Here is a 140,631-nt window from a genome sequence, read left to right on the forward strand (position 1 = left end):
AAATAGGAACCAGAAAAACAACCATGTTCAAAATAATCAAAATAAAAGAAATGACTTGATCTGCGTAGTCCTAGAATCAATAGTTGCCGACCATGACCTAAGAAATTGGTGGGTCGACTCAGCCTCCACTAGACATGTCTCGAAGACCAAGGACGGATTCACAGAGTTAAAGGAGATTGCAGCCGATAACCAGCAGATTTATATGGGAAATGATACCTACTGTGATGTACTAGGTGTCGGTACTTTCAAGTTGTGTTTATCAAGATGAACAAAACTCTTATTGACTGATACATTGTATGCGCCCAATGTGAGGCGCAATTTGATTTCTGTTCCTAGGCTGGACGACAAGGGTTATGAAATAAGGTTTAGGTCTGGTCGGGTCACCATTATGAAGCATTCTAGAGCATTGGTATATGGTACTAAAGTCGACAATTTGTACCGATTGAATGTTAATGAAATTTTATCTCTTTTTGGTTATTCTGATGCCTCTTTTGATGCTTTTGTATATATGGATGATCAATATTTATGGCACTTAAGATTAGGACATATAAATAAAGATAGAATGAATCAAATGGCTAAAAGAGGCTTGCTCCCCAATTTAAGAGAAATTGTATTTAAAACATGCGAGCCATGTATTTTTGGAAAATTAACTAAGAATCCTTTTTCTAAAAGGAAATGGTCCAGTGAACTACTTAATATCGTTCACTCTGATATATGTCGCTCATTAAATGTAAAAATACATAGAGATATGGAATATTTCATAACATTTATAGATGATTATTCACGTTATAGATATGTATACCTAATTAGTAAGAAATCAGATGCATTAGAAACATTTAAAGAATATAAAGCTGAGGTAGAAAATCAGTTAAGGCATATTAAAATTCTTCGAACAGATAAGAGAGGTGAATATTGCTTCACCTTATTTACCGAATTTTGTAAGAAGCATGGTATAATTCACCAAACAATCATGTCATATACACAACAACAAAATGGTGTAACTGAAAGAAGAAATAGAACTCTAATGGACATGGTTAGGTCCATGATGAGCCATTCAAATTTATCACCTCATTTTTTAGGTGAAGCTCTCAACACTGCAATGTATATTATTAATCATGTTCCAACTAAATGTATAGACTTGACCCCATATAAATTATGGATAGGTAAGAAACCTAACCTTACTATATTGAAAGTTTGGGGTTATTAGGCACATGTGCTTATACCACTACAAAATAGAGATAAATTACAAAGTAAAATTATAAAACGCTCTTTTATAGATTATTCAGAAAATTCTAAAGGGTATAGAGTTTTATAACCATGATAGTAGTTCATTAGTAGAGAGTCGTGATGCTCATTTCTTAGAAAATATAGATGATAAAAATATTTTAAATAACCTGTTGACATACATGAAATTGATAAAGATAAAGGTCTGAATGACCTTATTTCTCAGACTCTCTCTACATTTGATGAGAATGATTCAATTGAATCAAGTATACCAGACATGCCTAAAAGAACTAGAGCCCCACCTACGACTTTAGAAGAATTTTATGTATTTATAAATTAAAATAATTATTCTTCAATGAGTGATGATATAATAGATAAACCTCGAAGCTACTGTGAAGCTATTAGCTCACATAACTCAGTTGAGTGGACTCAAGCACTGAATGATAAACTTGACTCTATTAAAGAAATCAAGTTTTGGAGTCGGTTGACCTCCCTAAAGATAGAAAAATCATCAGTTGAAAATAGATTCTAAAGAAAAATCTTAATGCAAATGGATCCATTGATAAATATAAAGCTAGGTTTGTAGCTAAAGGACTTACCCAAAAAGAGGGTATATATTATGTAGAGCATTATTCTCCTATAGTAAAATTTTCATCTATTAGGATCTTCCTAGCATTAGTTGCATATTATAATCTAGAATTATTTCAGATGGATGTCAAAACAGCTTTTCTTAAATGGAAAATTAAATGAAGATATATACATAAAACAACCAAAAGGATATGTAATTAAAGCCCAAGAAAACAAAGTATATAAACTTAAGAAATCTTTATATGATCTAAAATAGTATTTTTAGCAATGATACTTTACTTTTCATAATGCAATCACTGAAATTGGTTATATAGCCAACAGGTTAAACCATTGTGTATATGTTTGGAATAGTGAGAGCAATTTTATTATATTGTATGTTAATGATATTTTGATAGCCGATAATGAAATTGGCATGATTAACCATACCAAATCATAGCTAAGTTCTCCTTTTGATATGATAGATATGGGAGAAGCCTCATATGTATTGGGCATTAAGATAACAAGAGATAGAATTTCAAGACTTCTATGTTTATCTCAAGAAAATTGTTAAGTATTTTAAAAAGATTTAAGATAGAAAATTGTAAAGTCATAGATACATTAGTTTGTAAAAGCTTAAAATTGTCAAAGAAAATGTGTCCATTAAATGATAGTGACAAAGCTTAAATGGAAAAAATTACATGTCCTCAAGCTGTAGGATGCATAAATTATGTTCTCTTGTGTACAAGACTCTATTTGAGTCATGCATATGGTCTTGTAAATAGATTTCAGAATAATCCTAGGATGGCTCATTGGCAAGCCATAAAAAAGATACTCAAATATATTTAGAAAACTATAAATTATAAGTTATGCTTCCAAGCTGACAACTTAGAGGTTACTGGATACTCTGATGCAAATTTTGTATGAAACTCAAATGATAGAAAATCAACCTCAAGATTTGTATTCCTCTTTGGAGGTGGATGTGTCAAGAAACAAGGTTGTGTAGCTCGATATATTATAGAAGCCAAATATATTACTTGTAGCATTGCTACAACTTATGCCATCTAGATTAAACGCTTCATAAATTATTTGAAGATGGATATAGCCGACGGACCTGTTAAATTTTCTTTTGATAATCAGGCTGCTATTTCATCAATTAGAAATGGAACTTATAGTTGCAAGGGTAAGCACATTGAAATTGATTATCATTACATTTATTATATTATTGAAGATAATGAAATAATTATGGGCAAGCTTTCTATGTTCCCCCTACAACATAGAAGTTTTATGTTCCCTCTTATCCAACCGTCCACTTTTTAATGGAGGGCTAAGATTGCCCTAATCACAATGTCTCGTCTCTACACTATTTTATTTTTAATTTTTTTTCTATAAATTATTTTGACACCAAATTTTGGACGTCCATTCCTATATTAAACTCGCATTAATAAAAAACAAAGTAATATATTTTCAATAAAATAAAATGACCAAAATACCCCTGAAACTTTTAAGGGGTATTTTGGTCATTATTGTTTATCGAAAAATCATTGTTAATATTTTTTATAGGTGCGCCCCAATGAGAAGATGGCACGTACTAAATTTCATATTCAAAAAAATTGTATTAAAAAACAAAAAATAAAATACTTTGAGATGTTGGATCTAAGATCAAACGGTGAGTGGCTCTCTTAATAAAAAATGGACGGTTGGATGGTAGGGGGAACATAGATATCACACCCCAAGAATTTACAATACTATTATTCCTGAGATGTGACGGACAAAACATATATACATCTATTGATAGGACAAATTTACAGTGGCGAGGTCTTACATAGTAAATAAAGAAAGCTAGCACAACAACAGTATCTTCCAAGGTTGATCTTGACTAGCACTCAAAATGAATCCGTAGTTATCCTGAAAAAAATGTTTACCATAGTTTGATGAGTTGGCTACTCAGTAAGTGATCATCATAATCCTAAAAATAATCATGATTGAAAGATATCAATATTTTCCAAAATGAGATCTATTAACAGAAATGCATCAACAGTTTCACTTTCAATAAATGCATAATTTAAGTATAATCCGAGTAATTGAAATGCTTATAACACTTTTAACGGCAGTACATAATTCAAAGGATTTCACAAAATACCCTACTGGCGTCCCAAGTAGGTCACCTATATACCCCATCAGCGTTCTGATGGGTCCACTTAAGTCCTATCGGCGTCCCAGATAGGTCCACTTAATCCCTGCAGGTCCACTTATACCTCACCGGCGTACCGGATGAGTCCACTTAATCCCTACCGACGTCCCAAATAGGTCCACTTATACCTCACCGGCGAACCGGATGAGTCCACTTGCATACTTAAATTATTTCTAAATCTCTTTAAACATTCGAAAGCAGCAATATCATGTACTCAACATATCACTGAAACCATTAATATGAATTTCACTTAAACCATTAATAACAGTCACTCTCTATAATATTTTAAAAATAACCAATCAAATATTTTGGGCTCAAATTTAGAAAGGTAGCAGTTTGTAAAGGCATTCTAGCATAATTGCCAATTTAATATGTATAGAAAAACTCTTATAAAAATTCAAGAATACGGAATTGTCACAATTTATGGAATATCAATTCACAAATAAACATTTCACAACAATACTATAATCAATTGCAAAAATGTCAATTTTTAAATAATAAGCAGTCATTTGCACATGAATTTTACAATGTCTAAATATTCAAAACAGTAGAAAGAAATATCACAATTTTACTAAAAGCAGAAATATCACATTTATTTCTACCAATAGACAAGAAAAATAAATAAATTTATTTTTCTAATTTACAGCATTCAAAATTTCTAACATAGATAAAATATCATCATTTTTATTAAAAAGGTTATTTTTCAAGATAATGAGGTCACGTGCGCATAAAATTTATCGCGCCTAAAATTCATGATAATAAGCAGAAATAATTATTTCATTTTATTTTTTAAAAAGAATGGATTATTTTTCGAGACAATGAGGTCACTTACACACAAAACTGATAAAATAAAGATCCTAGACGGAAATATTACTATTTATTAAAAATAGACTATTTTTCAGAAAGACGATGTCACTTACTCACAATTATTTGAGTGGGAGCTTCCGATAAAAAATTCGGTTCGAGAGAGAAGTTCACTGTGTTTCGACCAGAGAGAGAGATCTCAAAATTTTGTTTTAGGGTGGAAGTGCTCACATCCCCTATTTAAATTCGTATAACGTATTATTATATTGTTTTATTACCCTCTACCTCATACCTGAGGTGTCACGTTAAAAGTAGACTTTTATCGTACGAAAACCACATCCGCTAAAGGACGTTGCCAGCTGCAAGCAGCAGGAGGCAAAAGCAGGCAAAAGAAAAAAGTAAAGGCAAAGGAAAATCTTTTGAAAATAGTGATGGTCCTCAAGGACCATCATATTCAAACAGAACATCCCCTATTTAAAAGCATATTTTCTCCTTTTTTTTTTTTTTTTTTTGAAATTTTAGGATTGTTACATTCTTCCCTCCTTAAAGAAATTTAGTCCTCTAAATTTGTGTACCTGATTACTGAAAAAGATAGGGGTATTTTTCTCTGATTTCGTCTTCTCGTTCCCAAGTCGACTCTTCTCTTGAATGGTACTGTCATAATACACGGACTAAAGGAATCTCCTTGTTACGCAACACTTGCACCCTTCTATCCAGTATCAAAATTGGCTGCTCAATGAAGGATATGTCCTTCCTGATCGGTAAAGGTTCATATTTTAAGATATGGGACGGGTCGGGCTGATATTTTCGTATTGAAGATACATGAAAGACATTATGGACATTTGCCAATTCAGGTGGTAAGGCAAGTCTATAAGCGACACCTCCGATTCTTTCCAGGATTTCAAATGGTCCGATGTAACGTGGGCTCAACTTTCCTTTCTTGCCGAATCTCATAATGCCCTTTATTGGTGAGATTTTTAGGAAAACTCGATCACCTTCCTCAAATTCAAGATCTCTCCTTCGGTTATCGGCATAACTCTTTTGCCGACACTGAGCTGTCCTGAGCCTTTCACGAATTAATGCTATTTTATCTGTGGTTATCTGGACAATTTCGGGCCCCAAAAGCTTTCTTTCACCAACCTCGTCCCAACATATGGGTGACCTGCATTTTCTTCCATACAGGTCTTCATATGGTGCCATCTGAATACTGGCTTAGAAGCTATTATTATAAGCAAACTCAATCAGGGGTAAATGGTCATCCCAGCTTCCTGTAAGGTCAATAACACAGGTCCTCAGCATATCTTCCAAGGTTTGGATGGTCCTCTCCGATTGTCCATCAGTTTGGGGGTGAAAGGCAGTACTAAAGGCGAGTCTCGTCCCCATGGCTGACTGTAGTCTAGCCCAAAATTTAGAAGTAAATCGAGTATCCCTGTCCGATACAATACTGACAGGAACTCCATGCAACCGCACTATTTCCTTACTGTACAGCTGAGCCAGTCGATCCAAAGTGTACGTCGTGCGAATCGGTAGAAAGTGGGCAGCTTTGGTTAACCGGTCCACAATGACCCAAATGCTATCATGTCCTGAATTTGTTCTAGGCAAGCCAGAGACAAAATCCATAGAGATGTACTCCCATTTCCATTCTGGCACCGGTAAAGGCTGCAACAACCCAGTGGGCCTTTGATGTTCAGCTTTTACTTGCTGGCATGTTAAGCATTTAGACACAAATAGTGCTACCTCTTTTTTCATATTATTCCACCAAAAGGTTTTCTTCAGGTCCTGATACATTTTAATACTTCCGGGATGTATTGTATAACGAGAATGATGTGCTTCTTCTAAGATAGCTTTCTTTACACTCTCATCATTCGGGACACAAACCCGCCTTTTGAATCTTAGCAAATCCTCACTACATATAGAGAATTCATCTATCTTTCCTTGCTTCACCTCTTTTATAATTGTTATAAGCTGAGGGTCTTTCTTTTGTGCCAATCGAATCTGTTGGATTAGTTGGGGTTCCGCCTTAATATTGGCAATCATACTTACCACACCATTAATGGACAGAGTTGAATGCCAATCCACTATTTCTTCTAACAATCGCATTTCTTGGATCATTAGATGAGCTAAGACTCCCGTAGATTTTCTACTTAGAGCGTCGGCCACAACGTTAGCTTTTCCTGAATGATAATGGATTGTACAATCATAATCTTTTAAGAAATTCATCCATCTTATCTGCCGCATATTTAAATCCTTCTGAGAGAAAAGGTATTTCAAACTCTTATGATCCGTGTATATTACGAATTGCTCACCATATAGATAATGCCTCCATATTTTTAAAGCGAATATTATTGCAGCTAGCTCCAAATCATGAGTTGGATATTTTTTCTCATATTCTTTCAACTGTCTGGATGCATATGCCACTATTTTCCCATATTGCATTAATACACAGCCCAAACCTTTATGTGAAGCATCACTATAAATCACAAATCCCCCACTCCCCTCAGGAATAGTTAAAATAGGTGCTGAAGTTAATCGAACTTTTAGTTCTTGAAAACTCTCCTCACATTCACTTGTCCACTCAAATTTGACATTTTTCTGTGTCAATCGAGTCAATGGGATTGCGATTCGAGAAAATCCTTCTACAAATTTTCTGTAATATCCTGCCAACCCCAAAAAGCTTCGAACTTCAGTCACATTACTTGGTTGTTTCCAATTAACAACGGCTTCAACCTTTGAAGGATCAACTGATAGACCTTCCTTTGATATGACATGTCCTAAAAATGTCACTTGTTCAAGCCAAAATTCACATTTACTAAGTTTGGCATACAATTTCTTCTCTCTTAATATTTGCAATACCATTCTTACATGCTGCTCATGTTCCTTCTGATTCTTGGAATAAATTAAAATATCATCGATGAATACCACAATAAATTTATCTAAAAAGGGCTTAAAGATTCGATTCATCAAATCCATAAATGCAGCTGGTGCATTGGTTAATCCAAAAGGCATGACTAAAAATTCATAATGGCCATACCTTGTTCTGAAAGCTGTCTTGAGTACATCTTCACTTTTATTCTTAAGCTGATGGTATCCAGATCTAAGATCAATTTTTGAAAACACTTGTGATCCTTGTAATTGATCAAATAAATCATCAATTCTAGGTAATGGATACTTATTTTTCACTGTCACTTGGTTCAACTGTCTATAATCAATACACAATCTCATAGTCCCATCTCTCTTTTTGACAAACAGTACTGGAGCACCCCAAGGTGACCCACTGGGCCTGATAAAACCTTTATCTAATAATTCTTCCAATTGTTGTTTCAGTTCTTTAAGTTCTGCAGGAGCCATTCTGTAAGGTGCCTTAGAAATTGGTGCTACCCCTGGCAATAATTCAATGGAGAATTCAATTTCCCTGTCAGGCGGTAATCCTGGCAATTCTTCAGGAAAAACTTCGGGAAATTCTCGGATAACCGGAGTGGTATCCAAATTTATTTCTTCCTTCCTATCTTCTTTGATATAGGCAAGAAAGCCTTGACACCCTTTTCGAAGGAGGCGATTAGCTCGAATACAAGAGATTAAATATGATGGGGAGTCTTCTTTGACACCATTGAAGTAAAATACTGGTTGATTCGAAATACTAAAGGTAACAATTTTCTTATAACAATCAATACTTGCATGGTATGTAGAGAGCCAATCCATGCCTAAGATTACATCAAAATCTTGAATTTCCAGGAGTATTAAATCAACTAACAGTTCCTTTTCTTCTATCTTTATTACACATGATTTGTACATTATATTAGTGTTAATTGAATCTCCCATCGGTGTGGCTACCTCTAGAATGTATTCTAATTGTTCTGGTTCTACCTTTAAGTGGCATACAAAGTGTTGTGATACAAATGAATGAGTAGATCCAGGATCAATCAAAACATGAGCTACTTTTTGGAAGATAGTAAGAGTACCTTGGATCATTGATTTTGAGGCCTGAGCGTCTTGCTCGGTAATCGCAAATACTCTTCCCTTCATCTGAGGCTTTGGAGTTATCTCTCCCTGCTTTGGAAGCTGTTATGTCTGTAAGCTAGGACATTGTTTAATCTGGTGTCCTAATTTTCCACATTTAAAACAGGATCCGGTATTCCAATAACAAGGGCTTGATTTATGATTTTTCCCACATTTTCTACATGGTTCTATTTGGTTTTGAAATGGCGAGGGCCTTGGCTTCTTGTTTGGCCTTTCAAACTGTTGTCGATTAGATGATGTAGGTCTAACATGACTGTTCTGATTTTTCGTCTTTTGGTAATCTTCAAAATCTTTTTCGGTAATTTGGGCACGATCCACTATTTTGGGCACGATCCACTATTTCAGCATAAGTTCTTAATTTCAAGACTAATATTCTACTTCTAATAGCTGGCCTGAGACCCCTTTCAAATTTCTTCACTTTTCTTGCCTCATTATTAATCATATGTGGTGCAAACCTGGCCAATTCAGTAAACTTGGCCTCGTACTGTGCTACTGTCTTATTTCCTTGGATTAATTCTAGAAATTCCATTTCTTTTTGGTCTCGAATAAAATCTGGGAAATATTTTTCATTAAATGCCTCTAGAAATACTTCCCAAGTCAAGGTTTTATTTTCTTTGACCAATACTCTTTTTGCCATTCGCCACCAGTGTTGTGCCTCACCTTCTAACATAAAAACTGCCAAGGCTACTTTCCTATCATCAGGACATTCCATAACCTCGAATAATTTTTCCAGTTGCATAATCCATCCCTCGGCTTCCAGTGGGTTTACAGCACCCTTAAAAGAAGGTGGGTTTAATTTCTTAAATTGTTCGATATTGCTCCCACCATTTCCTGTTACTGACTGCCTGGGTGGATTGTTGTTTTCCATCTGATGTTGCATTAGAGCAACCATATTTTCCAAAGCTTTATGAATTCCTTCCATATTGGCTTCAGCTATTCTGGATCCTGACTTTATCCCGGTCTGTACACACAATAAATGTGATTTTAAGTACATTCTTTTTAAATTTCCTAAGGATCTTAAACCTATTGCTCTGATACCATAATTGTCACACCCCAAGAATTTACAATACTATTATTCCTGAGATGTGATGGACAAAACATATATACATCTATTGATAAGACAAATTTACAGTGGCGAGGTCTTACATAGTAAATAAAGAAAGCTAGCACAACAACAGTATCTTCCAAGGTTGATCTTGACTAGCACTCAAAATGAATCCGTAGTTATCCTGAAAAAAATGTTTACCATAGTTTGATGAGTTTGGCTACTCAGTAAGTGATCATCATAATCCTAAAAATAATCATGATTGAAAGATATCAATATTTTCCAAAATGAGATCTATTAACAGAAATGCATCAACAGTTTCACTTTCAATAAATGCATAATTTAAGTATAATCCGAGTAATTGAAATGCTTATAACACTTTTAACGGCAGTACATAATTCAAAGGATTTCACAAAATACCCTACTGGCGTCCCAAGTAGGTCACCTATATACCCCATCAGCGTTCTGATGGGTCCACTTAAGTCCTATCGGCGTCCCAGATAGGTCCACTTAATCCCTACAGGTCCACTTATACTTCCCCGGCGTACCGGATGAGTCCACTTAATCCCTACCGGCATCCCAGATAGGTCCACTTATACCTCACCGGCGAACCGGATGAGTCCACTTGCATACTTAAATTATTTCTAAATCTCTTTAAACATTCGAAAGCAGCAATATCATGTACTCAACATATCACTGAAACCATTAATATGAATTTCACTTAAACCATTAATAACAGTCACTCTCTATAATATTTCAAAAATAACCAATCAAATATTTTGGGCTCAAATTTAGAAAGGTAGCAGTTTGTAAAGGCATTCTAGCATAATTGCCAATTTAATATGTATAGAAAAACTCTTATAAAAATTCAAGAATACGGAATTATCACAATTTATGGAATATCAATTCACAAATAAACATTTCACAACAATACTATAATCAATTGCAAAAATGTCAATTTTTAAATAATAAGGCAGTCATTTGCACATGAATTTTACAATGTCTAAATATTCAAAACAGTAGAAAGAAATATCACAATTTTACTAAAAGCAGAAATATCACATTTATTTCTACCAATAGACAAGAAAAATAAATAAATTTATTTTTCTAATTTACAGCATTCAAAATTTCTAACATAGATAAAATATCACCATTTTTATTAAAAAGGTTATTTTTCAAGATAATGAGGTCACGTGCGCATAAAATTTATCGCGCCTAAAATTCATGATAATAAGTAGAAATAATTATTTCATTTTATTTTTTAAAAAGCATGGATTATTTTTCGAGACAATGAGGTCACTTACACACAAAACTGATAAAATAAAGATCCTAGACGGAAATATCACTATTTATTAAAAATAGACTATTTTTCAGAAAGACGATGTCACTTACCCACAATTATTTGAGAGGGAGGCTTTCGATAAAAAATTCGGTTCGAGAGAGAAGTTCACTGTGTTTCGACCAGAGAGAGAGATCTCAAAATTTTGTTTTAGGGTGGGAGTGCTCACATCCCCTATTTAAATTCTTATAACGTATTATTATATTGTTTTATTACACTCTACCTCATACCTGAGGTGTCGCATTAAAAGCAGACTTTTATCGTACGAAAATCACGTCCGCTAGAGGACGTTGCCAGCTGCAAGCAGCAGGAGGCAAAAGCAGGCAAAAGAAAAAAGTAAAGGCAAAGGCAAATCTTTTGAAAATAGTGATGGTCCTCAAGGACCATCATATTCAAACAGAACATCACCTATTTAAAAGCATACTTTCTACCTTTTTTTTTTTTTTTTTTAAATTTTAGGATTGTTACAATAGAACTTCTATGTTATAAGGGAAACATAGAAAGCTTTCCCAATAACTATAAGTTATTTGTCATCTTCAAATATGATTGCAGTCGCTTTAACAAAGGGATTGAGTGCAGAAATATTATCAAAGTATGTAGCTTTCATGGGACTTAAAAATATTTAAGTCATGAACTCCCAAATGGGATATTTCTTTTGATGTCTTGATCATTAGAGGAAAAGTCGCATTAACGTGAAAAACCCTATGATATGACTTTGGATATTTTTTGTTATGAGTTGTATAATCGCACTAGCGTGAAAAGCATCATGGCACAGATATGCTCATAAATGTTAAATCACAAAGTGATATTATTTCAATATATCTGACCCTCATGGTCAAGTGGGAGAATATTGACATGTATGGGTGGCCATGGGCCCTTAAATATTTATCTCCTTATCTTAAAGTTTATGTTTTTCACTAAAATAGAGAGGCTTCTTAGAGAGAGAAAGTGTCATCCTTATCTTAAAGTTTATGTTTATCACTAAAATAGAGAGGCTTCTTAGAGAGAGAAAGTGTCGTTATCTAATAAGTAAAATATAACCACCAACATCCCAAGATTACAAGGCCAAGTTTATCAGAGTTTGAAGGAGAAAGCCAAACGTTAGAGAAAGACATCCTCCATCCTCTATACCTAGGCCTTTCATGGCCATGGAGAGGCATACACAGGGACGCTTGAGTTCTCATTGTTCTGGAAAACCCTCCACTCTGCGATCCTCAGTCTCATGACATTACCCCTAATCCTGAGGATTTAGAGATCCATCCCTTCCATCATAATCCAACACTATGTTATACAAATACTAGAATTTGTATACCTAGGATTTGATGTAGAACTAGGATTTGCAAATAATAGGCCCCAAACGGCCTATTAAAGACCATGTTTTACTGAAAATATTTTCAATAATAAATATATTTTCATCGTTAATATTTAATATTACGAGCATCACATGTGCATTTTACTAATTATTTGGTACTAAAATATTTTGTGCTCTTGCAAGAGCATGTTGTTCTTTACTCGGTCAGGTAGATTCCATTCCAGGAGAAATTTTAGGACCCCAAATTTGAGGGATGTAACATCTTTGACCAATAGGTTATTTTCAAAAAAATAAGGAAAAATAATGTCCCATGAGCGAAGGACTATCTGATGATGAGATATAAGCCTTGGAAAACTTAAAATTCAAATTTTCTGTTTTGAAAGCAATCATCATTTTTACGTGGTTCTCAAAATTTCAAGCTAAAGAAATCCTCCCCAAATAGATTCTACTCGAGGGGTAGATATACAATATGTTCTTTCAGTCAGGAAACAATCTCGAAAATGCCAATGACTAATAATCAGTAGTCCACTATAAGTCCCCCAAAGCTAGAAGGGTACAGTTGGCATATGAATGCATCCGTAATTGTAGAGGTAAGGTGCACCTTCAAATCTTATCATGGTATATAATTTTGATGTAAAATGTTCTTAGGATTAGTTCAAAATCTATTTTGATATCTAATTATAAAATTTTAAATTTCAAAAATGATTAAAATCAAGCAGATCTACAAACATATGAAAATCTTAAAAAATAGACGGTGCAGATAATATATTGTAAAATGCATTATTTTTTAGACTTAAAATCTTTTTATTTTTTATAGTCATACATCTCAATGTCGAGATGATCAATCAAAGGGTTTTTCAACATTAAAACTACCTTTTCCAATGAATATTTGAGAGGCATCCATAGTTCTACATTATAAGGTAGCATCCTTATATAAACTTTTTTCAAACTTTTTCCAAGATAGAATCGTAGAAACAAAAGGGAAGTTTTATTTTCCATTTGTTTATTTTGGACAATTATCACTCTTTTCAATCTTGAGGAAATGAATGGTTTGTAAACAAGGTCTCTTTGTACCCACAATAATCTTGTGGAATGGATGATTTGTAAACAAGGTCTCTTTAGACCCACAATAAAAGTAGCTTTCGAAGTGTCAGCTAAAACCAATTAATCCAATAGCAATAAATAATAGATGGGGAAATGGATGTAATTTTTTTCTTATCCAGTGAAAAGTATAGGTGGGTTGTGTTACGTAAACATCAACATAAAACTTTGTCAAAATTTTTCATGAATACTGATGATATTGAAAAGTATGACACACTTAGAAAACGGATTTTTGAGTTGTGCGTTTACTTCTATACTTTAAACTTGACTCTTATAAATATTTTCCTTGAAAGAATGGGACATAATTGCCACTTTCCAAATTCCAAATAATATGGACCTTATTACTTTTAAGCTGCAGTTGTATAGTGAGGGCATCTTGATCTACTTTTTATGGATTATGTTAGGGTACTCACACTATAGAGCATTTCTTAATAAAAAATATATAAGGAGATCATTTACTTTTGGTACAAGGTGGTCACAATTAATCTTGACCATTGAATGTGTAATTGGGGGGTTGTATTTATTCTATTGACTAAGCTCAAACTTCAAAAGAAATTTTTTCGAACTTTATGATGTACCCAAACCATTAAATTTCAAATTTAATGGTTATAAGCAGTGGTTTAAAAATAAGATCGGTGCCCCGGATCGAGTGTCCCAAAAACTCATCTGGATCGGTGAATCGGCGATACGGATGGGGAATCGGCCAAATCGATCGGATTAATCCTCAAAACAAATCCAAAAAAATTATTAAAATTCATTGTAAATGTTATTTTTTAGGAATCCAATAAGAAAAGGGGTATTGCATTATTAACTTTTATTTTTTTCATCAATATGTTAATATTGAGATGTTCTTTCCATGTATAAACTTATGTTAACAATTAAATTTACATCATACAAGAGAAAAATCGTAGAATTATCATATACGAAATATATAATCATACATGGACTACAATAAATAATGGATTAAATCGATTAAAAAATGGCCACCAAATTCTCGAATTGAAAAGAAAACCCTAATCCACTAAAAAAATCAAAATTATTATAACCTACCTAACATTAATCCAAAATTATTACAACCTAACTAACCATAATATTATATATTAAAATTTAAATTGTTGGTTTGCATTTTATAATTATTTTACTATATAAATAATAACAAATCCAAAATATATTATAATATCATCTAATTTAAAATATATTATTCACAACTGTAAAAAAAATAGTAAATTACATAATTTATACCGCAAATAAATTAATAAATAAAATATAAGATTTGGTTATCAATGTAGAAATTATTAGAATGCGCACCAATTTTCAAAAATCTAATTTTTAGGTTTCCAAAATTAAAATTTTTAAGGTTTCTAGAATAAACGCAGCTCAAATGCGTGCTTAAAAAGCATGATACTAATTTTATTATTTTTTATTCATTTATTGACAATAAATACTTATTGTATTACATTTTATTTTATGTTTTACAAGAAAAATAAGAAGACAGTGCTGCCCATGTAACTTTTTTTTTTTGTCAAGGTAAATTTTATTTTTTTATCATAACTTTTATTTTTTTTGCCAATGTAACTTTTATTTTTTTGTTAAAGTAACTTTTATTTTTATTTTTTGACAAAAAATTTTTTTTTTCAATGTAATATTTTTTTTTTTGTCATATCTTTTATTTGTTTATCATAACTTTTATTTTTTTGTCAATGTAACTTTTATTTTTGTTGTTGTCAAGGTAACTTTTATTTTTTTCGACAAAAAATTAATTTTTTTGTCAAGGCAACTTTTATTTTTTTGTCTTAACTTTTATTTTTTAAAAAAAACAAATTTTATCATAACTTTTATTTTTTATTTTGTCCATATAACTTTTTTTTGTCAAAATAACTTTTTTTTTTTTTTTTGTCAATTTAACTTTTATTTTTCTTTTGATAAAAATTTTTCTTTGTCAAGGTAGTTTTTATTTTTGTCATAACTTTTATTTTTTTGTCAAAGTAATTTTTATTTTTTTGTAATAATTTTTATTTTTTTTGTCAATGTAATTTTTTGACATTTCTTAGTTTTTTTAACATAAAATAAAAAAAATTCTTTTTTTGTAACAATTTTATTTTTTTTGTCAATGTAATTGTTTGACATTTCTTATTTTTTTGAAGATAAAATAAAAAAAATTAGATGGTGGGGCTACTGCCTGAGAGGTTCGAGATTGCAACTCATTGAGAGAGAGGTAAAAGCAAAAACCACCTAAACAACCCAATCGTACTTATAGCTTGTAGTAATAACAAAAATATATATTATATAACATTGTTAAGCCTGCATAGTGCGTAAATTAATATCCCACTTCGAAGATTTTAAAGACGATCGGGTTCCATAAATAACAAACTGGTAGCGTGATCAATCATGCGCGTGAAAAGCAGTTGTTTTCTCACGTGGCGTGCTTTGTGCATGCCCATTGCACGTGTAAGAAACTTCGACTGATGCACATGTAGGAGAACTCTTGTTGTTGCACGTGTACGAAACTTGTGTTACGAGATGTCTTCAATCGATTAGCGAACTCTTGTTGTTGCACGTGTATGAAACTCGTGTTACGAGATGTCTTCAATCGATTAGCGATGTCAGAGTCGCTCAATTTGTTTCTAAACACGAGCTGTTTTTTGTGGTGACTCGACGATTTTTCAAACACACGAGAATTACCAGCGGTTTTTTTCGTGGTGACTCGGCGATTTTTCAAACACACAGGCTGACCGATTCCCATGTCGAATCGCCCGAATCCATGGTGACCCGTGTTACGAGATGTCATCAATCGATTAGTAATGTCAAAATCGCTCAGATTGTTTCTAAACACGGGCGGTTTTCGGTTTTTACCTAGAATCGACATGGGATGACCGATTCCCATGTCGAATCACCTGAGTCCGTGGCGACCCAGCGAGTTTTCAAACACTGGTTGTAAGTAAATGGTCTCATTGTATATCTCTTTTTTAATTGTACTCAACAAATTTTGGACACTTATATAACATTGTTTTGTAATACAATACCATTGGTTTTTATCTAGAATCGCCACGAGATGGCCGATTCCTGTGTCGATTCGCCTGAGTCTGTTATGAGTCGGTGATTTTTCAAACACCAGTTGGAAGTAATTGGTCTCATTGTATATCTCTTTTTTAATTGTACTCAACAAATTTTGGACTCTTATATAACATTGTTTTGTAATACAATATTATTTTAATAAGGGTATTTTTTATCATTAGAAGGGGTATGACATTATCCATATGATGAGGTGTGGCATTACCCACGTGGAGCATTAATGTCACTAGTCTGCTTCGTATAAGTGATGTCACTCGTCATATGGATGACGACCCCCTACTAATGACCAAAAATACTATTACTAAAAGAAATGCTCTATGTACAAAACAAGAGAATTTAAGTATCCAAAATTTGTTGAGAAGAATTATAAAATACTCTATAGTATGAGCACCCTAACATAACTATACTTTTATACTATAAGGTTGACCCAATATAAATAAAGAATGGGACATAACAAGGTGGAAACTTGCTGGGCTGAGCCAGGTCCAACCTGCCCTAGTCTCTATAGCCTCGAGCCAACCCAGTATTGAGGCTGAGGAGGTCAAGGTCAAGTAGGCCCAAATACAATAAAGTAAGCCAACAGAATACAATAAAAAGGAAAAATGGTTGGGATGGGCCAGCTCTATCCTTGGGTCGGGGCAGCTTGAAATTGGCCCAGCCCTTGGGGCACAATTTGTGGTCAAGGCCCTAGGGTTTTAGGATCGGGCCGAGCCAGCCCTACGACATGGTTCCCACTTTTCAATGATATGGAACCTTTTACTTTTATCAAAAGTATACAATTCGACTATTTACCTTTGGTATAGGGCGGTACAATTAATCATCAATTGGTTTGCGTTGGAATGGACATATTGGTTTACATAAGAATGAATGTAGAATACCCAAAGGAATTATTCATGGTCAAGTGCGTTTCAATAATACCATTGTGATTGTTATAGATGTACGAGGGCAGGTGGTTTCTTGGTGCTCCATGAGTACCTGTGGATTTAGAGGCACAAGAAGAGGAACACCGTTTGCTACTCAAACCGCAACAACAAATGCTATTCGTACGGTAGTTGATCAGGGTATGCAACAAGTAGTAGTTATCATAAAGGGCCCAGGTCTTGGAAGAAATGCAGCATTACGAGCCATTGGCAAACGTGGTGTACTATTAAGTTTCGTACTTCATGTAACTCGCATGCCACATAATGAATGTAGACCTTAATTTATACTATTTACCTTTGGTATAGAGCAGTCACAATTAATCATAACCATTTGATGTGAAATTGGGTGACTATATTTATTCCATTGCCCAAGCTCAAAGTTCAAAAAAATATTTTTCAAACTTTATGTCACACTCAAACAATCAAATTTCATATCGGACAGTCACAAATAATTGTGACCTCCTTATACCAAAGGTAAGTACTCTCCTTGTAGACACTCCCATTGGTAAACTTTCACGAAATATTACGAAAAGAAAAAAGATGATATACTACCAAAAGAAAAAACGAAAAATTTGTCAAAATAGAAGAGAAGATGGGCGTTATAAATGGTCTCTTGACTATAATATCAAGTCTCATTTGTATTAAATGAAATAATTCCTGAAACGGAATATAACAGAAGCAACAACACTTATTTTTAGAATGCCATAAATAAAAGGCTATTATTTCAGGAAAGATCCATTTTCTGAAAAAATAAAGTAAGATACATTTTTAAGACCTCCACGCAATTTGATTCGTTTATAAAAGGCTATTATTGTAGGGTAAAAGTTTATATAGAGGCTCTAAAGTCTAAACAATCAAATTAGAGCCCACTTCAAAAATTTGTAGAAGCGGTTGTTTTGATGCCTAAATATCCTCAAATTGATCACCTTGACACCAAGATGCTTAGACATGAAAAAAAAAAATAGTGCATCTTGTAACACATTTTTTTACCGTCAATTTTCAAGTTTTCATAGATTTACTTGATTTACACTATTTTTTAAGCTTTAAATTTTATTATTAAAGATGAAAATATATTTTAAGACTATCACAAAGATTTTTAGTATTAAAACCACATTTCTCGATACTATTTGAAAGTGCCTTTACTTCGATTGTTTAAAGCCTCAGCTCAATATAAACCGCACACTTTTTATATTGTAGAAGAAATGTGAGCACATAAACTTCGTCCGGAAATTAATGACAAAACGTAAGACTCAGCCATGGTACTGAGCCCTATCCGAGATGAGTAACTTGGACTGCGGAGTCCAGTCAAGCCAAAAAGAGTTTAACAAGTAAAATAAAAATGCAAAAAAAAAAATCCAATAAAGGGAAATATGTTTTAAGTAAAAATAAACAAAACATATCTACATGAGTTAAAAAAATTGTAAAAAAAAAAATAGATTTTGAAAAAAATAATTTGTGACCGGGGGATAGTTTGGAAATAACGCAAAAAGAAGGGAAAATATAAAAATAAATATTTGCCAAAATGATATGAAACATAAAAAAGAAAAAATTACAAATAAATTTCTTTTTTGGGATTTTTTATAAAAATTTTGATTTTTTTTAAGTTCCTCGAGTTCGACCCAACTTGGGGTGACTCATACTCGCCAAGATGGCTTGCCTGCGTTTTTCTTCAAAGCTGAAGATATATTTTTAATGTAAGAAACCTTATGATGGTTTGAACATCTATTTTTATCTTTAATTATAAAATTTAAAATTTTAAAAATAACACAAATCTCTATAAACACTTGAAAATCTTTAAAATAGATGAATAGTACAAATCAAGCAAATCTATAATCACTTGAAAATCTTAAAAATAGATGGTCTAGATGATTTGTTATAAGATGTGTAATTTTTAGTACATGAAATTTTTATTTATTTTTCCTTTTATCCATGCATCTTGAGGTTGAGATGATCTAATTGGAGGGTTTTTTAACTACAGAACACCCGCTTCTAGAGGATTTTTAAGGTGCACTTTACTTTGACATGTTGTACAAATTTTTTTCTTTTTTTTTTAAGGCCATTTGAAGGTGTTTAATTTTTAAGAATATGCTCCAGTCTAAGTAGTCAAGGTTGTAGGCCACCGCAACGTCACATCATGAGTTCCATTCTTATCCTGAATGGAAACATTCTTATCATAGGTGGGGACTCCGTTCAACAATTAAAAAAAGGACACAGTTTCTATGCAGTCAAGCCCGCATATGTACAAATGCGGGCCTATTAATAAATCTAATTTTGAGATGGATTTTAAGACTTAATTTTTAAGGGCATGTAATCTCTAACATGAAAATCATCAATTTGAAAAATAAATAAATTTTAAAAATTAAAAATAATAATTTTAGTAAGAAAACATTTGGACTTATAGTTTCCATTATTTTTAGATGGAGCATCTACTTGCATCCATTTTTAAGATGGATGCTTTACATTTTCTGGACATATATGTAGAAATGCAATCCAACCCGCCTGAAATAATTTTTAAAAAAAATAAAATAAATAAATGGAGAGAGAAGTTTAGTTGCATCTGAATGTAAAAGCATACCATGACCTTATTAACACCCTAAAATGAACCGGTATATTGTCTTGATAGATTGACTTTCTAAACTTTAAACAATGACACGACAATTGCTCACCGACACTCTTGATGACCGTATCAGACACGCATTGAATGAGAGAGAGAGAGAAAGAGCAGCTATGCCTAGGTGTATAAACATCGAGAAATTTATGCCCAATTCGGTTTCTATGCGGCCAACCAACTGTACTTTTGAAACGGGGGCTTGGCAATAAATATATTTTTTAAATAGAATTTGATTTTAATTTTTAAAGAATATATAATATTTAATATAGAGATAATGAATATGAAAAATTAATAATAATTTCAAAGCTAAAAATAATAAGAGAAATGATCATCTTTTTCATTCATGTGTGTAGGACCTCAAAAGATCACCATTAAATTTGACATGAATTTATGGAAAAGTCAAATCTCACATCCATATGATAACTTTTTAAAGATCCATTTCAACTTTAATGGTGATCTTTTGGGGTTCTACACAGATTAATAGGAGAAGGTCCTATAGGATCATTATCCAAATAATAATTATATTCAGAAAACATTCAAACCGTTAGTTGTACTTGTTTTTAAATGAACCACGTATTTGTATCTATCTTTAAGATGGATGTTTTATACCTATAGATTGTATATTGTAGAAATGCGGTTCAGCCCCCATGAAACAACATTTTTTTTTATTTTTTTTATGTTAAATCATCTGAATTGATAACGAAATTCTCAACTTCAGATATTCAATAGCTGAAATCAAGAAGTCTAACTGAGGCTTTGAAAATTTAAAAGAAGTCTTTAAAATCTTAAATTTTGAATCTTGAGGGTCCAAGTCAAAATCCAAATTTCAATTGAGCTCTCAAGTAAAGTTATTTAAAAAATATATAAAATTTGAGAAAAGAAATAAGTCTCAACGGGGAGAACTATAATAACGGTGTATGTCGATTTATTAAAGTACCTGCCATCGAACGAGTCCATACCAGCTTATTCATACACCCCATTTGTACACCGGACACAATAGCAGGGCTGCCGACGGGCCGGTCCACTTCTTGACCGAGCTATGCCCTAGTTTTCAAAGGGCCGGCCTAAGTCTAGCCCAACCTGGACTGAGCCGAAGAAGCATTGGTCGAAGCCTAGCCTTAAATTGGAAAAGAGAAAAAAAAAAAGGGAAAAAAAAAGAAGAAGAAAATAAATAAAGATACGATAGGTAGGAGTGGCAATAGACCCATATCCGACCAAGGATCCGAAGACTGGACCCAACCCAGGCCCAGATATGGGTCCAAAAATTGGACCTGCCGAGTTGGGTCTGGTCCAAATATTTGACTTGAGTCGACCCGACCCCATCAGAATAATAACAAAATAATATTTTAATATACTTAAATAAAATAATTATAAATTGTATTTATAATATTTAAATAATAAAAATTTAATATTTAATTAATATTTAAATAAAATAAAATTTATTTATAATACTTAAATAATATATATTTAACATAATATTTAAATATATTTAAGTTTTTATTTTGGATTAGGTTCAGATCTGGGTCCAATCAATTATGAGATTCGACCCGACCCGTTGCGACCCCTACGACCGGGGCGGCCCTGTCATTGCCTTCGCCAAACCTACCCCAGCCCTGCCTAGGGGCGGCAATGGGCTGGGTTCGACTAGACATGGAACCAAATCCAAATACATTCGGGTCCAGGTTTTGGACTCGAATCCGACCCATAGGGTCCCAAAGTTGGACCCATACCCGTAACCATCGAGTCCAAAAGTTGGACTCATACCTGTAAACGTCGAGTTTCGGGTCTGGTCGGGTCCATTGCCATCTTTATGAGCTTCCTTTTTTGTAGCCTACAATGGTGAACGACATAGAACTAATTTTTGAGGGGTGGGCGACTAGAGGGAGAGAGACATTCGATATCTAGAGAGAGCCATGTCTTCAAGAAACTGTGAGAAGGAAGATGGCGATGGGTTTTTGCTGTTTGGGGAACTAAGGGAAGATGAAAAATATTGAAATGATTTTAGAGTTGGGGCTTTGGCCCTTGGATAAACTAAAAATTCGGGTACGAGTACCCGTCTGGTTGGGTATAGCAAGATCCGGACCCGAGACTATCTGAGTATCTTTTATTGGACCTGGACCTTACTCACGGGTTGAAAACTTGGACCCATACCTGGACCTGTATTGGGTATATCTAGCCGGCATGAATCAGGTATGGGTCTATTGCCATCCTTAGCCCTGCCAAGGCAACACCCTCCATTTGTCATTCAATTGTTGGGGAGGGCATTTCTCTTTAAAGAAAGGGTGCAGTTGGCATAAAGATGCATCCGTACAGGTAACGTGTACTTTCAAATTTTATCATGGTATATAATTTTGATGTAAAATATTTTGTAGGATTATCTCAAAATCTATTTTTATATCTAATTATAAAATTTAAAATTTTAAAAACAGTTAAAATCAAGTAGATTTATAAACATACAAAAATAATGAAAATGGACGGTGTAGATAATATATTGTAAAATACACTATTTTTAAGACTTTAAACCCTTTTATTTTTAAATGATTGTACCAATGGTTTAAAAAACGGATCGGTGACCGGGATCGGGCTTCCAAAAAACTGATCCGGATTGGCGAATTGGCGATCCGGATCGGGAATAGGGTGAATCGGTCAGAATAAAGCTTAAAAAAAATCCGAAAAAATTATTAAAATTCATTATAAATATTATTTTTTTAGGAATTCAATAAGAAATGAGGGTACTCCATTAAGAACTTTCTTATTTTTGAATGAATATGCGAATATTGATATGTTCTTTCCCTGCATGAACCGCCATTCAGCATTTAATTTACATCACACATGGAATAAGTATATCAATATACATGGACTACAATAAAGCATAAAATTAGTACCATATGATCTAAAAATAAAATGATAGACGACGTTATTGTTTTTCTTGGTCACGCTGGTGCCATTGATTGAATTCGTTTAACAATTCCTTGATTCGATCTAAAAAAGAATCATCAATATTAGCAGGCGTCTGATTATTCCCAAATCCTTGAGTGTTAGTGTTTTGTTGTGCTCCCAATCTAAAATCCCCGAAGATTGTCCATCCTTCATGCTCACCTGCACTGTCGTGCTCATCCCTACACTGTTGCTGTTAGGACTCGATATGTGAATAATATGGCTGGGATAGGGTGGCCTCAGAATCATCATCTCTCTCATTTTCTCTTTGAATAATATGGATTAAAAAAAAAAAAAAAAACAAATTTTCAAAAAAATCGATCATGGATTAAAAAAAAAAATCACAAATTTTCAAAAAATTCTATCATGGATTACAAAAAAAAAATTCGATCATGGATTAAAAAAAAAAAATCACAAATTTTCAAAAAATTCTATCATGGATTACAAAAAAAAATTCGATCATGGATTAAAAAAAAAAAATTACAAATTTTCAAAAAATTCAATCATGAAAAAAATTCGATCATGGATTACATAAAAATCGATCATGGATTACAAAAAGAAACAAACAAAAAAAACAAAAAATTCAATCGTGGATTACAAAAAAAGAAAAAAACAATTTGATCATGGATTACAAAAAATTCAATCATGGATTACAAAAAACTCTATCATGGGTTACAAAAAAAGCAAAAAACAAAAAATTCGATCATGGATTACAAAAAAAAAAAACAAACATATCGATCGTGGATTACAAAAAAAAAACAAACATTTCGATCATGTATTACAAAGCATTCGATCATGGATTACAAAAAATTCTATCATGGGTTACAAAAAAAAAAAAAAAAACAAAAAATTCGATCATGGATTACAAGAAAAAAAAACAAATATTTCGATCATGGATTACAAAAAAAAAAAACAATTCGTTCATGGATTACAAAAAAATCGATCAAGTATTACAAAAAAATCTATCATGGATTACAAAAAAAAAAAAAAACGTACGGTTTCGCTGATTCACTGTACGGACTAGCCGGTTCCGTACAGGAATAGGCGAGTCACTGTACAAAATCGTTCGGTTCTAAAGAACCGGACGATTCCTATTTTTTTCACCGATTCGATCTATCCATAGCGATTCCCGTCCAGTTCGACTCGGTGTTTTTTTAAACACTGGATTGTACCATTAAAAAGATTTTTAAACATTAAAACCACCTTTTTCGATGGATTTTTGAGGTGCATCCGTAGTCCCACATTATAAGGTTGCATCCTTATATAAACTTTTTCCTTAAAGAAAACATTCAATATCTTCATTGGAGTTGACGTCGGTTCTTGACTTCAAGCTCATTGTCTTTCTTTGATGCCACCTCTATTTCTAGGGTTCATTCCCGTTTCAGAAAAGAAATTCCAGGGTTTTTACTATAAAGTATAAACCACGCACTCTGTTATGATATGCTTTCAACTCAATCTCACTCTGTAATTCAAGGTTTCATTTCTCTTCTCTTCCATTTCTTAATTTTGGGGTATCTTCGCTCTTCTCTCTCTGTAACAATTCTCATGTCGTAGACTCTTTCTTTAGTGTGAAGCTCTGATACTTTTTTGGAATGGAAATATGAAAATTCGCCATTGAATTTTAGTTTCCTCCTCACTATTTGATTAACCTTGGGTTTCTACTTTCTATGTTACAAGAGTCGGATATCTCATTTCTCTCTCTCTTTGATGAAAACGGAGTATCTGTGAGGAAAAGGCTGGAATCTTACTCAGAGCTTCAATGGAGTTCCATTTTTAGGGCTATCGGCCTTCCTCTTCATACAAAATCCTGTTGTTTTCTATGTCTCTGTATCTGTAACAAACTCAGGGTTTTCTCACATTGAGTAAAGATCAGATCATCCTCATGGATTCAGTCAAGGTTCTAAATTTCAGAATTCTCAGCTTTCCTCTCTGTAAAAGTTCTAGGGAATCTGCTTCGTTTCAGGGAAGGTTCCTTACAGTTGCTCTTTTTCTTTGCCTGTTTTTCACTGTAACATCTTCCTTTGATCAAAACCTTTACAGTGAGCATTGCAAATCCTTACTCCCATCATCCGAACCACATACCGAATCATTTTACCCCTCCTTTTCCCTTGACATGAATGAAGGAATCTATATTGGAGGAGGAAAAATTTTAGGGCATGTTCCATCATCGTCCATTGGAAACTGGGTCTCTTTCAGAGTCCACAGATATCAAAATACAAGTGTAGATGATGTGATAAAAATCACTGGAAATCTAAAAATCCGAGGCTCTAAAAGCTACAATTCGAGTTTTAGCAGAGGCCCTCACTTCCATACCAGGTCCCCAAGGAATATTAGTCGGAGAGGCTTATTAAACTTCGACCTCTCGGGGTTCTATTCTCGCTCTTCAAAGACACTGTGCATGATTGGATATGGATCTCCATTATTCGGAGGTAAAGAACTCCATTTTTCATCTGTGTTTAAGCTGAATTATCCAAAGAATTGCACCGTCCTAAATAGTTTTGTTAATGGTTCATTAGAGATCATGCAAAACAAAGATTGGGTTAAATATTCGGAATTGGTTTCTGTCCTTGCAATTTCTTGTGGGGAATCTGATTATGCATATACAATGCTTGTGAATGCTAAAGCCATGTGCCCTGAAAAGAAACTATATGAGATGCCTTTGTCTGAGGTGCACATCCTTAACGAACCAAGTATTTGTAGTTATTTGTCTTGGGGTATACATGATCTTCAATTGGAATATGATCCAGATTGCAAATCTGGGAGATGTAGTCCTTTTGATAGTCTAGGGTTTCTTCCGGAGCGAATACGTTTTAAGAGCTTACAATGCAGAGAAAGGGAAAGGGCCCAATTTCTGTTTGGGTTTTCCAATTACAGTGATTTCGATTATTTCAATACTCATTATCTGGTTCCAGAAACAACTTTACTTGGGGAGGGGATGTGGGATGCAATGAATGACCAGTTTTGCATGGTTGGTTGCCGCCTGATTAATTATAATGGTTCTTTAGGAAATGCAGCAATGTGGGATTGCTCCATGGGTTTAAAATTACAGTTCCCTACAACGTTGACTGTGAGGAATAGGAATGTTGTTCAGGGTCATATATGGAGTAACAATTCTGGGTATTTCAAAAGCATTAGATTTTCAAAGCCCTTGGATCCAAGGGGACTGAGAATGTCAGGCAGATGGAGTCAAAACTATTCGTACACTGAGATAGAACATGTGAGAGAATCATGCAAGGCTCATAAGGAGGGTCATAAGAGCATGGGAAGAAGGTATCCCGATGGTTCATCTTTTCAAGACTTGAGATTCGATGCAACCATAAAAAACTCTCATGGAGAGCACAATTGGGTATATTTCACTCCCTTATTCCTTGGGGAGTCAAACCTTCAGCGCCCAATGTATGCTCTTCCTGATGCAAGTGAAATTCATACTTCCAAGTCCAATTACAGTCTGAACCAGCTGAATGTGAGCTATAGCATTAGCTTTGCCATGTCCCCTGAATTCAGATGGAAAGACTCAGAGTTTGTAGAAATAGCAGCCGAAGGCATATATGACCCTCAAACTGGAATTTTGTGCATGATGGGCTGTCGTAAGTTGGGACCAGAGAATGGTAATTTGAAAAATATCAGCATGGACTGTGAGATTTACATCCATGTGCAATTTTCTCCTTTGAATCCTAAACTGGCCTCAGTCGAGCATCGCAGTGGCACCATAAAAAGCACAAGGAAAAAGAAGGATCCTCTTTATTTTGAGCCATTAGAGCTGTCTTCGAGAAATTTGTACCATGAGCTGGCAAAGGAATCAGTATGGAGAAAGCATTTGGAAGTCATCATGGTTCTGATGTCTCTCTCGCTTGCATCAATATTCATAGTGTTGCAACTCTTATATGTTAAGAAGCACCCTGATGTGCTTCCCTTTGCATCAGTGTTGATGCTCACAGTGCTTACTTTAGGGCACATGATCCCTCTGGTTCTGAACTTTGAAGCTTTCTTCTTGAACCCAAATCGACAAAATGTACTTAACTGGCGTGGTGGGTGGCTTGAAGTGAATGAAGTGGTAGTCAGGCTCATAACCATGGTCGCATTTCTCTTGCAATTTCGGCTTCTCCAAGTGACCTGGTCTGCTAAGTCTTCTGCAGGTTTGGGAAATAGCCCTTGGATCTATGAAAAGAAAGCTGCATTTGTATCCATGGGCTTATATCTTGTGGGGGGTTTGGTTTCTTGCTTTTTCCATTGGAAGGCATCTTCGACTCAAGTGGTGGGACCTCGATGGAGAATGACAATCCATCGTTCTATTTGGGAGGATCTCAGATCCTACTCGGGTTTGGTTCTTGATGGCTTTCTTTTGCCTCAGGTCATTCTAAATTTTATCTGGGACACTAAGGAGAGGGCTCTCTCTCCTTGGTTCTTTATTGGAACCACCCTAGTCAGATGTTTCCCTCATGTATATGATGCATATCGAGCAGTTCGGTATGTGTATCAGTCTTCTAATTCCTACTTTTATGCCAATCCCTATAATGATTTCTATTCCACTGCATGGGATATTGTGATTCCTCTTGGTGGTTGTCTGCTTGCAATCCTCGTCTTTTTGCAGCAAAGGTTTGGGGGTAGGTTCTTTCTCCCTCAAAGATTCCGGAACCATGTTGACTATCAAAAGGTTTCTACAGTTGGGACATGAGGCTTTGCTAGAAAGGGGCATTTATGGTGGTTTTTCCACCTTTCAAAATTGGGACACACCTGAGCAGGTATGAGGTATCAGTTCCTTTTGAGTTGAGAACTATTGCATGTTGATGTAATACTTGTATACTTAATGAATGCATATTGGGCTTGCAGGAAACCTTCATGGAATGATAATGTTCAATGGTTTTTATTTGGGTTGGATGTTTTTTTAACATAATGTGCTATGATTGATGGGCTCTGATAGGAAATTTGAAGTTCTCTTCTATATATTCTGCATGTAAAAATTTTGATATTTGATGGGATAGATTATAAAACGGTTTAGTTGTGGTACAAGGAGGATGCTCTCACTCTTGGCCAGGATGCATATACAATCAGTGTAAAGCCAAATTAAATATTATGAAAAAACCACCTTGCAAAATCATAAAGGTGGCCAAATCGTATCATTTAACATTAATGTTGTTATTTGAAGTTTCATTCCACTTAGCACTTATGTAAAAAATAGTAAAAATGATTTAGGTGCCCTTGTTTGGGATTGAAAACCTTGAACAAGCAAGAGCATTCTGGTAATTTGATCGACTTAAATGGCCTATAAGCTATACGACGAAAATACCTCTAGTTGTTTATGGTTAGCAACACAGATCTGCCAAATGATGATGATAACCCTAGTTGTTCAAGGCTTGCAACAAAGAATATTTTTTCACTCTAAACCCTTTCTATATTAATAAGCCTAAAAACTAGGGGTATTTTTTTCATTTAGTTTGGGCTATTTAAGTAGGGTCAAATTACCAAAATGTCTAGCTTGTTTAGAGTTTTCAATTTTGAAGAGGAGCAATTTGGTTATTTTCGCCATATATTTTGTGGAGGTACTTATGTGAAATAAAACCTAAAAAGTAACAATTCTATTGTTTAATAAAATGATTTGATCACTTTAATGATTCTTTAAAGTGATTTGACTATTTAATTGATGTTTTTCTTAAGCAACAATTATAGTTACATGTTTCGCCATATCGGTGTTTTGGGCAGAACCAGCGTTTTAAAAAACGCCGAGTCGAATCGGACTCGCCCGGTTCGACTCGGAAATCTTGAAAAGGGACCGGATCGCCCAAAGAATCGGAAATCGTCCGGTTCTAGAGAGAACCGGACGATTCTGTACAGTGAATCGCCGATTCACTGTACGGAATCGGCGAGTCCGAACAGTGAATCGGCGATTCCGTACGGAATTTTTTTTTTTTTTTTTTTTTTTTTTTTTTTTTTTTTTTTTTTTTTTTTTTTTTTGTAATTCATGATAGATTTTTTTGTAATACTTGATCGATTTTTTTGTAATCCATGATCGAATTGTTTTTGTTTTTTTGTAATCCATGATCGAATTTTTTGGTTTTTTGTAACCCATAATAGAATTTTTTGTAATCCATGATCGAAATGTTTGTTTTCTTTTCTTGTAATCCATGATCGATTTTTTTGTTTTTTTTTTTTTTTTTGTAACCCATGATAGAATTTTTTGTAATCCATGATCGAATGTTTTGTAATACATGATCGAAATGTTTGTTTTTTTTTTGTAATTCATGATCGAAATGTTTGTTTTTTTTTTTGTAATCCATGATTGAATTTTTTGTTTTTTGCTTTTTTTGTAACCCATGATAGAGTTTTTTGTAATTCATGATTGAATTTTTTGTAATCCATGATCGAACTATTTTTTTCTTTTTTTGTAATCCACGATTGAATTTTTTGTTTTTTTTTGTTTGTTTTTTTTGTTTGTTATTTTTTGTAATCCATAATCGATTTTTATGTAATCCATGATCGAATTTTATGTAATCCATGATCGAATTTTATGTAATCCATGATTGAATTTTTTGAAAATTTGTGATTTTTTTTGTTTAATCCATGATCGAATTTTTTTTTGTAATCCATGATAGAATTTTTTGAAATTTGTGATTTTTTTTTTAATCCATGATCGATTTTTTTGAAAATTTGTTTTTTTTTTTTTTTTAATCCATATTATTCAAAGAGAAAACGAGAGAGATGATGATTCTGAGGCCACCCTATCCCAGCCATATTATTCACATATCGAGTCCCAACAGCAACAGTGTAGGGATGAGCACGAAATACTGTAAATTAAATACTGAATGGCAGTTCATGCAGGGAAAGAACATATCAATATTCGCATATTCATTCAAAAGCATGAAAATTCTTAATGGAGTACCCTCATTTTTTATTGAATTTTTAAAAAACAATATTTATAATGAATTTTAATAATTTTTTCGAATTTTTTTTAAGCTTTATTCTGACCGATTCACCCGATTCCCGATCCGGATCGTCGATTCGCCGATCCGGATCGGTTTTTTGGAAGCCCGATCCGGGTCACCGATCCGTTTTTTAAACCATTGGGCAGAACTATTAGATACTTGTAGACATTGACACTCGCGTGTGTTTTCATGTAATAATGCAAACACTAGAAAAGATCTTGTAGCTCTTCGAAATCTATAATATGTTAATTTGAATAATATTTAATATTTTATAAGTTGGGATCGCATACTATAAGACCATTTATCTTTAATACAAGAAGATCACAATTAATCTTAGCTATTGGATGTCTAGATGGTTTGAAGTACATCACGAAATTCAAAAAAAAATTGTTGAGCTTTGACCTGTGATTTGAAATTTGATGGACAAAAATGGTTGTGACATCATTGTACTAAAAATACATGATCGTTTTATATATTTTTTTATTTTATAAAAATGAAAGTTTAGAGCTAGAGCTCTAAACAATCAAATTAGAGCCCACCTCAAAAATTTCACTGAAAGCGGTTTTTTTTATGCTCAAATATCACAAATTGATCATCTCAATATCAAAATCCATGGAAATGAGAAAAAAATAGATTTGAAGTTTTGAAAATATCAAAATCCATGGAAATGAGAAAAAATAGATTTGAAGTTTTGAAAATAGTGCATCTTATAACACATTTTTGGACCATCAAGTTTCAAGATTTTCAAGTTTTTTTCTATCTATACTATTTTTAAATCTTTAAATTTTATAATTAGAGTTGAAAATATATTTTAAGGAAATCACAAAGACTTCCAGTATTGAAACTACATTTCTCGACACTATTTGAATGTATACTCTACTTTGATTGTTTCGAGCCTCGGCTCTATACAAACTGTACTCTTTTATAAAAAGATGAAAATTAGCTAAATTTTTCTAAAAATTATTGTACTATTCTAAAAAAACCAATTAACTTTGGGGCAAGAAAAGTCTTAATGACCTCTACCCATGGCGTATGAAATCGGGCGATGGTTTTTATTTCTTATTTTACGCTTCCTTTTTTTTTTTTTTTGAGATAATTACAATAAGTTATTTATATATGTGATTTTTTATAAAAATATTATTTATATTTTATATATGGATGTCACAATCATTCTCACTCATTAAATGTCAAATTAAATGGCTTAGGATGAGTCATGAAGTCAATGGCTTAGAGTGAGTCGAGAATTTTTTTTTTGAAACTTTGTCTATTCAATGACACTTTTACAACCACCCATTTCAAAATTCAAGAGACAAGAACAACAATTATCTTTTTATCACGTATATATTTCTATCATGAACTTAGAAAATATCTTTTTATCACGTATATATTTCTATCATGAACTTAGAAAAATACACGTTCGATCCAATCCCTTTTGTTAAAGCTTGAGGAATGTAGATGGATGTACAATATTCATTTATAAGTCTCTGTTAAAGTCTCTCCCAAAATTTATACGTGTTTATTTTTTTTAGGGACTCGGATCTGACTTGGGACCTACCGTGTATTCCCAACATGAGTCTAGGTATGGATCCAACATTTGGACCCAACAGATCGGATCTGTGTCTAAAACCTAGACCCAAATACTGGGTCTGGGTCTAGCTGGACCCGACCCATTGCCACCCTTAATTTCTTTCTCCTAAAATCTTTTCAATCTCTTAAAATCTCTCTAAAGAAAGTAAGAGAGAGAAAGAGAGAGTTCAAATAAGAGTGTGAGAGAGAGAGTGAAACAGAGTGAAATAAATAGCCTCCTTGCATTGCTAGGAAGGGTGAAGATTGATAGAGAGAGAATTGAGTTTGAAGATTGATAGAGAGAGAGAGAGAATTTGATGCTCTAATAAGGAAGGATGGAAGATGGCCAATAAAGGATATAAATATTAAGTTAAAGAAAGAAATATAGAGAAAATCTGGACAGCTCTAGAGATTAATAGGTGAACATTAAGATTTTTTAAATAAGGAAAGGATTAAAGAGAGAGAGACACAACATAAAGAAACAATCAGTTACTTTTGTTTGGCAAGTGAGAGAGGAATCTCTGAATTACGAAATACAGCAAACGGCAAGTGAGAAAGAGGCATCTCTGAATTAGGAAATACTGCAAAAACTGCAACTTATTCCATTACTAAAATCCCATCCACTGCAAACACACAAACATGTCCCCACAAACAAGTCCGTATTCGCAGAGCCATGGCATACCAAGGAGTCATCGCTCTCTCTTTCTTCCTCCTCACCCTCTCTTTCTCCCTCTCTAATCCTTCTCCAAATCCTACCGCATTCCGTGTAGATCTTCACCACTGTGACTCAGTGCATTCTCCGCTCCATGATCCCTCGGCTTCTCCCTATGCTCTTCGCAAGCTAGCCGTTGAGCGTTCCATCTCTCGCCACAATGCCTTGCAATGGGAGATCTCCGGGAAATACTCACCGTCGGATCTTAGAACCGATATGAAGCGAATACCAGGTGAGTACCTTATGAAAATCTCCATAGGGACACCGCCCCAACCATTCTGGCTAAGTTTTGACACGGGGAGCGATCTTGTGTGGACTCAGTGCGAGCCTTGCGCTAACTGCTTTGAACAAGATGGCGAGAAATACGATCCTGAGAATTCATGCACATTTGTCACGCTTGAAGGCACTGCCCCTCTATGTCAAGCCTACCATGGAGGTACCCCTCCTGCAAATCCCTGCCCTTACACTGTCGTATATCTTGATCAATCACAGAGTACTGGCATACTTGCAACCGAATCGTTCACTTTCGAGACCTCTAGAGTTGATGCCACCACCACTAATCCTCTCTCTTCTCCTTATAGAATCAATGCCAACCCTGGCTATAATTCTAGTGCAAGCAATAATCCTCTCTCTAGTCCTTGTAAAACCAATTCTAATCCTCACTATAGTTCTAGTGCCACCACTAATCCTAGATCAAATCACATTTTTGCAAAAACTAATCCTAGTTCAACCATCAATTTGAGTTCAGATTCAACTCCTAGTTCTAACAATGGCACTATTCCAAGTGCTAGCACTACTAGTACTAGTCCTAGTGTTACAATTATTACCACTAATGATGCAATTCAGACGGTGATCACCGGAATCGGTTTTGGGTGTGGCCGAACAAACACTGGGAACTTTGTCCCTGCCATGGCGGGCGTCGCTGGGCTTGGAGGAGGGCCCCTCTCGCTAACCTCCCAATTGGGGGGCATAATTGCTGGCAAGTACTCATATTGCTTGACCTTGAGCACGGCCACTGATGCCATGGGCAAATTGATATTCGGAGATAATCCTGTGTTCGATGGGCCAAACACCAAGAGAACACAGATACTAAGGGATCCTAACATTCCGACCTACCACTTCCTAGGGCTTGAGGGCATTAGCGTAGGCAACAAGAGGCTCAACATCCCTGTAGGAACGTTCGATAGTGGAAGGTTCATAATTGATTCCGGCACCACATTGAACTTTCTGGCAAATGGAGGATACGGACCACTCACTGATGAATTGAAAGATGTGATCCAATTAGAGGCAGCAAACGACCCCTCAACCGATCCTGATATAGTGTTGGAGCTCTGCTATAAGAAACCTAACAACTACGAGGGGATCCCTGATATAACATATCATTTTTCGGGTGGTGCCGATTGGATAATGCCGCCCCAGAACTCGTTTGAAGTGGCGAGTGCAGATGTGATATGTTTGGCCCTTCGCCCCGCCGATGAACAGCTCCAGCTCTCCATTATGGGGAACATGGCTCAGCAGAACATGGTTGTGGAGTTTAATGTCAATGATAATATTCTTTCTTTTGTCCCTGCTGATTGCACCGCCCTTTAAGGTTTAGCGTTTTAAGGGTTGGTGGATATTGAACATCTTTTGTTTAAGAGGCAACAAGTATTAGGATTTGCAAGTGCTGGAGTTTCAATAAAATGCTTCTGGATTTTATGTGTTTTGGTCTTGCTCTGTTTTAAGCAAAGCAGAGGTAGGTTTTATTTGGTTGAGTTTTGTTTCTAATGCGTGTTATCATTTTGGCACAAGGAAAGCATATCATCTTTTTACTTTTGACACAGGGATTAAAGTATCACCCCTATCGTTCAGACATGAAATCCGACATCTTGGAATGTGTCACTTAGTTTGAAATACTTTATGTAGCCACTCATTTTCATATCAAATGGCTAAAAGTTAAAAGATCCAGGTTTAACGTATTTGGTATTTATAAAAAATAACTTTTTTTGGGGTAAATCAATGGGGGAAGAATGCCCTGCTTTTCATTAATATTTTAAAATAAAAAAAGGTTAGAGATCATTTCTTAACAACCCTTGAATTTTTTGGTGTTATTTTTTATTTATTCATTAATCCATTTGAACACGTGGATTTTGGGTATGGATTTTTTATATATTGGATATTACTAAAACATATCTTTTGGTTTACTTAATGGTTAGGATATTCAAATTTCATGGATATGAATATTAAAGAATCACCTAACTTTTCTACAATTTCATTTCCACAATAAAACCTATTTTTTTGAATTTCCAATGCCAAGGATTCTACTCCGGCCCCTCAGCCCGAAACTTCGGGCACACTTGTTAGCTATGAAAATATTTGCATGAAAATATTTTTATGTGAAAATTACGTTTCACATGTTTGGTAACATATACCAAAAACTATATAAAATTTTAGAGGGAGAGAATACTTGAAATTCTTTAAAAAGAAACTATAATATTTGCATGAAAATATTTTCATGCGAAAATTACGTTTGACATGTTTAGTAATATATACCAAAAACTTTATAAAATTTTAGGGAGAGAGAATACCTGAAATTCTTTAAAAAGAAACTATCTTAAAAATTTTAGAGAACTAAATTATCTCAAATTTTAAATTTTAGAGAGAGCAAGTATATTAACATTTTAGAAAGGGAAACTATCTCAAATTTTAAGTTTTAGAGAAAGAAAAGACTTTAAAATTTGAAGAAAAACAAAATAGAATTTTAGAGAGAGAATGTATATGAAAATTTTTTTCGAGAGAGAAACTATCACAACTCTTCTAAAAAGAGAAACTATTTCAACTCTTCTAAAGAGAGAAACTATCTCAAATTTTAAGTTTTAAATGGAGAATGCACCTCAAACTTTTAGAGAGAGAAATTATGCCAATTTCTAGAGAGAAAAAGTACCCAAATGTTTTTAGAGAGAAACAATCTCAAAATTTTAGAGAAAGAAAGTATCTCAAAATTTAAGTTTTAAAGAGAGGAACCACTTTAAAATTTTAAATAATGAAACTCTGTCAAATTTTAGATGGAAAAAGTACCTAATTTTTTTTAAAAAAACTATCTTACTATAAATTGACATAAATTATTTTCTCTCCCACATATAGATAGAGAAAGTACCTAATTTTCGTAAGAGAAACTATCTTACTATAAATTTACATAAATTATTTTCTCTCCCATATTTTGAATTGGTATATAAAAAATTTAAAGTAACAAAATTTTAAACTTTTTTTTGGAAAGTATTAAATTGCTCATTTTCGAATCCCTTATTTAGAATTGGCATGAATGATTTTTAAATACTACTATTTTAATTAGAAAATCAAAATATTTTAGAACGTAATATTATTGATTTTTGAATATATTGTTTTAAATAGGTATAAATTATTTATGAAAAATAAAAATCAATAATTGAAAAGATGAGGTACTACTAATTTCTTTCACTTAAGAAATAGAAACTGAAGAGTTCCATTAAATTAGGATATATCTTAATCCCACTTATGTAAGGAAACCTTACTTGGGAGTTGGGACTCTAGGCAGAAAACTCTAAAGGCTATTATTAGATAAAGTAAAATCAAGGGCTCTTATTGCATGATGATGACTAGCCCAAAACTCGTGCCGTGCATAGGCCCATCAAATCGAATTATATATAGTTTTAAATTTTATATTAATTGATAAATATTATTTCTAAAATAAAAAAAATTTAAGTAATAACAAAGTATCTTGTAAACTTTTATAGTGTTAAAAGAAAATAGTATCACTTAAGTATTCCTTAATTTCATTGAACATAAAAATAAAAAATAAAAAATAAAAATAAAAAACAAAAAAAATTAAGGGATTCAAGCTAATTTTAAGAATTAATCAAACATTATTTATTAGAACTTTATTCCGTAATGATAAATTGATTTTCAAATCCATTATTTTAGTTTGGCATTGATTTTAGATAAATCAAATTATTAATTAAAATAAAAATCAAGAAAGTGTTATATTTCTTATTTTTTAAAATTAAAATGGAAATTTTAAAAATAAAAATTGATCTTTATCCTACACATGCATGGACAACCTTATTCATTAGCACCATGGTAAAGAGGTCCCAACTCCAAATATCCATGCTCCTCTCGATTAAGATTTTCAAATACCACTTATTCTATTCACATAGTGCAAGGTTTTAAAAAAATGGATCGGTGACCGGGTTATTCATTCGGAAAATCGTGTCGGATTGGTGGCGTGGTTTGGATCAGAGAATTGGCTCTATCCAGCCTTAAATTTTTTTTTAAATAACAAAATATCTTGAAAATTTAATTTCTTATGATAACAATGAAACTGGGTGCATTACATAGTGGTTTTTTATTACTTCATAAAAAAACATGTAAATATTGAGAATATGTTTACTGTTTGGGTGTTTTGTTGACCATTATATCCATTTCAGATTCAAAATGAAGCTTAAATTCAACTCATTGTAATAAAAGGGATATTTATGAAAGAAAGACATATGCGATCTTTTACCGGGAAATACTTTTTTTTTTTTTCTTCACACTTTTCTTTTGGCAAAAGATAATTTACAGGTATCTTTATTACAATAATATAAATTTTAAAATAAAATCAATATAACAATAAAACCAAGATCTTAATAACTTGATGTCATTGAAACAACTATGCACTATCCTTAATAATAAAAGATAAGATTGTAAGAAACAAAAGGAAGAGTGCCGGAGATTACTTCAACCAGAGGCTTATTACACCCCATACCAAGTCACCACCATCCGATGGTACGGGATCAATGATCAACCTTCAATCTCAACCGGACCAATAGAACATGAACCTCTTTGATCACAAAATTAAACCCTAGGTGAATTCTCTTAGCAACCTAGTTTGAGAGAGATGTATTATCTTTTTGCTAAACCTTAAAACCTCTAGCCATAAATCGATAGTTGACAGATAAAGAGAGAGAATAACTCTATAACCTAAACGCTTAGGTTCTTTCACAATATGGTAGAGAGAGATCAAAGATGAGAGCGTGGTGCGTGCCCCATTTGGCTTTCATGAGAGAGAGGAGCTTTTCTTAAGAGAGAGAGAAATTCTAAGTGGAGCTCGCCCCTTGTGGGATATGAGAGAAAAATATGAGAATTAGGTACCAGAGATAAAGTGTAAAGATTTTTGGGTGGAGATAATCCTTTTTTATAGGCTTTGAATAAAATTAGGATTTCTTATGATTTTCTTTGGCTTGCCTTTTCTTGTGAGATTGAATAACCATTGATTTTGGATGACTTGTGGGGAGAGAAATTTGAGTCATCAATTCCATAGATGGGTCATCAACATTATGAAGTGTGTACAAACCATTATCCCCTTTTCTAAACCATTTTCTCATCAATAAAAATTAAATAAATTATATCTAATCAAAATAATGTGCATACCATAAAGTAACATGTCTATTCAAACTTCCGACAAAATTTTTCAAAGATATATCAAGTCAATATTTAGTCATATTTTTCAACCATATGACCACATGCTATATCACCAAAAACATAGGAAAGAGAATATGGGTAGGGCGTGCCACCCAAGGGAGGCACTCATAGAAATATGGTGGGCCTATGTGCACAATTGGCACCCATGATATTTTTATATATTTAAAATTAATAAAAATATTTTAGAATATTATTCGAATATATAAACCATTGTAAAATCAATATCTTTAATTTTATAAATCCAAAAATTATAAATAAAACATCCAAAGATTCATAAAAATTCAAATAATAATTTTAAAATAATTTTCATCATAAAAAAAATACAATTAAATTAATTTGATGGAAAAATGATCCATATGGTTTAGGAATCAACAATCATGGAGCACTCCACCTTCAACTGTGGACTACAGACCACACTTGCTTTATCAGACCGACCCAGTATTTCTCTTGACCCACAGTCTAAGCAGGGGCTCATTAGCAGGTCACCAAAGTTCGACCGATGAGCCAAGGAGTCGCAATCTCAGTCTGTGGATTTCAGGTCCTCCCCTAGAGACGAGTGAAGGCCACCTAGACCTACTGCGACCACAACTCCTATAGTGCATAAGGGTATCTCTTGCACATGCATACACTTCACCCTAAAAAGTGGATTTCTAGTTTTTCCGAACGATCTATCGATATGCATGTTGTATGATAGAACATGGATGAGGCTTTGGCCCCCGTCTTTATAGACCACCATCACACACAAGGGTCACACAGTCCCTCGGCTCACTCATCCGAGCATATTCTCCAACCTCATCAAGGGCTAACCTATTAGAACTCTTCTCAATTTGTTCTTTACGCCCAGGTAACATGGGTTTTTCCCAACCGACTGGCCTAGATTGTTAAGCACAGTCTGGTATCAACAAACATCGTTTGCTTAGTATGGTCCACGAGGGACCACACTCCCACTGAGTTCATGTTCCACTATATCATTTCATTTTACAAGCACTCATAAGGCCACATAAACCCAACAATTTATATATATATATATATATATATATATATATATATATATATATATATTAATCTCCATTAGCGATTGTAAATATGGGGATTTTTCCTACTAATTTCTTATTTCCTCTTTTTCTAAAAATTAACTTATCAAATTGCTTATGTATCTCCACTTGTATTTTTATTACTCAAGTCATTTTTTTTTAATCTTTTTTTGTTTCATTTTAACTTGATCTTTTCTTGTTCAAAAGCAGCTAGTTAAATTTTCTTTTTTCTTCATTTTTTTAAATATTTTCTTTTCTTTTCTCACCTCCACTCTAAGTGGATACACTTTAAAATGGCATTTTGTTTTTCTATAAGAACCAAAATTAATTAATAAAAGTACCAAAATTCACCAAAATTGCATAATGGCCTCTTGCACCTTTGTATTTTAATTTCGAAACATTACATCATGCCTTGAAAAGTTGGTTTGGTGAGTATATTGGACCCTAAAACCTTGTTCTTGTTGTCATTGTACTCATGTTTTCTTCTCTTTTCAAGCATTGGGTGTTTATTAAACCGCTTGCACTCACTTGGGCTTATTTAACCTCTCGCACTCACGTTGGGCCTATAAACGGGTTAATAAAATATGAAATATAGTCTACTTTTTTAATATTAAAAATGAATGATTTATTTCTAAAATTTCATTTGGACTAAATATAATTTCATATAAATCTATTTTTAAAAATTTAAAATAAAATTGATTTATTTGTAAATTTTCCTTTGGACTAAATGTAATCCTTGACATGAGTTAAAAAAGGAAAGCACGAGAGAAGAGAAAGTGAACCGGCTAGTGGCACGTTTAGAATACTTGAGGTAGAGGTTGTCTTGTCATGGGCCTCTTGCTTTACGAGCTAAAGTTTTTGCTTTTAAGCCTTTAATTTAATTTAAGGAGATTGTATACGTTGAAACTATTTACCTTCGATACAAGGAGCTCACAAATACTTATAACCATCCGATGTGAAATTTGATAGTTTAGATGTGTTACAAGGTTCAGAAATTTTTTTTCTGAAAATTGGGGTTTGGTCCATAGAATAAATGTAACCACCTAATTTTACATCTAATAGTCAAAATTAATTGTGACTACCTTATACCGAAAGTAAATGGTCACTGACTTAAGGAGTAGCAACATGTGCAACAATTCTATAAAAAGTTGACGTCCCATAGGGAATGAACATGTTGTTCTAGCTTAGGGTGAGAGGGGTGGACGGGGCAATTCCAAATGGGATTGGCTTTTTTAAAACAATTAAGCAAACTAGGAAATAAAAAAAAAAATAAATAATAGATAAAGAAAGTAGAAACCATTCTTACAAAGATGTCACAATTACTCTTACCTATTAGATTTCAAATTGGATGAATTGAAAAATATCACAAAGTTCGAAAAATTTATTTTGAACTTTGAGTTTAGTCAATGATACACTTATAATCACCCGATTCAAAATCTAACAGACAAAAGTAACAATGACCGGTCTCTTTGTAAAAACAAGGAAAGATATCACTTGTCAAACTATTTTGATCAAACAATTCTATTTAGCATTAAAATAGTTACTTTTTAAGTTCTATTTCACTTAGGTAACTTCCCTAAAAATATGTTAAAAAAGGACCAAAATGTCTTTGTTCAATATTGAGAATCTTGAGCAAATATGGAGCTTTCAATAATTTGGCCTCAATTTGCTCGAGTCTTAAGGGCCATTTTGGTTGTTTTTGAAAAAAATTTTCCATATAGATGCCTAAGTGGAACTAAAATTTTTAAAATAATAATTCTACATGTTAAATGGGGTGATTTTGACTATATTAATGATTTGGAAAGTTAACTTGACTATTTAAATGATACTTTGTCAAAAAATAAACAACAAAACTTATAAGCAAAGACGATTATAAATAAGGAAAAAAGTTTATATAAGGTTGTAGCCTTAAAATGTAGAATTAAAGATGCATCTCAAAAATCTATCGGAAAAAAGTTGTTTTAATGTTGAAAAACACTCTAATTGATCATATCGACATCGAGATATATAAATATTAAAAAAAAAAAAAAAAATTGGTCCTATAAGTAGTGCATCTTGCAACATATTATTTAGATCTTCTATTTTCAAAATTTTCATATGCTTATAGATTTACTTGATTTTAACCATTTTTGGAGTTTAAAATATTATAAGTAGATATGAAAATAGATTTGCAGATATTCCTATGAATCTTTTACACCAAAATTACATGAATTTTTTACACTAAAGTTATATGTTATGATAAAATTTGGAGATGCACCTTAATTAGATTGTTTAAAGTTGCAATCTTATAGAAGGTGGCTAGAAAAATTGAAATGTTGATGAGGAACTTTCTTTGGGGGTCCTCGGTGGAGACAAAAAAATTTCATCTTCTTCGGTGGGATAGGGTGTATACCCCCAAAAAGGAAGGGGGGCTTTGTATTAGGAAAATCAAAACTGTTAATCAAGCCTTGCTCCGTAAGTGGTGGTGGAGAAGTTTAAGTCTTAAAGAGTATCTCTGGTGCAAAGTCATTGTCTCGAAGTATGGTTCAAATTGTTTTGGTATGTGGGTGGGAGCTAGAAGTAGAGTTAGGGGAATGTCTTCGTGTTGGATGTTGATTCATTCAAGCAAAGGTCTTATTCATAGAGATATTCGATGGTCTTTGAGCAATGATAGCAAAATTTCCATTTTGGCATCACAATGGGAGGGGGATTCTCCACTAAAATTACTCTTTCCTATGGTTTTCCAGAAGATGGCTAACCCCAATGCTTATATTTCAGAGTGTTATGTTCGTAGGGGTGATCAAATTGTGTGGAATATCAATCTTCCATATAACAGGATCCCTGGCTCTCTTTTCTTTAAACTCTTTGGACTATTAAGGTTATTGGAGGATGTCTATATCCCTCTTTATGCCGGTGATGAGGTAGTTTTGGAGATTGATAAAAATGGATTATATTCGTGAAGTCTATGTATCATGTGCTATTCCATGATAGATGGAGATGGTCTAGGCCCGAAATAGCTATCATTTGGAAATGACCTCTATCTTTCAAAGTGCAAGCTTTTTTATGGCTGGTGGTTCAAAATAAGGTTTTAACGGTACATAATCTTATCAAAAGAGGGAAAATATTGTCAAATATTTGCTTAATGTGTAAGGAGAATGGGGAGTCTGATGATCGTCTTTTTCTCCATTGTTTTTTTTTCCTTCGCATTTGGAGATGGTTCTTTGTACAGCTTGGGATTGTTTTTGTAATGTTGCCTTTAGTTACTGGGATTTTACAAAATCTGACGGTTGATTTACCACGAACAGGGATTATTATTTGGTAAATTACTAGAGGCGTCATTTTATGGGGAATTTGGAAAGAGAGAAACATGAGAGTTTTTTATGGGAGAAGTCTGCCTTTTGAAGAAATCTTGGATAGGATCTTGCATTCAATTTGGCTATATCTTTCAGTTACCAAAGTTGGCCAGGATATATGAGAAGTAAATGTTAGGAGAAATTTAAATAATCTTTTCCATATGGGTTTATTAAAGTGCAGACCTAAAGGAAGATGGGTGGTCCCGGCCTTGGGATCTGTAAGCTTAATTTTGACGGTAGTTCGTTAGGGAATCCGAATCAAGCTGGTTTTAGTGATGTGCTTAGGGATTGATTGGGAATGTTATCTTTATGTATGCATGTCCACTTGTGATGCGTATAGCTAATTTTACTATGCTCTTTTTTACGGCTTGCGCATCTTTGTGACGAGAAATTTGGGGTATTACTGCATCTTTGAAGGGGATTGTCTGAATGTCATTAAGTGGTGTAAGGGGGAACAGAAGTTGCTTTGGGAGTTCAAATCTTTGCTACTACAGATTTTGGACCTTTGTTCTTCTTCTTCTTTCTCATTTGTTCATATTTCTGATTTTGTAATATCTTTTTAGCTTAATACAATCTCGAAATTTCTAACAAAAAAAAAAAAACCATAGAAACCACACCCAATAAATAATGAAGTTGGTGTAAGGTTTAGGCTTAACATCAAAAAGCAAAATTTCACTTCAAAACTCCACTTGCAGTTCCAGTGTTAGAAACCCCTATGGTAACTGCAAATCTATTTCCTCTCTTGATAGTGAATTTTGAAGTAGCGGATATGCTATGTAAACACTTAGAAAAATAGTTTTATAAGATATGCTATTTTTAAGGCTTAAAATCTAGTTTTTTCTATTCACAATTGTTGAGGTCGAGATGATAAATTTGGATCTCACTTCTAAAAGAGCTCGAGTTTACTTTTTGCAATAGGACCCATTGCATTTTGTTTTAAATTTTATCAAAATACTTATAAAAGATGAATTATTTAATCTTTTACCCATTTATAAATATTCTAACTCATGCTTAAGTACCTATTGATGGTTATTTGGATATTAAATGAAAAAATATAGTTAGAATGTTAAATAGTTCATCTTTTATGGGTGTTTGGATAAATGTATTTAAGAAAAAAGTTTATATGGAGCTGAGGGTCAAAACAATCAAATTAGAGCCCACGTCAAAAATTTCACTAAACCAGTTGTTTTGATTCCCAAATATCCTTAAATTGATCATCTTGACATCAAGATGCACGGACATGACATCAAGATGCGTGGACATGATAAAAAAATAGATTTCAAGTTTTAGAAATAGTGCATCTTGTAACACATTTTTGGACTGTCAATTTTTAAGTTTTCATAGATTTGTTTAATCTACACTGTTTTTTAAGCTTTAAAGTTTTATAATTATAGATAAAAATATATTTTAAGGCAATCACTAAGATTTTCAGTATTAAAACCACATTTATCCACGCTATTTGAAGGTGTTCTTTACTTCGATTGTTTAGAGCCTCAACTCTATACAAACCATACCCGTTTATAGTTTCTATAATAATAAATGGAAAAAATGGAAAATATCTCCATACTCCCTATTCTTAGCTTTTATTTCACTATAGACCCAAGGTTTTAAACGATATCTTGGACATAGAAATTGTAAATTTTATTTCTTCTAACCCCTTGAGTTAATTTAAATGTGTTTCTAGGCCAAACAAATCTAAATGCCAAAACCCCTCTCCGTATTTCCCTAGTTTTCTCTTCGTATATTCTTCATTTTCTCTCCCCTTGTCTCTCACTCTCTCTTTTCCCGTTTTCCTTGATTTTTCTCTCCTCGTGTCTCTCACTCTCTCTTTTCCCGTTTTCCCTCATTTTTCTCTCCCAGTGTCTCTCACTCTCTGTTTGTGATAGACAAATTGCAGAACGAAACCAATGATAGATTTGATAGACAAATTGCATAACCAATTTTACTGGAGACCCATGAAAGCTCCAATTTGATTGCCAACCTACCAAATACTGCCAACCCATCTGAAAGCTTGAATTTGACTGCCCACCTATCTGAAACATGTGTTTTGAAAATGTTTGTGATACCTGCAGAGCCCAACCAATAATCAACAAATTTCATAACCCAATTTGACTGCGAACCCCATCTGAAAGTGCATAGGATGTATTTATCTGTTATCCAACCAATGTTTACTTTGATGGACAAATTGTAGAGCCCAATTTGACAAAGCTACAATTTGACTGCGAATGCATGTGAAAACGCTATTTATCTGTTCTCTATATAATTTTAAATGTTTATGTTGTAGATAAAGAGTTGGGTATGAAGAGAGAATGGGAGACAGGAAGAGAGAAAACGAATGAGAAATACCGAAGGAAAGAGCGACAGCACAGAGAGAGAAAAAATAAGAAGAAATATAACGAGGGGGATTTGGGAGATAGGAAGAGAGAGGTCAGGAAGATGGCATGGGAAGAGAGAGAACGGGAAGAGAAAAAGAATAGGGAATATGGAAAGAAAGAGAGGATTGGGAGATAAAAAATAGTATAATACAAAAAGAGAGACATCTAGGATAGAAAAAATAGGGGAATACGGAGAGAGAGAGAGAGATAGAGGGGTTTAGGAGATAGGGAGAGAGAGTCAGAGACGTAGAAAGAGAGAGAAAGAGAGAAGCTTGGGATATATAAGTGAGGAGAGAGAAATGATTGGGTTTAAAAAGAGTATGTTTTTTTCATCTTTGTTTAGGTTTAAAGTGGGAGAGAAGTTTGTGGTATATAAATGAAGAAAGAGAAATGAATGGGTTTAAAAAAAATATCTTTTTCACATTTGTTTAGGAGAGAAGTTTGGGGTATACAAGTTGTGCTTTTTAGACTCCAAAGTTTGGGATATTTCCTCTACAATCTCGAGATTGGCTCAAGAAAAAAGAATTAAAGATACACATTCTCTGAGCCTGAAAAAAATGTCTCAATATTGAATGAGAATTGATTAGTATTTAGACAACAAGGTGTTAAAGAGATCAAAATTCAATTTATTTATAGAAAATTGTTTCTTGCGGGTTGGATCGTTGCGGTCCAAAGGTATTTTACATCCATATTAAAGATGGATGCAAATAGGTGGTCCATTTAAAAACAATTGTAACTAATGGTTCAAATGTATTTTTAATATAATTATTATTTTTTACATTTTTTTATATTTATATCTCTAATTTAAAGATTATATATTCTCCAAAAATTAGGATCAAATTTTATTCAAAAAAACATATTTATTGCCAAGGCCATATTTCTATACTATGTGGGCTGGCCGCATAAAAACTATGTCGTTTATTTATTTTTTAAATCGTTTCGTGATATTTGGTGGGTCTCATAATGTCAGATTCAAAATATCTTTTCGTGAGGGAGCAAATGAACAGTTTGCTCTCATTGGAGCACAGTATGGGCGCCCAATAGTTTTGTCGGCCAAACTGGTAAAATATTAGTTTCGTTTGCGTATCTCTGCAGCTTTTGACATCAAAATCGAACAGGCCGCTTTATCCACTTTCTGACAACCAAACCTATAACAAACGCTCTCTGCTCTTTTTTCAAGCTTCCTCAAAATTTCTTTCTCTCTAGGGTTTCATTTTTCTAGGGCAAAATTCACAGAGAATTTGCCTCCATTTCCGCCATTAATCAGGTAAATTTTCCTAATTTCAAGCATGTTTGATCTCTCATCGTTTTCTTTGGCTTTGCTTTACGTTTATTTTTTCCTACTCCAATCATGGATTCGCCGATTCCCCATCTTCTCTTTTAATTTCTCCATTTCATGATTCAACCCTTTTTTTTGTAGAAATTGGTAGAAGTAACGTTTTGTGAGGTTCTCTGTGTCTTTGAACGATTTTTGCTCTCTTTTACTTTTTTTTTCCACTCCAATTCAATTCCCCATTTTCTCTTTTAAGTTTTCCATTTCTTGATTCGACCTTTTCTTTTGTAGGAATTGGTAGAAGTAACGTTTTGTGAGGTTCTCTGGGTCTTTGAACGATTTTTGCTGTCTTTTACGTTTTTTATTTTTTCCACTTCAATCATGGATTCTCCAATTCCCCGTTTTCTCTTTTAAATTCTCCATTTCTTGATTGGACTTTTTTTTTTTGTATCCTTTGTAGAAATTGGTAGAATTAACGTTTTGTGAGGTTCTCTGTGTCTTTGAAGGAATGTTACCCTCTTTTACGTTTTTTTCCACTCCAATCATGGATTCGCCAATTCCCCATTTTCTCTTTTAAGTTCTCCATATCTTGATTTGACCGTTTTTTTTTTTTGGTAGAAATTGGTAGAAGTAACGTTTTGTGAGGTTCTCTGTGTCTTTGAACGATGTTTGCTCTCTTTTATGTTTTCTTTTCCACTCCAATCATGGATTCTCTGATTCCCCATTTTCTCTTTTAATTTCTCCATTTCTTGGTTCTGACCTTTTCTTTGTAGAAATTGGTAGAAATAACGGCTTTTTGAGGTTCTGTGTGTCTTTGAACGATTTTTGCTCTCTTTTACGTTTTTTTCCACTCCAATCATGGATTCGCCAGTTCCCTGTTTTCTCTTTTAATTTCTCCATTTCTGGATTCGACCTTTGTTTTTGTAGAAATTGGTAGAAGTAATGTTTTGTGAGGTTCTCTGTGCCTTTGATCGATTTTTGCTCTCTTTCACTTTTTTACACTCCATTCAAGGTTTTGCCAATTCCCCATTTTCTCATTTAATTTCTCCATTTCTTGATTCAACCTTTTTTTTTTGTAGAAATTGGTAGAAGTGACATTTTGTGAGGTTCTCTGTGTCTTTGAACGATTTTTGCTCTCTCACGTTTCTTTCCCACTCCAATCATGGATTTGCCAATTCTCCATTTTCTCTTTTAATTTCTCCATGTCTTGATTCGACTCTTCTTTTTTTTTTTGTAGAAATTGGTAAAAGTAACGTTTTGTGAGGTTCTCTGTGACTTTGAACGATTTTTGCTTCCTTTTAACCTTTTTTTCCACACCAATCATGGATTTGCCGATTCCCCATTTGCTCTTTAAATTTCTGCATTTCTTGATTCAACCTTTTTTTTGTAGAAATTGGTATAATTCACGTTTTGTGAGATTCTCTGCGTCTTTGAATGATTTCTCTCTCTCTCTCTCATGCACATTTGTTTTTTTTATAGGATTTCAATCTTAGGTGGGGATTAAGGTTTGGGGAGCTGGAAAAGTTTTGAGAAATGTAGGCATGAGATATATTTTTCAAAGATATGGAAGTTAATGGGACCTTGGTCCCTCGCCCTAGTGTTTTTCCTTCTCGATTGGGTCACCAAGTCTCTGTGAAAAGGGAACGGTGCTTCTGCTTCTGTGTGTTGCGTGTTCTGCCAGTTGGGTATGTCTTTTGTTATTCAATTGTTTTATTTCTACTTTTATTCTGCCTTTATAGGACTGATTACAGGGGAAATTGTTCCCATTTTGAAAGTTTCATTGTATTTGTTACTCTTTCTGCTATTCATTGACAAAAAAAGGGGCTTTTACGATATGATAGTACAGTGATTTAGTTGATATTTTCAGTCTCTTCAGTAGATCATCTTGGGAAAGTATTGGGGAATATAGTCAACTGATTATAATGTATAAATTTGATGCTAAACTATGGAACTTGAGATTGAGCATTTTTTTGAATGTGTTCCTCGTTAAATTATGCCTTTGAGTGTAGGGGCACACACAATGCATGAGACAACTATTGTTTTTTGTGTTTATTCTATTTTAAACTTTGTTTTTGTTTTGAGTACATGGGTTTTACAACCCAGATTGCTTTGTGCCTACTCAGAATATTTGCATTTTCCTTGAACTGGGCATGAATGTGGTATTGTTGATGCTTACACAAGGATTTTGAAATTTGTATTGGAGTTTTAGTGATTAGGACTTGTATTTTAGGTCTGTGATAGATGATTAAAATTATGTGTTTGATCCCTGTATTTAGGTGGGACTTCCATTGATTGGGTCTCTTAACCCATGTTGGCATGGATTGTTAATTTTCCCTTTTTTGTTTTCAAGACAAATGTAAAGTTTGTGGTGAACTAATTCACTGCAGTGAAAACGGACTTCCATAGTCAAAACTGGCAACCATGGTAAAAAGCTGGGTACGGCAGTCAAAATAGGAGCTGCAGCTGAAAGTATAACCGCATTCAAACAGGAATTGCAATCAAAACAGTAACCTAGATCAAAACTGGTCCACTGCATCCAAAATGCTTTCTGTGGTGAAAACGTTTACTGCTATCTCGATTACACTAAGATAACATTCTTAACTTAGATAAAGTGGTCAATGGACCTCAATTAAATTCTGTACTTAAGTATAAGGGAACCCAACTTTCGGTATTTAGAGGCACGAGAGAAACTCGGTTTCTTCAAAATGCTAAGCGCTCCAGACTCGGAAAAATTTCAAGACATAATTCTATTTGCAAGCTAACTTCCAGGATGCAGCCAAATCAGATTAACAAATCCTAAGCTTCTAAGTTGCATGCTTAGGAAACTCATACAAAACCACAGCCAAAGAAATTGTTGTCGTCCAATTGGTAATATGGCTGAAAAAATGCGTGAGTCCCTGAGAAGATGTGTGAGGCCATGATGACTCTATTTAAAAAATCAAATGGTTGCTCTTGGTGATTTTTTTGGAAGAGAAGAGGAAAGAGTTTTGGTTCAAGGAAAAAGTTAAAAATTGAGAGAGCATCAATAAAATATTGGGCTTTAAATAGTTTGAGGAATGAAGATGATACTTCATCATAAGTGTCATAATGTCATTAAATAGTGTGCACCATGATGCTACATTAAAGGGGAGGCAAATAAAGAGATAGCTAGGACCAACACGTCATGCTATTCAAGTGGAAAGTTTTAAGTGGTCCATGAGAACTACAAAGATCCTAGTGGTTATGTCGGAAAACATACAACTAAAAAAATTGTTGCGAAACAAACTATAAAATAAATTAACAATCCCCCACCTATTTCTAAACAACATGACCCACTAAGACCACAAGGACATTGCATAAGCAAAGGTTTCCTACAAACTTGAACCTTTACATAGTGTTATGCAGAATGCCTAACAGGACTGTGAGTGGACAAATCTTGAACTTTATCCATTATTGATAAACCTTCCACATACCACACATTTGCTTTCAATGGCAGTGGCTTTCTAAAAGGTTTGCCCATATAGAGGCTCTGCGCTCTTTGGGGTTTTCATAAGCTCGCTAGAAAATGCCCAATTTTAGTAGGAAGCAGCCACCACTTCTATATGCATGTAGATGATTCCATAGAGGATGCCTTGTAGTGCAATGGCCCAATCTAGGCTTTACATCATTTAGACAAATAGGATCATTAAGAGTAAAATTCAACCTTACCATTCATTTGCAGTAATTGTACCATATAAAGAAAGATTTTGTAGATTTTTATTAAATAATATATTGGTACCTGCAGAAACATCGTCCATTCTAACAGGTAACCGCTCAGCCGGTTTTGGTGACCGGTTGGGTATTTTTTTTTAAAAAGGTATTTTTTTTTATAACATCTCCAAAAAATAAGGGATTGTATTTTTAATGTTTTTCATCATTATAGCAAAAATTGGAAATTGTTTTGGCCATTAATATTTATTTTTACATTTTCCCATCTTTTTTAGAAAATTTCAAAAATACCCCTAAGCACAAATCAATTCTTTAAAATTCATTTTTTTCCCATTAATTTTCAACTTCATTTGGATGTGCGTTGTTTAATCACTCTTTAAATATACCTTTCATATTTTAGTAGATTTGTTTTTGTATTTTTTAACACTTTTTTGACCTCTTGGGACTTGTCCGGTTAGAATGGTTGAGCCGGCCGGTTTATGGGTTAGGCCGGTTGAACCGCTTCTAGGCCCATGTGTGGTTAACTGTTCCAGTTCAATTTTTCCAACACTGCTTTAAACATCACACAAGTGGCTTTTTCCCTTTGGACCTTGGACGTGGGATCTTCTTGTCTTTAGGTAGGGTTCCCATCAGTGTGCAGCATATTAGAAATGGGCTTAAGTTCCATCCCGTCGTCAAGCAAAAGTCTCAACTGACTATACCTTAAGTGAATATATCTAGATTTTCCAGAATAAATCTTACTTTTCGCTTGGTATTTTGCAGCTTCATTGTCACACCAGATTGAGACTGCAGGCATGGGCCCTGGAATAAGTGCTATGTCTACAACAAGTTCCTTAGCCATTTAGCCTCTTTACTAGGGCTTTAGGCTATTAACTCCAATTCCATCATGAATTTGGAGATATAGGGTTGCTTCTTGGAACCCCAAGCAACCCCCACTGTATCTGAGGATCCATCTGTTAGTAGACATAGATTCATTAGAATCTGTAGTCCAATTTGTATCGCTGTATCCTTTTAATATAGCAAGCTCACCCGCATAGTGCAGGCTTCAATCTATGCTTCCTTTGAGATATTTCAGAACTCTATAGAACGGGTTCCAATGCTCTTGACCTAGGTTATTGGTATATTGTATATTTACTCAGTTTACGCACATCAAAAGCTATATCCCGTTTCGAACTTGACATTTTATGCATTGTACATCCAATAATTATTGCATAGTCCAATTGGGAAATAAGATCTTCACGATTCTTTCTGAGTTTAATATGGGCAAATAAAGGGTTGAAACTGGTTGCATTCAAACTTCAAAGTGATCAAAACGTTTGAGCATTTTCTGAATATGGTGGCTTTGTGGTAAAACATACACAGTCAATTTTCTCACTATTTTAATTACGAGAATCCAAATATTGCATTAGCTTGCCTCGTGTAAATTTGGGAAACAATAATTTCTCAATGTCCTAAATGCATGCAATATTGCTGCATGTATGAGCATGTCATCTGCAGATAAGCGAATAATTATAAATTCACCCTCACAAACTCTGGCGTAAACACATGTATCACATATGAACTCCGTGTGAATACGGTACTCTATTGAATTTTTTATGCAATTGTTTAGGTGCTTACTTCAATCCAAATAGGGATTCATAAGTTTACAAACCTTGTGTTCCCATCCCTTAAGAATATCCCTCAGGTTGCTCAATATAAATTTCTTCCTCTAGTTCACATGGAGAGAAGCTGTTTTGACATCTATCTGGTAAATCTCTGGATGGTGTATGCAAGTCAAGGCAATGCGTACTTGAATGAGAGCTATTCGAGGGACTGGTGCATAGGTGTCCTCTTGTTTAAGACCAGTTACAACCAGTCTTGCGTTACATTTCTCAATAGTACCATCTGCCCTAATTTTCTTATTGAAAATCTACTTACATCCTAATGGCTTAGCACCATCCAAGTGTCATTCTCCAAAATAGATTTCATATCATCGTAGAATGGAGTCTCACTTGAGGACATGGCATCTTAGAAACTCATAGGATCTTTCTCCAAAAGGGACATTTGAGAATCAGGACCAAAATCAATTGGATTGCTGATTCTCTTACTTCTCTTAGGTTCCAAGTCCTCAAGGTTGTCATGCTTATGAATTTTACAGCTACCATGACATTCTTCATACTCAATATACTGCTTACCAATGAATTTGTGTTCCAAAAATTCTGCATCCCTGGATTCTATGAGTCAAAGTCCAGAAATCTGTATGCTTTGCTGTATTCAACATAGCCCACAAACAACCATGATAGATATAGTTCCAAGTTCGGGCACCTTATGATTAGGAGGCCTTACTAAGGTTGCACAACCTCAGACCTTGAGAAATCCTAAAGAAGATTCCCTTCCTTTCCAAAGTTCATATGCTGTAGCATTAGATTTTCAAAATGTTATTCTGTTCAAAATATAACTAGCTGACATAAAAGCCTCTGTCCATAAATTAGCAGGGAGGTTTAAACTGATGAGCATCACATTCATCATATCCACAAGCATGTGATTTTTCCTTTTAGCTAAACTTTTGTGTTGTGTTGTGTATGGGGTAGTAACTTAGCGAATAATTCCATTTTCTTCACAATATTTAGTGAGGTCAATGGAGCGATATTCACTACGTCTATCACTTCTGAAACCTTGAATTTTAAATTCATTTGATTTTCAACTTCAGTTTTGTAAGTCTTGAATTTCTCAAATACTTCATCTTTGTTTGTAATTAAGTTAACGTAGGTCTTGAGAAATCATCAATAAAAGTGAAACAATATTTCTTCCCACCATGGGTTTGTACATCTCTTAGACCACAAGCATCACTGATTCTGTGAGTCAATTCCAATAACCTGGCGCCTCTTTCCTCTTTAGGAAAGGGTTTCTTTGTGATATTTGATTGTATACATACATTGCACATAGTATTTTCTAAATTCTCACCTAGGAAATAAGGTCTAAGGTACTCATTTTTCTCAGAGCATGATAATTAACGTAACCTAATGTCATCATTATTAGCGCTTTTTCCCAATTATTTGGGGTTGGCTAACAATTAACTTCATAAAAAAAAAACTATTTGGGGTCGGCTACACGAATCATGGTCTTCCATTCAGCTCTACCAAGGACCATACCTTCTATGAGGCCATAACATGACCAAATCTACATGCCATAAACAAATGAATTAGTCATACAAACAGAAGAAGAGGTACCTTGTTCATTCTATGCTAAGTTTGAACATGCCTTAACTGGCGTCTCCCATTCCTAAAAAGACACCATTTCTCTAACACTCGAAGGAAAGTTTGAAACCCCTCTTGTTCAAAAGGTATGAAGACACCAAATTTATCTTAATTTTAGGGGCATGATACACATCCAGAAGCAGAAGGGTGAGGACTTCAACAAATGTGAATTTCAATTCAATTGTCCCTTTACCAACTACTTTGGAGGACAAAGAGTTGCCATATAAAGGACAATGTCTTCCACCACCATTTTGTAGGTCCTAAACATGTTTCTATCATTAAAGACATGTTTGGGGGCCCCTCTATCATTAACTTCTGAGATCATGGCTACAAATCTTTCCTCAGCTACATGGGCTTGAGCCAGTTGCTACTTTCGAATGAATTCTGCAGAATTTCTCACATGGCTAGCTTTGCCACAAAAATAGCATGGGTTTCTTACATGCTGTCCTGAGTTGTCTTTGCTTTTGGAGCTTTGGTGTCTTTCTTTTCTTCAATTTTAATTTCCTTTTCTGTCCTCGGCATTTTCGTTTTTGGACCTTCAACTATGTGGGTTCTAGCAACCATCTAAGACTTGTATTCTTTTATATCTAGGATTTTTGTCCTCTTTGATTCTCAAATGAGTGATCAATTGATCCAAGCTCAAAGTATAGCTATAGCCTTTCCAAGAAGGTGGTAGTTTATCTTGAAGGACTTGTCAAATTTAATTCTATTTGATGCACGTTCATTCGCTATAATCTAGAAATCATCGAGTTGAGCCAATACCAATCTCTCCTATGTAATCTTAAAATTCAAGCATTTATTAATGAGATACTTCTTGCTTCGAACATTCTTCACCTTATATTTTGTTTCCAGAGCTTCCCACATGTCCTTTGCAATTGGCATTCCTAAGTAGAGATCAAACAAAGGATCACTCAAAGCATTTAGGGTATGCCCTTTGCATATATAATCATCTTCGTCCCATTGCTATATTTCTGCAATATGATCATCGGTGGTCTGTCGAGCAATAGTCTAATTACCGATTGATTCCAACATTGAAGTGGCAATATTCATTCTTGTAGAAGAACATGGTTTCTTTAATACATAATCCCTTTTAAAGTCCTTCATAGGAATTAAACCTTAGACTATCATTTTCTAAAATTCATACCATCAAAACGGTCCAATGTCACAAAGTTGTGGGTCATTGGTTTCAACGAGTTTCCCATAGCTATTCGTGATAGTAAGCCAATTTATCACTTCAAATTGTTAAGTTTCCCTTTTTTTGTTTTCAAGACACGCTTAAAGTTCGTGGTGAACTGATTCACTGCCGTGAAAATGGACTACCGCGGTCAAAACTAGCGACTGTGGTCAAAATTGGGCACCACGGTGGAATATTGGGTACTGCTGTCAAAACAGGAACCCTGGTGCAAATAAGAAGTGCAGTCAGAACTGCTCCACTTTGTTCAAAATTCTTTCTGCAATGAAAAGGTTTATTGCAATCTTGATTACACTTAGATTACACTCTTAAGTTAGATAAAGAGGCCAATGGACCTCAATTAAATTCAATACATAAGTATAAGGAAACCAAAATTTCAGGATCTGGAGGCACAAGAAGAAAGTTTTGATGGTAGACAAAGACAAATAGCTTGGACAACACGTCATGCTATTTAAGTGAAAAAGGGTTTAAGTGGTCCATGAGGACTAGAAAGATCCTACCGGTCCTGTAGAAAAAATACAAATAAAAAACTATAGAATAAATTAACATGGATGATGTAACTGTTCTTAGGAACTTATAACCAAAATGAATTGGGATCCAGGTTACAGTCCTTCTCATGAAATTAAAGTCATTTCCAAATTTTGATAGTAGAAGTAATTTTTGAATAATACATGATACATTATATTGCCTATTGAATTTTATCATATCTTAATATACTACTTTAGTTGAATATTTGAGTACTCAAATTGATATTTTGTTGTTTGGGTTTAGTGCGTTGTTTTGTTGCATTGTATCTGTCAATTCATTTTTCTGAACTAGGATTCGGAGATAAATGCAATATTACTAACTCATTTCTAATTGATGCTGTGATCTTGTCCAGTTATTCTCCCCATTCCAGTTATTTGCTGAGTTCCCTTCTTTTTGGGCTTGCACAGGGATACTCTTTCAACCTCTTCCCACCATAGATGGAGAAAGGTAGAAGTTCAGTGCCAGGATAGTTCTCAAAGTGTTCAACAGTCATTGATTCCTCAGAGAGATGATGTGGGGTCGTCTCAGCTCTCTTTTGACAGGCTACAGCCCAGGGAAGAGGATTTTACAAGTGAGCAAAAGAGGGGCTTTGGCAGGTTTGTTGTTCGAGAAGCTGTCTTGGATGAAGAATATTGGGTGAGATTTCATTTGGATCCAGGTTCATGCTACTTGCATAATATTTTAGACAGTTGCATTTTATATTTTATTCTTAAATGTACTACTCATGTACCTGTTGTCAATTGGGCTTCTTTCCTGACGGTAGGACACCCGGTTGGTGTGCAGGAGGTCAAGGTCTCAAGTATCTCAATAACCACACAAAGTTCCTACCCTTTTTTGTTATCCTTAGGTTGGTCTATGGGTAGAAACTCCTGGTAATTATGTAAGCAGGAAGTCGTGTGCTTGAACCTTGAAGTTTGTCCCTAGCAACAAATTATGCTGACCTACCCTTTTTCTTTGTCCCTTAGACTTTGGCTTTGTGGTAGACATCCCACTTTGAGTGAGGAAGGTCAAGGGTTCAAACCATGGAGGTTCAACCCTAAAAAACCCAAACAAGATGACCTATTTACATTTCAAGTTTCAAACCCTTTCATTGAACTATCACTGATTAAAAAAAAAAAAAAGGGCTCCATATGTTTAGGCTTTTGCTATAATGATTTTTAGTGTTTCACGTGTTCAATCTTGCACATCAGACAGCAGCATGGCTTCGGGCAGAGAGCTGTTGGGAGAACCACTCATACATGCGGTCAGTTCTCTCCTATTTTGACACTTGGACAGTTCATGTTTGTTTTATTTTAGAGTGAAAAGCCTTATCTTTAGTTTTCCTTTCTAGTTGATTATCAATGATTGGTCCAAGTTGTCTATTTGAAACCCAAAATGATTCTTCTTGCAGACATGTTGAGAGTTACAAGAGGAAATTTGCTGAGCAGGTGAGACTTTATTCAGAACCTGATTCACAATTCCCACTATCTGTTATTTTCCATTAAAAGGATTCAAGCTTTAAGTATTTTCTGTTGCTCCTAAATTGTTGGCATCTCAAAAGGATTAATTCTACTCTACTAGAGTACACATTTTTTTATGACTTGGTTTTCATTGACATTCTATCTGGTCTGAACTTTGCTGCAAATAATATGCCCGATGATGCATGTGTCCTGAATGTCATATATGAAGCGATTATCCTCCTTTCTTACCATGGTTTTGCCAAGTTTATTGTATGTTCCTGACGGACACCCTTCTTGTTTGTCTTGAATCGATAGGGCCATCTAGTCGCGTAATTCATATTTAGACATTACTCTAAATGTGAATGTGTAGGAATATGCATCAGCTTACCTGTGACTGTATCCATGTTTATACATGAATGCTTGTGTTTGGACATGTGTGCGTCCATTTGATTCATGTGTTTATGTATGTATCTATGCTTGCATTAGTATTTTGAAGTTATATATAGTGTTTCGGGACTCGGCTGAGTCTGAGTTACTCGGCCTCGCCCATAGGGCGAGGCCAGTTTTGCTGTACTCCATGTATATATAAGTTATATATTATTATAATATGCCTTTTTTGACTCAAAAGCTTTGAAACATCTTGTTGGCTACTATGTATGCTTATCATGCATTATATTATATAGCTTTCAAAAGATATAGATTATAATATGCCTATTTTTCTGTGTACCATGTATATAGAAGCTATATTATAATATGCCTATCTTGTCTCAAAAAGCTTTCAAACAGCTTGTTGGGTACTACATATGGTTATCCTGCATTATGTTGAGGGTTCTAACCCCCTTACTTACACCTATATATATATATATATATATTTTTTTTTTTTTTTTAACTTAACCTTTTAAAGTTTTAAAAGAAAAGGAAGCCCAAAATGGCATCCTCGAGGATCGAAATGGAGATCTCATGGCTGAAGAGCATACCATAGGTGCCACTGCTAACTAATAAGCCATTCTTGTTTAATTTTAGAAAATGGGCGCTTGTATAATATATATCAATTTTTTTATCTTTATTTTTAATAATAAGCCATATCAACAGAAAAGAAGATAATTACTAGTTTGAAGCTTATTCCCACCATATATGGTGTAGACATTTTCCATTACTTTGTTGCCTTCTAGAGTCTCCAAATAGAAAGCCACACTCGGTGGCTTCTGTCTTATTGTACACATATGTTCACCTGCATATCCAATTTAACATTTTGAACATTCTTCATACTAAGCATATGTGATAACTGTTGATTCTTGGTTTTTTGATTCGCTTTTGGGGTGGTGAGCAAAATCTGTAAAGAATAGGACCCATGTATATGTTTGCAGTTTTTCTACTAAGTGATTAGCTCAAGCATGAGTAACCTCTGATTTGTGTTGATAGATACACGTAAGCATTAACCATTTTCTCATAAATGGGTAGTGGCTTCATTCATTTTCAGATCTAGTGCTCAAGTATTTTATTTAGACATCGAATGCTTATGAAGAAACTGATTTCATTTGAATAATACATTTCTGATGCTTATTCTTGCAGGAATTCAATGCTTTGAAGCAGCGGTGTGCTGGGCAATTCAAAAACTCTTTGAAGTGTTTCTGCATTGTTGCTGTAGGTCCAATATATCAAAGGCTTTTTATTTTTATATCCTGACCTGCAAATTTGTTGTTGTGATAATCTCAATTGTCAGATAATGCGTTAGGTTTTCAATGTTTCTTGGAATATTTTTTGGGAGGATAATGATGTGTATGTCTTCTGTGTTTTCTGGTTTCTTGTTTCTCTATTTCTCTATTTCTATATTGTCTATGTGGTCCAGTAGTTGTTACTGTCCTGGTTAACTTTACTGGATGGTCCAATGGAACCATAGTTTTCAAGGCTTCCAAGTTGAATGGGACCACAGTTAGAGTATTCATGTACTTCACCGAATTGGTTTGGTGGAGGAGCAAGGTTACTGTCTTCATGCTTTGAAACCCAATGAAGAAATGGAAAGAAACAATGCAAGTTAGCCTCATGTGTTCCTGCTATCATGTGAAGAGTGGAGTGGTTGGGAGACTGAAAGATTTTGGCACTTCTGCTAATTTGAGTGAAGATAAAAAAAATGACAAAGAAAATTGGAAATGCAAATTAAAAACAAAATCCCAAACATATCATCTTGTTGGTGAGCATTGTTCGACCCTAACTCTTTGTTAACCAACAACACTTGAGTGGTTAGCAGCTGACATTTAGTAGTACTATATCTCAAGTTCAAATCCTACCACTAAACTGCCAAACCCCCCCCCACCTCCCCGCAACCACCACCCTAAAAAAAGAAAAAGAAAAAAAGAAAGTCCCAAAGTACTTCCCTTGATAGTCCAATGTACAATTTTTTTTTTTTTTTCAGAACATTTCCTCAATTGAGGAGTTTTGATTGATTAAGATTTATTATAACATGGAAAGTTTTGGTCAAGTTTTAAGTTGGTTACCTACCTAACACAACCCCCTCCGTTACCCGCGCTTGGGAAGGGTTAAAGGAAAGTTTAAGGTCCCCACCCTTCATAGACTAGCTTTGCTTTATGGGGCGGAATGTTGGGCAGTCAAGAAATAACATGCCCATAGGATGAGTGTAGTTCAGATGAGGATGTTGAATGGACGATTTACAATAAAAAATAGAATTTGAAATAAATCCTTTTGGGAGAACTTAGGTTTGACTCAAATAGGCAACAAGATGAGAGAAATTAGACTTAGGTGGGCTGGCCATGTGCAGCGCAGAGTCAGTGCAACACCTGTTAGGAGGTGCGAAGTAGTTTAAGTGGAAGGCTAAAAAAGGGCAACGTAGGCCCAAAAGGATATTGTTGGAAGTAGTGAGAAAAGATGTGAGGGTATGATCCTTGATATGGCAGAATGGCGGACTAGGATTTATATAGCCAACCCCAAATAGTTGGGAAAAGGCTTTGATGATATGATGATGAGGATTTTTTATAGCATCCCTCCTTGGGTTCGAGTCACAGTTGTACAAATTTCACAAAATCAATGAAATAGTCAATTACAACAAAAATAAAAGAAAAAAACAATGTAATCTCATCACTTAGTAGTTCATACTTATTGTCCAAAAGCGAATTCAGTTTTACATGTCATTGTATCTTTGAACCATATTTGTCTATTTCTGACGTCAAAATAAAGTTAAGTTTAATTATTATTATTTTTTTAAAAAGTGGAGGACATTATACTAGACATTGAGGCTTGTGTGTGCAACTGTGTTAGATATGCGGCCCTGATCCTTATACGCATCTTAAAATTTCGCCCTCCAATCTTTCAAATTAAATGCTAGCCAGCGATAACTGCCTACTGGGACAACCAACTCAAAGAGGACTTTTGTGGTTACATGCTGTAGATTGGTATAAGATAGTTGATGCAGAGTTCTACATGATACAGCTGTTGCTTTATGTGAGGACCCAAGGCCAAAGAAATTGTGATGGTTTTTGTCATTTTCAGGTTAAAAAAGAAGAAGAGAATGTGAGGCGTACTGTCTTGAATAGCATTGTTGGAACGCTTGACGTAAGCATTAGGCAGTTCTTGCAAGGCGAGGCCTTTCCAGGGATCAGGGAAAAGGTCAATTTTCGTACTTCGGAACCTTGAATCCCATGTTTTAATGTCTCTCTTCTATACAGAATTAGCAAGTGACAAGTAAGTTACTGGGATTAATTGGCCATCTATGATTAGTGGGTAATATTTGGGCAGAAATCCATGTGTTGTAGTTGTGATATTAACCACAATCCAAAAGTTTGAAATGAAAATAGTCCTAGGACATGTCCTATATTCCTTCTCTTTTTCACTTTAGATGTCTTTGATACAATACAAGGGTTTTCTTTTCTTTTTTCTCTGAAGTTTCCAGTTTGTCTTCAGGGATATGGGAAATCCTCAGCATTAATGGCCAGTAATGGTTCTGACCATCCACATAGGTATGCTTATGTTTCAAATGTTTGTGTGGCAAAGTATGCACGCCGCCAAGGTATTGCGACCAATATGCTGTATTTGGCTATGGATGTTGCTCTCTCTGCAGGTAGTCTAAGTGGTGTCTAGATAATCTGATTGTTTTTCTGAGTTGATTAAATTAGCGGATGGTTGCCATATGTGACAGCTTATTGACATACTCTACATTCTTTGATCTAATTTTATTTGGATATTGGCCTTACAGGCATGACGCAGATCTTTGTTCACGTGAATGCAGATAACACACCAGCGAAATATTTGTACGAAAAAGTGGGCTTTGAGGTTAGGAGCACAAAAGTGTTAATTTTATGAGAATCATCTTTGAGCTACTTAACCAATAAGTTCTCCAAGGAAAATTCCTCTTCCTGATATTGCCATTCTTTCCTCTTGATTTGAGATTTTGGTAAACTCAAAAACCATGAAACTTTGTCACAGCTCTTATTTTCACTCAGAGAACTGTTACTCATTAATGTCCTGCATTGATAGCTGGGTCATGTTCAAGCAAGATGGACCGTATTGATATGGTATCTCTCCATCTCTCTCATACCAACCCAGACAAACCCATGAAGCACCCCCACATTCACTATTTTTCCAATCTACTCATTCAAAGTCTTCCCTGTTTGCTGCTCATTTGATACATCATTCAAATGCCCCCCATTTCTTTTGGAAATATCAACCATGCATTGTCCTCTAGCCAAAAATTCTCTCTACGAGGTCTTCTGGCTTTCCTACAATTATTTTAGACATGACATTTTAGGGCCTACCCGGCAGTTGCATCCGTGCCTTTATGAGAGGAGATGAACCCTTTTGCATGATGTCCCAACAATCGCCTGTTAGCATCTATATATTTATTTTTTGTCTAGAACTGGAATGTGAACCTAGCTGCTAATTTAACTTATTATCTTTTAGATAGACATCTCGGCAAGCAATCTTCTCTTTATAAGTAGGTGATGCAATGGATAGATATGTCAAGAAGTCTTGGCTTGCTTTTCTGGTATTTTAGCTGCCATTCTTAGGATCATGGTTATTTTTTTAAAGGGACTGTGAGGCTCTATATGGTATATGGTACATGTCTGAGGCATGTGCCATCCATTGTTGATGCGAACCGTGTAGATTAACCAACCTTTGTGAGTCTCCTTGATTGGAAACCATGTTTGATCTCTGCTGTTCATCATAGTTAATAGATGATGGATGCCCTGCCTGTGTACTGTATACCACGCACTGGATGTGTAAGTTATTCTCCTTGGAATTTCTTTTGTCAAACCAAAGTAGCTTATCTTTCTGGATTTATACCAATCAACCTGTTGCAACTTGTTCTCATCTGTGGTTTGAGATATAAAAAATATCCAATGTTTCTCTTCATATTCTGTTTCTTTTACTGTGCTTTCTGTGATGATTCTATCGCTCTCTTATGGAGTTTCTCTTATCATGATGCCTGTAGATGGTTGAGGAAGCAGTTGACAATTCATCGAAAGAACCAGACCTTATGTGTTTGAAGCTGTAGCCTATGTTAATCGAGTATAAAAATCATGTATAGGTATAAAATAACCAAGAAAATTTTCTGGTTTATTGGTATAGTTTGTCATTGAAACCCCATATGCAATGTTTTTGGTTAGCACTGGGGCACTGCAGTCTGTTTTTCTCTGAGGAACAGATTAGATAATATTCAATATTTGATTTTGGGAGTTGTGTGCTCTTGAAGAGTCACGACCTCATGAAGTTTGCCGGCAAAGGGTTATCTTTTATTCTGTAACCTTTTGCTCGAGCCATGTGGTACTATGAATGATGTGATTTTTTTGAACAAATTATGAATGATGTAATCGTAAGTGTTTGACTTGCCATTTTCGGTACAGATATGGTTGTTGTTGATCAATTGTTTCTAATCATCCTGTATTAGGTGTTACTATAACATCAAGGTACCAGATAATCTTACGGAATGGGTGGAATGGTATCTGGAAATTATTGAGAGAGATATAAGAGGGTACAAAAGCTAAGACTCCATAGAGAGAGAGAGTATTAATGTGTGCGGGAGCGAGAAGAGAGAGAGGGCCGAGGTTACGACATAATAGATTTTAACAATTTATTTAAGAGTAATGATCTTACAAGACCCTCTCATGTCAATGTGTGTAGGATCTTAAAAGATCATCATTAAATTTGACATAGATCTTTAGAAAAATCACTTTTTTTACAGATTTGTGTCAAATTTAATGATCTTTTAGTGTTTTACATACATGAGTATGAGAGGGTCTCATAGGATCATTACTCTTTATTTAAAACCTGCAAAATGTCACTACTCAATCGGGCAAAATATGTCCTCACAGATGATTTTCTCGGTGAATTTTTGGAGTTCATTTCAAAAAAGTATCGTTTACGAAAAATTTCTCCCTACCTTTTTTTTGTACTCATTTCTTGGGAGACCCAATGGTTAAAAATATTTTTGGCCGTATAAAGTTCTCATTTTTTTTAGGGAAAATGGTTAAAAAGCCTTAAAAATATATTTTTTAGACACTATACCCCCATCTTAAACTTTCTTCACTTATTTTTTTCAAAAACATCTTTTATAACTAATACTCCGGACTCAAAAAGTTACGTTGTTTTTGACAAAAATACCTTCACTTTACACGACAAATTATTTTCAGATCCCAATAAAAGGAAATGTTGGACCGTATTTGCACAACATCGGATTGTTCATTTTGGCGAAATTCAAAATGTTGGACTGCCTTTCAAAATGTCGGACCGCAAATACTTCAAAATGCCGACAACACAGGACTGTTCATTTTGGCGCATTTCAAAACGCCGAACTGTCCCGCAAAATGTTGGACCGTAAATATTTCAAAACGTCGGATTGCAACTTCAAAATGCCGAAACACTCCTTCCAGTAAAAAAAAATAATCGTCAGACCGTCACCACCATAAAACGCCGGACCGCATCTTTTCAAACGCCGAACCGTGTCTTTTCAAACGCCGAACCGTGTCTTTTCTAATGAAAATAATTTATTATGTAAAAAAAAATATTTTCGTTCAAAATAAGTAAACTTTTTGGGTAGGCGGTATTAGCTAAAAAAAAAACATTGCTATGAAGAGGTTGGGTGGGATGTAAAGTGGGTAAAATGTAAAAAGGGTTTTAAAAAAATTCTCTTTTTTTCTATCTTCCAACCTCTAGACCATTCGATCACGTGACCTAAACAAATGATGACATATCAACCTTTTTCTTCCTACCTAAAAAGACTTGTGAACATCTCTCCGTCTCTTTCTCTCTCTCAAAACCCTCTTTTTCTCAAAACTCGGTTGTTCTCTCTCTAAAGATGTGTCTTTCTCTCTCTCAAAGTTGGAGATTTGGAGGAATTGCTCGAAGAAATGGTTGTCAATGGAATCGGGCCCAATGTCATAACTTACACCTTTCCGATGAATTGCCTCTGCACAGCTGTAAGGTCACTAGAGGCCATGGAAGTTCTCAAAACATTGGATGGGAAGACAGACAAAGCAAAGGGAGGGAAGAGAGAGACCCAACATGAAAACTTACAGTACGTTCCGCACTGGCATCTTCAACTAGAAAAGGATCCATGAAGCATTGGTGGTCTTTGATCGGATGAAGCTTCATGGATGGGAACCTGATGCACCTCTCTATGGTAAGATTGTTGCAGGGCGTTGTGACTTTCAGAGGTTTGAAGAGGCTGCAAATATTCTTGATGAGATGGTACTAAGTAAAGTTTTTCCGAATTAAATGACTAAAAAACTCCATGAAAACATGCACAATTTGGTGATCCGAGGCCTTTGTTCTTCAACGGATACAAACCGAGCTTTTCAGGTCTATATAGGTACGAGAAGAGGAATTCAGGTAGTTTCAGAGGGTTTCTGGGTGATGGTTGATGGATTTTGCAAGAAGGGAGATGTTTGTAAGGCAGCAGGATTGGTAGGAAAGATGGTGGATGAAGGTTTTGTTCCAGTTGAATCTGTTTGGAAGACAATTGTGAATGGGTTTTGGGAGGAGGAATGTGAGAGAAGCAGCTGAGGAATTACAGGGTATGCTAGAGAAAGAATTTCTTTTGTCCAAAACAGAGAGACTCTGATTGTAAATAAGGCATCATGGGCCTAAGCTATAGAGAGAACTTCTCCTGTTCAGAAACAGGAGAGGCTCTCTTGTTGAGACTAGAATTGCAGTTTGAGTTAAAGTCATACGGATGGACGCTTCGAGACAATCCTTGTCTGAAACAGAAGACTCTCGCTCTCGAAGAGGTAACGGTGATTTAGAGAATTTTTTGCCTGGAACATAATCAGACGATGAAATAGAGAGAATTTCTCTCTGTCCAATAAATTCTCTTTGGAGGCATTTGATTAAGTGAAAGGACACAAAGACTTTTTGAAAGTTTGACTATGTGATGGTGTATATAAATTATAATTATTAATTTTTTATTCTTACACCGGAATGACTACTCACAATGTCTCATTATAAAAAATAATTTTTGAAACAAATAAATAAAAAAAAAAAAACATAGTTCTCACTTGTTATCACAAGTGAATACAGTTCTTTAAATCAAAACCTTTAACTGATATGGGATCCCTCGTCATATTTAGAAGGAGAGAGAGCAATCCCTATGGGTGGGGTGCACCACCCTTTGGTGGCCTCTCATGAGCCCCACCCAATAGTCGACATGTGAAAATTGAGCCTCTAAATATTATAGACCCACATATTTTTAGAAAATATTAATTTTTATTTTTAGGATTTTAAATCTTTTAATTTATTTAAAACATTAAAAATTGAATTTCTTTAGATTTAAAAATCTAAATGACAAAATTAATATATCAAAATATTTACAAAAATACAAATAAACATTCTAAAAACAAATAACATAATATTAATTAAAACAAATTAATTTTGATGGGAATCGAATTTGAATAGGTCCAGGATTTTATCAACGCACAGGAGCACTCCACCATTAACTGTGGACCACGATCCACTTAGCTTTTTTAAACTGACCCAACAGTTCTCATGACTCATAGTCCATTGCAAGGGCTCATGATTGGACTACAAAAGTCAGTCAATCAGCTAGGGAATGCAATCCCAATATGTAGATTCCAGATTCTCCCTTGGAGATAAAAATCATGGTCCCCAGACCATGATACAACCACGACTTAATGATGCATATGGATAATCTGTCGCACATGTACACACTCCGCCTCAGTAGTAGACCTTTATCTCAATACTACTATCTATGTATATGCCGTGTGATAATACAATGATGAAGTTTTAACTTTGTCTTTATAGGTCATTCATCATACACAAGGGTCACATAGTTCCTTGGCTCTCATCCGAGCATATTCCGACTTTGTCAAGGGCTAACCCAATAAACCTTTCTCGATTTTAACTCTATGCCCAGTTACCTTGAGTTTTTTCAAACTCGGCTGGCTTAGTACGTCGAGCCTAGTCCGAGTATCGGCAAATATTATTTGTCTTGTGTTGTCCATACAAGAACCACACTTCCATTGAATTTCTATTTCACTATATACAATGCTTATACAAGCTCTCATAAGATCTTTAAAGGCCACATAAACCCAACGACTTTCTCTTTGAAGGCATTGGCCGTGTTGAGCTATAGAGAGAGAGGAGAGAGAGAGAGATGGAGTTTTGAGAAAGAGAGACATTAGTGAAATGTTTAGATAAAAAGAAAAGGGTGTCATTTATCATTTGTGTGGGTTAGTAGTATATAGTGAAAGGGGTTCAAGGGTTGGAGGATAAAAAAGATTGGGACAACATGTCATTTGGATCCTTGGGTCTCCTATGAAATGGGTGTAAAAAACAGGGCGTACGAACAAAAACTCCTACCGTTTAATATAAGGAAAATTAATTTTGATTTTTCAGACATTTGGATATGATTTTCTAAAACTTGGATAGTCCTTATTTAATCTTAAGATGATGATATTGTGTTGTTGTAGTCGTCCTATATGGATTGAAGATGTTACATCCCCCAATATTTGGGTCTTAAATTTAAAGAAGATGGGGTTTTACCTATGGAGTAAATGGACAGTATATTCCTGTGGTGAGTATAATATCTTTTGGCTTTGATAATTGGTTGAAGTAAAACCCCCACTTAGGCGGCTTCTCCTCCTCTGAGTTTCCTCCTCCCGTTTTCCCTCTTTTCCTTCTTTTATTATTCTCTCCTCCTTCTATCCTTCCCTCCTCCTCCCCCATTCTCCATTCCCCATTCCCTCCGCTATTTGTTCGTCTCTTCATTCCGCCTCTTTCATATCTCCGCCTTTTTCTTCTCCACTCTTCCGTCCTTGTTCTCTTTCGTCCAGGAACTCTTCATGGCTGTCGGCCTTCTTTCCTTTCCTCGTCTCTCTTCTCCCAATGGGTTAATGCTCAAGGGATCTCCCCCCCTCTTGTTGGGCCTGGTATCTTGTCGTTGGTCTCTTTGGATTTGGGTTGTTGCTTAAAGATCTGAAGGCCAAGGTTAACCCCTAATTTGGGGCTTGGCATTCAGCCTGCCCCTAAGAGCTCTATTGTCGTTTTTTGGTCCTTTATGGAACTTGAATTCCTATCAATAGTCAGATACATTTTTGGGGGATGTTTAAGCAGGACTTCTTCACCCTGTCTTTCTTTGTTCCGTCTTCTCATTCCCGGAACTTTCTTGACTTCCTCCCTCTCTTCCCTTTACCCCTATTTTTTTCTAACTGTCTTTTGCCCTAATTTTGGTCTTTGGTTGTGAGCTGCAGCCATCCTTCTCATCGCGGCCATGTTGGATGCGATTCAGAGTTGCATGTGCACCATCCCAACTCCAGGTCTTGAGTCTTCTGCATATTGTCTTTGTGTGAATGCGTAGTTTCGAAGAGGTAGGGTTGCGGGGTTTGAGGTGGTTCTCTCTGATAGCTCTCAGAGTGGTCTAGTTGGGCTTAGAAAGCTTGTCTTTTGTTTATGCTGTTGAGGTTTAGGCTTGTAGTGTTGGGCAGTGAGTCAGTTCCTCTCTAGAAATAGGGAGCTCTCTTCTATTTCTTCTTCTGTTTTTTCTGGTTTTTTGGAAGTTTGCTCCACTTTGTAATTTTGAAGCTTTGCTTCTCTATGTAATTTTGGAGAATGAAACTTCGTGCCGTATTCTCAAAAAAACAAAACCCCACTTTTGCCTTTTTTGCTGTTGTTATTCCACAAGGTCAAATACCACAGGATAACAATCCCACTCAGTCCTTTATAGCTCTGACCAATCATTGCACTGCTTTGGTTTCTTTGGATGCACCCATTAAAATTCAGGGCACGTTTCGCATGCGTGAGAATATTTTTCGAAAAATATTTTTATATGAACAATGTTTTTTATATAATTTAAATATGAAAGTAATTTCATTCCAATTAGTCTCAATGTATTTTGTTTCACACCAATTGACAATCAGTTGGTGTGAAAATATTCTCACAACTTATCTCATTAATATGAGGATTTTCACATGGAAATACTTCCCAATAAGTGTTAGTTGAGGCCTTCGAATCATGGAGGTCCATCCCATTTTGATCCAACAAGTTCTATAATTCCTTTCCCTCCATGAGTCTCATAATACTGCCAAGGCTTTCCATTGTAAGCTAATTATGTTGGCCAACGTATAATATTGTCCAGGCCTAGCCACTCAAGATCAAAAGATTGGTATTAAAACTTATTTAAGATGGGGCAACATGGTAAAATCAAGATATCTTTAAAATATATCACTTCATCCAATATTGTAAATATCGGATTTCACTTTTTCTCTCTCTTCTCTCTCCTCACCCACATTTTCATGTAACTCATCTCTTTTTTTTTTTCCTTCCTAATAAAGCTTTCTACTTCTCTCTCTCCCTCTTATTTAAAAGCTCTTATAATATTTCTAAAATCTCTCTACCTCTCTGATAACGTATCTCTTTCATAACTTCTCTTAATTTTTCATTTTTTTGTTTTTACCCCATTTTCTTGCTAACTTTAAATGTTTCTGAACATTTAAAATTCTCTCATATCTCTATGGTTTTGCAAACTTATCTCCCTAAAATGCTCTTATTTAAATTTCTCTCATCTCTCTTTCTCTCTCTACGGTTTTCCCAGTACTCTCTCCATCTCTATGATTCTCTCTCTCTCTCTCTCTACCAATTGTTTTTGTCGTCCTCTCAGTCAGTCGTTCACATTTCTTCCCTCCCACGCTCTTTTTGTCGAATATGGTATGTTGCTCTGAATTTACTTTGGTTATTGTTGTGTTTGAATATTTTATTTTTCTTCTCTTTTCTCTAATGTCCTATGATGTTATGTCAGTCTATACTTGAAATTTTTTGGTTTTGTTTTAGTCGAAATACGAATAATATGATTAGAAATAAATTATGATTAGGTTGCTTAATATTTTGGTTTACTCTATAGGAGTTTTTTTGTATATGCCAATGTGGTCTCTCTCTCTAATGCACAACCCTAACAATTTATGCTTCTAACTTATTCTAAAAATGTATTATTTTCAATTTTAGGTTAATTAAATAGTAATGAATTATTTTTTAATTTTAGGTCTACTACAGTTAACTTTGATATTTTTCTCTACATGGGCAAATCACATAATTTACATGGGCAGCTGGAGGTGAGCTTATTAGTATTTGTTTTCAATTTGCTATTTCCTTGCAATAATTTTTCTACATAATTTTTAATGAATAAAGGCAAACTATTAAATAGTTGATAAAATAGGAAATCTTTATTAACATAGATGCATACTATGAATACATCTCTAAACTTTATTTTCCTAAAGCTATACCTCTATGTGTGTACGCCAAGTATGCTTACATTTCAATTTTCCTTGATTCCCGTCAAATTGCAAAGAAAATAGGAGTTACAAATAATATTTCTTCTAAGGCATATGACATCACAATTGGGCATGATTTGCTATCTCCACAAAAGATCAAATTTTGATTTATTTTATTTTATAAATATATTAACTAATTTAGCATTGAAATTATAATATATTAGTAACCCTATCATTCTTTTTGGTAAATCATAACATACTATCTAAAGAATAATATTAATACGAATAAATCATCTTTTTAAGTATTTTTGTAATTAAGATAATCTAAATTATGATATATTAATAAATAGATTATTTCTTGCTGAAAAATATTTGTTACCTAAAACTACAAATAATTGTATATTATTATATAAAAATATAAAAATAATATAAGACAACATAATTCACATTATAGCATATTGGTAAATATATTCTTTTACGTAAAAAATATATTTTTTAAAAATAATATAAGAATTTTCTTTTTCATTTTTTTTGTATTTTCTATTTGTTTCTTTTGCTACTTCCAACATTCACTACTAACTTGGAACAAAAATACTCTATCACTTTTGTTTATGCTATCTGAATTATTTAATCATTTATATTCTAATTGCACAAAATGGCTACGTGTTAATTAAATATTTTTCTAAAAATAATGTATCAATAATAATTATTTGATAAAATATTCAATTTCAAAGATTTCTCTAATTAAAATAGCATTTACAATTTTTTGGTATCCCGCTAATCTTATTTTATCACAAATACTATATCTGAATTATTTATTGCTTTCACGGTTTTAAAAAAATTATAATTATTTAATAAAATTATTCAATTGTGATGATAAATTTAGTAATCTCTAATATCATATTTTATTAAAGGGTGCAGTTTGCATACGGATGCATCCATAGGTGTAGAGGTAAGGTGCAGATTCAAATTTTATAATGTTATATAATTTTGATGTAAAATGTTATTAGGATTATCTCAAAATATATTTTAATGTCTAATTATAAAATTTTAAATTTAAACAATGGTTAAAATCAAGTAGATCTATAAATATATAAAAATCTTAAAAATGGACGGTGTAGATAATATGTTGTAAAATGCACTATTTCTAAGACTTAAAATATTTTTATTTTTCATGGTCATACATCTTGATGTCGAGATGATCAATCAAAGGGTTTTTCAACCTTAAAACTATATTTTTCGATGGATTTTTGAGGTGCATCCGTAGTTCCACATTATAAGGTTGAGTCCTTATATAAACTTTTTTCTTTATTAAAAAAGTACTTTTCAATGATAAGTATGTTTTAGTGATAAATATTAAATATCATGTGCTACGCATGTGCATATTACTGGTCAATCTTAATGAATGCCAATGTATTGGTTAACAACGAGGTACATCAATATTGTTAAAAAAACATTCTTATAATGATTATTCACTCACGTAAAGTCAAAATGCCAGACACTATTCAAGAGTTATTATAACTAAGGATGAAGTTTCTATAAGGTCTAGGCTTTATGAAAACAAAATAATGCATCATCTAAACTCCTGGTTTAGAAATCACTTTTGATAATAGAAATCTCCATGATGGATCTACAATCAATTTCAAACACCGAGAATAAATTTTCAAACTAAAAAATAGTACAAACCTTGCGGATCTATGAACACTTATTTTTAGGGTGAAATGGGTGGTCTAGATAATTTGTTACAATATACACTATTTTTAGAGTTTGAAATCCGTATTTTTTATTTTTTCACAACCATAATGTTCAAGCAGAGATGATTGTTGTAAAGGTTTTCCAATGCTTGAATTGCAATTTTCTATGAGTTATGAGATGAGGTTTTACTTGTTTTCATAGGGTTACAACCCTATGAAACCATTTTCTTATAACTAAATATGATAGAGAACCATTTGAAGTAGCAGCAGATCTTAGTTGAAGTAGCAACAGATCTTAGTTGAAGTGCTACAGGTACTTAGCATCAAACACCACCTTTAATTTCATGTAATGTTAAAAAGAAAACAGATCAGTGGGGTGGACTTTTCTACTCATTTATCCCATGTTGGGTGGATTGGTTTGAATCAGCTATCTAAATAGATATTGAATAAAAAAAAATTAAAAAATTTAAAAATATGGACACGGTTACTATGTGGGCATGGCCTCATATGCCCACAAGAGCATCCCACCATCCAACTTAGTTGGACAGTTGCCACCTAATAATGGGATGCTCTAGTTTATATGGATGCATATCCCCGCATGTTACCTTTTCCAATAGATATAACCTTATAAATGATAGAGCAAACAATTGCAAAGAAACATGTTTGAATCCCCTCCTTTACTTATTCATGGCTCAAAAGAGTTATATATATATATATATATATATATATATATATATATATATATATAATAATAATAACAACAACAACAACAAATTATGTACGGACCACATTGGGGGGTTTATTATCATTTGATGTCCAATATGCTCAATATTACGAGCACCATCCCCCACCTCAGGGGATTTTTTCTTCTTCTAAGTTGCCTTTCTGTTCGGTAATGCAAACACCACATTCATTCTATTATTAGTTCTTTGTTGCCCAGTGTTTGAAATACTTGACTACTACTTCTCTTCTATCTTTCCAACCGCCCTCTTGCTCTTTCTCTCTCTCTACTTCACATACTTCTCATCTTTCATTCCTCTGTTTTCGTGGTCGTTCTCACAGCTTTTTGTTATTGCTATCTCTCTCTGCCCATTCTGTTGGGTCGTCCTCTCTGTTTTTGTGGCCATTTTCACAGCTTTTTGTTATTGCTCTCTCTCTGCTCATTCTAGTGGGTCATGAATTTAAGCTAGAGCTCTAAGCTCCATTTAAACTTGCCTTCTCTCTCTCTCCACAGTCCACACATCCTATCTCTAACTCCCATGGCTTTCGCCTCATCCTCTTTCGCCCCCCTCTCAGCCTTACAAACCCACTCGAAAACCCAATTTCTCTCTCAAACATGCTAGTCCCAATAAAAAAATATCTATAAATAAATAAATAAATAAACAACTTACTTGGATCTGTCCTTAAATCATATGAGGGACTTAAGGTTCTATACCAAAACCTATAGACCAAGCCATCCAGTGACAGGCTATCTTGCGAGTCATCTTTGGTGAATCTCTTTTACCTATTTTTCATCATTCTCTATTTCTTGAGGGGTTAACCTCTTTTTATAGAGAACCAGTGTGTTTGTAACTGTCACATTCATGGTCTATAGGAGTTGAGATCCAGGTATAACTTCGGCTTTAATTCCCTCAAGTGTAGTTAATTAGGATTAACAAGTTGTCACCAAACTGTTAATCTTATATAATGAGCTAAACCTATCACTAATGACTCACATAATAGAATGTCATCCATGTATTTCTACAATTTGATAAAAGATATTTAGAAATTAAATAATTTTGTACATCTATAATATAGAAAAATAATTATTACAACGAATCCAAATACATCACTGGGTTTTCCCTCCAGTGCAACATCCTATAAAAGCTCCAATAAATAGATCCTAGGATATGGCATTGCTATCATGTCAACCACAACGGAATTTCACATATACTATACAAAATGGCTTTTGTACCATTATTAAAAAATAAATCCCAAAGAAAAAAGAGCTTGATAGGCCATATTTTCAACAAAATCCATCATCTCGTACCTACGAATTTTTGTCGGGGCCAAAGAAATCAACCTCTTCCACAATTTCATCTATCTCGAATCTTACTATGAGACTAGTTGGTATAGTCATGATTCAATCCACTCTTTCTCGCAAACCCATCTTTGTGCAGGAGCCAATTACTTTCTTCAAGGAAACCATTTCCTTCTCTCAAAAACCAACGGTCCCCTCTCGCAATTCCATTTTCTGTCACAAAACATTACCTCACAAACCGAATGCTTTCACTCAAAAACCCACCTCTCTTAAACCCATCCCTATCTCATTGGGACCTCCAATGGCAATAGGCCCCGATGGCAAATTCAACCCTGACCCAGTTGAAGGTTAAGTTCCTGAAGATTTTGCTCATGGAGTCTCTAAGTTCTCAGCAAGTGGGTCGACAAGCTGCTAAGGCTCGACAGCGACAACAACGCCAATACAAAGAAGAGCAATCCATCTTTCTGCCCGCTATCGCTGAAGAACACGACCCACCCGAACCATCTCCTGAAACTCGTTCATCATGGTGACGACCTTTCTGGAGAGATAGACAAAGCCATAGCTCTGTCTAGAGAGAGAGACAAAGCCATAGCTCTCATGCTCATGGAATTCGTGGACCATGGTCTTCTCTCTCCAAACCCACCTAAAAAGGAAGAGGTTAATCTTGGGCTATGAAAAGGAGAAGTGTATAAAGAAGAGAGAAAGCAAGTAGAGAGAGGGTGGGGAGAGAGAGGGGTAACGAGAGGCCGGATATCTTGCCATCAAATAAAAGAGGTAGCTTTTCAGTATTTCGAATATAGGACGGCAAAGAGCTAAGAATATAAAGAATAGCCCCTTGTATGATGTTTGCATTGCAGAACACATAAGAACTTAGAGAAAAAAAAAAAAAAAGGGGTCACGGGTGAAGGTTGTGCTCATAATATTGGACACCAAAGAATAACAAACCCCCCAATATGGTCCCTATGGAATTTGCTCTAACAATAACAACAACAACAATAATCATCATCATAATTATAATAATTGTATAACAATAAAATATCATTTTATTAGTATTAATATTATATCATCGTATTATTATATTTCAATAATATTGATTGAAAATATATTACTAATATTCGTAATGTTCATGATATTTCATAACAAATATTATAATAATAATACAAGAATTTTATAGTTATATAATATGATAATAATATATTATGATAATGACGTAATATTATGATAAAATATATTTAAATGATCACCATTTCAATAATAAATATTTAATAATAATAATAATACAAAAAAAATATTATAATTACATTATAATAGAATAATTATAATAATTACATTTACATAACTGTTTAATTTTATTTTTATCAGCACTACTATAATATTATAGTATTAATCAATATTATAATATTGGTAAGGATCTCATTAAGAATTTGAGAACTTGAGAATTGATCTTGAAGAAACGATATGAAAAATATGTATAAGGAACAACACCCTATGTCCTATTATAACAAAAAAATATAAAAAATACTAATAAATCATCATCACCATAACAATAACAACAAAAACAACAACAATGACAACAATAACAACAATAATAATAATAGAAAATTACATACATATAGGTTATAGTTTGCATTATTACAAAACTGCTGATAGTTTCCATTATTACCTATCTGTCCTTTTTTTCAAGTCATAACGAAAAGTTTTAAAAAATACTATTTTACCCTTTTTCCGTTGTTGAACAACCGGCAAGTTTTGGTTTTTGAAAAACCGAAAATTCAAAATTTTCAGTCGTTGAAGAACCCGACATTTTTTTCTCTGTCTTCTCTTTAAACTCTTCCCTTCGTCTTTCTATAACTTACATTTGGATGGGTTTAAAATCTTCCCTATGAACCCTTCCCTATGTTTATCCATCTTCTCTCTACGATGACTAATCTACCATGACTATCTTTCAATTGATTTGTAATTGGAAAAGAGAGAATGTATAAACATAGGGAATCGTTTATAACTCAGAGAGAATGGATAAACATAGAGAAGATACCTACGTTTAAACTAATCCTTATGTTTATCCATTCTCTTTACAATGACTTATCTACTATATGTTTATCCATTCTCTCTCTACCATGACTAATCTACCATGACCATTAATTGGAACAGAGAGAATCGAAAAACATTGGGAAGACTTTAATCTAATGTATAGATAGATTGGATAAAGATGGGGAAGACTTTAAACCCACCTAAATGTGATATAAAGAGAATAGATAAATATAAGGAAAAGGGTAAAGAGAGAGAATTCGGTTGTTCAAAAATTGAATTTAAAAAAAAATTGATTAGTGGATCGGGAGAGAATACATAGATTTAAAAAATTGAATTTAAAACAAAATTGATTAGTTGATAGAGAGAGAATACGTAGAGAACCTACGAAACAGAAAAAAAAATTATGTTATTGAAGAACCGAAAATTTACAACTTTCGGTTCTTCAACAACCAAAAATTTTGAATTTTCAGATGTTGAACAACATAAAAAGGGTAAAATTGTCTTTTTTAAAAAAATTTCGTTATGACATGAAAAAAAACGGAAAAATAAGTAATAATGGAAACTATTTAGTAGTTTTGTAATAATGCAAACTATAACGGATATGTATGTAATTTTTTCTAATAGTAATAATAATAATAATAATAATAATAATAATAATTTTCCTTTTAATATTTATATCTTTATGTATATTAGTTTTTTGTGTTATTTCAAATTATCGCATAAATAATTTACTCAATTTGCTATTTTTTTTTAAAAAAAATGTTCAATTATATGGATGTAATTGAAGATATAGGCATATTTTCTCATTCATATATATATATATATATATATATATATATATATATATATAATAGTTTTGGCATACCTTAACACCCAACATTAGAGTTTTAAATGGCTGATAATCACAAACTTAGAATTAGAAATTCTACGGGTATGTTTGTGGAAACTTATTTATTGGGATTTGTACGGAGAGATCCTACGAACTTATCATTTTAAAGATCATGCCAATTATTTTAAAACTACAAAAAATTGTAATTAAAAAATAAAGAAATAATCTATTAATCTGGGAATTTCTTTCAACGGATGCACACAAAAATGTGAATCTTGTTTCAAATCTCTCAAATTTAAAATTTTTAAAACCCCAAAACAATAAAGTCAAAGAAATAACAATTCAATAAATTAAGGATGTGCCGTGCTAATTAAAAATGGAAAAAGTTTATATAGAGCGGAGGTTCTAAACAATCAAATTAGACTTCACCTCAAAAATTTCATTAGAAAAAGTATTTGATGTCCAAATGTCCTCAGATTGATCATGTCCACATCAAGATGCATGAACTAGAAAAGGTTGTTTGATGTCCAAATGTCCTCCGATTGATCATGTCCACATCAAGATGCATGAACATGGAAAAAAAAAATGGATTTCAAGTTTTGGAAATAATGCATCTTGTAATACATTTTTGGACCATCAATTTTCAAGTTTTCATAGATCGGCGTGATCTACACTAATTTTGAAGCTTTAAATTTTATAATTTGATACAGGGAGAGAATAAAACCAGAAAATTGACAATAAAAAAAAGAAGGTTAAAAGAAAATACCTTCTCTCAATTGTCTGCATGGGAATCCACCCCCAAAATAATCTCTTTTAAGAGACCAATTCTTATTTAATTTATACACTGATTAACAATGAAAATAGATGTCCCTTTAAATATACTAAAATAAGATAACTAATAAAAACTTATCTCTACACCGATCCCTATTTTCTCTCTCTCATATCCACGGGCTTCTAGATAGCCAAGTTATCCCTATTTTCTCTCTCTCATATCCACACGTTATCCCTATTTTCTCTCTCATATCCACGGGCTTCTAGATAGCCACATTTTCCCTATTTTCTCTCTTTCATATCCATGGGCTTCTAGATAGCCACGTTTTCTCTCTCATGTTTTACCCCAAAAAGAACCTCCCAAGTTAGTTATTGTTCATTAAAATAAACTCTCTTCTAAATTTACCCTTATTCTAATTATATCCCTCAAACTATTCCAATCGATACAAGATAAACACAATATAAACTCTAAAGTCGCCCTGTTAATTATCCCTGCGTACAAATAAATAAAATAATCCAAATAAATAACCCTAGTAAGTTTCCTTTATTATGTCATTGTCCTTTTTTTCTCTCTTGGGTTCTGCGATCCTTCTTTGGCCCAGTCACGAACAAACTAACCCAATCGATACAAGATAAACACAATATAAACTCTAAAGTCGCCGGCTAATTATCCCTGCTCACAAATAATTAAAATAATCCTAATAAATAACCCTAATAATTTTCCTTTATTATGTCATTGTCCTTTCTTCCCTCCTGGGTTCTGCAACCCTTATTTGGCCCAGTCAGGAAGGGGCATGGCTGCATCATTGCCCCCAGTTTGAAAGGAACTTGACTCCGACGAGTTGGCTTCAGTATACATACGATATAAATCTGGATCCTCCTTTTGAACTCTGGCTTAGAAATCCACATGCTATCAAAGTATGGCATGCCTTTCAATTTGACTAGAAATTGGCGATAGGAACCTTTTCGACTTTGAAACCTTTCAATCTTCAAAACTTGCTCAATTTCATCATCTTTCTTTCTTGGTAATTTCTGCATTATGTCAATTACATATTTTGCGACTTCTAGAGGGTTTCCATGAAACTCAAATAAGTCAGCAACATTAAATATCGGGGAGATATCTAATGCCTTTGGTAATTCTACCTTATATACATTGTTCCCATATTGCTTCAAGACACGACAAGGACCCACTTTCTTGGACTTGAGTTTATTATAGGTTCTCAACGGAAACCTTTCCTTCACAAATACACCATTATTAAGTCACCCTCCTTGAAGATCTTCTCTCTTCTATGCTCATTTGAAGTTTTTTGATACTTTGAATTGCTCTCCTCAATTTTCTTCTTGATTTAGGCTTGCAAATCTCGAATATGCTCAGCAAAAGCATTGGCATCATCACTTATCTTGCCTGGCATGGGTAATGGCACTAGGTCCAACACATGATTAGGTGTTCACCCATTAACAATATCAAATGGTGATTTTCTTGTAGATCGATTTATTGAACTGTTGTAAGCAAACTCAGCTTGAGGCAAAGCGAGGTCCCACTGAGATATGTTATCACCAACAATACTCATCAAGAGGTTACCAAGGCTCCTATTCACAATTTCGGTCTGCCCATCTGTTTGAGGATGATAGGCACTAGAAAATTGAAGTTTGGTTCCCATGCGCTTCCAAAAAGTGCATAAAAAATGACTTAAAAATTTTGTATCCCGATCAGTTGTAATAGACTTAGGAACAACATGTGGCCTACAATATCTTTGAAAAAGAGATTGACGATATGTGTAGCATCCATAGTTCTTCTACATGGAATAAAATGTGTCATTTTAGAAAATCGATCAACAACAACAAAAATAGAGTCCATACCTCGTGTGGTACGTGGAAGTCTAAATACAAAATCCATAGAAATATCAACCCATGGGGCATCTGAAACAGGAATAGGAGTATAAAGACCGTATTTTGTGTGTGACCTTTAGATACTTGGCAAGTTCGACATCGGGTCATAAATCGATCAACATCTCGTTGCATACGTGGCCAAAAATATTTTTCTCCAATCATAGCCATAGTTTTATCATTCCCAAAGTGTCCACCTAAGCCCCTACCATGAAGCTTCATGATTATCTTCTCCCTTAGGGAGCAATCAGGTATACATAACCGCACACCTTTAAATAAACAACCATCATGCACGAGATACTCACCCATAAGGTCCCGCTCATCAACACACCTTTCAAGGAACTTGATGAAAATTAGATCAACTTTATATTGATATTTTATCACTTCATACCCTAACACTTTCATAGACAAAGTTCTAAGCAACACTACCCTTCTACTTAAAGCATCAGCTGCCTTATTTTGGGTTCCAGCCTTGTGCTTTAATAGGAAGGTGTATTCTTGAAGGAAGGTCATCCACTTATCATGTCGTGTATTCAACTTTTTCTGGGAACTCAAATACCGGAGTGTTTCATAATTTGAGTATAGAACAAACTCTCTATGAATCAAGTAGTGCTTTAGTAGCGTAAAGCTTGCACTACTGCATAAAACTCGAGGTCATAAACCGAATACTTGTTACATGCATCATTCAATTTCTCACTAAAGAAGGCTAATGGTCGTCCCTCTTGACCTAGAACTGCCCCTATGGCAAAATTTGATGCGTCAGTTTCAATCTCAAACACCTTAAAAAAATCTGGTAACGCAAGTACTGGTACTTACATGATCTTTTGTTTAATTACAGTAAAGCTCTTTTCAGCAGTAGGATTCTATGAAAACTTTCCAGCCCTCATACAATCAATCACTGGTGTTATTAGAGTGCTGAAATTTTTGATAAATCGGTGATAAAAGGTTGCTAGGCCATGAAAAGAACGCACCTCAGTGAGTGACTTTGGCACCGGCCACTCAAGAATGGCTTTCACTTTTTCTTGATCCACCTTAATTCTCTCAGATGAAACAACATACCCCAGAAAGATGACATTGTTTGTCATAAATGAGCATTTTTTTCAAATTCACAATAAGTGATTCCTTCCTTAGCACATCAAAAACTTGTTCCAAGTGGTTAAGATGATCATGTGGGTTAGCGCTAAAAACCAAGATATGATCAAAATAAACCACAACAAATTTAGCAATAAAAGGACGAAGTATCTCGAGTTTTGAATGCGGTTTCCATTCATCTCCAGGCCGAATCCGAATTTGATGATACCCACTCCTTAAATCAATCTTTGAGAAAACCTTGGCTTCATTAAGCATATCTAACATATCATCGATCTTAGGTATGGGAAATTGGTACTTGATTGTAATTTTATTGATTGCCCGACTGTTCAAGCACATCATCCATGACCCATCTTTTTTTGGAGTCAGTAATGCAGGGACGGCATATGGTGACATACTTTCTCGAAGCAATCCCTTCTTAAGCAATGCAACAACTTGTATGTGTAACTCCTCATGTTCTATGAGACTCATTCGATAATGGGCCAAATTTGGTAGGCTAGCACCAAGTCAATGTGATGATGAATATTTCTCATTGGAGGAAGACCATCAGGTAATTCTTCAAGCGTCAAATCTTTATACTTATCAAGTAACGATTCAAGAGACCTAAGAATTGCAGTCGGTGCAGAATTTTCTTTTGCAACCAATACATAAATCACATACATATCCTTGCTTTTTTAACATTAAGTAACTTTGAACCCTCCTCTTTAGTAGATTTGGGTATAGGAAGCCGCTTCATAGGGTGGAGTATTATATTAATACCACCCTTAACAAAAGAATAAGTGTTTGGCCTAGTTTTATGCACCATATCATGATCATAAAGCCATAGTCTACCAAGTAATATGTGGCATGTATCCATAGGTGTTACATCACATCACACTGTATCTTTATAATTAGCACAAAAGGTAAGAGAGATTAAGTAACGAGTAAGAACTAGTACCTCACCTCCTTTCTTGAACCACTGGATGTGGTATGAGCATGGGTGCTTATGTTCCTTCAATTGAAGTTTAGCCACCATCTCTTTAGACACACCACCATCAATTAGTATTGTGTATAACTTGCCTCCTGATGTGTAAATTATTCAAAAAATATTATGTCGTAGCCACTTCTCATCCTCGTTAGGTATTGGGGTTGATAACATAGTTTGCTGGATAACTAAGATTTCACCTTCTTCATCTCCATAAAAATCCTCAACTTCACCTTTGAAGGGCCCAGTCCCTTCATAAGACTGGCTCGTACCATTATCGCCTTGGTCTTTATAGGTGTATCCTTCATCAACTTCTTCGTCATAATTTTCTTCGACCAAATTAACTTTGGCAAGGGGTTGCCGTGAGGGGCAATTGAATGCCATATGTCTAAGCTATTGACACTTGAAACACACTATTTGTGTATTATCATGAAGTGTTTTAGGTGCTCCCAACCCTCTCCCAACACCACCTCTCCCCATATTAGGGTTTAGCCTAGATGGGAAATTTCGAGAAGTTTGGTTTTCACGCCCTATAGGTGGTCTTTTAAAGGTTAAAGCTTGTTAGCTCTGTATTGAAGTAAAGGCTCTTGTCACTGAGCTATTTCTCCCAGGACTTAGATTGACTATTTCCTCTGCTTTGAGGGCCGAAGTATTGGCATCAGACATCTTGTAGATATCCTTAAAGACCAATTCATTATGACTGCCTTAATTTAGCCCATTCAAGTAACGGCTTATTTTTTATCTTTATACTCTTGTAAATTTTCCTAGATGTCAAAATATAGAACTCTTCAGTATAGTCACTTCCGCCTTTTCACCTTGCTTGTTGTTTTGACATCTTTGGTACAAAGTTTAGGTATAATTTATTCGTAAATATTTTCGGCGTCTCTTCGTCTTCATCTTTTCCCATGAATTAATCTTTTCCTTGCCTTGTCGAAGATGATCCTGTTGCAAATCATCCCACCAAACCAATGCATGGCTAGAAAATTTTGTGGCTACTAATTTTACTTTTTTGTGATCTGCAATATCTTTGTACTCAAACACTTTCTCTACTTTACTTTGCCAATCAAGAAAATCATCTACATGCAATCGACCATGAAACTCTGGAATATTAATTTTTATTCCAGGTTCTCTTTCTCTTTCCAACAACCAAAAAATTCGTTCATTGAATTCGTTATTAGCCGGGGCCACCCGAGGTTGGTTAGGAATAAGATGCATACATCTTTCATCTTTGTTGTCTTGAGTTCCAACGCCGGCCTTTGGATTCTTTCCATTCTGAAGCTGAGCGGACCTTTGCACAAGCTCATCGACTTTCACAGCTACAGGCATGAATTGGTCTACTCTCTCTGCTAGGGCTTGAACTAATCCGATCAATACCTTTAATCCATCGAGGGGTGTCTCTTGTGAAGCCATCGGAACCTGGCTCTGATACTAATTGACGCAGGGAGAGAATAAAACCAGAAAATTGACAGTAAAAAAAAAGAAGGTTAAGAGAAAAATACCCTCTCTCAAGGTCTGCAAGGGAATCCAACCCCAAAACAATCTCTTTCAAGAGACCAATTTTTATTCAATTCATAAACTGATTTATAATGAAAGGAGATGTCCCTTTAAATAGACTAAATAAGATAACTAATAAAAAACTTATCTCTACACCTATCCCTATTTTCTCTCTCATATCCATGCGCTTCTAGATAGCCACGTTTTCGCTCTCATGTTTTACCTAAAAAAGACCTCCCAAATTGGTTATTGTTGATAAAGATAAAATCTCTTCCAAATTTACCCTTATCCTAATTATATCCCTCAAACTAATTTCTTTTTATTACGTCATTGCCTTTTCTTTTTCTCTTGGGTTCTGCGACTTTTCTTTGGCCTAGTCACGAAGGGTATGGCTGCATCATATTTAGAGATGAAAATATGTTTTAAGGCTATCACAAAGATTTTCAGCATTAAAACCATATTTCTTGATACTATTTGAAGGTGCTCTCTACTTTGATTGTATAGAGCCTCGGCTCTATACAAACCGCACCTATTAAAAATAAAAGTTAATAAAGTTAACATATCGGATTTCAAGGAATCCCTAAATTGGGGAAATTCCAACCAATGGAGATTTCATAGTCAATGTCATATTAAATAGGAGATTGCAAATTCACACACATTTGTTTGCCCCTCTCTCTATACGATGTCATATGTTTCTTTCTAAATATGTAAAAGCTGAATCATTGCTCTTACTTCTCTCTGAGAGCAGGAGATTGAAATAAAAATCGTCGTGCAGGAGTGGCGATTTTCATGCCATAAAGTTCTCACATTTACTGCAACATCCTCATCCTCGTAATGATTACACACCCCTCCACTCTCTCTTACAAATTCGAAGATATTTGCTTGCGCCCCTCTGTCTTAAAATTCACAGATATTTGCATGCCCCTCTCTTTTATGCTTTGAAGTATGTTAACCATCCCATAGCTTTGGATGCAAAGAAGAATAAATGCAGTGGCATACTGTGCATAGCTTTTCATGGATGCTACGTAAAATAAAATGCAGTGGCATACTGTGGATATTAACAAATTGGGGTGCCTTTTGTAGTGTAAACCCCGCAATTGGTTAACCCACCTGCCCTTCTGCATATTCGTGGGCTGCATGTATTGCATTTTGGATTCCATTTCGACCCCCAAAATTGCAAATTGAAGGTGTTGGCCATGCTTTCAGTGAGATTTATTGGAGGTTATTGGGTCTTCGACACATTGATCGGAAAATGGGTTTTCTTCGACATCAAACCAAAGCTCTATTCTTTGGCTCTCTAGAACTCAACCAATGAACATATATGTTACAACTACAACAACCCTTATTATATGGAGCTGAATGGTTTTGACATGGTCAAAGAGGCTGTAGAGATCATACCAGCACCACCACAAAGAGAGTAGGAAGATCATGTTGCAGTATCGGAATGGGATGGCTATGTTTCAATCGCAGCTGTCAGCCATATTTTGGAGCCAAGGTTGTGGGCTTTAAGAACAGAGAAGAAATGAGAGACGGTGGTGGGTGCAGATATGGGGGAGTCGGGGCTCAAAAGTGAAAGTGAAAGTGAAAATCACTATCCATATCCAAAGGTTGTGGTTGGGAGGGATATATCGATGGTTTATGGTGATTAGATGGTAAGTTATGGGGTTGAGAGTGAGAGTGTGAATGACTTGTTACCAAGTGAGAAGGGATTATTTCATGGTGATTATCCATCCAACAAACCCACTTTATTCTCTTGGGAGTCTGCTGATGCTAAGAAGGCAGAAGGGAGTAAAGGTGGTAAGAAGAAGAAGAGTCTTGCTCAATCATGCCCAAGTGCAAAGAGAAGAAGACATCTTCCATCATATAACTCACCATAATTTTCAAGGTAGTTTTTCCATGGTTAGACTCATATAAATATGGTTTTCAACATGGTTTGATGCTTCACATGGTTAGACTGTTGTAATATGTTGTCTGGGTTTGCTTAGAGCCATCTAATATGTTGGGCTTGTGAGGGACTGGACAATTTTGAGGTGGTTATTTTATTATGTTCCGTGAGTTTAATTTATGGAGAAACTTTGGCTATAATTTATGTTCTATTATAATTTTAATTGATAGATTTTTCTCTCTCTTCTTGTTTATAACCGATTTGTATCTGTAGATGATCTCTCTATTTTTTCAAAATCTGTTTTATGATTGTTTCGTGATAATAAAAACCAACCAGGCTTTAGTGCTCTCATCTAGCAATGAGTAGATTTGATTAAAAGGAATTCCATAGGATACAATTCGTTAATTCTTAGATTCCTCTATGTAGACTACTATAAGGTCTTGATAATTTTGAGTTAGCGTAATAAGGAAAAACTTTGGGTTTAGAATACTAAGCAACCTGCCAAAAGGGAAACAGCCAAAGGTAAAGGATTAGGGGAGACTTACAGAAAAGGCCACGCTGCATATGAATAAAATACATGAAGCTCTCATAAATGAATTTGATCTTGGGACCTCCTCAATGTGAGTCCCACAATCTACCACCTTGTTAGAAACTGTATTTCTATAAAATTGGGTCTTAGACCCCTATAGAATATTATTTCAAAAGGAAAACTCTTCCCCAATGCCTATAAGCGAAAATGAACAGTGATTTCGTCTACCCTCATCACCATCCAAACTTCATTGAACGATCACAGTTGTTTAATAGTGTTTCAATTTTCATTGTTTTTCTATAAATCCAAATGACGTTAAATTTGAAGCGTTTGTACATCTTAGTGAGGCGCACTTAATAAAAATATGAAAAAAATAATTCGCAAAATATAAGTTAACCAAAATACCTCCAAAACTTTATGGGGTATTTTGATCAATTTATATTTTACAAATTATTTTTTCCATATTTTTATTAGGTGTGTTTCACTAAGATGTATACACATTTCAAATTTCAGATCATTCTGATGAGTAAAAATAAAATAAAAATTGAAATACTACCAGACAATTGTGACCGTGCGATGAAGTTTGGATGGTGATGAGGGTAGAAAAAATCACTGTTCATTTTTTCCTATAGGTGTTTTGTAGTATCTTCTATTTCAGAATACTGCAAAAAACTCTTTGTTTATTGATTGATTAATAAAGAATATGCAAGACCCGTATAAATATACGGCCAGTAACAATTAAAGACAAATACCAACATTATGGATAACTACTAACTAATCTTATCACAATCAAACATAAGAGATATATATACCATACATATACATATTTCAATATGTATTCATAATGATGTATATCAATGTATATATACTAATACTCCCCCTCAAACTCAATATGCTTTTACACAAAGTAACTGGAGTCTGAACAATAAGTTGCGTAAACAAACAAGCTAGATCTTTAAGACTTCACATGCATGGCGTGACCAATAGAAGCAGTGAAAGCAGTGGTCTCTTGTTTGAAGAAGAAACACAAAGGAAGCAATGGTATCTTGCTTCAAGAAGAAGCACAGAAGAAGTTGTAGTCTCTTGCTTGAAGAAGAAGAAGAAGTATAGAGGAACCAGTGGTCTCTTGGAAGACCCAACAAAATTTGGTAAGGATCTGAGATAGATTCAGCAACTCGCAGTCCAAAACATAGGCCAGAACAAAGACAAAAGCTATTTTGTAGAGATTCGAAGCACGACTCGGTAGATAGTCGAAGAAAGACTCGGCAGAGAGACGAAGAAGGACTCGTCGAAGAAGAACTCGGCAGATACTGTAGATCGACTGTTTTAGGGGCTATTTTTAGAGGTGGATGAAGACTGTGGGCAGCAAACACCTCTGCAGCCACCTAAGAATTTATGTAGCTACTTTGATGAAGATGCACACAAACTGGTACAACAGTATGTTGATGGAGATTGTCAATAGAAAGCTTTTGTTGAGACGCACACAAATAGTTTGGAACTGCATGGAGATTTCCTTGCAAAATATAATTGATGGAGATATGCTTGCAAAAAATTAGGCATGAACTATGGAAGTGCTTGCAAAAACTTTGAAGGAGATTTACAAGCAAAAATTGGCACCAACTTTTTCTCTATCAGCAAATCAAAATCCAAAACGAAACTGAAATGAAAGATAAGTTTGAAAACTATTCTGCATCGATGGGTCTCAAGCCTAAAAGGATGACAGAAAGGCTAAAGTGGCACGGAGTATCTTGATCGTGTTTCCTCCAGTGGCGGAGTTTGATATGAAAAAAAAGGTGTAGTTGCCGAAGAAATAAAAAAATAAAGAAACACAACTTCTCGAGATCCTTTCTAGATAAAGAAAGGAGGTGTCTTGTAGAAGAAGAAAACAAATACAAGGCCCAAAAAAGATTGCAGAAGGCCTAAAGAAGATCGCAGAGAACCTCGCTCTGATACCATGTTAGAAATTGTATTTCTGTATATTTGGGCTTTAGGGCCCCATGAAAGGTTATTTCAAACACTGCAAAGAACTCTATGTTTATCGATTGATTAATAAATAATATATAAGTAAATATACGGTAAGTAATAATTAAAGATAAATACCAACAATTATGGATAACTACTAACTAATCTTATCATAATCAAGCCTAATATATATATATATATGAAAAATATAGGATTAGCCTACTAGCTCATATGAATATATGAGCTCAATGTCTCAGATTGATTCGGGACCGATCTAACGATCACGGATGTCCAGTAGTATTTGAAGTTTAGTTTTTTTTCTACAAATCCAAATCATTTTAAATTTTAGACATGTGTTCATAAAAAATAGGTGAACTTAAAAAAATATCAAAAGAATATTTTACATGAAATAAATGACCAAAATAGCCCAAAAATATTTTGGGGGTATTTTGGTCATTTTGTTTTCATGAAATTTTTTTTTTTTTTTTTTCATTAGGTGTGCCTTGATGAGAAGAAGGCACACCTAAAATTTCAAATGATTTGATTCGTAAAAAAATAAAATAAAATTAAAGTACTACCAGACATCCGTGATCATCAGTTCGACTCATATTCAATCTGGGCCGTTGGGCTCATATGTTTATATGAACTAGTGAACTAATCCCATATTTTTTTCTCTCTATATATATATATATATATATATATATATATATATATATATATATATATATATATATATATATATATATATATATATATATATATATATATATTCATGATGATGTATATGAGTACATACTCTAATACACCCCACCATTGAAAAAAAATAAAAAAAACATATGTTGAACATTTTGAATAAGCCTTATAATTGTATCTGCATTGATGTTTGCATGGACATGTCCGGACATGTAAGCTTTTCAAGCCAAAGTTGCTTCCGTTTTGCTAATTTATCTGAGTGGATCGCTCGTCTAGGTTACTTTGTCTGGTGGGCATTGAAACGTAACCTTCGGATGGAACCTATGATGGAACCAGCAGTGTTTGTGGTTCTTTCTTTGGTTTTACGGATGAAACTTGATGTTTTGATGATAATTTTACCAAAATTGAAATTTTTTTTGGAAGCTTCGCAAAGAAGATAAACTTTTGGTGAATTTATGGATTGTTGGGTAGGTTTGTAGAGTAGATTTGGTTTTGGCGATGCCGACGTGGGTACAACTCCTCTTGCCCGTGACTATGGACAAGTCGAGTGGTCATCTTTCTCAAGCTGAAGATGCCGATTTCTCCAACTATGCCGGCAAATGAACCCCCGGCAGTTGATCTACTCTAAAAAAACAAAGGAAAAAAAAGGAAGCCATTTGTTGCCCTGGCCTCCTCACGCTTGTGTTCTTTTCAAAAGCTCGGATTTTGGATTAGAAAGAGCTATTGGTCCCCATGAAGAAAGGGAGAACAAGAGAGAATAGAGAGAGAAAAAGAAGAGAGAGAAAGAAGGGAGAAGTAAAGAGTAAGAGAGAAAATAAATTAGAGAGCCTACAAGTTTGCAGGATTTACATTCTTCACATTGTTGCCTATTGCGTGATTGCCTCTTGTTGGGATCACAGTAGAGAGAGATAGTTGCAGCGCCCCAGAGATCGTCGTATAGAGAGAGTTTCAAGTGCATCTTATTCGATGATCGAATCTTTCGATCCTGGTTGATGATCAAGTTTTTCGTTACTTGATCCTGTTTGTGTTCGATGATCGAATCTTTCGATCCTGGTTGATGATCAAGTTTTTTGTTACTTGATCCTGTTTGTGTTCGATGATCGAATCTTTCGATCCTGGTTGATGATCAAGTTTTTTGTTATTTTATCCTGTTTGTGTTCGATGATCGAATCTTTCGATCCTGGTTGATGATCAAGTTTTTCGTTACTTTATCCTATTTGTGTTCGATGATCGAATCTTTCGATCCTGGTTGATGATCAAGTTTTTCGTTACTTAACCATGTTTGATATTTGATGATTGAGTTTTTTGTTACTCAATTCTGTTGGATGATGGAGTTTTTCATTACTCTATCATGTGTGATGATCGAGTTTTTCATTACTCAATCTCGTTTGTTCCTGAGACCATCTGTTTCTGAGATCTCTCATGAGGCGTTCTGTTTCTAAGATCTGCCACTACTTTTCTGTACTTGTTGTTCAAGCAATATGTGTTTGTTGTTCAAGCAATCTGAAGATCACTACTCGTTTTTGGCAACTTAATATTGTTCAAACTCCAGCTGCTTTGTGTCAAAAACATCTTGAGTTTGAGGGGAAGTGTTAGGATATGGATATTTCAGGCTCATATCGATATACATCATTATGGATGTATGGGTATATATCTCTTCATAAGATAAGGTATCTAGAAGATAAGAAGAGACCAAGTCAAATTACTTAGTCATTAAGTTAGTTTGGTGATAAGGACTCCTACTATTTACTTCTATATCCAAAAATCATACTATATTTATCTCCTGTAATTTTGTGTTTGTCTTCTATATATAGAGGTACTTATTAATGTAAATATTCATCCAAAATAGTGAAGATGTAGCCTGTTGGGCTTTGGATCTGTGGACGTAAGGCTTCGGCTTGAACCATGTAAATGTTGTGTTCTCTTTTTTCTCTCTCCATTCTCTATTCAATGTCTGTGCATGTATGCTCCCACGAATTCTAATAAACAATATTTTGTTTTTTTAAAAAAAATATTTAGTTACTTTCATTAATATAACCAAAGAAGTGGTTCAGTTACTTTCCAGGTTTGATAAAAAGGATCGGCGACCCAGATCGGCGTCCCTAAAACTTGTGTCGGATCGAAGAATCCGGAGGATCGATGGGTTTTGGCCCAAAAAAATTTCAATAAATCACTAAAAATCTCCAAAGATAGTATTTTTTGAGTTTATAAAAAAATTGGGAGTAGTGCATTTTTATTATTTTGTAAAAATATGTGAATAAAGAGACGTTTTTTTTATCTGGATGCCTATTAATCAATCACTCATATCATTGAAAAAAAGAGTTTATAATAATCAACATAGATATAAATATATGGTCTAAAATGGAACATGAAATAACTAAAATACAACCTGACAAAAAAATGAAACACATCATTGTTTTTCCTTTTCATAGTGTTGGTGCCACTCATTGAATTGTCTCGACAATTCATCAAGTTGTTTCATATACGTCTCAGAAGTGTCTGAACAACTTGTTATATATTCTGTATAACAATAACAACTTAATACAATTTTAAATTATATTAAATTTTTATTGCTCTATAAATAAGTTATTAAAACAATAATGAAAATGTATTCTCGGTGTTGAAAAGATATTCCCTTTCCATCCGAGGCTCAAACCTCTACCATAAAATGTTATTTTTGGTGCCGAAAACCCTATAATGGTCTTAAAATCTAATTTTTTCCTAGATTTTGAAATTTAAAGATTTAAATATGGTAAAAAAACTGGCGGATCTGCAAATATTTGAAAACAAACATGTTTCAAGATACACTATTTAAAGGCTTAAAATCCATCTTTCATTTACGAATCCACATCCATACTTTCAAGGTCTTCTTGCAACATAACCCAATTTTTTCTTTGATATTTGGCGTTACTTATTATTATCGTATACAATATATGTTTCTTCCACTCTAGTGTTATGACATGGTATTTAACAGGGCTTTGTGATATGCTTTTAGCTTGTTGTAGATTTTTTCATATATATATTTATGCAAATTATTTGATTTTCATTTTTTTTCAGATTATTTATCAATTTACTATTTATTTTTTATTTATTATTTTTTAAATATTTAGGGCTGATAAATTATCAAGCACTTTTCACCATTAATAATGTTGATCGATGGGGACTAACATGCTTTATAGAGCTTATGCCTTTGATGTTGGTCTTAAAAAAGATTCTCTGAAGATTTTTCCCAAATGTTTAGTGAATATTGTATTCAAGTTTTATTTGATCTATTTACGCATTTACGTTTATTCCAACTAACATAAAATCCTTGATTCTAATCTATTTTTATTTTTCTATTATATCTAAGTATTTTAGTTTGTTGGATAATAGGATGGCAATTAATCAAATATGCACTTATTTGTGACCATATTTGCACATGAAATTGCAAGGGAGAGGACACGATCTCTCCACCGTTCATGTTTTAAGTTTTAATCCTTGAAAGAAAATTGTGCGATCTAACCGGTAAGCGCCCTGTTAGAGGTTTCGGTCGCTTTCGATGAACTGCCAAGTATTTTTTAAAAAAATTTTAAAAAATTATATAAAATTCTAAAAAATAAGAGATTTTGTTTGTTATATATTTTTTAATGTTCTTCATCATTATGGCTATTAATACTTATTTTTATATTTTTCCATCTTTTTGTAGAAAATTTCGAAAATACTCCTCAGTGCAAATCAATTATTTAAAATCTATTTTTTCATTAATTTTCAACTTTATTTAGATGTACTTTGTTTAATTATTTTTTAAATATACATTTCATATTTTATTAGATATTGTTTGTATTTTAAAAAAAAAATTAATACTTTTTTTATCGTCTGGGACTTACTCGGTTAGAATGGTTTAACCAGCCGATTTACCGGTTAGGCCAGCTGAACCGCTTTCGGACCCATGTCCGATAAACTGTTCCAGTTCAATTTTTCCTACACTGGTTTTAACTCTGTCTTTTAGAGTTCCGTCAAATTTTTATCACAAAAAGTTGCCTTTTAGCCTTACTTTGGTGGTCCACTAGGCGCATCGGCTAAGATTGTTAAAATCAAGAAGGCAACTTAGGGAGATTTTTGGAAGACACGGAGGAGGTATTAGAAAAGGAAAAGCATGTAACGAGACATATACTTTTGGTACAATGTAGTCACAATTAATCGTGACCATTAGATGTGAAATTGGATAGATGTATTTATTCCATTGAACAAGCTCAAATTTGAAAATAAATTTTTTCGAACTTTGTGCCACACCTAAGCTATCAAATTTCACATTAGATGATTATAAGTACTTGTGACTTCATTGTATCAAAGGTAAATGATCTCATTGTATACAATCCCTTTAAAAATTGCTTTTGAAATAAGAAATGACCCAAACTAAATACATTCACCAGAAAAAGTTAAAAAAAAATTAAAAAAAGATGAACATGGGCCTACCTGTAAACTGTGCCTAAAAAAATAAAAAAATATGAACAGGCCTACTTGTGAATTGGGCCCACATGCACGACATCCTCAAGTTGGGGCCTGGTCTGAAACATAGCAGTGTTGGTGCTAGAGGACCATTCCCGTTGTCTTGTAGGGTATGAAGCCAAGATGCTCAATTTGATAGAGTTTTTTGGATTTTTGAGAGCATTAAAAATGGGGAGTCCTATGGTGGTCTTGGTTAGACCTAATGGTAGTCCATAGGCCGAGTTGATGTGCTTTAGGTTTTCTTTTAGCTTTGGAGCGAAGCACCGACGTTCCCTGGAGTTGTTGGAAGGTTTCATGGCGTCTGAATTCTGGGTTAGTGTTTAGTGTTCTAGGATTCCTAGGGTTTGAAGGGAAAAATAGTAAAAAGTGTAGAGTTAAGGTTTGAGCTCAATTTCATAAGTAAAAATAACTGGGGAAGGGTTATTATACAAGCCTAATGGTACGTAACCTCTTTGGTCGTAATACTATTCAAGGGGGTCACATCAAGAAAAGAGCTCGGGTTTAATTGGTTAGCCCTTGATGATTTGCAATGTTACGTCCTCGGCCACAACGACTCTACTTGACTTGTGTGCAACCTTTAACGTAGTTGCACATTGGGCCCCTTGGAAATTTTGTTTACATTCTTGTTTTAGTCATAAATTTCAACTCTGCATTGGATTTGAGTGATTAAAATTATATTTTGACATTTTTTTTAAAACAATAAAAAATTTTGGGTGTGATTTGAAGAGCATATAGTGTTAGGACACTAGGCGTCACTTTTAGGTATATGGATGTCAGGTTAGCGCACAAGGTAGTTTTTAGTATTTGATGGGCTCAAGGGTATCTAGAATGACTGAGGTATTAGGTGGGTTGAAAGATTGGGCCTTATGTCTGGGATAGGTTTGGATAGTCATAGGGAAACAAGTAGGTTAGGACCCTAGGTCTAGGGTTGTAAGTGCCCAGAATTCCTTTAGCCAAAATGGGGTGTCTACAAACCTCTTTCTTGTAAATGTATATTGATGTTATTTATTTTTCAATGTTTATTTTTATTATAATTTCTTGATATTTAGATTTTTTTGACTAATGGCTAGGTGTTTAATAAAAAGAAAAAGTTTATATAAGGTTGCAATTTTAAAATGTAGAATTACAGATATACTTCAAAAATCCATCAAAAAATGTTGTTTTCATATTGAAAAACTCTCTAATTGATCATCTTGATATCGAGATGTATGAATACCGAAAAATATATGTATATCTATATATATTGAGTCTGTATCTTGCAATACATTATCTGGACCATCTATTTTCAAGATTTTCGTATGTTTATAGATTTACTTGATTTTAGCTATTTTTGAAATTTAAAATTTTATAATTAGAAATAAAAATACATTTTAAAATAATCTTAAAAAAAATTTACACCAAAATTACTTATCATAATAAAATTTGGAGGTGCGCCTTAATTGGATTGTTTAAGGTTGCAACCTTAAACCACACCCTTAATAACATTTCTTAACCATGTTTGCATACCTCGATGTTCTATATTCTACACCTACCCGTAACTAGCCACGTCTTTTACCTGCTTTTGACTCTTGAATTGAAATTGCATACATACTTGGGGATAATATACATGGAAGCACTTTTTTTTGACATGGTAAAACTTTCAAATAGCATGCTTCTATCGTGATTAGCGTTTCTTTTTTCATACAAGCCTTCAAGTGTTTTTCTTTATTAACATTCAACAACGAGCATATTTGTGAGTCCAAATTCAAAAGCTGAAAAAGTTCAAGAATTTGACTAAGTAATTTTGAAGACTCACTAAATATGTTGAGGTTGGAGGAGATTTAAGAGATATATGGAGGAGATTGAAAGTGGTTTTAGAGATTGTATACTATAAGACCATATTTTTTTTTTTTCTCCTCTAAAACTAAGAAATGCTTTTTCTTTATGTTTTTTCTTTATTCTTTATGTTCTAAAATTAGAAAAGGCCATATAAATTCGATTTTTCTCTTCTAAAATTAGGAAAGAGTATGCAGAAAGGAAATTATAAAAAGCAGAAAATATACCAAGTCTAAAATTAGGAAAGAGTAAACAAAAAGAAATTATAAAATTAGGAAAGAGTAAACAGAAAGGAAATTACAAGAACAAGAGAATGGACCGAGAGAAAACTATAGGAGTATGTTTTACTTTAAGAAAAAGTTTACATAAGGTTGCAACCTTAAATGTAGAATTACAAATGCGCCTAAAAATCCATCAGAAAAGGTTGTTTTAATGTTGAAAAACCTTCTAATTAATCATCTTGACATCCAGATATATGAATATTAAAAAAGAAAAGGAGAAGAAGATTTTGAATCGCAAAAATAATGCATCTTGCAACACATTATCTAGACCCTCAATTTTCAAGTTTTCCATATGTTTATAGATCTACTTGATTTTAACTATTTTTGGAGTTTAAAATTTTATAAGTAGGGATAAAAATAGACTTTCAAATAATCCTAAAAACATCTTACACCAAAATTATAAGTTATGATAAAATTTGGAGGCACGCCTAAATTGGATTGTTTAAAGTTGCAAACGTATAGAAACCACACCCTTTACTTTATCTTGAATTTCTATACTACTTGAAAGTTGAACCTCCATCACAATTTTTTGTACCTGTAAATCCATGCCCTCCCGATCAAACCATCCTCAAATGAATGTGAGATAGGTAAAAACCATCCTCAAATGAATGTGTGAGAGAGATTTCCAAAAGTTTCTCTTTCTTCAACCTAGTAAAAAAAGATTTCCAATTTTTGTAACCTTAAATTTTGAAGATATAATCTATTCAACCTAGTGACCAATCTCAAAAAGTGATGATGATAATAATACACATTGCCTAACCTAGTGACCAATCTCAAAAGGTGTTGATGATAATAATACACATTGCCTAAAATAATACACATTGCCTAAAATAATACACGTTGCCTAAAATAATACACATTGCCTAAAATAATAATACCTTAAGATTGAATAGAGTCCATCCAATTTTCATACACTTAAACATAAGTGTTAATGAACCCCAAATTAATTTTTTCCTGTTGTAAACACGTATCCATGGTTTTTAAAATTTAAAATCTAAAATCAAAAAAAAAAAAAAAATCCTCCTAAGTAACTCTTTTGACAAGGAAATAAGGTCTTGGGTACATAAGAATTTCACATGTGAACCAAACCATGGGAAAAAATAAAATTGAGAACTTTTTCATGTAAACTATTCTCACATAAAAATTATTATTTTCATAGTCATAAAAATTATTTTACATAGACAAACTACTTCATACAACCCCAAAAAAACTACTTCAAATTTGATTGTTTAGAGCGTCCGCCTTATATAAACTTTTCCCTAAAATGGAAGGTACTACCCAAAACAATCTTTGCATGTTCATGGGAACACAGTTTTTCTTTTTTATTACCAAAAAAAAAAAATTTGTTTTTTGAATGTCACACTGGAAATATTGTTAACTTGGTAATTAATTGGGAAATACCAGTGAGTCCAATAACTATGGGCTTGCATAAAATGAGACATTTAGTACAACGAGGTCATAATACTTATAACCATTTGATGTGATTGTTTGGGTGTATAATAAAGTTCGATAAAATTTCTTTTAAACTTTAAGCTTGGCCAATAAAATAAATGTAGTCACCCAATTACACATCCAATGGTCAAGATTAATTGTGACTACTTTGCACCAAAGTTAAATGGCCTTATTCTATACTTCTCCTATAACTATTCCTATGCAAAGAAAAATAAACCTAATAGATTTTGTGCTTTTTGGGGAGTATATTCTATATAGGATTTTATACTATGAGACCGTTTACCATTGTGATAAGAGCAAAATCACTCAGTATGTCTCACAAAGTTCGAGAAATTTCTTTTTGAAATTTGAGTCTAGTGAGTGACACATGATGTATTTGTACTAAAGTACTGTTCTCTTTGTATACTTTTCCTCTACACTAAAACATTAGAGTTGTATACAATGCTCATATAGGACTATACTATACTCTTACTCCCTAAGGCAGAAGACCTACATGAGAAAATCTTTTTTTAGTCCAAAATTTTGGGATCTATAAGTATATCACCAAATGATTATTTTCATAGAAATAAATTAAGAGTTTAGGCCTTAAAACACCTAGATCTTGCCCTCGAAAAATTATACTTGCTTAGTCTTAGGAGGTTAATTTTTTTGATGGAAATAGACAGTTATATTTAAATTACTTTAATTTGAAGTTGGCTATTAAGTTCCAAAGTTTACATGCCCAAATGTTGGGTCCAAAAACAAAATTGGTAAGATGAGGTTTACTGGGAGAAAATTCACAGTATGCTCCAGTGGGAGCAGCAAATTTTTAGCAAATAGTATCTTAGAGTATTTTTTAGGACCAAATTTAGGACATAACCTCATCAATCTATTGACGAGCGTCAGAGAGAGAGGGGGAGTCATGCACAATAAGTTCTTGAAAAAAAACAAAAGAACATATACTAAACAAGTTCTTGAAAAATTGAACGGTGAAGATTTCCAATTTTTGGATGATTCTAAAGAAAATTTTGAAATGCATCAAAGAGATGACATATTTTTAACCTAGTGTCCATTTCATTTGATTTAATTTCCAATCAAAGTACAGAGGAATAGTTGGAAATGAGTAGATTGTTAAGGGATTATATACTATGAGACCATTTATCTATATTATAAAGAAATCACAATCATTTTTAGCCCTTAGATGTCAAATTAGATGGTATGAAGTGTGTCACAATTATTTTTAGTCATTAAATGTCAAATTAGATGGTTGGTGTACGTCATGAAGTTTGAAAATTTTTTGTTTTTTTGTTTTAACCTGAGTCTAGTTAGTGGTACTCCTACAACTACCGGATTGAAATATGAGGGACAAGAGTGTTTGTGACATCTTTATACTAAAAGTAAATAGTCTATTTGAATATTTTTCCAAATGTTAAATAATTGATAAGTTTGGCATATTTTGATATGGACCCAGTTTATATGCGGCCAAGCCCGCATATGTAGAAATGTGTGCCTCTTAACAAATATAGTTTTGAGATGGATTTTAAGACTTAATTTTTAAGGACATGTAATATCTAACATGGAGATCATGAATTTAATAAAATAAATAACTTTTAAAAATTAAAAATATTAACTTTAGAAAGAAAACATTTGGACCATTAGTTTTCATTATTTTTAGATAGAACACCTACTTGCATCCATCTCTAAAATGGATGCTTCACACTTTCGGGACCGCATATGTAGAAATGCAGTTCGGACCGCATGAAACAATTTTTCTTGTGATATATTCCCCTTTGAGCTAAGTATCCAAAAAATCAAAATCCAACTTTTTTGTTTTTTTTTTTCTTAAAAAAAAAAAAAAAACCTCCTCTGGTAACACTCTTAAACTGCATCCAAAAATTTCAGATAAGGAAAACTCTTCTTAAGAAAGTCTTTGGCCCAACCAAGTCGGTACAATGTACTCTAGCATGAGTGCCTTACAAGCTCTCAAATAAAGTAAAAACAAATGCCCATAACTTTTTAACAAGGGCGCTGGAGAACCTTAGTAATTCTTGAAATACAATTGACGTATTTTCAGGAAATGATTCGCATTGAAGATTATCAGAGATAAATTAATAACGTATTGAAGATTATCCTAAATGGACATAAATTGATGTAATTGTTTCTCTAACTTAATAAAAGGAATTATATACGATGAGATCAAGTATTTTTTGTACAAGACGGTCACAATTATTTTTAACCATCAATTGTAAAATTTTACGGCTCTAAATGTGTCACATAGTTCGAAAATTTTTATTTTGGACATTTTACCTAGTCAATGACATATCATCAACCATCCGATATCATTTCACATCCTCAACCATCTGATATCACATCTAACGGCCAATAGTAATCGTGCCGTCCTTGTATCAAAGATAGATAAATAGGATTTAATAAAATTCTTCCTATTCTTGTTAACAATAAGAATATCCTGAATGGACATAACATTAAGAATTTTGTATATTTGAAATCCAATAAAATATATAAATTTGCAATCTCAAGGATTCTTGTAATGGATTCTTCAAATCTCTTGTTTGGACATACAATACAAAATGAGAAAGTATATAATAAGACTATTTACCTTTAATATAATGTGGTCATAATTAATATTGACCATTGAATGTGAAATTGGGTAGCTATATTTATTTCATTGACCAAGCTGAAAGTCCCAAAGGAATTTTATCGAACTTTGTGATACACCTAAATGACCAAATTTCACATCAGAACGTTGTAAGTAATTGTGACCTCCCAGTACAAAAAATAAATGGTCTCATTGAATCCCATACAAAATTCATTGATTCCTTACAATCATTTACATATCCATCGTTTGGTAACTAAATTTGATAAAGTTCCTTTTAAAAATTTTAATATACTTTCTTGCTCTCTAAAACTTTGAGATAATCTCTTTCTAGAATTTCATATGGTTTCTCTCTCTAAAATTGTAATATACTTTCTCTCTATAACTTAAAATTTGAAATTCTCTCTCTAAAAAAATTGAGATAGTTTTTCTCTCTAAAAATTTCATGTGCTTACTCTCTCTAAAATTTAATATAACCTATTTCTCTAAAATTTAATATAACTTATTTCTCAAAAAGTTTAAGATACTTTATTTAAAACTTAAAATTTGAGATAATTTCTCTCTAATAATTTTGACATAGTTTCTCTCTCTTAATTTTTTTTAGATAGTCTCTCTCTAAAATATGATATTTTTTTCTATTTAAAATTTTAATATACTCTCTCTTTAAAACTTAAAATTTGCGATAATTTCTTTCTAAAAATTTTGAGATAGTTTATCTCTCTAAAAAAATTTAGATATTTTTTCTCTCTAAAATTTGATATAATTACTCTATAAAATTTTAAGATGTTTTCTCTCTCTAAAACTTAAAATTTGATATAGTTCCTCTTTAAAATTTAATATAGTTTCTCTCTCTTAAATTTTAATATACTTTCTCTCTAAAACTTAAAATTTAAGATAATTTCTCTCTCTAAAAATTTTTAAGTAATTTTTCTCTTAAAATTTTAGGTACATTCTCTATTTAAAATTTGATATAGTTCCGCTCTCTAAAATTTTAAAATACTTTCTCTCTCTTAAACATAAAATTTGAGATAGTTTCTCTCTAAAATTTTAAAACAATCTCTCTTTCAAATTTTAAGATACTTTTCTCTCTTAAATATAAAATTTGAGATAATCTCTCTAAAAATTTTGAGACAGTTTCTCTCTAAAAAATTTAAGATACTTTCTCTCTCTTAAACATAAATTTTGAAATAATTTCTCTCTAAAAAATTTGAGACACTTTATCTCTCTAAAAAAATTTAGGTAGTTTCTCTCTTTAAAATGTGATATAGTTTCTCCCTCTAAAATTTTAATACTCTCTAAAACTTAAAATTTGAGATAGTCTTTCTCTTTAAAATTTTTGAGATAATTTCTCTTTAAAAATTTTCAGGTACTTTTTCTCTCTAAAATTTTCATACCTACCAAATGTGCTATAAGTTTTGGTCGACAGACAGAAAAGTGGAATCCACGGGCCTTGGAAATTCAAAATCCATGTCCCAATCGGCCCCAAAATAAAACTATAGGTGTATGTTTGACTTAGACTATAGGTGTATGTTTGACTTAGTCTTGGATTTCTGTACCAACCGTATACCATTTGGAAGTGGAACCTCCATCACTATTTTTTCCATTCCCACCTGTAAATCCATGGCCCCAACAAACCATCTACAAATGAATGAGAGATTTCCAAAAGCTTGCATTTCTTCAAAGACCAAACTTTAGTATGGTCCACACGTCACAAGAACAACTGTCGTTCCATAGAGAAAGGTTGAACAAAGCTCAAGGAAAAAAGAAAAAGAGAAAAGAGTGGGGAAGAGAGAGAAAACAGTTGTTTTAGACCATATTTAGCATTGACTTTTCTCTCTCTAGAAATGGAAATGGAGAGAGAGAGTTCTGTTTCTCCCAACACCTCCTTGCTTGGTCCTATAGCATTTTTCTTATCTATGTAGAATTGAATATGTTTGAGGGAAGACATGGGAATTGGAAACTGAGAGTCTCTCTATTAGCTGTATGCAGACCAGGTAGAATTGAGAACAAATTTATGGTCAAATTTGTTTGAATAATTTCGTTTTCGATTGGAGAGAAAATAGGCGGATTCAGTTTGTTTGTGACATGACAAGGAATTTGATGACGCAGAAAGCCCATGTTTAAAGCATTGGGTCAAAGGATTCACCTATGAAACTTATTTTGTGGGCACAAACACTAGGTCTCTGTTTTTTTGCTGTTTTCAAGTGCATTCATGTATGTGACTGCAATTTTTGCAGGATGCCAAGATCAAGTGTTGGGCTCTGTTTTTGCTAGTTGCTCTCTCTCTCACACACACAGAGTGGAGCCTGCGTGTGAATTCACGAAGGCTGGTTTCATGGGCAATTGTTTGAATGCAAATGTTAGACCAAAGAAATCAAATACAGTAACGTTATCTTCCCGTGAGTCTCTCTCTCTCTCTCTCTCTCTCTCTCTCTCTCCTATTTGGGCTCTCATTTTTTGGCAATTTTTTCACAGAAACTTCAAACTCTGGCCTGTGTCCGAGGGCCCAAGTTCCATTCCCTTCCAGTAATAAAACATCTGCTTTCAGCATAAACAGCTGTGGAGACACGCCGACACCACGAATCAAGGGAGATGCAAACTCTTGTCAAAATTTGAAGACTTTCACTTTCGATGAGCTCAAAGCTGCAACGAGGAATTTCCATTGCGATGGTCTTATCGGCGAGGGAGGTTTCGGGTTTGTGTTCAAGGGTTGGATCCATGAAAGTACTCTCTCTCCTACAAAACCAGGCATGGGTATTGTTGTGGCTGTCAAAAAGCTAAAGTTGAATGGCCTACAAGGTCACAAGGAATGGCAGGTAATTTATACTTCTTTCACATAGTTTTTGTATATGGGGCTGATCAAATTGAGGAATTACTTGAGCCATCTCTCTCTCTCTCTCTACTTCTTCTTCTCTCTCTCTCTCAAACTATCTGGCTCAGCTCGGCTATGAAAAACCTGCGAACTAAGAGAATTCGAAGTTTAGTTTCTTGCTTGGGGGAAGTTAAATCTCTCTCTCTCTTGGTAGACAGAGGTGAACTATTTGGGGCAGCTTCACCATGAGAATTTGGTTAAGCTCATTGGGTATTGCTCAGAAGCAGAGAACAAACTCCTGGTCTACGAATTCATGCCTAAGGGGAGCCTTGAGAATCACCTATTTAGGAGTATGCAAGCAACAACTCCCCATTTTCCATGCTTTCAGATTTCTTCAATCAAAACTGGCCAACATTGGGCTGTTTAAATTCAAAATGCTCCACCTCTAATAACTTTGTTTTGGAACCGATTCTCTGTCTCTCTCTGTAAAGCAGGAGGTCGTCACACTCTTCCCTGGGATGTAAGAGTCAAAGTTGCCATGGGTGTTGCCCAAGGACTTTCATACTTGCATAATGCAGAGATTCAAATTATCTACAGGGATCTCAAGGCTTCAAATATTCTACTAGACTCGGTATGTCAAAATACAATAAAGTTTCCATCGACATCTCACTCTTAAAGGAAATTATAGGGATGCATGCATCAATTCATCAAAATGCTTAAATGCATGCAAACAACATGCAGGATTTCAATGCAAAGCTGACAGATTTCGGGTTCGCGAGGGAAGGCCCTAGAGGAGATGACAGTCATGTATCAACCAGAGTGGTGGGGACTCATGGTTATGCTGCTCCTGAATATCTTGCAACAGGTCATGCCTTTTCCTCCTTTGCTTTTGAATTTTATTACTTCTTACAAAATATTTTGGTGGGATTGTATGCTCTCAGATTTTTTATCAATGTTTTTATCATCGGGCTCGGCCCCTGCCCATGCTGAGGTACTCAGCTGAATCCAAGTATATACTCAGTCAAGTACTTCACACCTCCAAAAATCTTTGAAAAAGAAAAATCCCAAAAAAAAGGAAAAAAATCAGGTAAAAAGTGGAGATAGCTTTGGGAGGAGAGAGATGGAAAAGGGGTGGATCCTCCATCTCCGTTTTAGAGAGAAGGGGTGGATTCTCCATCCCCCCTTTAGCGAGAGAGAGAGAGAGAGAGGAAAACTGGAGGCAGATTTCTTCCTCTGAGAAAGAGAGAGATGAATAAGAGATCGGATCTGCCCAGCACTTAGAGAGAGAGTTGAAAGTGGGCAGGTCTGGCCCCATTAGAGAGAGGAAAAAGGGGGCACAACTGCCCCCTTCAAGAGGGAGAGAGATAAGAGGACAAGAGAGATGAAAAGGTGGGGAGGGCGAGGGCAGAACGACACCCCTTCTAGAGAGAGATAAGAGGGGGCTTCACCTGCTCCCCTTTAAGAGAGGGAGAGATGAAAAAAGGGGATGGTTTTGCCCCCTTTTAGGGAGAGAGAGAGAGAGAGAGAAACCATTTACTTGAGTGAGTTCATGGGTACTCAGCTCGGCAGGCCAAGGCCAAGCAACTCAACTGAGTTCCAAGTGAGCTTAACATTATGCTATTTACTTTTGGTACAAGTCACAATCACTCTCAATTATTATACGTCATATCCAACAATTGGGGATGTGTCACAAAGTTCAAGATTCTTTCGAACTTTTTGAGCAAGGGGATATGTGACCTCGTACCAAAAGTGTGAACGGTCTTATTGTGCCCTTTTCCTATTTCAATTTGAGTGACAGTTCAGGGGAAAGTCACAATGGATCCAAAAATTTGTAATGCCCCCAAGCCCTTTATCTAAAGAGCACACTATTATGACTGAAGAACAAAATAAAACACACACCAACCAATAAAAACATAAATTAACCTGTGCAAATTTATAACTTCAGTTAAACTGTAACTAAGCTTGGCAAAGTTTTAACCAAGGTACCTCAGCCTTAGGTAAGCTTCAATTAGAGATGGAATGTGATATAAGCCTTAAACCTCAAACACACTCTTGATTAACCATTTTGAACAAATTAGCCAGGTTCAGTTTCACAACAAGGGCCCAAGCTTAACAAAGCAAAGTTGAGCTTGCCAATCCAGTCAATGTTCATATAACATAGGTGTGGCTTGCCCAAAGACATATTGAACCAAACTTCTTGTCTGATCCAATTCGGATAAACTGGGTCCTAGTCGATCTAAACAACCCACCATGACAAAACAGCCCACCTAATATGGTTGTAATAGCCTGGGTCCAGTTCAATCCAAACCAGGCCAAAGCAGGTCGAACTGGTCAATCCGGTCTGATTCTAACAACATGGGCTGGTTCAATTTACTAAAATGAGTCTGGTTCTACGGAAACCAGGTCAAACTAATCAGCCAAGTCCAGTTTCGTTAATGGAGAGTAATGAAGTTTTCTTTTTTTGACAAATCAGGTCGCTTGACAACAAAGAGTGATGTATATAGCTTTGGGGTTTTGTTGCTTGAACTATTGTCAGGGCGGCGAGCAATCGAAGAGTCAAAATCTCAGGCTGAGTGGTGCCTGGTCAACTGGGCAAAGTCATTTTTAACGGAAAGAAAGAAAGTATTTCGAATTATGGATACAAATTTGCAGGGCCAATACTCTCACAGAGAGGCTCAAGTGGTAGCTACATTAGCCCTCCAATGTGTCAGTTGGGAAGCCAAAACCAGGCCGAAAATGAGAGAGATTCTCAACATTTTGGAACAGTTGAAAGATAAAGGAAATGATGAAAATCCCCCAAACCGAACGGCTCGAGTATTAAAGGCCCACTAAGAATGCATCCATGCATTTGAGTCCAAGTAGGAATTGAGACTTCCAATCATAACAAGGTAGGCTGACTTAAGTCACTGGACCCTAACTGTGGTTACATACAAATGGGTAAAATTCGAAGGTTTGTCATGAAACAAGATCACACTTCATCTCATTTGTGCCATTCCTCCAACTCGAAATTTCTTTGCTTTTGTATTTTTGTTTTTCTTTCTCTTTTTTCCACCATTTGGAACATTTTTCATTATTTTTTATTATCCCTTCTTCTTGCACATAATCCTTCTTTTCTTATATTTTTTGCTCTACGAAATTATTTTACTAAAAGATCCAGATTTGAAACATGGGTTGGGATAGCTACCATCAGTCTAAACGATCAAACATATATGCATTTCTATTCCAATATCAGTTTCAGGTGGCGTTTGTGTGTACAAATTTTCCATGGGAGAAAATAGTCAAATAATGAAATAACCTATCTACACTATCCATGCATATCAATAAAATACAATGGACTATTGGCAAGAGTAAATTACTCTGAAATACATTGTATAATACACCTATATAATACTGAATAGTTTACCCGAGACATGCTCCTCTTCGATTTTTGGACCAAACTACCGTTTCTGATATTAACATCCAATAAATAGAACGATACATTGGTATGGTAAACAAGATTAACACACAAATCTAGAAATGGTCCAAATTTTACTTAGCAAGAACATAATCTTATTGAAATTATGCGATATTCTTCTCATGCTTAACGCTAATTTTCTGACATATTGCTCAATGAAGTTTAACTATTTGACCAATTTTATGTAAAAGAAACAGACATAACTATGGAAAATTACTTTACTCTGACATATACAATACAAATACAGTACACCCATACTATATAGACTACTTTACCCCTAAGACATGTTCCTCTTTCAGTTTGGACCTATTCATAATATGGAAACTACCCAATTAGTAACAACAACATAAAGAACAAGAATTCTCAATATATAGATGGGCACTCACGAATTATTTGATCAGTGAAACCAATGGATTCTTCTATTTTTTATCTACTTGTTCTTGAACTGAACCAGTAGCAGGACCTACTTAAACATGTACCCTCAGTTACTCTCTCATTTCAGAACATGAAGTGGTAAGGTTGCTGTACATTGTTTGCCGCTGTTTGAATAACAAATTAAAAGAATAATTTGGACTATGAAAGAAGAAATAAGCAAAGCATATATAGAAAATGATGTATCAATAAAAAAAAGTTAATCAAGGATTATGTCAATCATGCTAAAAGCATCAAGGCCGTTTCAGTGATATCAAGAGAGAAATAAAGGCTGTCATCACCATGCCATGTAATAAGAATTATTTATTAAATCAATCCCTGTAAAATTGATAATTTTCAAGAGTAAAACATATTTTCTCACAAAACAATTTGCGCCACCTGGGAGAGATCAAGCTAATTTTCCTACAACCCAAAAATTTCTTATCAAACATTATCCTCTATCACTAGTCTCCAGAGAGACAAAACAACAGGTAATAGTTTCGAGGAATGTCATATAAACACTAGTTTAAAGCAAAGCTATTAGTTGGTCACAAGTTCAAAACAAAGAAATTCACCTAAAGAATGAAATGGTGCGCAACCTTTATATCACTCGCCATTGCTCTTAAACCGCTGTACAGTTAGCATACTCAACTCCATGTAACGCTGGGCACAGTTAGAGAGGCATGTGACTTCACTATGACTGAAGCTGCTCCCAACACTACCAGTAACGCATTTATCCCAGCAAACATCAGTGAGCTTTGCCACCATTTGATTTACCATAGCCCTCTGCTGCTCTTGCTGTAGAAGACATCACACTAAAGTTAGTCCAGTTACATACAAGCAATCAACTTAGAAATTTTTAAGATTGGAAGTTTATTCCTTATTATATGATGTGGGCTTGCTTTGGACAACCATGGGTTAAGACATGTTTTATGTTTAAAAAATAGAAAAGTGGACCACCAATATATTAGGTCCCAATTTTCTGAATGAATTACCCAGATGTGGATATATAGTTTAAACGAGTGTTTTAAACTGTCGGATGTGGTCCCGAAGCGGTCGCGGGGCCGATGCGGTCCAGATGCCGGTGCATCACCCCAATGCGGTCAATAAATATAAAAAATTCAAAAAATCTCAAAAAATAGGTTAACACATGAGGTGATTTATGTGATAGTAGGTATTTAATTTATGAATAAAGTTTTTATAGAACCAAGGCTCTAAACAATCAAATTAGAGCCCAACTCAAAAATTTCATTAGAAGAGGCTGTTTTGATGCCCTAATGTCCTCAAATTGATCATCTCAACATCAAGATGCATGGACATGAGCAAAATTGGATTTCAAGTTTAGAAATACTGCATCTTATAATGCATTTTTTGGACCGTCAATTTTCAAGATTTTCAAGTTTTCGTAGATTTGCTCGATCTACACTCTATTTGAAGGTTTAAATTTTATAATTAAAAATAAAAATACATTTTAAGGCTATCACAAATATTTCCAATATGAAAACCACATTTCTCAACACAATTTGAAGGTGTGCTTTACTTTGATTGTTTAGAACCCCGGCTCCATACAAACTGCACCCTTAATTTATTCATTAACTCCAATTTTCTTGACTGTCAGAGACTCAGATTCCCCTGATAAAAGACATTAGAAATGGAAATTAGAAACTAGAAACTAGAAGCTAACTTTATAGAAGACATTAGAACTTAGAAGACATCATATTATCATTACTCAAAAACTTCCAAAAACCATAATCACAATTTCGCAATTGAAAATTTTAAAGTCACAAAGTCCAAAGCAAAAAAAATTTCACATCTTCTTGGCCCTTGAAACCCTTGATATGTTGACAAATCTATGCTCAAACTTCTTCAAAACACCACCCAAGCTAATTCCAATCCAACCAACACCTAAAGCAAATTGACAATTTTTTAAAGAAAATTTCAGCCAACTTTTTACCTCTTCGTTTGATCCAAAAGCAGCCACATTTATGGCTGTTTTTTTTTTGGGAGTTTAATACCCCCAAAACCCTTTACCCCCCTTTTGGGGGTGGGGGGGAATGACTACAATACCTTGCTTGTGGGCACTATTTTTTGCCCACGGGTTATGCGGCGCATATGCGCTATGCGCTATGCGGCTGCATATGCAGTGGGATGTGGCACATATGCGAGGGCATCCTACCAACGCGCATATGTGCCCCTATGCAATGCACTTCAGGGCGCATAGCGCATTATGCGGCAATGCGGTCACAATTTAAAAACAATGGTTTAAACTAAGAGCAGGCAATGTAGGTTACTTATTGAGAAACTTCCAACATCACGCACCAACGGGCATTTCCTTGTTATTAGTCTCTCTGGGCTGGTCATTCCTTGCATGGTTTCCTCTGTTTAGAAAGGTGGAACAGAGGTTGTGAGTCAATTTTGACATTTGAACTTCATTTTTTCAAATATCAATTAGACAAGTCATCTTGAGAGTCGTCATGCGAATCATCAATATCATCCTCGACGGCCTCCATGTATTCTTCTTCATCGGTCTCCTCTGAGCCAGCTTCTTCCTCGACCTCTGAAGCTAATGTGCGAGTGCGACTAGACCCAGCAGCTCATCTACTCCTTTGTGCTCTAGTGTTAGATCGATCTTCTTCCTTAACCCCTGTTGCTAGCTCGACATCAAGCCATGTAAGATCCTCACCGTCAAACACACGCTCTTGTCTTGGATCCACGGTCCACTCACATATGGAATCACCATCAGCTTCATATAATTGAATAGGGTTGAGCTTCGTACGATTTTCAAACCTCTCCCTAAGCCGCTCGTTACACCGCATATAAACCAAATCATTCAACTTCTTCTGCTCCAACCTATTTCTTTTTTTTGTATGGAGCTGTGGTAGAAATTTGAAATCAGATAAATTACATTTTAGATTAGAAAATTGAAATTCAAGAAATAAAGATTAAGGAATAAAGAGTAAAGGACTTACATGCTCAAATGCACTCCAATTGCGCTCACAACCAGATCAGCTACATGTGAGCTTCAACACTTGAATAACGAGACGTTGTAGATTTGGTGTCTCGCTTCCATATAATGCCCACCATGCCACTGTATAATATTTTATAATTTAGAATATAGTTAAAAATTACGGGTACTATACATAAAGTAAGAGAAAAGTAATATTATTTTTGGGCTTTTGGCCTTTACCTGGATATGTAGTGTCCCTATTTCGAGTGGCAATATCTCTCTCAAAGTTTTCCAAAGCTAACTTGAACTTAATCAATTCATGGCTCTAGATCTCATCCTAGATATCTTTGTCTGGCACCAACCTCTCCAGCACACCCACCATTTATTACATGATCTGACTCAATGGATGGGTGCTTGTAGTGAAGAGATGGGTTTAGAAAATAACCGGCTGAATGGAGGTGCCTATGAAGCTAGGTATCCCATCTCCTATCAATAATTTCAAGCATAGCCTTGCGCATAGTTTCATCATCATTTAAAACATCTTTTATTTCAGTTCTTGCCCTAGTCATTGCCTCATGTATGTAGCCCATGGCGGGCTTCGCATCACCATCAACCAGTCGAAGCACTCTCACTAAAGGGTAAGCCACCTCCAATGCAATAATTATGATTCCAAAAAGATGTATTCAAAATAATTTTTTCAGCCTTTCTCCCATCCTTATGCTTTGACCATTTACTTTGACACCATTGATCTGAAGCAAACATGGTCCTCAAGGCACTTTTTTGCTTGGCTAGGCTTCGAAGAGTGAGAAATGACGTGACAAATCTAGTGATACCCGGTCTCACTAATTCTCTCTTCTTTGTAAAAGACCTCATCATGCTTAAGACTATGGTATGATTGTAAATAAATCCAACAACAAACATAGCTCTTGAAATCACCCCACTAAATAAAGATGTTGTACCCGTCTCCTTAAGCATAAGATTAACACAGTGAGCTGCACAAGGTGTCCAAAACATATGCTTCCTTTTCAAAGTCAAGAAATGCCCAGCTGCAGCATAGTTGGCACAAGTGTCAGTGATAATTTGTACCACATTTTGCTCCCCAACAAAATCGACAATCTCATCCATCAATCCAGATAAGCATATACCATCATGTGACTTCTCTGATGCATCAATAGACTTAACAAAAAAAAGTACCTGTTCGGCAGTTAACCCAAAAATTAATGAATGCCCTTGATTTCCCATCGGACAAACAATCACAAATAATAGTAGCCCCATATTTCTCCCACCACCTTTCTCTCTGAGAAATCAAAATTTTATTCACATCAAATACAGCATCCTTCAACAAGGGCTCCCTAACCTCATGTAGTCAAGGAGGAATAAGTCCTGGGCCATATTGCCCAATTGCCTGGACCATACATGCAAAACCATCCAGAGTTATAGTATTAAAAGGAATGCCGACCATGTAAATCCACTTTGCAATCCACTTACATACCAACTTCCTTTGTTCTTTCTATATTTATTGTCAATTGTAGTTTGTTTTGTTTTTTTCTTCCTCTCCTGAACCACAATTTCAGGGCTAGGGGTGAAAAAAGAATCCATTGGCCCCTTAGAGAGAGGTGTTCTTCTCTCAGCACTACCACCAATATTTATAACCCTCTCTCTTGAGGTTGGAGTATGAGTACCCCTTTGCCTCATAGCAACTTCAGACATATCATCGTCATCATCATCATCATCATCATCATCATCATCATCATCATCATTAATATCATCAAATAATTGCATATCATCAAGTAATTCCTTTCTTTTCTTTTCTTTTTTCTCTTTATCGTTTTTCAATCTATCCAAATATTCGCTAATCTCATTTTTTATATCATCTGTAGCTTGTGGGCATGCTCTTACATTCCCAAAAATTCCGGCTAAATGCTCTTTTTGTCAAAAAATACCACCCATATAAGTATTTCCACAGAGCAAGCATATCACACAATTTCTATCTTTCAGATTTTTTAGTTTGGCATATTTCCAAGCCGGATCCTTGTTACTAGATGATTGAGAAGAAAACATTGCCCCAAAAATAAGTATAACAGTATTATCGTACAAGAAGGAATAAAAAGTTACCGACTCTGTGGAGTAGTACTCGATTTCTTCACGGCCTCTGAAATCCCCCATTTCTTATCACAAATTCACCTTAACACCCCCAAATCAACAATAAAAGGCATCAAATGAACATCCAAGTATCAAACAACCGCCAAATCGAAGATTTGAATGAAAAACTTTTCGTCAAATTTTTTTTTTTCTTCGATTTGATGCAAAAAAAGCCACAAAAGTGGCTGGAAATCTTCGATTAGGGGGTATAGCATCCCCTCAAACAGTTTCCCTAAACATTGGAACAAAACAAAGACCATTTTGCCCCTCCCTGAGAGGCAAAATCGAAAAAACATTTCTTGAAAACAGATGCGGGCGAGATGCGGTCTGATGCGACCATGATGCAGGATGCGGCCATGATGAGGCCTGATGCGGCGCATATGCAACTGCATATGTCAAAAGCGCATATGCGCCTGAACGGGATGCGGATGCGAGCGCATCCCGCATGATGCAGCCGCATTTTAAAACACTGGTTTGAAATTCTAATTTTAAGATACTTATTCCTTGGCATTTTGACACTATATCAGTCATTTCTCCCTTTAATTTTTCATTTCTTCATGCAATTAAACAGGCTAAAATGAAATTAACATCAGCTGACTATTTGGATGATACACTCAACTAAATTAACAACTACAAGAAAGGAATGAAAACAAAACATGATGAGGAAACCCAATCAAGAGCCCATCATTATCATCATCATCTGAGCCTTATCCCAACTATTTGGGTCGCTACACGAATCTTACCTTCAGTTAGACCATAAGTCACCATATATTTTCTTACTACTTCCATCCATATCTTTTGGGGCCTTCCCCTTGCCCTTTTAGAGTCTTACTCTTGAACCAAATCACCCCTCCTAATTAGTGTTCTTCTAGGTCAATGTTGTACATGACCAGCCAACCTGAGTATACTTTCCCTCATTTTATCGCTTTTTGGACTACTCCCTCGAGTGTATTCATTTCGAATTCTACTCTTACTTGTGTTGCCACTCATCGATTTCAACATCCTTGTCTCAGCTATACTTATTCTATGGATATGTTGTTTTTTAACCACCCTACATTCCATCACATAAAGCATGGCTGGTCTAATAGTTGTCTTATTTCTTTGGTATGTGACAATCACATAAAACTCAAGAAGCACATCTCCACTTCATCCACCCAGCTCTAATTCTATGAGCAATATCTTCCTCTATCTCTCCACTTTAAGTACCGAAACTGTAGGAATAAAAAAATAACCTGAAATCAGATTGGCACGTGAAGTGGTAATCTGGCTTCTTCCAGAAAGAGACCAAAAAGTCAGTTCGGCACTTGTACAACTAAAAGAGAACCCAAAAGTTAGTTTGGCACTTTAAGTGTGTTACCAACTTATAGCAAAGAAAGATAATCCAGAAATTGGTTTGGCACTTGAAGTGTCGGACCCACTTATTGCAAGAAGAGAACCCAGAAGTCAATTCAGCACTAGATGTACATAATTACCTTCTAGCAAAACAGAGAACCTAGAAATTGGTTCTGAATGTCAAACCAATACAAGACATTCTTATTAGACAAGTATATGGGTGTGCACATTGTTTTTGCTAAGCATATTGGTTCGGCACTTCAAGTGCTGGACCAATACTTAACCCTCAAAAATGGGAAAGTGCTAGAGGCAAACATGCGGTTAAAAAAAAGGCAGTTTAGCACTTGTGAGTATTTTTGGAAAATATTCGACAAAAAGAGGACCTCAATGTAAAACATGAAAATTTTGGGACAAGTTTTTTATTCCAAAAAATATATAGGATATTTAAATCAATTTTCCTTTTATAATGTTAACAATATCTTTTGATAGATATAATGGTAATAATAATATCAATATTTAACTTTTTAGTAAATTGGTAACAATATTGCATAAAGCCTATATACAAATGCAAAAGGCAGTAGTCCAGAGTTTGCATTAAGACCCATAACCTAAAACCCTCTTAGGGCCAATTTGAATATCAAGAAAGGGAACTCATTTCCATGGAGATCAAGCAATCCTCAGTTTTGATTCCATTTGGAGATGAAATATATATCTTCGTGTGGATATCTCTCTCCACATTTTGAGGCCAAAACATGGAGATGTGTATTCCATCAAAATAGGTGGAACACTGATCTCCCAGAGACAGCTCTACATGCAGACTTCAGAAAGAGGACTTCAAACGTCCCAATAATAGTTTTAGTAATAGCAATTATAATATTGTTATTATTATTAGTATCATCATCGTCGTCGTCAAAGCCTTTTCCCAACTAATTGGGGTCGGCTACACAAATCCCGGTCTGTCATTCTGCTCTATTAAGGGACATACCCTCAGTGAGGCTATAAGTCCAAATATCTTTTCTCACTACTTCCAACCATTCCTTTTGGGCCAACCCCCCTTTTTGCACCTTCTACTAGTACTAACTCGCATCTCCTAACATATGTAATATTGGGTTTGTGCCACACATGGCCAACTTACCTAAGACTACTCTCTCTCTCATCTTATCGCCTATTGTTGCTACACCTAAATTTTTCCAAACGTATTCATTTCGAATTCTATTCGTTCTTGCCTTGCCACTCATCCATCTCAACATCCTCATCTCCGCTACACTTATTTTATGGGTATATTGTGTTTTGACCGTCCAACATTCCGTCCCATAGAGCAAAGCTGGTCTCACAGCTGTCATATAAAACTTGTCCTTTGGCTTCATTGGTATGTTGCAATCACATAAATTTCGGTTGCACATTTCCACTTCGCCCACCCAGCTCTAATTCTATATGTGACATTTTCATCAATCTCTCCATTTTTTTGGATTATTGATCTAAGATATCGAAAGTGCGCTCTTTTTGGTATTTCCTGACCGTCAATCTTAACTGCTTCCTCGTCTCTACTCCTATTATTACTAAACTTGCACTCCGTATACTCTGTCTTAGTCCAGCTAATTTTAAAAACTTTAGATTCTAGAACATCCCTTCAAAGTTATGTGTGTTGACGCCTTTTCAGGTCTCATCGATCAAAACTAATCTACAAACAACATGCACTACGGTACCTCATCTTGTAGGTGCTTAGTTAAGTTTTCCATAACTAAGACAGAGGTATGGGCTCAATGTTGACCCATAATGTAGGCCTACTATCATTAAAAACTCATTTGTCTCTCCACTAGTTGTTGTACACTACTTAATGCTTCATCGTAAATATCTCTCACCAAGGCAATGTAGTGTCTAAAGACTCCTTTTTTTTCCAACACCAACCAACAAATCTCGAGGTACTCTATCATAAGCTTTCTCTAGATCAATAAAGACCATCTGGAGTTCTTTTCCTTCGCCCTAAACTTCTCAATCAGTTGCCTAAGTAGGAATATAGCCTCGGTTGTTGACCCTTCTGGCATAAGACCGAATTGATTTTCCGATACACTCATTTTATGCCTTAATCATTGCTCAATCACTCTCTCTCAGTGTTTCATAGTGTGGCTCATAAGTTTGATCTCTCGATAGTTCGCACAATTATGTTTCACCTTTGTTCTTGTAAATAGGTACCACAGTATTTTTCCTCCATTTGTCTGGTATTTTCTTTGTTCTCAATACCTTGTTGAACAACTTGGTCAGTCAGTCAATGCCAATCTCCCCCATACACTTCCAAACCTCTATCGGGATATCACTGGTCTTAAAGCCTTTCCTATCTTCATCCTTTTCAAAGTTTCTTCCACTTTTGATATCTTAATCCTATGAATATATTTATGACCTCCGCCCTCATTTATGCCAATAGTTCCTTCTACCGCTATGTTCCAATTTTGTTCGTGATTTAATAACTTTTGAAAATAAGCTCTCCACTTTTTGTTGACCTCTTCATCCTTCACCAAGACCCTTTGACCCTTACTCTTAATGCATTTAATATGGTCTACATCCCTACAATTTTTTTCTCATTTTTTCTAAGTTGAAGACATCTTTTTAGCCTTTTCTTGTTCTCAGTTTACTGTATAGATTATCAAATGCCTTAAGTTTAGCCTTATTATTTTTTTAGCCTTATCTTAGCATTTTTATATTATTCTAAGTTTTGATCATTTCTATTACACTGCCAAATTTTATAACATGATCGTTTTTCGCTAATGGCATTTTGAAGTCTGAACCTCATCACTCCACCACTAAGTTTCCTTATCAGGATTTATTTTCCCTCTAAATTCTCCTAAAACTTCTTTTGCCACTTTCTTAATACAGTTAACCATCTCATTCCACATAACATTAACCTCGTATTCAGAGTTCTAGTTTCCTTCTTTAACTAATTTATCACTAAATAAGTCTATTTTCTTATTTTTTAAAATTCCACCTCTTAGTTCTTGGCACCTATTTATTTTACCCCTTCTCTTCCATGTCTTTATGCAGACGTCCATAACCACGAGCCTATGTTGGGTAGTCAAACTCTCTCCTAAGATAACTTTGCAATCTTCACTTGATGGTCAATCTACGTTCGTAACTAGGAAGAATTCTATCTGGTTTTTAGGTATATAGGTTATTAGATGTTCATCTCATTTTTTAAAGTAAGTGTTTACTAAGTGTTTACTATTGCTAGGTTGTAGGCCATAGCAAAATCTAGAATAGCCTCACCCATCTTATTTCTTTCACCAAACCCATATCCCTTATGTACCCTTTCATAACATCTACCATCCTTCCCTACATAACCATTAAAGAGCCCTCCTAAAAAGGTCCTTTCTCCTTTTGTATGCCTTGGCCTATTCCATCTATGTCCTCCCAAAATTATCTTTTACTTCTATCCTATAATCCTACTTGTGGTGCATAAGCAATAATTACATTAATTATCTCTTCCCCTTATACAAGTTTAAGTAATAGGAGCCTATCACCTATTCTCTTGACATTAACTACTTTATCTTTAAAATCTTTGTCTGTTATTATGCCTATGCCATTTCTATTATTATCCTTTCCTTTATACCAAAATTTAAACCCATCTATTTCTTTAGTTTTTGCTCATTTTCATTTAATTTTCTATAGACAGGTTATGTTTACTCTCCTTCGTCTCATTGTATCCACTAACTCCATACTCTTACCTGGAAGCGGTGTTTCAAAAAGCACTAAGCAGCGCCTAGGCGGCCGGGGGGGTCAAGGCCGCCCAGCGCCTATTCTGGCGCCTAAAACCTAGGCGGCCCAGTAGAAAGAAATTTTTTTTGAGCTTTTTCTCTTTCTAGAATAGGCTCTAATGGGTTTTAGGGTTCAAATTAACCTAAAACCCACAATTTTGCCTTTTTAGTATCAAAAAAAATCCAAAAATGCCCTCAACGAGTGGCATTTCCTCCCTTGGGCGGGATGCAGGCCTTGGGCGGCCGCCTAAGCGGGTTCCGGGTGCCTAGGAAGGCGCCCAGGGATATTCGCCTAGTTTGGCTGCTTAGGCTTGGGCAATGCACCCAAGCCTTCTAGACTGCCCACCCAGGCATTGGGCGGTCCGCTTTTTAAAACATTGCCTGCAAGCGTTCCTACATTCCATATGGCTAGACAAATCCTATTCTCTTGAACTAGCTTCTTTACTCGCGCTCGTCCAGAAAGTTGCGGGAAGCCTTGCCTATTTTTCACCGCAACCGGCAGCGCTGCAGTGCATCGCTTCTGGGGAATGCCTTAGCCCCTTGCTCATTTTTCACTGTACCTAGGTTCCGGTATAGCACGTTGCTTCTAAGGAACACCTTAGCATAAGCAAATATAGTAGGTATCTATGATATGTAATAATATATTAGTACTATGCATATTATTAAACTACTATGATGTTTTTTATAAATATATTCTATTATTATTATATTATAATAATATTAATAATATTTTTGTTATTAATATTATATTGATAATATTATTATAATACAATACTATTAACATTTACTATTATTATATTAGTGATATTAATGATTCATGATTATATATCACATTAATTTATCAATAAATTATCAATGGTAATTGCCCAATAATATTTTTAATAATAATAATGATAATAATAATAATAATAATAAACTATTATTATTAGTTTTCATAATATATTATTATGCATATTATTGTACTATTATAATGTTTAATATTAATATATTCTATTTTCATTGTATTATTACTAATACTTTGTTATTGTTAATATTATATTAATAATAAATATTTTATACTCTTGTATTAATGATATTGTTAATTTATTATTATATAATCACATTAATTTATCAATAAATTATCATTGGTAATTTAAACTTCATCCCCAGTTAGTACGATGGGAATAGTGCAAGACAGGAATCAGAGTACAGAAAATTGACTAGGCCAAGGTACTTGAGCCTTGGTTGAGGAGAGTTGCTAGCCAAGTAACTCGCCTGAGTCCAGCTCCAGTTAAAAAAAATAAAAATAAAGAAAAAAAGTATAATATATATAATATAGCCTCCCACTTTCTTACATCAACTATAAAAAAACATGAAAATTAGGTTGCCCGTTATTGGGATGCCCCGTTATGAGAGATCCTGAGTTTGATTCTCATGGTCGCTTTTTTTTTTAACTCCTATTTCTTAACTCTTTAAAAAAAAAGATTATCTAGTGGGTTTTATTAGAAAATCATAGCGATATTCATTGAGGGAATCGATTGGGATGCCCCGTTATGAGAAGTCCTGGGTTCGATTCTTGTGATCACTTTTTTTGGAACTCCTGTTTCTTAACTTTTAAAAAACAAAAGATTGTCTAGTGGGTTTTATTAAAAAATGAGGGCGATGTTTGTTGGGAGAATCGAACCCTAACTGCGATGTTAAATGCACGTGTATACCACCCAGAGTGACATCAATATGTCTTTGACTTAAAATTGACAAATTAATATATATATAGTGCCCCTTGGTAAAACTCACCTTGCCTATAGGGCAAGGATGAGTAACTTGGCCAAGTCCCGATACACTGACAGGGATATAATATATTTATGAGAAACACATAAATAGACAAGCATCTTCCAAGTCTCTTATCAAATGCTATCCAAACAAGAGACACATATAATCCCGGAGATCCCAATTCCAAGAGATGCCAATTCCAAGATAGGCATCTATTCAGGACATTCATCTCCGAGTATCCAAACATGCCCTTAAATATTAAAACCCTCTTAGTTGCACACAATGTAGGAACTTTGGAGCATAGATGAATGCATATAATTTATTAGTTTTGGATAACAAATCAGCAATTTCCTAAGAGATATAGCAAATTTCAAGGGAATCCCCCCTCTCCCACACCCCCCCCCCCCCCCCTCCCAGCCCACCAAAAAAAAAAACAAACCCAATAAACCCCTCCCTCCCTCCCTCCCTCACTCATTGAAGCCCCTCCCATTGTTGTAATTCTTAAATAACTTCTATTTAAAAAGTTACCAAATTGAATTTTTTTTCTTGTTTAAACGCGACAGTTACCAATTTACACGCATCAATTACATTCCATGGGTGTCATAATTCTAGTGCTCACTGGTACATACATGGTGGTGTTTGTGTGTTTTTTATATATGTATGTATATGTGTGGACTGCAATTACTTGTGAGTGCATCAGTATTACTTCATTCTAGTGGGGTCTTAAACCCGTTTTTGCATCATGCCAAATTTTTGTGTGTTATGGTCCTTGTATTTCCCATCGTATTCATCTATGGCTGCAATTCGCCAACCATAGATCCACCACTTAACAGTTAGGCATATCATTCTTCACATTTTTTAGTTCCTCCCACAATTTCATTTGTTATAAGTCAATTGTTTCTATTCATCATCAAGACATTGTGATTGTCATCCCCTCCCATGGAGAACATTTGACCAATAAACAATTTTCAACAACCTTCGCAAGCTTTCTACGCAAGAAGGCATTTTGTTTTTTGTTCTTTGATAAGTGTTGACATTTATATTTTACAAGAAGAATTACAGCAGAGTTAAAACATAGAGAGGACCCTGAGAGTGGGTCTCTCATAAAAAAGAAAAAACGAGCTTATAAAAGTGCCCTATACCTGTACCCCATAATGGGGAGAGTACATTAAAAGAAGATAGGGAGACAAAAATAAAAGACAGCTAAGGGTAGGGTCTCAGGTCCAAAAACGAGGTGGCTATGGTGCTGCAAGCAAGGCTACGGTACTTTCCTAGCTTCGTCTTTCGCTAATAGATCCGCGGATTAGTTTGACATCCTCCAAATTTGTCTCCATGAGGCGTTCATATCCTTGCATAATTGAGCAATCTCATCAAATATAGAGGTTAGATACCAAGGTGGTGGAGTTGTCCCCTTAGCCCATGCTATCACGTTTTTGGAGTCTCCTTCAATCTGTGCCCCATGCTAAATTAAAGGATCTAAGACCATAAAGCAGAGCCGAGGCTTTAGCATATTGTGAGTCATAGTGGCCAAGATATTCAGAGAAGGTAAATAAGATCTGGCTATTATGATCTCTGAAACACAACCACCCCCCCCCCTGCGTGGACAGGGTTCCCAATTGAGCACCCATCAAAGTTGAACTTGATGGTTCCTGTGTTTGAGAATGTTTTGCCAGTGTGAGTGGAAAGAATTCGCTGATATGCCCGAGAACAACTTATCAGTTGAGGCCCAAAAAATTACTTGGTAAGTAATCTTGTGAAATAGTGCCTAGGAGTTGTTAGGTTGTCCCTGGAAGATCCTGGAATTTCTCTCTTTCCAAATGGTTGCAGCTACTGTCGCCCCCCCCCACAGTATCTTTCCTGCTTTTGGCCAGTATGCCGCTAAGTCCATTGAGTGAAGGACTTTTAGGGGTGGTGGAGTAACCCAGAGAATATTAAACAACTGCAATACTTGAGTCCACAGTTCATAGGCAGTGCTACAGTGGATGAATAAATGAGTGTTGGTTTCTTCCTCGCCCTGGCACATAGCACATCTGTTGGGCATTTGATGGCCTCTTTTTGCAATTGATCCACAGTTAGTGCCCTTTGAGCAATAGCAATCCAATTGAACATTTGGATTTTGGGAGGGGCTATAGTGGACCAAGCCTTCGAGAGCACTGATTTGGGATTGAGAGGGTGGGTAGGTGGCTGGGTGAGCTTCCTGTAGAAGGAGGAAACAAAGAAATTTCCGATGGGTTCTGGGGCCCATATTAATGTGTCCCTCCCTTGGGAGGGGATGAAGAAGGAGTCAAGTAGGGCCAGAAGTCAGATGAAAGAAGTAGTTTCCTCATCATTGAGATTTCTTCTAAAAGTGGGGGGTGTTCCAAATTCTGGATTTTGCAAGAAGGCATTTTGTTATTACAAAAAATAACAATATGAAACATGTTTAGTTAGGGTACTTGGCTGCCACCTCAAACCATGTAATGAAGGCATGGGCATTTTGGTGATGAGTTTCTTTCTTAAAACTAAAAGTAATTCATGGGCATGTGTGGATGACAATGTCACTTGAACCTTCATTTTCAAATACCATGCCAAACCACAAATCATATCATAGAGGCTTTTCATCTACAAAGGTGAGTGTCTCTTAGGACTTCCTCTGTCTTTCTCTCTCATTGTGTCTCTCTCCCTTGCTTTTCTCTTTCTCACTCTTCCAAATCAGCTCTCCTCTCTCTTCCCAAACTTGTTCTTCTCTGTCCACACTTACATCCACTGGAGGTCCTCCACCAAATCAGAAGCCCCATTGCCATGGCCACTCCTTCAAGCTTGCATTGAAGCCAAGGCCTTTCTTCCAGCAAAATCTATGCATTGTCACATAATAATAAGTGGCTCTCCCTCATTCCACGTGTTAGAAAACTATATCTTGCTCCTCTACACCAAGCTTGGCTCTATTTCAGAAGATGCCCATGTCTTCAACAACATTTCTAGGGTCTTTGCAACCTCTCTGAATGCCATTCTTTCTCCCTACACCAAGCTCAACTTTCTAAAGAAGTATGTCAAGTTTTTTACAAATACCCATATCATAAAAACTCCATTACTTGAAACTCGACGGTCAAATCTTACAAAGGAACAATATGATTTTAAGTGCTAGAAATTTTTTTCATGAAATTCATCATAGACATGATGTATCATGTAACAGAATGCTCATGATGTATCTGGCAAACTAAACATGGTTTCAAGGCTCTTCATAGAGATGGGGAGAGCCAGTTTCAGACTGACTGAATTCATCATAGACTGATTCTTCTCTTTCAGGCAATTATCAGAGTCTCTCAGAGATTTGAATGAAATGGGACATTACTGGCAGCTAAATTACGCCAAACTACAAATTGACGTAAATGTGGTTTGTTTAACTCCAACAAATGGCCATCTGCACTTTTTTCAAAGAACAGATTCACTTTCATTTGGTGCTGAACTGGTAGTTGAACAATCGCATAGAGGTGGTTGGTGGATTTATTATATAGGACTCTTGGGTATGCTCAATTGATAACCACAGGTATGGCAACGACTATGATACTTGACTGACTGCAAAAACTATTGTCAACCATGGCTTATTTGATAATTGGTGATTTTCATTTGGTATGACTCAGTGCAATCAATTTCATAACAAGGATCCACCTCTTGGATAGGCTTTGATGTACAAAGCCAGGATAAGTACATGCAATATCATGGCAAGATCATGAGTTAGCCTCCCTAATAATACCAAATCCATTAGAGCTCACTCTGACCGAATAGTGATGACTTCGGACAGGGAAGTTACACAAAGGACAACAAGATGAGTTCTGGCTTTTTCTTTTTTGTATTTTCTCTTGTCCGAGGTCTCCTCTTTTTTTTGAGGAATTTAAAAATGGCCCACTCCATTCTCATTATTTTTTCTACTAAGAATCACTCTTTGATCCCCAAACCCATTCACAAAACACAAAGAGCTGGAGTTTTCTTAGACATTGGGGTTGCACCTGAATGATTCGAGAGCTTTAATGGCAGTTGCCCTCAAAATGTATTGTCTGAGGTCTCCTCTTGTTATATCAAAGAAAGCATTTGGTTAATAGATTTTTTTTTTTTTACACTATATATTAGGAAAGACCTGGACTTTCTTTTGATTTAAGAGTTCTAAAATGAATTCTAGGGTTTTAGGGTTTCACCAATGAGTGTGTTTCACCTCTGATAAGTATTCCTTATTTAATCAAATTGCAAGAAAACGGGTCTATTTAGTACTTTTCAAGACCAACACAGTATCCCGATGGTTCACAACTTCGAGTAATTCACATGAAAACACTAAAATTGACTCTAATTTATCATATGTACAACATTAACAATCAAAATCAAGGGACATTAAAATAAAAATTGAATAAATAAATTACTCAGAATTGCTAGACAGACCCCAATAAATTTTTTTGATCAGCTGAAGAACCCAATAAAAACTATAACAGAACCATTTTACATTTGAGATAGACAATAAGCCATAATACAATGCAGACGAAATGCCGACTCAATATGAATCCTCAATGGAGGGCTTGCTATAGGTTGAGATATATATATATATATATATATATATATATATGAAAGATCAAAAAGAAAATGGGCATTTTTATTAATAGTAGAAAGTACTAATTCAGAAAGAAACAATGAGAAGAGTTTGCAGGGAAACCTCGAGTAGTCGTTGGAACTTGGCGCTATCGACTGAAGAAGAGTCCATCGCTTAAGTGAAGACGACTCCTCTCTCTCTCTCAAGATATTGCAGGCCCTACTGAAATCTCTCTCTCTCTCTCTCTCTCTCTCTCTCTCTCTCTTTTGCAGGCCCTTCTGAAATCTATCTCCAGTCTCTCCCTACTGAATCTCCCTCTATACGATATTGCAGGCCCTAGTGAAATCTCTCAACCAATAAACTTGAAAAAGTACGGTACACTTAACAAGCACGGTTGTTGATTTGTGCCTTCGTTCTAAAACTAGGATGGATGGGGATTTGTGGACAATAATGTTTTGTGACCTCTTTGTATTAAAACCGAAGAAAAATATTTTATGTCGGGTGAATTGCATTTCTACAAACTGCAGTCTATAGGTATAAAGCATCCATCTTAAATATGTAGATTTGGGCCGTATTTATAAAGAGGTCAATATTTCTATATGTGCAAACTTGATATGCATGCTAACCACATCTAAAAAATAAATTTATTAAGAGGTCTACATTTCTATATGTTCAGGCTTAGCTTGTATGTTAACCGCATCATTGATATTATGAAGTCATTTACTTTACGATTGTTGTGAGTCACAGTTACTCTTAGCTATTAAATGCCAAATTGGATGGTTGGGGGTATGTCACGAAATTCGAAAAAAATTGATGCTTTAAAATTTTTTTGATGAATTATTATTTTATTTTTAAATCTAGTTGATAACATACTTATAGCCACCACGATTTAAAATAGAAATGGTATACCATGAGACCATTATCTTTAGTATAGGGAAGTTACAATTGTTTACAACCATCTAATGTAAAAATAGATGATCTCTCTCTTATAAGATTGACATAAGTGATTGTGATCTCTTTGTATTAAAAATAGATAATCTTTGTCTTATATTTTTCCTCCATTATTAATGAAATCAACGCTACTAAAAAACAAGAAATTGTGTTTATACCAGTTCGCAAAATCGAATCAGAACGGTTAACAAGACATAGGCCTGCCTGGAAGCGGTTTAACTAGCCTAACCGGTGAACCGACCGACTCAATTGCTCTAATCAGGCAAATCTCGGGCGGTCAAAAAAGTGTTGAAACAAATTAAAAAAAATACAAAAAAAATCTACTGAAATATGAAAAACATATAAAGAATGATTAAAACAACACATTCAAATGAAGTTGAAAATTAAAGAAAAAAATAGATTTAAACCCATTTTATATTTTTCAATGGCTATTTTTAAAATTTTCTAAAAAAGATGGAAAAATATAAAAGTGAGTATTAATGACCAAAATAATTTTTAATATTTACCATAATGTAAAGAATATTTAAAAATACATTACAAATCAAATTTGAATTTATATACAATTTTTAATTTTTTTTTTTTAAAATACTGCTTGATCACCTTAACCTGCCAAAACTGAAACTGGCCAATAGCCGGTTCCGATCTAACCGAACGGTTAGCGATCAGATCGGGTAATTTTGTGAACAATAGTTTGAAGTTTGAAGTTTGAACTTCACATATTGAGAGAGCAAGAGAGAGAGAGGAGAGAAAGACCTATTAGAGAATCAAGGTTAGAAAACATTGGTAATATAGCTAATAGGCACAAACCGCACTATATATATATATATATATATATATATATATAACAGAAACTCAAAAGAAAGGAAAGAAAAAAACTTAGTCCAAATATAACAGAACCACGAACAGAGGTCACAATGGGTCTGACAGGTGAAAATGGGCATTGTAAATAGTCTCCCAGCCCATAACCGTTGAAAAAATAATATAAAGGAAGCAACAACAAATGTTTTTACTTAGAATGTCATAAATAACAGGCTGTTATCTTAGAAAATATCCTTTTTCGAAAAAAATTAAGTACGGTACTTTTTGAAGACTTCTATGCAAGTTTATTTTTTTTTTGGGTTACTTTTTTCTTCTTATATTTTGCCACATCTTTTACTTTTTTTTTCTTTTCCCAAATATCAATTTTCCCCTCTCTAAAGGCTATCATCATTATAAAAACACAATAATGGCCGCATCTGTTTCCTTATGTCCTCCATTGGAACTCCAAGGAAAAGAATTTGGTGGTCTTATATGAAATTTGGAAGTCTATGCTTACCATGTTTACAACCAAATCTGAGATCGGTTTCCTCCTCAAATTGTTGGCGATGCCACCTAATTTTCTAAGCCAAAAACACCATGAAACTGTTGGATTCCAAAAAACAACGTGAATTGACATTATTTTTTGGGTGAAGTTTGTATAAAGAGCCCCCGTTTTTTTTTTAATGATGTATAAGCAGCCTACCTTATACCACAAAAGTAAGGTACACAAGTAAATTGCTTGAAGATGTAGTTCAAGTTTTGGAAATCTTATGATGATTTGAAAATTTACTTTTTTCCTTAATAATGAAATTCAAAACTAAAAACATGGTACAGATCAAGTAAATTTATAAACACTTGAAAATCTTGAAATAGACACAGTCAAAAAATTTGTTACAAGATGTATAATTTTAAGGACTTGATTTTTTTTTTCCCCTTCTTATGCATAATCTTCAAATCGAAACGATCAAAGTACAATATTTTCCAATAGTAGAACACTTTCTTCTAGAGGATTAAGGTGCACCTTACTTCAATAGTATAAAAATGACACCTTACATAAACATTTTCCTTATCTTTTAAAGCCGTTGGAAGCAACAATAGCTTTCAAATTGCACTTACACTCCCATGCAGGGCCATGGTTTGTGGACGTCAGGGCTTCCATGAAACAGACATGCACTGATACTAGCTTGGCCCCAACTAAGCCATGAGATGCAGAGGGCTAGGCGCGTGTCATTCCTTCCTTCAAAGTCCAGTATTTTGAGCGAAAGAACAACAAATCCTAGTTTGACTTCTACCTTTTTTTTCTTTTTTTTTTTAATATATATAACTTAACAATATTACTAATGTTATTGATGAAAGAAGACTTACAAGGTAATTAATTATTATTAGTAATTTTGGTTTTGTAAAATATTTGTGTGTATTTCATAATAATATAGTGTTTTGTGTGGTATTTCTAAATTTTATTTTATAAAGAGAGATATGTGTGGGTTTTTAGTCTTGCATTGAAACGAAATGTGGATTAAGTGGTATTTAAGAGTGGGGATTCAAATACCTTGTATTCTTAGAACAGTTCTAAAGGTAAGAATGATAGTGCACGTGCGTGCATACGTGCTTGTGTGCAAGGGCGAGGGTGCAAGTGTGCTTGAGGTGCACTTTGCACACTGTGCACTTACATCAGTGCATAAAGCTATACAGGTAGCCTATTTGGATACCAGGAGATAAATGTCCTGGATAGATGCCTATCTTGGAATTGACATCTCCTTGAATTGGGATCTCTTGGAATATAGGTATCTCTTGTTTGGATCATTATTGGAAAAAATGGGCGATCTAACTGGTAACCGCCCGGTTAGATCAGAACTGGCCATTGGTCGGTTCCCGTTTGGGTACTTTTGGTGAATAGTCGATATTTTAAAAAAAAATTCAAAAAAATGTTATATAAAATTCTAAAAAATAAGGAAATTGGTTTGTAATGAATCTTTTAATATTCTTCACATAATGGTAAAGATTAAAAATTGGTTTGGTCATTAATTCATAATTTTATATCTTCCCATCTTTTTCAGAAAATTTAAAAACTATCTCTAGACACAAAATGATTCTTTAAAATTCATTTTTTTCATTAATTTTCAACTTCATTTGAATGTGTTTTGTTTTAATTATTCTTTATATGCTTTCCATATTTTTATAGATTTTTTTCTAGTATATTTTTTAATTTTTTCAATTTTTTTTTTACTGTCTGGGACTTGTGCGGCTAGAACGGTTGAATCGGTCAGTTTACCGGTTTGGCCGGTTAAACCACTTCTAGGCCCGTGTCCAGTTAACCGTTCCGGTTTGATTTCGCAAATACTGCTCTCTCCACTATTGGAAAAAACGGGCGATCTAACCAGTAACCACCTTTGGGTAGTGATAGGCCGGTATATAAAAAAAATTCAAAAAATTGTATATAAATTCTCAAAAATAAGGAACTTGGTTTGTAATACATTTTTTAATATTATTTACATTATGTAAAGATTAAAAATTATTTTGGTCATTAATACTCATTTTTATATTTTTCAAAAAAAATTTAAAATATCCCTAAGCACAAATAGATTCTTTAAAATCTATTTTTCTTTAATTTTCAACTTCATTTGAATGTGTTTTGTTTTAATTATTCTTTATATACATTTCACATATTTGTAGTTTTTTTTTGTATTTTTTTATTTTTTTCAACGCTTTTTTTATTGTCTGGGACTTACCCGGTTAGAATGGTTGAATCGGCCGGTTTACCGGTTAGGCTGGTTAAACCGCTTCTTGGCCATGTCCGATTAACCGTTCTGGTTCGATTTTGTGAACTTTGGTTTGGATAGTATCTTATAAGAAACCTAGAAGATATTTGTCCATTGTTCGGAAAGATGTGTTTCTCATAAATATCATATATCCTTGTCAGCGTACCAGGACTTGGCCAAGTTACTCGGCCTTGCCGTATGGGCGAGGCGAGTTTCGCTAGAGGGAACTATATATATAGCGTACCAGGACTTGGCCATGTTACTCGGCCTTGCCGTATTGGCGAGGTGAGTTTCACTAGCTAATATTAACATATGAACCGAACGAGCCAGAGCCTAGATTGAATCTAGGCCAATTTGACGGTCATGATCTCATTTTGTTTTTGAAACTTAATTTTTTTCTACAAATCCAAATTTAAATGAAATTTTATACGTCCATTCTTCTTATTAAAACACACTTAAATAAAAATATTAAAAAAATAATCCACAAAAAATAAATTGATTAAAATACCCCTGAAATGTTTCGGGGTATTTTGGTAGATTTATTTATTGAAACTTATTTTTTTGATATTTTTATTAGGTTCTCCAATTTATAAAGAATGGACGTTTTAAAATTTCATGTAATTTGGATTTGTAGTAAAAAAAAATTAAAATTTAAATACGAAATGAGGTCGTAACCATCAATTCGGCTCCACTTCAATCTAGACCGTTGAGCTCATATGTTGATATGAGCTAGTGGGCTAACCCCAGCATTATATATATATATATATATATATAGAGAGAAAAAGCTGGGGTTTGCCCACTAGCTCATATGAACATATGAGCCCAATGGCTCAGATTGAATCTAGGCCGATCTGACTATCAAGGATGCCGGTAGTATTTGAATATTTTTTTTTTAGAAATCCAAATCACTTGAAATTTTAGGCGTATGTTCATAAAAAATAGATGAATCTTCTAAAAATATCAAAAAATTATTTTAGATAAAATAAATTGACTAAAATATCCCCAAAATATTTTGGGGGTATTTTGATCATTTGTCTTTTCACGAATAATTTTTTTTATGTAAGCCGTCCATTTTATTGAGATGGTTAGGTATAGGCCTCAAAAGGATTTTTTTATTCCCAAAATTTTTATATAGTGTTATCATCATTAGATTAATAATGCAAAAAAAGAAAAAGGTGATTTTGAATTTGTTAAGGCCTAGATCTTGAAATACACCAAATAGATGATCAAGATTCATTGTTGGATGGGTACTAATTTTGACCATATCTAGGATGTAAATTGATTTTTTTTTTTTTTCTTAGGATTGATTATGAGGATGAAGAGAATGTGTGTGCAAAATTTGGGGTCATACAAATGCCATAAATATGGTTTTCTAAAGGTGTAATTGCATTATACTACTATACAACCGTTGCATTAGAACATTTCTCTATACATATATATACATACATATACATATATACATGGGCAATGATTTCATGCAACCGTTGTATAGTAATAAGATGTAACAACCTTAAAAAACCATCTTATGGTCATTTGTTTGATCCAAATTTTGAAATATACACTCTTTTCATTCTAGTGAACAATAAAAAAAATGAAAAATTTGAAAACACAACCTAGAAAGTATTTTTTTAGCCCAATTAACATAGGCTATTCATTTTGGTGAGATGCTTAGATCTAGGCTTTAGAAGGATTTTTTCATTTCCAATTTTTTTGGATGACTTTGTTATCATTAGATGAACAATGTTAAAAAATAAAAAAATGATTTGGATTTTATAAAGGTTAAGATCTTGAAATTCAAAAAATGAATGGTCTAGATTCGTTTTTGGAGGGGACTCATTTTGATCATATCTAAGGTTCAAATTTAACTTTTTTTTGGGGGGGGGGTTGATTATTGAGATGAAGAGTGTGTGTGTGCAAAATTTGAGGTCATTCAAATACCACAAACATGGTTTTCTAGAAGTGTCGTTGCATTATACTATAATACAACCATTGCATAGGATCATTGCGATATATATATATATATATATATATATATATATATATATATATATATATGAAAAATATATGAAAAATATGGGATTAGCCCACTAGCTCATATGAACATATGAGCCCAATATTCTAGATTGAATATGGGCCGATCTGACGATCACAGATGTCCAGTAGTGTTTGAATTTTAATTTTTTTTCTACAAATCTAAATCACTTGAAATTTTAGGTGTGTGAGTATATATATATATATATATATATATATATATATATATATATATATATATATATATATATATATATATATATAGTCGAGGCTTTAAAAAATCAAATTAGAGCCCACCATCAAATAGTGTCAATAAATATGGTTTCAATACTAGAAAGTTTTGTGATAGCCTTAAATTATATTTTCATCTTTAGATATAAAATTTAAAGCTTTAAAAATAGTGTAGATCGAGCAGATTTATGAAAACTTGAAAATCATAAAAATTGACGGTCAAAAACTGCGTTACAAGATGCACTATTTCCAAAACTTGAAATCCATTTTTTTTCTCATGTCTAGGCATCTTGGTGTCGAGGTGATCAATTTATGATATTTGGGCATCAAAACAACCTCTTCTAGGGAAAGCTTATGGGTAGGCTCTGAATTGATTGTTTAGAAACTAATTGTTTAGAGCTTACGCCTTTTATATATATATATATATATATATATATATATATATATATATATATATATATATATATATATATATATATATATATATATATATGGAAAAGATGAGATTAGCCCACTAGCTCATATGAACGTATAAGCCCAACGACCCATATTGAACTTGGGCCGATCTGATGATCACGGATGTCAGGTAGTGCTTGAATTTTATTGTTTTTTCTACATATCCAAATAACTTAAAATTTTAGATGGTTGTTATTCTAATCAAGGAACACCTAATAAAAATATAAAAAAATATTATTCTCAAAAAACAAAATGACCAAAATATCCCCCCAAAAATTTTCGGGGGTATTTTTGTCAATATATTTCATATAAAATATTTTTTTGATATTTTTCAAAAATTCACCTATTTTTTATGAACACATATCTAAAATTTTAAGTGATTTAAATTTGTAGAAAAAACTTTAAAATTCAAACACTACTGGACATCCATGATCGTCAAATCGGCCTAAAATTGATGTTGGGCTCATATATTTATATGAATTAGGGCTAATCCCGTGTTTTCCTATATATATATATATATATATATATATATATAACTGATTCTATAGGAACGTCTCCCACCCATGTATGTAGGACCCCCAAAAGATCACCATTAAAGTTGGTACAGATCTCTAGAAAGTCAAGTCCCACACCCATGTGATAACTTTTCTAGAGATCTGTACCTACGTTAGTGGTGATCCTTTGACGTTCTACACACATGGATGGAAAAAGGTCATATATGATCATTACTCATATATATATATATATATATAAGAACTCCTCAAAATACAAAGGTTCAAGTTAGAAGGGGATGTGATGGGTGTATTTATAAAAATAATCATTATTTTTTTATTAAAAAATTATTTAAATAGATAACTTTATCATTAAGCAAAGACAAATTTGAAATTTTTACAAAAGTACAATGACATTTTCGAAGTTAGTGTCCTGTAACTTTATTTGTAAAGTGTCATTGTCCTTTAGCTAAAATTTCAATTTTACCCCTTATGGGGATGACAAACTACCCTTTGTCTTATAGTAATATTTACAAATTTGCCCCACAAATGTAACTTTTTTTAAAAAATAAACAACAAAATTAATAAATCCACCTTTCACAACTCTTTCTTTCTTGAACTTTTATAATTTGAAGGGCTATGAAGTTTAGATTATCCCATATATATATATATATATATATATATATATATATATATATATATATATATATATATATATATATATATATATATATGTGGAAAAAGTTGGGGTTAGCCCACTAGCTCATATGAACATATGAGCCCAACGGCCCAGATTGAATCTGGGTCGATCTGACGACCACGGATGTCCGACAGTACTTGAATTTTATTTTATTTGTAATTCTAAATTACTAAAAATTTTAGGTGTGTGTTCTTCTCATCAAGGTGTACCTAATAAAAATATAAAAAAAAGTATTCATGAAAATTAAAATAACCAAAATACCCCCTGAAACTTTTTAGAGGTATTTTGGTCAATTTATTTGTGGAAAATATTTTTTTGATATTTTTCAAAGATTCAACTATTTTTGATGAACACATATCTAAAATTTCAAGTAATTTGGATTTATAAAAACAAAAATAAAATTCAAACACTACCAGACATCTATTGTCGTCAGATCGACCCAAATTCAATCTGGGCCGTTGGGCTCATATGTTCATATGAGCTTGTGGGCTAACCCCAGCTTTTTCCTATATATATATATATATATATATATATATATATATATATATATATATATATATATATATATATATATATATATATATATATATATATATATATATATATATATATATATATATATAGGAAAAGACTTTCCAACACCTATAGGCGAAAATGAATAGTGATTTTGCCTACCCTCATCACCGTTTAAATTCATCGTGCAGTATCGATTGTCTGGTAGTATTTTTTATTTTTAATTTTTTTTTACAAATCGGAATGACTTGAAATTTGAAGGGTATATATATCTTACTAAGATGCATCTAATAAAAATATAAACAAAATTATCCAAAAAAAATAAATTAATCAAAATACCCCTAAAACGTTTTAGGGGTATTTTAATCAATTTTTTCATGTAAAATATTTTTTTATAATTTTAAAAGATTCCCCTATTTTTTATGAATATACGCTCTAAATTTTAAGTTATTCTGATTTGTAGAAAAAAAAATAAAAAATAAAACATTACCGAACAATCGTGACAGTGCGATGAACTTTGGACGGCGATGGGGGTTAGCGAAATCACTGTTTATTTTCACCTATAGGCGTTGCTTAGTGTTTTCTATATATATATATATATATATATATATATATATATATATATATATATATATATATATATATATATATATATATATATATATATATATATATATATATATATATATATACATACATATTCTTTTGCATATTTTTATAGTAAGTATGTGAATAGTAAACTGTTATATTTTACTATTTCTTGTAAAATCCTATAATAGTTAAACAGAAAAGGAGTATGCAGATAAATGGAACAATAGAGATATCTATTACTAACCACTGTGTTGGTTATGATTTCCTAAGTTTATGCTAAACACAAGTTTAAATTGCATAATAGGCAAACCATCAAGACTGTATATATTAATAACTGGGACTGTATACAACAAACATTTATACAGACATATATGAAAGCAAATATTGTTACAAACGTTGTATAATAAAACAAAAACACACTTACAATGTGCAAATACAATAACTGGAAAAGAGTTTCCAGTGCTGAGGACAGTGTGAGGGGAGTGAAGAAAGATTGCAATCGCACATATTAGAAATAAGTAGAAAGGAGAAAGGAAAAGATAGAACCTGGGTCTGAATAAAGTAGGATTGGAAACAGAGACTTGAAAGGCATGTGCTGTAAGGTCGAAATAGCAACTGTGATAGCACGAAGTGGAGCCTAAAGAGGGAGAGAGATGAACTTTAGGAGAAGAGAGCAGAGTGGATGAGAGCAGCTAGGGAGGAGAAGAGAGCAGAGTGGATGAGAGCAGCTAGGGAGAAGAGAAGCTCCAAGCGACCTTGCAAATGAGAGGTAGGAGATGACCTTTTATAAGTGAAAGGAGATGCCTTCGTCGCGAAGGTAAATCGACGTAAAGCCAGAAGAGACGTAAAGTAGGATGATTAGACAAAAGCAAAAGAAAAAGAAGAAAAGTAGATTCCTTTGGTCGGAGGTAAGGATAAAAGGGTATCTGGGAATAATGGTCTTTTTGTCGTCACGTGTCGGCAACTTTTGTCTTTTTCTTTTAGAGGGCACAGTAACAGCATCTGGAATAGTACTTCTTTTGTCCTGTATGTCGGTGGGAATAGTAATGGTATCCTGGAATAATACTTCTTTTGCCCTGTATGTTGGTGGGAATAGTAATGGCATCCTGGAATAGTACTTGTTGGCGTAAGTGAATCTTGGCAGCAACGGGTCACAAGCTTTGGTAGGAACGGGTCATGGTCTTTGGCTGTATTCATCCGGATTATCTTCTTTTTTTTCGGGATCCGTTTCTTCAAGTGGAAAGTAGCTATTGGTACGAGCTGGTGGTGATCGTACGGTCTCATCTGATGAGACGGGCTTTCTTCCTGCTTCTGCAAATATCTCCCTCATTTGTTGTTCAAGGGTTTCTTTGGAAGCATTCGGGTTTGTTTGCAACATACTTCTCAAGTATGTGGGGAAATCAAAAGAGGTATTGGTCGTATTAAACCATGTTAGTTAAATGGTGGGATATCTTTAACTGACATGGTTTTTCCAAAGCGAGGAATATAGGTATGATCGGCTGTATTATTCACAGAGATTGAATATTCTCATTTCATAATCCATGGGAGTTGGTATAGTGCAACAAAGGAAAGGTGATGATCTATATTGGTATCACTATTATTGAAAATAACAAATTGTTTCTGCACTTTTTGAAAAGCAGGAGGTAAAATCTCAGTGGTTGATCCCCAAACTAAAAACCGATTTATAAACCAACTTGGGAATCTTTCAAAAACTGGTAGCCGAAATTGAATATACCAGCTATGTGTATTATTTGGGTTTTGATAATAAAATACTTTATGCCAGGCTTCTATATACTCGGCATATTTATAATATTTGTATGACAATTCTGTATTGTTTAGTTTTTTGCCCTGAGTGGGATTGCAGCCCCACTCCTCATAAGAAAGCAACTTCTTGATTTGCATTTTAGAATATGCAATCACTTTAGTATTTTGTTGATAATAATGGGCAACAGAGATGGATCCTGTTTCCATAAGAATAGCTTCATAGTATTCTCTGGTTTTGACTCCATTGGTAGGATTTAAATGGTTTATGAGATATAATGGAGCAAGTTTGATGGGATCCATACTAGTATGGTGGTCATCTATTGTAATATCCATGAGATATGCTCTTTCAATGAATGGAGAATGAGGAACAGTAGGCCTTTGGGTCGGCCTTGATTGGGCAAGAGTGTAGGCTAGGGTGGATGTATTAGCTTTGGGATAACTTATTTGATGAATAGGTGAGATGGAAGGTGAAAGGGTAGCCAAAGGCGAAGTTTCACCTTCAAATGGTATTATTTGCAAAGGGCGTTTCTCATTGCGAGAAGAATTGCTACGAGAGCCCATAAGAGTAGGTGGATTGGACAAATTATTATGTTGATTAGCTGCAAAGAGCTGTAGTGCAAGTGCTAGTGGTGTTTCTTCGTCGTTGGCGTCAGTGTGGCCCCCCTACAAAAATTCACGGGTGAGAAAATCAGGAAGGGAATTAGTCGAACAGTGAAGGTGTTCAATTGTAAAATCAAATGCATAAAGGATGGCTTGCCATCGAGCAAATATTTGTTTTGAAACAAGGTTTTGAACATCTTTTTGTAAAATATATGTAGCAGCTTTGCAATCCGTTCGAATAAGGAATTGTTGATTGAGAATATCACTTTGAAATTTTATTACACAGTGAACAATAGCTAGTAATTCCTTTTTAACCGTAGAGTAATTTTGTTGGGTTGGATTCCAGGCCTTAGAAGTATACCTGAGAAGTTGTTCTTGACCATCCACTTGTTGTTTTAGGATTCCTCCTAAACCCAACTCTGAAGCATCACATTCAATAATTTTGAAAGCAGTAGGATGAGGAAGAGAAAGACAAATGAGAGTCTTGACTTTCTGTTTAATGATTTGTACTGCTTGGGAATGAATAGATGTCCATAGTGGAGGATGCTTTTTAAGTCTATCATGGAGAGGTTTAGCATCTATGGCAAGATCTTGATAAAAATCAATTACATAATTCAAGCATCCTAAGAACCTCTGCAGTTCTTTTTTGTCTAGAATTTGATCTGGGAATTTGTCTGCAAATTGCATGGATCTATTTATAGCAATAATGGTACCTTGATGAATATTATGTCCTAGAAATCTAATATGTACGATTGTAATCTTTCTTCACTCCCCTCATACGGTCCTCAGCATTGGAAACTCTTTTCCAGTTATTGTATTTGCACCTTATAAGTGTGTTTTTGTTTTATTATACAACGTTTGTAACAATATTTGCTTTCATATATGTCTGTATAAATGTCTGTTGTATACAGTCCCAGTTATTAATATATACAGTCTTGATGGTTTGCCTATTATGCAATTTTAACTTGTGTTTAGCATAAACTTAGGAAATCATAACCACACACAGTGGTTAGTAATAGATATCTCTATTGTTCCATTTATCTGCATACTCCTTTTCTGTTTAGACTATTATAGAATTTTACAAGAAATAGTAAAATATAACAGTTTACTATTCACATACTTACTATAAAAATATGCAAAAGAATTCTCTATAGATCTTGTCGCATTTTGGTATCAGAGCCAATCAGAGAAACTGCCACAGTAAGAGTCACAATATTACTGTAGAAAACCTACTTAAATTTACATCTAAGAAAGTTGGTCCGAGAGTTAAGGCAAGAGACGAAAGAAGTCTAGGCAAAGTACCCGCCAAGGCTAAGAAGAGCTGCTTAAGGGAACACGCTGGACCCTTGACCGTCCAGATTGTCATTATCCGCAACCTACAGATGGCAAATTTAATTAGGAATCTTAAAAGTAATACAGTACCTCAAATTCAAACACTTGGAGTCAAAAATAAGAAAGAGATAGTTATTAATGATGTTGAAAAACATATTCTTTCTTTCCCAAAAGCCATTGGGATGTTCACTACAGATAGACGTTTCTATATGTTGTTGTAATTGTTTAATCTTTTGTTGTATTAAAGGATTTTGTAATTGTTCTTCAATATATTTATATTTAATTTCTTGTTTTAAAGTACAAAGAAATTTTTCTTTATTTTGTAATTGACTTTTGACACTATTTATTTCTTTGAGTTTTGGTTTGTGAATAAATTCAAAGTGTATTATAACATTTTGATATGTGGATGTGATTCCTGTATGATTTATGGATAAAGGATATAATAATGTAAGGAATGGAACTCCAAGAATAACTGCTTGACTGAGTCCTTTTACCATTAAAAAAGGTGTTTGAATACACTGGTGATTATTACACACAGAAGCCCTACAAAAGCAAGGCCAATTCAAATGAATACAACTCTATTAGATATGTACAGAAAAGAAATTGCTGAACTTCAAGAGAAAAGACTTATTCAACCAAGCTCATCACCATGGAGTTGTGCAGCCTTCTATGTCAATAAGGAACGAGGAGTTTCTAGACATGTAATCAATTATAAACCATTAAACAAAGTACTACAATGGATAAGATATCCAATTCCAAACAAAAAAGATTTATTAGATAGATTAGCCAAGATCTTGCCATAGATGCTCCAAAACGCGACAAGATCTATAAAGAATTCTTTTGCATATTTTTATACATATTTTTATAGTAAGTATGTGAATAGTAAACTGTTATATTTTACTATTTCTTGTAAAATCCTATAATAGTTTAAACAGAAAAGGAGTATGCAGATAAATGGAACAATAGAGATATCTATTACTAACCACTGTGTGTGGTTATGATTTCCTAAGTTTATGTTAAAAACAAGTTTAAATTGCATAATAAGCAAACCATCAAGACTGTATATATTAATAACTGGGACTGTATACAACAAACATTTATACAGACATATATGAAAGCAAATATTGTTACAAACATTGTATAATAAAACAAAAACACACTTACAATGTGCAAATATAATAACTGGAAAAGAGTTTCCAGTGCTGAGGACAGTATGAGGGGAGTGAAGAAAGATTGCAATCGCACATATTAGAAATAAGTAGAAAGAACAATTACAAAATCCTTTAATACAATAAAAGATTAAACAATTACAACAACAGATAGAAACGTCTATCTGTAGTGAATATCCCAATGCCTTTAAGGAAATAAAGAAACATAGTATCAGTCTTCCATATGAACCTGGATTTGATGAAAAACAAATACCTACAAAAGCAAGGCCAATTCAAATGAATACAACTCTATTAGATATGTGCAGAAAAGAAATTGTTGAACTTCAAGAGAAAAGACTTATTCAACCAAGCTCATTACCATGGAGTTGTGCAGCCTTCTATGTCAATAAAAATGCTGAAAAGGAACGAGGAGTTCCTAGACTTGTAATCAATTATAAACCATTAAACAAACTACAATGGATAAGATATCTAATTCCAAACAAAAAAGATTTATTAGATAGAGTAGCCAATGCTTGTATATTTTCCAAATTTGATAAGATTGTCAGTTAGACCATTGGAAATAAAAATTTATTGCTGGTCTACCATCTCGATTTGCAGAAAAAGTCAAAGAAAGACTTAGAAAGAAACATAATGGAGTCATCATTTATTCTGCATATACACTTGGAGAATTGTCAGTAGAAATATGTGCTGAAGGATTAGCTTTATGTACTGATCTTAAGCTCAAAAGACAGCTTGATAAACAACAAATTACTAAGGGAAAAGTACTTGGTGATTTTTGTGAACAATTTGATTACCATTTAGATAGAAAAAATACTAAACCGAAAAAATTATATAAGAAAAAGAAAAAATATAAAGAAAAATATAAAGAGGATAAAGTACATAAACAATATAAGAAATCTAAACATAAAAAATTCATAAAAAAGTTTTCTCCCAATAATAAAACTAAACAGAAAATACCAGTCTGTTATAAATGTGAAAAACTTGGTCACTATAAATATCAATGTAAAGTAAAAAAGAAAATAGATGCTTTACAATTAAATGTGTCAATCAAATCACAATTATATCAAAGTATTGATTATGATTCTTCTTCAAGTACAGATTCTAGTAAATCCCTTATAAGAAATATCCAAGATGACGACCTTATATGGACAACATCATCAGATTCTTCAGATTCTTCTACTGATACAGAATCTTTTGATCCAATGCAAGCATCTAACTGTGCTTGTCCAATTCCTTCACATAATCTTCATACTCTTACCCAAGAAGAAAATTTAATCTTGGATCTTATCGAAAAAATTACAGATCCCGAGGAAAAAAGATCTGTTATTACAAAGTTTATCACTCTAGCCAAAACAAAAGCAAAAACACATCTTATTAATAAAACACCACATGAATATAATTTTGCTTCCATCATGAAAAGAGTCAGTGAACAACACTTCGCTAAGCACAAAGAACCTTCTATCTCCGAATTAAAACAAGAGATAAATGAAGTTAAGAAAGAAGTATCTCAGTTAAAAAATAGAACTATCTACTCAAAATTCAGATACAGATGAAATAGAATTCAATCATTTAGTTACAACATACATTCCTGATCCGCTAGAAGAAACCCCAGAGACATCAGGAACCAAACCACTGCAAATCACAGAACAACCTACTTCTGTGAACCTTATAGATAAAATTATAATTCAAAAATAGTTTGTTCAAGTAACTATCATAGTAGCAGAAGATTATAGATTCCAAACATCAGCTTTAATAGATTCAAGTGCTGATTTAAACTGTATCAATGAAGGATTGGTACCAACAAAATATTTTGATAAAACAACTCAAATCTTAAATACTGCGGATGGTAGTAGACTTTTTATCAACTACAAATTTTCTATTGATGTCTATGTCGTCCTGTACTTTGGATTGTTGAAATTTTATTTTAATATTTCCATCTTGATGTTCTATTATTTGATTAGGTATATTATTAACAGGTACTTCCTTGGGCTGATTTACATTTTGAAGTGCCCATGATTGTGGTAGAATAATATCTGACCAAGTGATGGTTTTAGGTATAATAGTATTTGTTTTTCATCAAATCCAGGTTCATATGGAGCTTCTCTTCTCCCTAGCTGCTCTCATCCACTCTGCTCTCTTCTCCTCCCTAGTTGCTCTCATCCTCTCTGCTCTCTTCTCCTAAAGTTCATCTCTCTCCCTCTTTATGCTCCACTTCCTGCTATCACAGTTGTTGTTCCGACCTTACAGCACATGCCTTTCAGGTCTCTATTTCCAATCCTACTTTATTCAGACCCAGGTTTTATCTTCTCCTTTCTCCTTTCTACTTATTTCTAATATGTGCGATTGCAATCTTTCTTCACTCCCCTCACACTGTCCTCAGCACTGGAAACTCTTTTCCAGTTATAATATTTGCACATTATAAGTGTGTTTTTGTTTTATTATACAACGTTTGTAACAATATTTCCTTTCATATATGTCTGTATAAATGTCTGTTGTATACAGTCCCAGTTATTAATATATACAATCTTGATGGTTTGCCTATTATGCAATTTAAACTTAGTAATAGATATCTCTATTGTTCTATTTATCTGCATACTCCTTTTCTGTTTAAACTATTATAGGATTTTACAAGAAATAGTAAAATATAACAGTTTACTATTCACATACTTACTATAAAAATATGCAAAAGAATTCTCTGTAGATCTTGTCGATACTTCAACCAATGATTTAAATCGAATAGCTTATGGTAAAACATGAAAACCAATTACAACTTTACCATATTATAAGAGACCTACACCGGTTGATGTACAATTAGAAAAAGATGCTATACAACAGGCTGTTTCCTATTCAGGAAGATCAATTGTGAATTTAACAATAGATGGTTTATCAGAACTCAAAATATTAGATGTAATGAGACATATAACGATGTTTGCCTCGGCAAATAAAATGGCAGGCAATCCTGATCAAGAGGTTGCCAAAGCAATAGTCAATGGCTTTACGGGCTGGTTAAGAGGATGGTGGGATTTTTATGATGAAATTAAAAATAAAATCCTCACAAATACAAGACAATGGACCGTCAGAAATGAACAAAATCAAGAAATAATCTATACTGAAAGTGATGTAGTAAACACCTTAATTTATACTATTACTCTCCATTTTGTAGGCAGTACAGCCTTATTAGCAGCAAGATCAGAGGATCTGCTGTCCAACCTAAGATGTTCTACTCTCTCTCATTATAAGTGGTATAAAGATGTATTTTTTTCACGATTACTTATAAGAGAAGATTGTCAGGTAGACCATTGGAAAGAAAAATTTATTGCTGGTCTACCATACCTATATATATATGGAAAACGTTGGGATTAGCCCACTAGCTCATATGAACATATGAGCTCAACGACCCAGAATTAATCCGGGCCGATCTGACGGTCACGACCTCATTTCGTGTTTGAATTTTAACTTTTTTTTTCTAATAATCCAAATCACTTGAAATTTTAGGCATGTGTTCTTCTCATCAAGGCCCACTTAATAAAAATATAAAAAAATTTATTCACAAAAAATGAGCAAAATACCCCCAAATTTTTTTGGAGGTATTTTTGTTAATTTATTTAATGTAAAATATTTTTTTAATATTTTTCGAAGATTCAACTATTTTTTATGAATGCACTGTTGGGTTTATGTGGCGTTTAAATGCTTTATGAGTGCTTATAAAATGAAATGATATAGTAGAACATAAACTCAGTGGGAGTGTGGTCCCTCGTTGACCATACTAAGTAAACGATGTTTGCTGATACCAGACTGTGCTTAACGATCTAGGCCAGTCGGTTGGAAAAACTCATGTTACATAGGGATAAAGAACAAACCGATAAGGGTTCTAATGGATTAGCCCTTGTTGAGGTAGGAGAATATTCTCGGATGAGTAAGCAGAGGAACTGTGTGACCCTTGTGTCTGATGATTTCCTATAGAGACGGTTGCTAAAGGCTCATCCATATGACATCACACGACATGCATATCGATAGATCGTTCGAAAAAGCCAGAAATCCACTTTTTAGGGTGAAGCGTATGCATGTGCGAGAGATACCCTTATGCACCATAGGAGCTGTGGTAGCAGCAGGTCTAGGTGACATTGACTTGTCTCTAGGGGAGGACATGAAATCCACAGACTGGGATTGCAATCCCTAGGCTCATCGGCAAGACTTTGCTGACCCACTAATGAGCCCCTGCTTGGAATGTGGGTCATGAGAAACACTAGATCGGTCTAATAAAACAAGTGTGGTCTGTAGTCCACAGTTGAAGGTAATGTGCCCCATGATTGTTGATTCCTAAACTATATGGATCATTTTCCCATCAAATTAATTTAATTGTGTTTTTTTTATGATGAAAATTATTTTAGGATTATTATTTGAATTTTTATGAACCCTTAGATATTTTATTTATAATTTTTGGATTTATAAAAATAAAGATATTGATTTTACAATAGTTTAAGTATCCAAATAATATTCTAAAATCCTTTTATTAATTTTAAATATATAAAAATATCATGGTGGCCCATTGTGCACATGGGCCCACCATATTTCTTGAAGGTGGGGCCCATGAGTGCCTCCCTTGGATGGCACGCCTCGCCCTTATTCTCTTTCCTACTTTTTAATGATATGGCATGTGGCCATATGGTTGGAAGATATTGACTAAATATTGACTTGATATATCTTTGAAATATTTTGTAAAAATATTAAGTAGACTTGTGCTATTTTATGGTATGCACAATATTTTGATTAGATTTAATTTATTTAATTTCTATTGATGGGAAAATGATTTAGAAAAGGGAAATAATTCTCCTCTTTCTCTCTCATATCCCATAAAGGGGCATGCCCTACTTAGAATTTCTCTCTCTCTCTTAAGAAAAGCTTCTCTCTCTTATGAAAGTAAAAAGGAGCATGCACCACTATCTCATCTTTGATCTCTCTCTCCCACATTGTGAAAGAACTTAAGGGTTTAGGTTATGGAGTTATTCTCTCTCTTATCTCTCAACTATAGATTTATGGCTGGGGGTTTTAAGGTTTTAGTAAAAACATAATTCATCTCTCTCAAATTAGGCTTCTAAGATAATTCACCTAGGGTTTGAGTTTGTGATCAGAGGGGTTCATGTTCTATTGGTGTGACTTGGCCTAAACTTGCTTTCTCGGTTGAGATTGAAGGTTGATCATTGATCTCACGCCATCGGATGGTGGTGACTCCGTGTGGGGTGTATCAAGTCTGGTTGAGGTAATCTTCGACACTCTTCCTTTTGTTTCTTGCATTCTTATCTGTTATTATCATGCATAGTGCATAGTTGTTTCAATGGCATCAAGTTGTTAAGATCTTGGTTTTATTGTTATGTTGATTTTATTTTGAAATTTATCTTATTGTAATAAAGACCACCTGTAAGTTATTTTTTGCCAAAAGATAGGGGTAAAAAAAAAAAAAAATGTATTCCCCAATAAAAGATCATATAGATCTTTCTTTCATTGGTATTAGAGTTATTGATACTTGATATCATTAGTTGTCTTTTCTCTTTATTGAGTTTAAATTAAGATTGGGAATGTGATATAAGAAAGCTAGTGACCTTTGTGGTCAAGAAATACACCCACGGTTAAGAATTATTGAAATACTTCAATACCGAAAGGACACTCTGCAAAATGAGTATTTTGGGCTATTTTGAAGTAGTGATATGAATAAGATAACGAGGTATTTTTCCTTTACGTACCTAGTGATATTTTGTATCTTTAAGAGTAGGATCTACCTGAAAAATTTCAGTGGGAGATCCTGAGGGAATTGAGAGTTATGGAATCATCAATTAAGGGTATCAGCCTGACCCTGCAAAATCCAGGAATTGTCCATTGAGTTCCATGATTTTTCCCACCAATCATATGAATTTTTTTTTTTGTTGAAATTTTACTGTGACTCACAAAATTGAGTTTACTTTCAAGAAATAACTTTTTATCA

General features: G+C 34.2%; 5 protein-coding genes, 1 long non-coding RNA gene and 1 other non-coding gene across 26 annotated transcripts; 5 read left to right on the forward strand and 2 right to left on the reverse strand.

The window, feature by feature from the left end:
• Nucleotides 1-24,372: 24,372 nt before the first annotated feature.
• LOC18426238 (DUF2921 family protein, putative (DUF2921)) lies at nucleotides 24,373-28,147 on the forward strand. The gene is made up of 2 exons (XM_006832896.4): nucleotides 24,373-27,882; nucleotides 27,971-28,147. Exon 1 carries the CDS (start codon nucleotides 25,023-25,025, stop codon nucleotides 27,813-27,815), a length of 2,793 nt encoding a protein of 930 aa, XP_006832959.2. The 5' UTR covers nucleotides 24,373-25,022; the 3' UTR covers nucleotides 27,816-27,882; nucleotides 27,971-28,147.
• Nucleotides 28,148-32,445: 4,298 nt separating this feature from the next.
• On the forward strand, nucleotides 32,446-33,956 carry LOC18426239 (aspartic proteinase nepenthesin-1). Its single transcript, XM_006832897.2, has one exon. The coding sequence runs from the start codon at nucleotides 32,555-32,557 to the stop codon at nucleotides 33,926-33,928; it is 1,374 nt and encodes a 457-aa protein (XP_006832960.2). The 5' UTR covers nucleotides 32,446-32,554; the 3' UTR covers nucleotides 33,929-33,956.
• Nucleotides 33,957-45,653: 11,697 nt separating this feature from the next.
• Nucleotides 45,654-61,766, forward strand: LOC18426240 (GCN5-related N-acetyltransferase 6, chloroplastic). 10 transcript variants are annotated; one of them, XM_088852226.1, is made up of 10 exons: nucleotides 45,654-45,824; nucleotides 47,310-47,515; nucleotides 54,826-55,109; nucleotides 55,635-55,716; nucleotides 55,864-55,900; nucleotides 57,485-57,556; nucleotides 59,417-59,533; nucleotides 59,828-59,984; nucleotides 60,120-60,196; nucleotides 61,356-61,766. In XM_088852226.1, the coding sequence occupies exons 4-10, from the start codon at nucleotides 55,712-55,714 to the stop codon at nucleotides 61,416-61,418; spliced, it is 528 nt and encodes a 175-aa protein (XP_088708352.1). In that variant the 5' UTR covers nucleotides 45,654-45,824; nucleotides 47,310-47,515; nucleotides 54,826-55,109; nucleotides 55,635-55,711; the 3' UTR covers nucleotides 61,419-61,766. The 10 variants fall into 10 exon arrangements, 9 of the variants coding, with proteins under 9 accessions (XP_088708352.1, XP_088708343.1, XP_088708362.1 ...); XM_088852217.1 differs by having other exon boundaries at nucleotides 55,664-55,716; XM_088852236.1 differs by having other exon boundaries at nucleotides 55,664-55,716; nucleotides 59,828-59,883.
• A 1,504-nt stretch (nucleotides 61,767-63,270) lies between these two features.
• Nucleotides 63,271-63,925, forward strand: LOC148783529 (pentatricopeptide repeat-containing protein At5g65560-like). Its single transcript, XM_088871574.1, has 3 exons — nucleotides 63,271-63,363; nucleotides 63,467-63,610; nucleotides 63,722-63,925. The coding sequence occupies exons 1-3, from the start codon at nucleotides 63,271-63,273 to the stop codon at nucleotides 63,923-63,925; spliced, it is 441 nt and encodes a 146-aa protein (XP_088727700.1).
• Nucleotides 63,926-72,100: 8,175 nt separating this feature from the next.
• Nucleotides 72,101-76,070, reverse strand: LOC148783530 (uncharacterized). The gene is made up of 2 exons (XR_016044776.1): nucleotides 75,981-76,070; nucleotides 72,101-72,997 (listed from the first exon to the last, which is right to left on the reverse strand). It is a non-coding gene; the product is annotated as an uncharacterized LOC148783530 (long non-coding RNA).
• Nucleotides 76,071-97,876: 21,806 nt separating this feature from the next.
• LOC18426243 (putative serine/threonine-protein kinase PBL3) lies at nucleotides 97,877-119,783 on the forward strand. 10 transcript variants are annotated; one of them, XR_016044781.1, is made up of 8 exons: nucleotides 97,877-99,111; nucleotides 99,355-99,516; nucleotides 99,593-99,933; nucleotides 100,144-100,279; nucleotides 100,424-100,560; nucleotides 100,671-100,794; nucleotides 102,403-102,817; nucleotides 118,996-119,783. XR_016044781.1 is itself a non-coding variant. In XM_088852290.1 (7 exons), exons 1-7 carry the CDS (start codon nucleotides 99,048-99,050, stop codon nucleotides 119,022-119,024), a joined length of 993 nt encoding a protein of 330 aa, XP_088708416.1. In that variant the 5' UTR covers nucleotides 97,877-99,047; the 3' UTR covers nucleotides 119,025-119,783. The 10 variants fall into 10 exon arrangements, 9 of the variants coding, with proteins under 9 accessions (XP_088708416.1, XP_088708405.1, XP_088708394.1 ...); XM_088852290.1 differs by lacking the exon at nucleotides 102,403-102,817; XM_088852279.1 differs by lacking the exon at nucleotides 102,403-102,817 and having other exon boundaries at nucleotides 100,421-100,560; nucleotides 118,996-119,133.
• LOC18426244 (uncharacterized) lies at nucleotides 104,473-120,475 on the reverse strand. Of its 2 annotated transcripts, none has more exons than XR_016044798.1 (3): nucleotides 120,389-120,475; nucleotides 105,335-105,426; nucleotides 104,473-104,592 (listed from the first exon to the last, which is right to left on the reverse strand). It is a non-coding gene; the product is annotated as an uncharacterized LOC18426244 (transcript). The 2 variants fall into 2 exon arrangements; XR_016044802.1 differs by lacking the exons at nucleotides 104,473-104,592; nucleotides 105,335-105,426 and adding exons at nucleotides 106,527-106,667; nucleotides 106,764-106,882.
• Nucleotides 120,476-140,631: the final 20,156 nt, after the last annotated feature.

This window comes from Amborella trichopoda, chromosome 1 (assembly GCF_054954075.1).
Source record: "Amborella trichopoda isolate Santa Cruz 75 chromosome 1, AtrichopodaSantaCruz75HAP2 v2.0, whole genome shotgun sequence".
Taxonomy (NCBI): Eukaryota; Viridiplantae; Streptophyta; class Magnoliopsida; order Amborellales; family Amborellaceae; genus Amborella; species Amborella trichopoda.

What these genes read in the sequence shown, in the direction of transcription:
- LOC18426243 (XM_088852268.1), top strand. Translation starts at nt 99,048, where the DNA reads ATGTTTGAGGGAAGACATGGGAATTGGAAACTGAGAGTCTCTCTATTA. An exon ending in AAGGTCACAAGGAATGGCAG is followed by an intron (nt 99,934 to 100,143) that starts GTAATTTATACT and finishes CTCTCTTGGTAG; the next exon opens with ACAGAGGTGAACTATTTGGG. An exon ending in TGAGAATCACCTATTTAGGA is followed by an intron (nt 100,280 to 100,420) that starts GTATGCAAGCAA and finishes CTCTCTGTAAAG; the next exon opens with CAGGAGGTCGTCACACTCTT.
- LOC18426240 (XM_006832898.4), top strand. Translation starts at nt 47,394, where the DNA reads ATGGAAGTTAATGGGACCTTGGTCCCTCGCCCTAGTGTTTTTCCTTCT. An exon ending in AGAGGAAATTTGCTGAGCAG is followed by an intron (nt 55,901 to 57,484) that starts GTGAGACTTTAT and finishes TTATTCTTGCAG; the next exon opens with GAATTCAATGCTTTGAAGCA. An exon ending in AGTGTTTCTGCATTGTTGCT is followed by an intron (nt 57,557 to 59,416) that starts GTAGGTCCAATA and finishes TGTCATTTTCAG; the next exon opens with GTTAAAAAAGAAGAAGAGAA.
- LOC18426238 (XM_006832896.4), top strand. Translation starts at nt 25,023, where the DNA reads ATGGATTCAGTCAAGGTTCTAAATTTCAGAATTCTCAGCTTTCCTCTC.
- LOC148783529 (XM_088871574.1), top strand. Translation starts at nt 63,271, where the DNA reads ATGGTTGTCAATGGAATCGGGCCCAATGTCATAACTTACACCTTTCCG. An exon ending in GGTCACTAGAGGCCATGGAA is followed by an intron (nt 63,364 to 63,466) that starts GTTCTCAAAACA and finishes ATCTTCAACTAG; the next exon opens with AAAAGGATCCATGAAGCATT. An exon ending in CAAATATTCTTGATGAGATG is followed by an intron (nt 63,611 to 63,721) that starts GTACTAAGTAAA and finishes CGAGCTTTTCAG; the next exon opens with GTCTATATAGGTACGAGAAG.
- LOC18426239 (XM_006832897.2), top strand. Translation starts at nt 32,555, where the DNA reads ATGAAGCGAATACCAGGTGAGTACCTTATGAAAATCTCCATAGGGACA.